At 45.0% G+C, this 144,179-nt stretch overlaps 1 protein-coding gene across 1 annotated transcript; it reads right to left on the bottom strand.

Moving 5' to 3' along the window:
* Positions 1–27,198: 27,198 nt before the first annotated feature.
* Positions 27,199–83,041, bottom strand: THEMIS (thymocyte selection associated). The gene is made up of 6 exons (XM_066590837.1): positions 82,913–83,041; positions 70,599–70,745; positions 61,281–61,742; positions 58,713–59,725; positions 47,520–47,634; positions 27,199–27,737 (listed from the first exon to the last, which is right to left on the bottom strand). The coding sequence occupies exons 1-6, from the start codon at positions 83,004–83,006 to the stop codon at positions 27,715–27,717; spliced, it is 1,854 nt and encodes a 617-aa protein (XP_066446934.1). The 5' UTR covers positions 83,007–83,041; the 3' UTR covers positions 27,199–27,714.
* Positions 83,042–144,179: the final 61,138 nt, after the last annotated feature.

The raw sequence follows: 144,179 nt of genomic DNA on the forward strand, positions 1-144,179 counted from the left end.
CATGCCCTTAAAATGTAGCAAAGCTGTGTTTGTACCATGCCCATGTCATGTCTGTCAGGCACATGTCATGTACCAAAGCTGTGTCTGTGACAGGCATGTCATGCGGCAAAGCTGTTTCTGTGCCACATAACAGGGCTGTGTGTGTCAGGCGCATGGTGTGTAGCACAGCTGTTTGTGTCTGTCACACGTCCATGTACCACAGCTGTGTGTGTGCTTGATGTGTATGTAGCAAAGCAGCATGGTGCATTGCACCACCAGAAACACCGGTACTATAATTTCCTAATAATAACTAGTCTCTCTATATGCTGCATGCGTGCATGCTGACTATTAGTCATTCCTGAGAGAAAGTTGCCGGTGTGGTTCTCTAGTTGAGCTTCCAATCAACAGGTGTGGAGAGCTTTATATTCAAACCCCTCCCTTTACTCCTTGCTGGTTATTCAGTTCTCTTGAGGAGAGGTTGGAGTTTGGTGATCCTCTAGTCTGGGTGAATTGCTTCCTTATTCAGATAAGTGCTGCTGAATCCTTTCAGTTATTTTTTGATTACCTTTATTGTTTTGCTTTGCAGTGTCAGTCCATCTCTCCAGGGCTTCCTATAGGGATAGTCAGAGCCCAGGAAGAAGACAGTGGGGCTGTCCTTATCAGGACAATTACTCTGCTTGCAGGCATGGATCCCTCACCTTCCTGTTAGGTAAGGGACAGGCTTCCATCTTCCTGGAATGGTGCCCACTGTCCTACATTGCATGGTGTACTACTATTGCATTCATTATGAATGTCACCCTGCATCCATGCTGAGCATGGTGATCTTGTGCCACATGGACGTGACATAATAAGCAGACAGATGTTTCCTCAGTGTGTTTTTTCTTTTTTTCTTGTAGGGTCATAGATCCAATTGAGGCCTTATCCAAGCAGCTTATGTCTCTGGCTGTTGAGGTTGCTGAGGTTAAGCAACAATGCTTAGGTGGTAAGGGTTTGGTTAAAGAACCTAAGCTGGACCTGCCAGATCCTTTTTCTGGTAAAAGGCAGGAGTTTTTTTTGCGTACAAGGAGTCCTGCAAATTATACTATAAACTGCACCTTTTTTCCTCTGGTGATCTCCATGTTGCAGGGAAACTCTCAGGCTTGGGCTTTTTCATTATCTCCCGCCTCTGAGGCTTTGTTGTTGGTCGATACATTTTTTTTGGCTTTAGGGCTGATCTACGATGACCCCGATAGGGTCTCTTGGGCGGAGGGTAAGTTTAGAGGCTTACGTTAGGGGAAATTACCCATTGGGGACTTTGGCGTGGAGTTTTGCCGTTGGTCAAATAATCTACAATGGAATGACTCTGCATTTTGGAGTCAATTTTGCTTTGCCCTTCATGACAAGATAAAACATCTCATGGTTTCACATCCCACACCTAGAAATCTTGACAAGGCCATGTCTCTAGCCATATGGATTGGTGGGCGGGTTAGAGAGTGGGCAAGTGAGCTATCCTTTGCCTCATCCATGGAACCCCTGGAGCTTGATGAACCTATGCAATTAGGCTCTTTATCTAGTGGAGCGGTTAGAAGGGAGAAGCAGGGGAGCAGAGGTCTCTAGCCATATGGATTGGTGGGCGGGTTAGAGAGTGGGCAAGTGAGCTATCCTTTGCCTCGTCCATGGAACCCCTGGAGCTTGATGAACCTATGCAATTAGGCTCTTTATCTAGTGGAGCGGTTAGAAGGGAGAAGCAGGGGAGCAGAGGTCACTGTTTTTTTCTGCAGCCGTAAAGGACACTTCATACAGGTATGTCCTTTTTGGGGGTCTCAGTCGGGAAATTAGCTGGCCTGGAAGTTAAGGGAAAGTTCCCTTTGGGTCCGCAAATTACCTGGATATCTTCTTTCAAGTTGGTCCTTCCCGCACAGATTCTTATTGCTGGGGATAGTTGTCCAGTGACAATTTTTTTGAATAGTGGAATCGGAGTCAATTGAATTCATTATGAGGTGGCCAAATGTCTAATGGTTCCTATCCACTTGCGTTTTTTTAATGCTCCGTTAACGCTGCGTTTTCTTAAACGCAAATGTCAATGGGACTTTCTAATGTTAAAAATGCATCGCACAAAAATTGCAAAGCGCAAACTTGCTATGCATTTTTAACATTAGAAAGTCCCATTGACATTTGCGTTAAAAAAATGCAGCGTTAAAAAACAATGCAAGTGGGTAGGAGCCCTAAAACTTAAGATCAGACCTCCAATACCTATGCAAGCCATTGATTCTGCCCCAACTGTGTAAAATTTTTTGTTTTGGATATTTGTTTACAGATTGCATTATTTAAGCGCTGCGGAATAAGTTGGAGCTATACAAATAAAGATTATTATTATTATATTATTTCATACAGAGAAAAAATAGTATTGTTTGTCATGGAATCTCTCTCTAGACAGGTGATGTTAGGATTGCCATGGCTGAAGTTGCACAACCCAGTGGTAGACTGGGAAAAGGGAGAGGCTGTTCAGTGGAATCTTTCCTGTAGATAGAATTGCATATCAGTTAATGTCTCTGCAGTACAAACTGAAGAATTACCTGAGTGCATGAAGAATTTTGCTGATGTCTTTTCTAAGGAGGGAGAGGATAAGTTACCACCTCATAGGGAGGGGGATTGCACTATTGACCTCATTTCAGGTTGCAAGCTACCCAAGAGTTGCATGTATAATGTGTCAGGTCCAGCAAGGCAGGCCCTCAAGGAGTACATGGTGGACAGCTTGAGAAAGAGACATATACATCCATCCAATTCGCTAGTAGCTGCCAGTTTCTTCTTTGTTAAGAAGAAAGATTGGGGTCTGCGACCATGTCTGGATTTTAGGGAACTTAATAAAATCACTAAAACAACCCTTATCCGTTACCGCTCATTCCTGATTTGTTTAGCCAGTTAATGGGTGGCAGCTGATTTTCTAAGTTGGACTTGCGGGAGCATACAACTTAATACAGGTCAGAGAGGATGATGCCTTTCGGTTTGACCAATGCCCCCGCAGTGTTTCAGGCTTTCATAAGTGAGGTACTTCAGAAGTTCATTGGACATTTTGTGTTGGTTTATTTGGATGACATTCTTATTTTTTCCGCTGATTATAATTGTCATATTCTGCACGTTTGACAGGTGTTGCAAGCTCTCCATGAAAACAATCTATTTGCCAAAAAAGAGAAGTGTATTTTCACCATACAGGAGATTACCTTTCTGGGGCATGCTATTACCTCAGAGGGATTGAAGATGGACCCAGGGAAGGTCCGAGCTGTTCTGGACTAGGTTCAGCCTGAGAATTTGAAGGCACTTCAAAGATTCTTGGGATTCAGAAATTCTTATCGTAGGTTTATACCCGTGTTTTCGGAGAAGGTCAAATCTTTGACCAATATGATGAAAAAAGGGTTTTTTTTCTGAATGATGTCCAAAGGAAATTTACACATTTGGGACAATAAAGAGGTGCTTTCAGTCTGCTCCTATTCTTGTACAGCCAGACTCATCCAAGCCTTTTATTGTTGAGGTGGATGCTTCAGAGGTCAGGGTGGGGACTGTTCTATCTCAAGACACTGGCAAATTGTAGAATCTCTGCCTTTGTGCATTTTTCTCAAGAAACGTTACCTCTACTGAACAGAATTATGACATTGGGGACAGAGAGTTGTTGGCTAATAAATGTGCTTTTGAGCAATGGCAGCATCTTCTGGAAGGGGCTCAACATAAGGTGACAGTTATCACCGATCATAAGAATCTGATATATTTAGAATCAGCAAAGAGACTTAACCAGAGGCAAGCATGGTGGTCGTTGTTTTTTGATCGTTTTGATTTTGCAATCACATACAGGCCTGGAAGTCATAATATCAGGGTGGATGCTCTCTCTTGGAGTTTTGTCCCGGTGGTCTTTAATGAACGCCATCCACCCATTCTGTCTGAGGGAGTGGTGGTGTCCGCGGTGTCCCTGGATCTGGAGGAGCAGATTCATAAGGCACAAGATTTGGCGCCTGCTGGCCTGCCAAAAGGCAAACTTTTTGCTCTTCTACATTTGAGGCTTCAGGTACTCTCTGAAATGCATAGCTCTGTTCTGGCAGGTCATCCAGGCATCAACAATACTCATAAGTTGATAAGTAGAGTTTTTTGGTGGCCATCTTTGAGATGTGATGTTTTTTGCTTTGTTTCCGCACGTGAGGTCTCACCCTGCCGGGAAGTTGTTGCCTTAGCCACTACCGGAGAGACCCTAGTCTGATCTGTCCATGGATTTCATCACTTCCAATAAAGCGGCAGCATCAATGGTATAGTAAACATACAAGTAAATTTATTACTCCATACAAAATGGCAACGTTTGGACATTAAGCCTCAACTCTTCTAGTCGAAACGTTGCCATTTTTTATGGAGCAATAAATTTATTTGTATGTTTACTACACCATTGATACTGCCGCTTTATTGGAAGTGATTGAGTATATTCGGGAGTGGAGGTCCGTGGTCCCATAGGTGGCTTTGCATTTCATCCGTTGGACCTCTGCATTGGATATGCATTCCTAAGGTGTGCTGCGAGACTTTCTCAAAGCAATTGGATTTCATCACTGACTTACCATCCTCCAAGGGAAACATGGTTACCAGGGTTGTGGTTGATTGCTTCAGCAAGATGTGTCATTTCGTTGCTTTTTTCCTAGTCTACCTAATGCTAAGAAACTGGCTAAGCTGTTCATAGCTCATGTTGTTAGGTCATACGGGGTACCATCTAATATTGTTTCTGATCAAGAGGTTCAGTTTGCATCTGGGTTCTGGCATTTTGCATGTCACCATTTAGGTATACAGCTGTCTTTTTTGTCTTCTTACCATCCAGGGACAAATGGTCAGACGGAGAGGTATAACCATAGTCTTGAACAGTACCTGTGATGCTTTGCTTTGGAGAATCAAGAATGCTGGTTGGGGTATTTACCCCTAGCATAATTTGCTCTGAACAACAGATCTTTAGAGTCTACGGGCAAATTTTTTTTTTTTACAATTATGGGTTCCATCTGTGTTTTAGTTCATTTGCTAAATTCACATCGATGAGGTACCCCAAGAGAATTAATTCTCGTCCATCCTCGAGGCAGTTCAAGAGGAAGTGCAGAGAAATCTTGAGAGATCGGTAAGTAGCTAGAGGGTGGGGGATAACAGTCGGTCAGAGGGGGTTAGTTTTCAGGTGGGTGATTTGGTATGCTTGTCTACAAGGAACATCAAGCTTAAGCAATCACCTTTTAAGCAGGGTCCATGTTTTATTTGTCCTATTAAGATCACTGAGAGCATTAACCCAGTGTCCTTTAAATTGGAAATTCCTATATCACTAAAGATCACCGATGTGTTCCACAAGTCTTCACTTAAGAAGGTGGGAATCCCGCTTTGGATCATCACCTCCTTCGCTAGTGTTGGTGGACGGGAATCTGCAGTTCAAAGTCAGCCGCATCATTGACTCTCGTCGAGTTAGGAACTCACTGCAGTATCTGGTGCATTGGTGAGGGTGCAGTCCTGAGGAGAGTATGTGGGTTCCAGTGGCTGAGGTCAACGCAGACCACTTAGTTAAAAGATTTCAGATATGGAATCCTGGAAAACCAGGCCCTAAGGGTACAGAGGCCCCTCCTCAGAGGGGAGGTACTGTCGCGGCTTGTCAAGCGTGACAGCATCATGGCAAGGTGGCCATGACACAGGGCCAGACCTGTCAACTTGTTATGCAGGACAAAGGGTCAATGCACATTGTGCAGAGATTGCTGGTTGTGGTCTCTTTATATGCTGCATGGGTGCATGCAAACTATTAGTTATTGCTGAGAGAAGGTTGAGGGTGTGGTTCTCTAGTTAAGCTTCCAATCAACAGGTGTGGAAAGCTTTATATTCATACCCCTCCCTTTACTCCTTGCGGCTTCAGTTCTCTTGAGGAGAGGTTGGAGTTTGGGGATCCTCTAGCCTAGGAGAATTGCTTCTTTATTCAGATAAGTGCTGCTGAATCCTTTCAGTTGTTTTTTGGTTACCTTTATTGTTTTGCTTTGTGGTGTCAGTCCATCTCTCCAGTGGTTCCTATAGGGATAGTCAGGGCCTAGGAAGAAGACAACGGGGCTGTCCTTATCAGGACAATTACTCTGCTTGCAGGCAGGGACCCCTCATTTCCCTATTAGGTAAGGGACAGGCTTCCATCATCCTTAAGTAGTGCTCACTGTCCTGCAGCACGTGGTGCACTACTATTGCATTAAGCGTGAATGTCCCTTGCATCTGTGCTGAGCGAGGTGCTCTTGTGCCACACAGACGTGACAAATTCTTGCATCGGGGAGGACTCCATTGACCACAATAGGGTCTGCCCGCTTTCTGCCCAGCTGCCCGGCTTTTGAATGAAAAAAAAGAGTACTGCATGCAGTGCTTTTTTTTCTGGTATTTTTGAACCTGGCTGGAGGTTCCAATGAAGATGTGAAACCTCCCTAACATTGTCTAAATTTGGTAAAACAAATACAGTACATTAATTTATTTAAATGGTACGCGGTACAAAGCAAACTCAAAGGACTTTCATGTTTTTTTTTATTACTAAAAATAATTATCGGCATGAGCTGACCCATCTAATCACCACTACTACAACTTATTGCACACATGGAATTAAAAAAAAACCTACTCATGCTTTGATTCACCCACATTAAAAAGAAAAAAAAGAAATATGAGACAATGACTCAAAGCCTTAAATTTCACATTAAAAGCCTCAAAATGCATCAACCAAACAAAAAGAATCTCTAAATATTCCAATTCCTGTTGGAATTAGAATGCTTAAGAGAAATTCTTTATTTCATCTAGTAGCAGACCTATGACTTGAAGATCCTGATCCTCGATGCACAATCTGTAACAGGGCTGCGACATACCATGTGCCATTTATAGTACAGGTGTATTTGTATGTGACACGGAGAACCTAAGTATGACTGCTAACTCCTCACTCTATAGATCTATACCCCTGCATAGTGGACTTTCAAGCATTTGAGAAAGTCATGAGCATCTGGTATTGATTTTCAAAGCTCTACAGATAAAATAAAAATAAATAAATCTTGGTATTTGTATAGCGCCAACTTATTACGCAGCGCTTTCAGGTAATTATTACTTAATTACCCCCCACCAAGCTGGGTTCTCATTTTACCGACCTCGGAAGGATGGAAGGCTGAGTCAACCTGGAGCCAGCTACCTGACGCATGTGGGGATCGAACTTGCAACCTCCAGGTCGTTGGCGAGAGCTTACACTCTGCGCCACACGAGGCTAAAAACCAGCATTGGAAACTATAGTGATATTGGCGCTGGTTTCTTCCTAGTCTTTGGGTCGATTCTAGGGGTGACTTTGCAACGTTTGATTCAAACTGCATGGTGTGCCACCCAGAATGTTCATGCTTCATTTGGTACTGGATGTTGAGGGTTAAGCATCTCCCTTACGCTGTTTAGCTAATAAGCTGACTGGAATGATTGACAGCCCAGCTAGCCATTTTGTATCTTTATTAGAGTTGTGTAGCTGATATGTTGGCTAGGTTGATTGTCAGCCCAGTCAGCAACTTTCTTACGACATATAATAACCAGCTGGTACTGTCAGTACTCTTAGCAGTGGGGTTGCCCTTCTTGGGGAGTTGCTCCACTTTGTGGTTAGTCCAGTCCAGGATGTTAGGGGGTTCCATTATGGATGTAGTTATTACCTGCGTTATCTACTCCGTTCTGCATCTTACATTTTCTAGTCCTCTGTATACATGCTGTCCTGACTGCTCAGGTATTCTGCTCTGCTTCATTTTTAGGCAGTTCTGGACAGATGTGACACTTAGGTAATTGTCCACACACCCAAACAACCTAATTGACAAATTACAATACACTATGCTATAGAAAATGCAATAAGCTAAATTTAGCTTTTCCCGAGATCTCATTAATGGTTCATTGCGTCCTTACTGTACATTCAATTTTCAAAAATGCAATGTTTCTGGAGACAACCCCTTTAAGCTACAACTACTTTTGCACACAAATTTGCATTTTAGGCCTCGGTCAGACGGGCGTTTTTTCGTGCGATTTGCGCATGCGATCTGCGCATATATAGAACCATTGCTTCGCAATGGGATCGGTCACACGGCCGCTTTTTATGTGGATGTCCGATAAATTATAGGACACGAGGAATCGCAGATCGCGCCTATCTGCGTTCTGCGATTCCTTGTGTTCTATATATGCGCTCAATGGGGCCGCCGGCAGCAGCGCCGACCCCATTGAGAACATATACTACAAAGATCATTCTCCTCTGCCACAGCTGTAACAGCTGTGGCAGAGAAGAACGATGTTCGCCCATTGAATTCAATGGAGCCGGCAATACAGCCGGCTCCATTAAAAGCAATGGGCTGCCGGCGAGCGCAGGATGAATTTTCGGGAAGGGCTTAAAAATATAAGCCCTTCCCTGAAAATCATCCTAAAATGTGTAAAAATAAAAAAATATATATATACTCACCTTGTCCCTGCAGCCGGAGTTCAGCCACGGCCGGCCGGCAGTTCTCCTGAACTGTTCTGAGTAGTATTCAGCAGGCGGGGATTTAAAATCCCCGCCTGCTGAATGGGCTGCCTCTGATTGGTCACAGCCCTCACCAATCAGAGGCAGCTCTCACCCATTCATGAATTCATGAATGGGTGAGTGCTGTCTCTGATTGGCTGAGCGCAAGGACCAATCAGGGGCAGCTCTCAGCTATTGAATGACAACTGAGAGCTGCCACTGATTAGTCCCTGTGCTCAGCCAATCAGAGGCAGCTCTCACTCACCCATTCATGAATTCATGAATGGGTGAGTGAGAGCTGCCTCTGATTGGTGAGGGCTGTGACCAATCAGAGGCAGCCCATTCAGCAGGCGGGGATTTTAAATCCCTGCCTGCTGAATACTACACAGAGCAGTTCAGGAGAACTGCCGGCCGGCCGCGGCTGAACTCCGGCTGCACGGACAAGGTGAGTATATATTTTTTTATTTTTTTTTTACACATTTTTGGATGTTTTTCAGTGAAGGGCTTATATTTTTAAGCCCTTCCCGAAAATTCATCCCGCGCTTGCCGGCAGCTCATTGCTTTCAATGGAGCCGGCTGTATTGCTGGCTCCATTGAATTTCAATGGGTTGGACAGCGCTCCTTTGATTGGGCCCGTTTCGCCGAAAACGCTGCTAGCTGCAGATTTTTCGGCGAATCGTCGGCCCCGGTCACGCAATTTGCGGATGCGCAACCAACATGCGATCCACAAATTGCGGCAAAAAAACGTTCGTCTGACCGAGGCCTAAGTATGAAAAGCCAAGCAAAGGAAAAACAGAGGTACCCCTCACCTTTGTTATAGAAATACATGCATGACAATAAAACAACTGAATAGACAATAGAATGATAAAATGGTAAAAATGTCCTAATCTTTATTTCCACAATAAATCCAGATGCCAAATTAAATCCTATTAACATCTATGATTTAAGTTTAGGACTCTTGAATTATAAAGATACAAACCATGTGTTCCAAGCGATTTTCAGTTTACACGTTTGTCTTGTTTTCTTACACATGATCTTTGACCTAACTATTCTGCAATAAACATGCTATATATTTAATATAAAATGATGTGTTACACATTCAAACAGCAAGCTGTAAAGAAACAGTGTAACCAGTAGAAAAAGTACAAAAATAAATCCACACATAACTTTTTTTTTTAAGTTAGGATATTTTTACAATTTAACATAACAATAAAACATTATTTGTATTGTAACAAACAATACAACATGATTTCTCAGGCATGTTTGTATGTATAGTTATTAGAGATGAGCGAACACCAAAATGTTCGGGTGTTCGTTATTCGGAACGAACTTCCCGCGATGCTCGAGGGTTCGTTTCGAACAACGAACCCCATTGAAGTCAATGGGCGACCAGAGCATTTTTGTATTTCGCCGATGCTCGCTAAAGTTTTCATGTGTGAAAATCTGGGCAATTCAAGAAAGTGATGGGAATGACACAGAAACGGATAGGGCAGGCGAGGGGCTACATGTTGGGCTGCATCTCAAGTTCACAGGTCCCACTATTAAGCCACAATACCGGCAAGAGTGGCCCCCCCCCCCCTCCCAACAACTTTTACTTCTGAAAAGCCCTCATTAGCATGGCATACCTTTGCTAAGCACCACACTAGCTACAACAAAGCACAATCACTGCCTGGATGACACTCCGCTGCCACTTCTCCTGGGTTACATGCTGACCAACCGCCCCCCCTCCCCTCCACAGCGCACACCAAAGTGTCCCTGCGCAGCCTTCAGCTGCCCTCATGCCACGCCACACTCATGTCTATTTAGAAGTGCGTCTGCCATGAGGAGGAACCGCAGGCACACACTGCAGAGGGTTGGCACGACTAGGCAGCGACCCTCTTTAAAAGGGGCGGGGCGATAGCCCACAATGCTGTACAGAAGCAATGAGAAATAGAATCCTGTGCCACCGCCATCAGGAGCTACACACGTAGGCATAGCAATGGGGAACCTATGTGCCACACACTATTCATTCTGTCAAGGTGTCTGCATGCCCCAGTTAGACCGGGCTTTTTAATTCATAGACACAGGCAGGTACAACTCCCTATTGTGAAGTCCCTGTGGACCGACAGCATGGGTGGGTGCCAGGAAGCCACCGGCGGTACATAGAAATATCCCATTGCATTGCCCAACACAGCTGAGGTAGTAATGTCGTGCGTAATACAGGTGGGCTTCGGCCCACACTGCATGCCCCAGTCTGACCGGGGTTCTTTACAAGTGGACACATGTAGGTTACACTCCCTGTGGACCCACTGCCTGGGTGGGTGCCAGAAAGCCACCGGCGGTACATAGAAATATCCCATTGCATTGCCCAACACAGCTGAGGTAGTAATGTCGTGCGTAATGCAGGTGGGCTTCGGCCCACACTGCATGCCCCAGTCAGACTGGGGTTCTTTAGAAGTGTACAGATGTATTAAAAACTCAGTGTGCACCTACAGCATGGGTGGCTCCCTGGAACCCACCGGCGGTACACAAAAATATCCCATTGCATTGCCCAACACAGCTGAGGTAGTAATGTCGTGCGTAATGCAGGTGGGCTTCGGCCCACACTGCATGCCCCAGTCAGACTGGGGTTCTTTAGAAGTGGACACATGTAGGTTAAACTCCCTGTGGACCCACTGCCTGGGTGGGTGCCAGGAAGCCACCGGCGGTACATAGAAATATCCCATTGCATTGCCCAACACAGCTGAGGTAGTAATGTCGTGCGTAATGCAGGTGGGCTTCGGCCCACACTGCATGCCCCAGTCAGACTGGGGTTCTTTAGAAGTGTACAGATGTATTAAAAACTCTGTGTGCACCTACAGCATGGGTGGCTCCCTGGAACCCACCGGCGGTACACAAAAATATCCCATTGCATTGCCCAACACAGCTGAGGTAAAGTCAGCTGGAATGCAGGTGGGCTAAAAATTAATTTGATTACACTGTAGGCGAGGGCCCACAAAAATTGCTGTATCAACAGTACTAATGTACATCCCAAAAATTGGCCATGGCCAGCCAAGAGGGCAGGTGAAACCCATTAATCGCTTTGGTTAATGTGGCTTAAGTGGTAACTAGGCCTGGAGGCAGCCCAGTGTAACGAAAAATTGGTTCAAGTTAAAGTTCCAACGCTTTTAAGCGCATTGAAACTTATAAAAATTGTTCAGAAAAATTATTTGAGTGAGCCTTGTGGCCCTAAGAAAAATTGCCCGTTCAGCGTGATTACGTGAGGTTTCAGGAGGAGGAGCAGGAGGAGGAGGAGGAATATTAGACACAGATTGATGAAGCAGAAATGTCCCCGTTTTGGATGGTGAGAGAGAACGTAGCTTCCATCCGCGGGTGCAGCCTACGTATTGCTTACGTATTGCTGCTGTCCGCTGGTGGAGAACAGAAGTCTGGGGAAATCCAGCCTTTGTTCATCTTGATGAGTGTTAGCCTGTCGGCACTGTCGGTTGACAAGCGGCTACGCTTATCTGTGATGATTCCCCCAGCCGCACTAAACACCCTCTCCGACAAGACGCTAGCCGCAGGACAAGCAAGCACCTCCAGGGCATACAGCGCTAGTTCAGGCCACGTGTCCAGCTTCGACACCCAGTAGTTGTAGGGGGCAGAGGCGTCACCAAGGATGGTCGTGCGATCCGCTACGTACTCCCTCACCATCCTTTTACAGTGCTCCCGCCGACTCAGCCGTGACTGGGGAGCGGTGACACAGTCTTGGTGGGGAGCCATAAAGCTGGCCAGGCCCTTAAAGACTGTTGCACTGCCTGGGATGTACATGCTGCTCGATCTACGCACATCCCCTGCTACCTTGCCCTCGGTACTGCGCCTTCTGCCACTAGCGCTGTCGGCTGGGAATTTTACCATCAGCTTGTCCGCAAGGGTCCTGTGGTATAGCAACACTCTCGAACCCCTTTCCTCTTCGGGAATCAGAGTGGGCAGGTTCTCCTTATACCGTGGATCGAGCAGTGTGTACACCCAGTAATCCGTCGTGGCCAGAATGCGTGCAACGCGAGGGTCACGAGAAAGGCATCCTAACATGAAGTCAGCCATGTGTGCCAGGGTACCTGTACGCAACACATGGCTGTCTTCACTAGGAAGATCACTTTCAGGATCCTCCTCCTCCTCCTCCTCCTCCTCCTCAGGCCATACACGCTGAAAGGATGACAGGCAATCAGCCGGTGTACCGTCAGCAGCGGCCCAAGCTGTCTCTTCCCCCTCCTCCTCATCCTCCTCATGCTCCTCCTCCTCCTCCTGTACGCGCTGAGAAATAGACAGGAGGGTGCCCTGACTATCCAGCGGCATACTGTCTTCCCCCGCCCCCGTTTCCGAGCGCAAAGCAGCTGCCTTTATGGTTTGCAGGGAATTTCTCAAGATGCATAGCAGAGGAATGGTGACGCTAATGATTGTAGCATCGCCGCTCACCACCTGGGTAGACTCCTCAAAATTACCAAGGACATGGCAGATGTCTGCCAACCAGGCCCACTCTTCTGAAAGGAATTGAGGAGGCTGACTCCCACTGCGCCGCCCATGTTGGAGTTGGTATTCGACTATAGCTCTACGTTGTTCATAGAGCCTGGCCAACATGTGGAGCGTAGAGTTCCACCGTGTGGGCACGTCGCACAGCAGTCGGTGCACTGGCAGCTTAAAGTGATGTTGCAGGGTGCGCAGGGTGGCAGCGTCCGTGTGGGACTTGCGAAAATGTGCGCAGAGCCGGCGCGCCTTTACGAGCAGGTCTGACAAGCGTGGGTAGCTTTTCAGAAAGCGCTGAACCACCAAATTAAAGACGTGGGCCAGGCATGGCACGTGCGTGAGGCTGCCGAGCTGCAGAGCCGCCACCAGGTTACGGCCGTTGTCACACACGACCATGCCCGGTTGGAGGCTCAGCGGCGCAAGCCAGCGGTCGGTCTGCTGTGTCAGACCCTGCAGCAGTTCGTGCCTCTTATCGCCTAAGCTGAGTAGTTTCAGCACGGCCTGCTGACGCTTGCCCACCGCTGTGCTGCCACACCGCGCGACACCGACTGCTGGCGACATGCTGCTGCTAACACATCTTGATTGCGAGACAGAGGAGGAGGAGGAGGAGGGTGCTTTAGTGGAGGAAGCATACACCTCCGCAGATACCACCACAGAGCTGGGGCCCGCAATTCTGGGGGTGGGTAGGACGTGAGCGGTCCCGGGCTCTGACTCTGTCCCAGCCTCCACTAAATTCACCCAATGTGCCGTCAATGAGATGTAGTGGCCCTGCCCGCCTGTGCTTGTCCACGTGTCCGTAGTTAAGTGGACCGTGGCAGTAACCCCGTTGGTGAGGGCGCGTACAATGTTGCGGGAGACGTGGTCGTGCAGGGCTGGGACGGCACATCGGGAAAAGTAGTGGCGACTGGGAACTGAGTAGCGCGGGGCCGCCGCCTCCATGATACTTTTGAAGGACTCCGTTTCCACAACCCTATACGGCAGCATCTCAAGGCTGATGAATTTTGCTATGCGGACGGTTAACGTTTGAGCGTGCGGGTGCGTGGCGGCGTACTTGCGCTTGCGCTCCAACAGTTGCGCAAGCGACGGCTGGACGGTGCGCTGAGCTACACTGCTGGATGGGGCCGAAGACAGCGGAGGTGAGGGTGTGGGTGCAGGCCAGGAGACGGTAGTGCCTGTGTCCTGAGAGGGGGGTTGCATCTCAGTGGCAGGTTGGGGCACAGGGGGAGAGGCAGGGGTGCAAACCGGAGGCGCTGAACGGCCTTCGTCCCACCTTGCGGGGTGCTTGGCCATCATATGTCTGCGCATGGTGGTGGTGGTGAGGCTGTTGGTGTTGGCTCCCCGGCTGAGCTTTGCGCGACAAAGGTTGCACACCACTGTTCGTCGGTCGTCAGGCGTCTCTGTGAAAAACTGCCAGACCTTAGAGCACCTCGGCCTCTGCAGGGTGGCATGGCGCGAGGGGGCCCTTTGGGAAACACTTGGTGGATTATTCGGTCTGGCCCTGCCTCTACCCCTGGCCACCGCACTGCCTCTTGCAACCTGCCCTGCTGATGCCCTTGACTCCCCCTCTGAAGACCTGTCCTCCTGAGTAAGCGTTGCACACCAGGTGGGGTCAGTCACCTCATCGTCCTGCTGCTCTTCCTCCGAATCCTCTGTGCGCTGCTCCCTCGGACTTACTGCCCTTACTACTACCTCACTGCAAGACAACTGTGTCTGATCGTCATCGTCCTCCTCACCCACAGAAAGTTGTTGAGACAGTTGGCGGAAGTCCCCAGCCTCTTCCCCCGGACCCCGGGAACTTTCGAATGGTTGGGCATCAGTGACGATAAACTCCTCTGGTGGGAGAGGAACCGCTGCTGCCCAATCTAAGCAGGGGCCCGAGAACAGTTCCTGGGAGTGTTCCCGCTCCTGAGCAGGTGTTATTGTAGTGGAGTGAGGAGGCTGGGAGGAAGGAGGAGCAGCAGACAGAGGATTCGGATTGGCAGCAGTGGACGGCGCAGAACTGCGGGTAGACGATAGGTTGCTCGAAGCACTTTCTGCCATCCAGGACAGGACCTGCTCACACTGCTCATTTTCTAATAACCGTCTCCCGCGTGGACCCATTAATTGGGCGATGAATGTGGGGACGCCAGAAACGTGCCTCTCTCCTAATCGCGCAGCAGTCGGCTGCGACACACCTGGATCAGGAGCTTGGCCTGTGCCCACACCCTGACTTGGCCCTCCGCGTCCTCGGCCGCGTCCACATCCTCTAGGCCTACCCCTACCCCTCAGCATGCTGTATTACCAGTGATTTGATTTCACAGGCAGGAAATAAATTGGCGCAAGACTGCAGGCCAAATATAATTTTTTCCCTTTTTTGAAAACGAAAGGCCCCACTGCCTCTAGTGAATGAATAATCTAAGTTTAATAACTGTGCTGTTTTCCTGCTAATGTGTCACAGAACGTGAGGGTAGCAGAGTTATTAACTGTGGCAGAGCAGGTATTTTTTTTCCCAATTAAGGAAAGCAAATGGCGAAGCCAGGAGTAAAACGTAGCTGGGTGCGTATGATTTTTACAGGTTGCAGACGCAGCCGACACGTGTCCACCGCCCTTAGGACGGACAGAGGCCGGACAAATAGAATTATTTTCCGTTTTTTGGCACCAAAAGGCAGCACTGCGTATATTCTATGAACATGAGAAGTTTAATAACTGTGCTGTTTTCCTGCTAATGTGTCACAGAACGTGAGGGTAGCAGAGTTATTAACTGTGGCAGAGCAGGTATTTTTTTTCCCAATTAAGGAAAGCAAATGGCGAAGCCAGGAGTAAAACGTAGCTGGGTGCGTATGATTTTTACAGGTTGCAGACGCAGCCGACACGTGTCCACCGCCCTTAGGACGGACAGAGGCCGGACAAATAGAATTATTTTCCGTTTTTTGGCACCAAAAGGCAGCACTGCGTATATTCTATGAACATGAGAAGTTTAATAACTGTGCTGTGTCCCTGCTAATGTGTCACAGAACGTGAGGGTAGCAGAGTTATTAACTGTGGCAGAGCAGGTATTTTTTTTCCCAATTAAGGAAAGCAAATGGCGAAGCCAGGAGTAAAACGTAGCTGGGTGCGTATGATTTTTACAGGTTGCAGACGCAGCCGACACGTGTCCACCGCCCTTAGGACGGACAGAGGCCGGACAAATAGAATTATTTTCCGTTTTTTGGCACCAAAAGGCAGCACTGCGTATATTCTATGAACATGAGAAGTTTAATAACTGTGCTGTGTCCCTGCTAATGTGTCACAGAACGTGAGGGTAGCAGAGTTATTAACTGTGGCAGAGCAGGTATTTTTTTTCCCAATTAAGGAAAGCAAATGGCGAAGCCAGGAGTAAAACGTAGCTGGGTGCGTATGATTTTTAAAGGTTGCAGACGCAGCCGACACGTGTCCACCGCCCTTAGGACGGACAGAGGCCGGACAAATAGAATTATTTTCCGTTTTTGGGCACCAAAAGGCAGCACTGCGTATATTCTATGAACATGAGAAGTTTAATAACTGTGCTGTTTTCCTGCTAATGTGTCACAGAACGTGAGGGTAGCAGAGTTATTAACTGTGGCAGAGCAGGTATTTTTTTTCCCAATTAAGGAAAGCAAATGGCGAAGCCAGGAGTAAAACGTAGCTGGGTGCGTATGATTTTTACAGGTTGCAGACGCAGCCGACACGTGTCCACCGCCCTTAGGACGGACAGAGGCCGGACAAATAGAATTATTTTCCGTTTTTTGGCACCAAAAGGCAGCACTGCGTATATTCTATGAACATGAGAAGTTTAATAACTGTGCTGTGTCCCTGCTAATGTGTCACAGAACGTGAGGGTAGCAGAGTTATTAACTGTGGCAGAGCAGGTATTTTTTTTCCCAATTAAGGAAAGCAAATGGCGAAGCCAGGAGTAAAACGTAGCTGGGTGCGTATGATTTTTAAAGGTGTCACACGCAGCCGACACGTGTCCACCGCCCTTAGGACGGACAGAGGCCGGACAAATAGAATTATTTTCCGTTTTTTGGCACCAAAAGGCAGCACTGCGTATATTCTATGAACATGAGAAGTTTAATAACTGTGCTGTGTCCCTGCTAATGTGTCACAGAACGTGAGGGTAGCAGAGTTATTAACTGTGGCAGAGCAGGTATTTTTTTTCCCAATTAAGGAAAGCAAATGGCGAAGCCAGGAGTAAAACATAGCTGGGTGCGTATGATTTTTAAAGGTGTCACACGCAGCCGACACGTGTCCACCGCCCTTAGGACGGACAGAGGCCGGACAAATAGAATTATTTTCACTTGTTTTACAAGCAAAAGGCAGCACTGCGTATATTCAATGAATAATAACTGTGTTGTGGCCCTGCCTATACAATTCTTTCCCTGCAGTATCAATGGAGGGTGCAATGCTCTGCAGAAGCGATTTTGAGAAGCAAAAAAAAATGCAGCACAGCTAACAGCAGCCTGGACAGTACTGCACACGGATAAATATGGCCCTAGAAAGGACCGTTGAGGTTCTTGAAGGCTACACTCACTCCTAACACTCTCCCTGCCTATGCAGCACTTCTGTCCCTAATGCCGGGTGCAACGGTCTGCAGAGGCGATTTTGAGAAAAAAAAAATTGCCACTGCTAACAGCAGCCAACACACAGCTATCAGTGGCCCTAATAAGGACCTTTGGGGGGTCTTGAAGCCTACACTAACTACCAATTCTTTCCCTACAGCAGCTCCGGTACAAACAGCACTGTCCCTCATCTAACACACACGGCATCTGAGGCGAACCGCGGGAGGGGCCGACTTTTATGTTCGGGTGACACCTGATCTTCCCAGCCACTCACAGCAGGGGGGTGGTATAGGGCTTGAACGTCACAGGGGGAAGTTGTAATGCCTTCCCTGTCTTTCAATTGGCCAGAAAAGCGCGCTAACGTCTCAGGGAAGGAAGTGAAAATAACCAGAACACCGCATGGTGTTCGTTACGAATAACGAACATCCCGAACACCCTAATATTCGCACGAATATCAAGCTCGGAAGAACACGTTCGCTCATCTCTAATAGTTATCTAAAAAGTACTATAAGTGTAAAGTTTTAAAGGGCTTTTCTAATCATAGTAAGTGATTTATATGTTATATCACTTGGTTATGCCATCACTTAATGGATGGCAGTGGAAGTGGACTAGTGGAAGTCCTTAAAAGAAGGGGTCCCAACGCTAGTTTAGTGCTGGGCTTGCTCACAGACTTTTAGAGATGAGCGAGCGTACTCAGATAAGCACTACTCGCTCAAGTAATTGGCTTTATCCGAGTATCGCTGTGCTCGGGTCTAAAGATTCGGGTGCCGGCACGGAGCGGGGAGCTGCAGGGGAGAGCGGGAAGGAACGGAGGTAAGATCTTTCTCTCCTTCTCTCCCGCCCGCTCTCCCCTGCTCCCCGCTGCGACTCACCTGTCAGCCGCAGCGGCACCCGAATCTTTAGACCCGAGCACAGCGATACTCGGATAAAGCCAATTACTCGAGCGAGTAGTGCTTATCCGAGTACGCTCGCTCATCTCTCCAGACTTTCCATGCATTACACTGGTCCCAGCCACGTTTTGTCCAGGTAAATGCAACACAGCTTCATTCACTTGAAGAATGGGTTACTGGAAGTACCAGTGTGCAGGAGAATAGCTGCGAGGAATTTAAACACACAGCAAAGGCCCATTTACACGGAGCGATGATCGCTCAAAAATCGCTTAAAAGCAATCATTTGAGTGATAATCGTTGCATTTAAATGCGCAGCCATCGTGCACTTCTAGTTAATCATTAAATTCAAGCCAGCCTTAAAATCGTTATTCGGTCTTATCAAAACCACACGCTGAGTTCTCCGCAGGTAGTGCTGATAGCATTGTTTCAGCTATTTAACCCGTAGGAGAGCAAAGGAGCTAAAAGCAGATAAGAGCCCCCCAGCTATTAACTGCATTCAGCTAAATGCTTCATTTGCACGCTAATAAGCTATTAAGTAGCTGAGTAGCTATTTAATAGTTTATGCAAAATAATCGCTCAAAGCTGTGACACAAACTGTCGTTGGAGCGATTTTTGAGCGATCATCGCTCCGTGTAAATGGGCCGTAGGCCCAATTCTACAGAAATGCAAGAGTAATCACTAAGAAAAAAAAATTAAACTCTTTCAGAGCGCAGTGCATAAATTACTATTTCTACTCCACCATGGGCTCCAACTATACACATTTTGCCACCACTTATTGAATTCATTTAGGTAAATCCAAATGAAAAATAAGGTCAGTAAATAAAACAAAACAAATGCTTAAATGGTGTTCTATATAATTTGCACATTGCTTGTATTTTTATATTTTATCATCTTTCATTGACAGTTATCCATAGCATTTGAAATCTGTTTAAATTGGATTGAATTACATCCATGTAATGTTTTATACAAATGAAATATATACAAGGCATTGGAACCAACGATTGAAGGAAAATGTGAGATGTAAAACAGTAGCCCAAAATGTATGTTCAATATTGTACATTAGGTATTAATTAAGCCATTAGATATTACCATATATACTCGAGTATTAGCCAACCTAAGTATAAGCCGAGGCACCTAATTTCACCACAAAAAACTAGGAAAATTAGGTGCCATGAGTAAAAGCCTAGCTAGACTTGGTATAAAAAAAAAATGCAATACTCACCTCGCAGCCGGCAGCCGCGATGGTCTCCCCAGCGGTGCGGCAAGCTGCTCTATAATTCTCCTCTTTCTCAGCTCTCTCTGCTAAACGGGGTGTTGAATTCCCCTGCCATCAGCAAGAAAGCTCTGTGATTGGATCGAGCACTAGCCAATCACAGTGCTTACTTGCTGACAGTGGGGGAATTCAAAGTGGCTGCGTGGTGAGTATTGTGCTTTGTTTTCTTTCTTCTTTTTTACATAGCTCATTCGAGTATAAGCTGAGGGGGGCTTTTTCAGCATAAAAAACGTGCTGAAAAAGTCGGCTTATACTCGAGTATATACGGTAATTAAGCCTGCAAGAATACATAAACCGTTCAATATACGTACCTTACTGATTCTCATCTATACCTATACCTGCGGTCTCCTTAATCTCCCATCAGTCCTTGTTTACTATCGGGTAACATGACATGTCTTCCACTCAAACAAGACTGCAGAGCCATTGTTCAACTTGATGTTATGACAGTAGATGGATATTGTGTCATAACACTCAGCAGTAAATAAGGAAAAGTGAGACACTGAGCAAGTTAAATATACTGAAAAGTTTATTACATTTGCGGACATAGAAATAAATTGCTTTACATGAGAAAACGCCCTAAAAAGAGGAATTCTACCTAAACAAAATCACCATATCACAGTAGAAAGAATTGGAGCAATGTATGTTATAGGATGTAGCATGTACCAAGGTGATCACAGTCACGCTTTATGGATAGTGAAGGAGCTCCACAATCTCTATGCTTTTTGTGTAGCTCGGCCAATGTCTTTCAGTTTGAATCATAGTGCATTTTTGTTATTGTTTTTTTGTCATTTTTCTCTCAGCAACTGATGACAAACTTTCAGGCCGCCTGCACACGAAAAGGTAAGATTCGGCATGCGGGATCCCGCAGAGGACTCCGACCCTGTGCCCAGCCGGTGATCCTGCATACCTGTCCGGAATCTTCTTAATCTTTACTGCGGATGGTCCAGCTGGCGCACATGCGCAGTGCAGATTTTGCAGCGCCATCGCTAGTCAAGCACGCGGATCACACGACTTTTCTGCAAAGATGATTGAGGAAGGGCCGCAGGTTGGACGACTTCCATTGACTTCGATGGAAGCCATCCGCACAGAATCCGCCTAAAAATAGAGTATGCTGCTATTTTTCCTGCACGAGTGGAAAAATCGCAATTGATTTCAGCTTGTGTGCAGGAAAAAAATATATATATCATTTTTCCACTGCATGCTATGGGCAGTATTGGTTGTGGAATCCAAAGGCAAATCCGCCCATGTGCAGGCAGCCTTACTTTGTTATTAATAAGGCATGCCATGCAAGTGATAGATGCAGTTGAAGAAAAGTAAATCAGGTCTTTGGAATTACTTGGATCTCTGCACTGATAACGAAATGTAGTGTGATTGCTATCTAAATTATAATGAAACACAAACACAATCTAGCTAAACTAAAAACACACAAATAGTTGTACTATACATGTCTTTTGTTGCACGCATATAGTAAACATCCACAGTGCAGGGAGAAAAAGTAGGTGAACTTCTGTATTAATGACTCCTCCAAAAGCTAACTGGCTTAAAAGTGTTTCAATTAAAGAGATGAGATTTGGAGCATGGGTTTCACAGGTGATTTGTACATTAAATAAAGGCACACAAAGTTTGGTCACTGACAAATCTGTTCTTCTCAAGAACATATGGTTAGTGTGAACCATGCTGAGATGCAACCATCTTTCATATAACATATAAAAATATGAACATGTTGTTAAGGCTACAAAAGAATTGCTAAAGACCTGGTTTAGTGACATCAATTCCCACTTAAATTATAATAGAAAAATATTTACAAATGTAGAAAATTCCAAACTGTTGGCACTTTCCCTGGGTTGATCTTTCCAAGAACAGAACAGACCATCCTGAATGACATGAGAAAGAACCCAATGGTAAATGGAAAAGACCTGCAGAATACTTCACAAACTGGGAAAACCTCGGCTCCGTTGTCCATTATTAAAAAAAAGGCTAAACAAGAATGGTGTTCATGGAAGGATATCATGAAGAAAGCTGCTGCTGTCCCCCAAAATATTATTGTTTTATGACTCTCACTTGTTTGGTGAAAAAGATAGTTGCTAAAGGGGATCTACAGTTATTACTAGAGATGAGCGAGCACCAAAATGCTCGGGTGCTCGTTACTTGGGACGAAATTTTGCGCGAAGCTCGAGGGTTCGTTTTGAGTAACGAACCCTATTGAAGTCAATGGGCGACCCGAGCATTTTTGTATTTCGCCGATGCTCACTAAGGTTTCCATTTGTGAAAATCTGGGCAATTCAAGAAAGTGATGGGAACGACACAGAAACGGATAGGGCAGGCGAGGGGCTACATGCTGGGCTGCATCTCAAGTTGACAGGTCCCACTATAAAGCCACAATAGCGGCAAGAGTGGGCCACCCCCCCCCCCCTCCCAACAATTTTTACTTCTGAAAAGCCCTCATTAGCAATGCATACCTTAGCTAAGCACCACACTACCTCCAACAAAGCACAATCACTGCCTGCATGACACTCCGCTGCCACTTCTCCTGGGTTACATGCTGCCCAACACCCCCCCCCCCCCCCCGCACGACCCAGTGTCCACAGCGCACACCAAATTGTCCCTGCGCAACCTTCAGCTGCCCTCATGCCACACCACCCTCATGTCTATTTATAAGTGCGTCTGCCATGAGGAGGAACCGCAGGCACACACTGCAGAGTGTTGGCACGGCTAGGCAGCGACCCTCTTTAAAAGGGGCGGGGCGATAGCCCACAATGCTGTACAGAAGCAATGAGAAATCCAATCCTGTGCCACCTCCATCTGGAACTGCACACGTGGGCATAGCAATGGGGAACCTATGTGCCACACACTATTCATTCTGTCAAGGTGTCTGCATGCCCCAGTCAGACTGCGGTTTTTTATAAATAGTCAAAGGCAGGTACAACTCCGCAATGGGAATTCCATGAGCACCCACAGCATGGGTGGCTCCCTGGAACCCACCGGCTGTACATAAATGTATCCCATTGCAGTGCCCTGGACAGCAGAGCTAACGTCAGATTAAATGCAGGTGGGCTTCGGCCCACACTGCATGCCCCAGTCAGACTGGGGTTCTTTAGAAGTAGACACATGCAGTTACAACTCCGTGTGGACCGACAGCATAGGTGGGTGCCAGGAAGCCACCGGCGGTACATAAATATATCCCATTGCAGTGCCCAGCACAGCTGAGGTAATGTCATGTTAAATGCAGGTGGGCTTCGGCCCACACTGCATGCCCCAGTCAGACTGGGGTTCTTTAGAAGTGGACACATGCAGTTACAACTCCGTGTGGACCGACAGCATGGGTGGCTCCCTGGAACCCACCGGCGGTACATAAATATATCCCATTGCAGTGCCCAGCACAGCTGATGTAACATCAGCTTTAATGCAGGTGGGCAAAAAATTAATTGGATTACACTGTAGGCGAGGGCCCCAGAAAATTGGTGTACCAACAGTACTAATGTACGTCAGAAAAATTGCCCATGCCCAACCAAGAGGGCAGGTGAAACCCATTAATCGCTTTGGTTAATGTGGCTTAATTTTTAACTAGGCGTGGAGGCAGCCCAGTTAAAATAAAAATAGCTTCAGGCGCAAGTTTCAACGCTTTAATGAGCATTGAAACGTATAAAAATTGTTTACAAAAATTATATGACCGAGCCTTGTGGCCTAAGAAAAATTGCCCGTTCGGCGTGATTGCGTCAGGTTTCAGGAGGAGGAGCAGGAGGAGGAGGATGAATATAATACACAGACTGATGAAGCTAAAAGGTCCCCGTTTTTGATGGTGATAGAGAACGATGCTTCCATCTGCGGGTGCAGCCTGCGTATTGTTTAGGTATCGCTGCTGTCCGCTGGTGGAGAAGAAAAGTCTGGGGAAATCCAGGCTTTGTTCATCTTTATGAGTGTAACCCTGTCGGCACTGTCGGATGACAGGCGGGTACGCTTATCCGTGATGATTCCCCCAGCCGCACTAAACACCCTCTCTGACAAGACGCTAGCCGTAGGACAAGCAAGCACCTCCAGGGCATAGAGCGCGAGTTCAGGCCACGTGTCCAGCTTCGACACCCAGTAGTTGTAGGGGGCAGAGGCGTCACGGAGGACAGTCGTGCGATCGGCTACGTACTCCCTCACCATCCTTTTACAGTGCTCCCGCCGACTCAGCCTTGACTGGGGAGCGGTGACACAGTCTTGCTGGGGAGCCAGAAAGCTGTCAAAGGCCTTAAAGAGTGTTCCCCTGCCTGTGCTGTACATGCTGCCTGATCTCCGCGCCTCCCCTGCTACCTGGCCCTCGGAACTGCGCCTTCTGCCACTAGCGCTGTCGGATGGGAATTTTACCATCAGCTTGTCCGCCAGGGTCCTGTGGTATAGCATCACTCTCAAACCCCTTTCCTCTTTGGGTATGAGAGTGGAAAGGTTCTCCTTATACCGTGGGTCGAGCAGTGTGTACACCCAGTAATCCGTAGTGGCCAGAATGCGTGTAACGCGAGGGTCCCGAGAAAGGCATCCTAACATGAAGTCAGCCATGTGTGCCAGGGTACCTGTACGCAGCATATGGCTGTCCTCACTAGGAAGATGACTTTCAGGATCCTCCTCCTCCTCCTCCTCAGGCCATACATGCTGGAAGGATGACAGGCAAACAGCATGGGTACCCTCAGCAGTGGGCCAAGCTGTCTCTTCCCCCTCCTCCTCCTCCTCAACGCGCTGAGATATAGACAGGAGGGTGCTCTGACTATCCAGCGACATACTGTCTTCCCCCGCCTCCGTTTCCGAGCGCAAAGCGTCTGCCTTTATGCTTTGCAGGAAACTTCTCAAGAGGCATAGCAGAGGAATGGTGACGCTAATGATTGCAGCACCGCCGCTCACCATCTGGGTAGACTCCTCAAAGTTTCCAAGGACCTGGCAGATGTCTGCCAACCAGGAGACGGTAGTGCCTGTGTCCTGAGAGGGGTGTTGGATCTCAGTGGCAGGTTGGGGCACAGGGGGAGAGGCAGTGGTGCAAACCGGAGGCGGTGAACGGCCTTCGTCCCACCTTGTGGGGTGCTTGGCCATCATATGTCTGCGCATGCTAGTGGTGGTGAGGCTGGTGGTGGTGGCTCCCCGACTGATCTTGGCGCGACAAAGGTTGCACACCACTGTTCGTCGGTCGTCTGCACTCTCAGTGAAAAACTGCCAGACCTTTGAGCACCTCGGCCTCTGCAGGGTGGCATGGCGCGAGGGGGCGCTTTGGGAAACAGTTGGTGGATTATTCGGTCTGGCCCTGCCTCTACCCCTGGCCACCGCACTGGCTCTTCCAACCTGCCCTGCTGCTGAACTTGCCTCCCCCTCTGAAGACCTGTCCTCAGTAGGCTTAGCAAACCAGGTGGGGTCAGTCACCTCATCGTCCTGCTGCTCTTCCTCCAAATCCTCTGTGCGCTCCTCCCTCGGACTTACTCCAATTACTACTACCTGAGTGATAGACAACTGTGTCTCATTGTCATCGTCCTCCTCACCCACTGAAAGCTCTTGAGACAGTTGCCGGAAGTCCCCAGCCTCATCCCCCGGACCCCGGGAACTTTCCAAAGGTTGGGCATCGGTCACGACAAACTCCTCCGGTGGGAGAGGATTCGGAACCATTGCTGCCCATTCTGGGCAGGGGCCCGAGAACAGTTCCTGGGAGTCTGCCTGCTCCTCAGAATGTGTCAATGTAATGGAGAGAGGAGGCTGGGAGGAAGGAGGAGCAGCAGCCAGAGGATTCAGAGTTGCAGCAGTGGACAGCGCAGAACTCTGGGTGGTCGATAGATTGCTGGATGCACTTTCTGCCATCCATGACAGGACCTGCTCACACTGCTCATTTTCTAATAAAGGTCTACCGCGTGGACCCATTAATTGTGAGATTAATCTGGGGACGCCAGAAACATGCCTCTCTCCTAATCCCGCATCCTCGCCCGCGTCCACGTCCTCTAGGCCTACCCCTACCCCTCAGCATGGTGTATTACCAGTAGTGCAGAAACAGAACGCTGTAATTAAATGTGCCGCTTATTGGCCTGTGGTTGGAGGCTGACTTCGCTTACCGAACGCACAGCAGAGCCAGGAAAGAATTTTGGGCAAGCCTGCTGTAACACTTAGCTGGCTGCGTATTAATTAGGACTACTACCCCCAGCAGAGACGCAGTACAGTCAGGACGGCAGCCAAAATATATTTTTTTGTCCCAAATTTTTTTGGAAAAGCCCACTGCCGATATAGACAGTATATGTCTTTCACCTTTTTCACTGTCCCTGCCTCAGCACTACTGGCCCTGGACTATGTAAAATTACTGCAGACTGTTTTCCTCTGGACAGGATGACAGCGGTGATGTAACGGCCAACGCAGAGCCAGGAAAGAATTTTGCGCAAGCCTGCTGTAACACTTAGCTGGCTGCATATTAATTAGGACTACTACCCCCAGCAGAGATGCAGTACACTCAGGACGGTCACAGGCAGCCCAAATAGAATGTTTTTTCCCAAATTTTTTTGGAAAAGCCCACTGCCTATATAGACAGTATATGTCTTTCACCTTTTTCACTGTCCCTGCCTCAGCACTACTGGCACTGGACTATGTAAAATTACTGCAGACTGTTTCCCTCTGGACAGGATGACAGCGGTGATGTAATGGCCAACGCAGAGCCAGGAAAGAATTTTGTGCAAGCCTGCTGTAACACTTAGCTGGCTGCGTATTAATTAGGACTACTACCCCCAGCAGAGACGCAGTACACTCAGGACGGTCACAGGCAGCCCAAATAGAATGTTTTTTCCCAAATTTTTTTGGAAAAGCCCACTGCCTATATAGACAGTATACGTCTTTCACCTTTTTCACTGTCCCTGCCTCAGCACTACTGGCCCTATACTATGTAAAATTACTGCAGACAGAGGACGCAATGCTCTGCACGGCCGATATACAAAAAAAAAAAAAAATGTGCAACACTGCAAAAAGCAGCCTCAACAGTACTGCACACGGTCAGATGTGGCCCTAAGAAGGGCCGTTTGGGTTCTTAAAGCCTAAAATAACTCCTAACACTCTCCCTATAGCAACTCCAGCAAGACAGCACTTTCCCTGAACTATGTCAGAATGCATCTGTGGCGAGCCGCGGGAGGGGCCGATTTATATACTCGGGTGACACCTGATCTCGCCAGCCACTCACTGCAAGGGGGTGGTATAGGGCTTGAACGTCGCAGGGGGAAGTTGTAATGCCTTCCCTGTCTTTCTATTGGCCAGAAAAGCGCGCTAACGTCTCAGAGATGACAGTGAAAGTAACTCGAACATCGCGTGGTGCTCGCCTATAGTAACGAGCATCTCGAACACGCTAATACTCGAACGAGTATCAAGCTCGGACGAGTACGTTCGCTCATCTCTAGTTATTACATCTAAGAGATCCCTTATTTTTCTCACCACACTTTGAATTTGTACTCAATGTGCTTAATAACAGACAAGAATGGTACAGCTACTCATGTATTATTAGTTAAATTGTTCCTATAATTGTGACTTACTGTAGAAATCAGACCACATTTCATTAGCAAGTGATGCAGAAATCAAGCAAATTCAAAAGTCTTCACTAACTTTTTCTTTTAACTGTAGTTGCCAGTTGTTGGGAAATTTCTGCAAAAATGACCGTTACTATGGTGCAGATCTGGAGAACATATCAAAAATTGCCAATTTGTTATTAAAAATGGCAGCAAGTATAAAGAACTCAAAATAACAAACTTTGGTTATAGCCCCAACTTCCCATTTACTGTTATAAGACCATTTTAAGTTTGAGGTTGAAATTCTGTAAAGAGCCTCTAACACTTTAATAAACAGCAGTACTACAAAATACATGCTTACTAAATGGCCATCCCTGTCAATGGGTACATTGGGTATTTGGTATAAATATTCAACAGTATAAATAATGTAATACTAGCAGATGCTAAGAGACATACATTATAGATATGTACAGATGGCATAACCTATAGCTCTACCCCCACCGCTGTCATAGCTCCCCATAGAATGTCCGCTTTTCCTTAGGAAGTTGCCTCAATGTTGTTCAGGATCTTTATCTGAGAGAGAAATGAAAAACAGAATTATATAATGTTTCTCCGTACAGTTATTGACAATGACAAGCAGACAAAATCGGTAAATGGCAATTATGGGCGAATCATTTTCAATTTATCAATGCATTCACTCAGGATAGCCACAATGACTTAGCTGTATGCATTTTTTTGAAGTCTGCATATACACTGTGCACAGACTTGTCAGAGTGGACTATAAAGTAATGGTGTATAATATGGACATAGCATCAAACACATATCTAAAAGATTGACGTCTGTGTAATTATAAGATGATACAATGTAAGTAAATGACGCAAGACAATGGCTTAATAGGATATTTTTGTGTAAGTGCTTTTTTGTCATAAATGGCTAGGCTTCAAACAGTATCTTCACTTAAAAGTAAGGGGATTCTCAAGTTCACCCCAGTTCTGATACATTTGAGGCAGTGGAGGGATGAGTATAATTTTTTTTTATAAAACCCATCTCAATATTACACACCAGGGTATCTGTAAGATCTACCATTCCAAAAGACTTATACTGTGTTTAGATGGAATGATTATTGCTCAAAAAATCGTTCAAACGAGCAAAAGGGAATGATAATCGCTAAATATGAGCCGGTAACTGAATGACAAAGGAAAATCATCCACTTCTTTTTCGTCATTCAGTTTCTGCAGGCATAAAAATCATTGCTGGCTCATTTGCTTATCATCCAGTTTAAACAGCAATTGTTCAGTGACCCTGTATTGACTTATATAGGAAATGAATAATTTTGAAAGCTTCTCGTTGAAACAAGTCAATGATGTATTTCCCTTTCTTAACAGACTGCATGAGTGTCAACAAGTTAGAGGTGACGTCAGTTGCTTGTTTGCTCATTTAAACGAGAACCGGCTTGTCTAAAAAGGACCCTTATCCTTCACAGGCAAGTGGAATCTAATGGAAAATACATTTTCTAACTTAATGCTTGAAAACATAATAGATAAATGTAGATCATTTGCAAGAATGTATTTGGATAAGCTTGCTTGCTTGGTCAAAAAGGATGAAACTGATTGTATTTTAATGTCCTTTAACTATACCGATTCATTAGAATTGGATATCCTTTTTAGAAAAAAAACTCAAGAGACCTCTGTGATTTTAACAGCCAGCAAGTATTTCCATGGGAATAAAAAAAAAAACTTCTAGAAATTTTCCCCATTCTCCATGATCCTGGCCCTTATTAGTAACTGCCCTACCATATCTTGGTGTGTGTGTGTGTGGGGGGGGGGGGGGAATACAAAAATCTACACCAATAGTACATTTTGGAACTGCTCCCATCAAGAAAACAAGAACACCATTCCATTTAAAAGCACACCAAAAGGTGTGGTTCTCATATGATTCTTTAACTTCCAGAATCCCATCGGTACCATGTTGAAACATCACCATATCCACTGAGAACATAGCCACAATTCCCCATTGCAAACTCATACCAAATGCAGACATTAACCTTAAGCCAACATCTCACCATAACATCCCACCCCATCTGTCCCTCTCTAATCCCAACAGGTCCAGTTACTACTACAACATCATCCGCAGAATTGACTTCACCTTCTCCCTCCTCCTCCTTTTTTAAACAGAGGCCCACCACTACCCAACACGCAATACACCAACCATGAATCCAACAAGAATCACACAATTTTATCCACACCTAGCAAGCGGTTCCAAAAATAAGTGCAAGCAGAGAAGTGGGAAGTAGGCAGAGAAACGGTTCAACACAAAAGGGTCAAACAAATCAATTCAATAAAGAAATTCTAATTAGGAATAAGGATGCAGTGAAACTCAAACTCAATAAGTTTTCAACATATTCAAACATTAATTAAACAAACTGGAAATTGAAATATTGAGTAAGGGACTTTCATTCAGTCACTCTATAGGTCATAACCACATCCCCATTCTAACTAATGACCTTAGCTATGAATCCACATTCCTGTATATAGACAGAAATACTGATGGAAGTAAGAAATGCTACTGGTCTGAAACCACCTAGCCATTTTTACCCAATTGAAAACAGAGTTCCTTTCATTGAAACTTTTTATAGCAGACTTTTATATGATTTTAAAAATACGTCCAGGCAGAACCTGCAGTTTAATCAAAACCTTAATCGTGCACAAAGTAATTTTGTTAGGAAATTATCCAAAAAAATCTGAAATTGTTATCAAAAGCACTGAAAAGGGGGGAGGGGGGGTGCTTATAACATATAGAGGTTTTTATGACACAGAAGATTTGAGAATATTAGGATATTCAGAGTACTATAGAACTCTAAAAATAATCCTACAATAGAGATAATAGTGGCCCTATTTGAATTTGTGGAGGAAGCCTCTATCGAAAACTGTTTTACCAAGGATAAAAAAAAGAGTTTATTTGCCTAAGAAACCTGAAATTCCATATTTTTATTTCTTAGCAGAGATCCGTAAATGTCTCTCCAACCCATCCAGATCATCCAATTATAGCGTGGGGTAGGATGAATTACAGTAATCCTATAGAGTACATTGACAACCAACTTTAGAGATTTGTCACATACTGTGTACTTGAAGGACAATGGGGATTTCTTATCCCTGATTGATGAAGTAATATGAAAAACTCATACTTATGGGTGACCCTGGATGTCAAATCACTGTATACCAACATTCCACATGACAAGGGCATCCAGGCGATCAGACACTTTCTAAGGCCTCAGGCAGACAGGCGTTTTATCGCGCGATATGCGCATGCGATCTGTGCATAAATAGAACCATTGCTTCGCAATGGGATTGGTCACATGGCCGCTTTTTATGCGGATGTCCAATAAATTATAGGACACGAGAAATCGCAGATCGCGCCTATCTGCGATCTGCGATTCCTTGTGTTCTATATATGCGCTCAATGGGGCCGGCGGCAGCAGCGCCGACCCCATTGAGAACATATACTACAGAAATCATTCTCCTCTGCCACAGCTGTAACAGCTGTGGCAGAGAAGAATGATGTTCACCCATTGAATTCAATGGAGCCGGCAATACAGCCGGCTCCATTGAAAGCAATGGGCTGCGGGCGAGCGCGGGATAAATTTTCGGGAAGGGCTTAAAAATATAAGCCCTTCCCTGAAAATCATCCAAAAATGTGTAAAAATAAAAAAAATATATGCTCACCTTGTCCCTGCAGCCGGAGTTCAGCCGTGGCCGGCAGATTTCCTGAACTGCTCTGTGTAGTATTCAGCAGGCGGGGATTTAAAATCCCCGCCTGCTGAATGGGCTGCCTCTGATTGGTCACAGCCCTCACCAATCAGAGGCAGCTCTCACTCACCCATTCATGAACTCATGAATGGGTGAGTGAGTGCTGCCTCTGATTGGCTGAGCGCAGGGACCAATCAGGGGCAGCTCTCAGCTGTCATTCAATAGCTGAGAGCTGCCCCTGATTGGTCCTTGCACTGAGCCAATCAGAGGCAGCACTCACTCACCCATTCATGAATTCACGAATGGGTGAGTGAGAGCTGCCTCTGATTGGTGAGGGCTGTGACCAATCAGAGGCAGCCTATTCAGCAGGCGGGGATTTAAAATCCCCGCCTGCTGAATACTACACAGAGCAGTTCAGGAGAACTGCCGGCCGGCCGCGGCTGAACTCCGGCTGCAGGGACAAGGTGAGTATATATTTTTTTTATTTTTACACATTTTTGACAAGGTGAGTATATATATTTTTTTATTTTTACACATTTTTGGATGATTTTCAGGGAAGGGCTTATATTTTTAAGCCCTTCCCGAAAATTCATCTCGTGCTCACTGCCAGCCCATTGCTTTCAATGGAGCCGGCTGTATTGCCGGTTCCATTGAATTGCAATGGGTTGGATAGCGCTCCTTTGATCAGGGCCTTTTCACCAAAAACGCTGCCAGCTGCAGATTTTTCAGGCGATTTTTCGCCCCCGGTCACGCAATTTGCGGATGCGCATCCGTCATGCGATCCGCAAATCGCGGCAAAAAACGCCCGTCTGACCGAGGCCTTAAGCTGCCTATCCACAGGCGGTGCAATATACCGCCACGGATTTCTGCCGTAGGAGCCTCCACTGGGAGCACTTTGTCATCGCAATTTATCTGTAATAACAGATTCGTTGCAAAGAATTGCGGCAAATCGCGGCATGCCGCAATTTTGAGACGCAATCGGAAAATCACAAACGATTTGCCGCTTTTTTACATCGGGCTGCGCTTTCCACAACTACCACAATAGTGACCTCTAATAGTGACCTCTGGAATGCATCTCACTCCACTAAAGAAGATCCCTCAAGGAGAATTTCCAGGCTGTGGAGTACAGTGAGGACCTGGCAGAGGATACTCGTTTTTATTGTCTTTTTAAACCTCAGGTTTTATATTTTTTCTAATATTTTCCATATTTTATATATTTTTATCCGTATTCTTAATTATAATAATGTCTTATATGTATACACCTTGTTAATCTAACCCAATTCAGAGGTCCTCCGTGTTCATACTTTCGTTTTGTATTAATAATGATATATCTTTGTATTTTTTTTGAAATATGATTGTAGTATTCTATTAAAATGCACCTTATATACATTTTTATCACCATTTGACCCAGCTCCCAATTTGTATACGTCAATATTTTCAGTTATATGTTTTATGTAAATATTTAATTGCATGAATCATTTATTTTCCATATCTTAATATACCCATCTTTTTGCTACTATTGCTATTAATTACCTCAATAATTGTTCTATCTGTTCCATCTTGCTTTCTTGCCCCCAATGTGGAGGAATCCCTAGTGTGATGCCAAGCTGCTTCTGAAGTTACAGTATTTTTTCTGATCTCTTAAGAGATGCTAAGCAGTGCTTCTCCTTGTGATCAGGCAGGTGATAAAATTAGGCCAATTTTTGCCAAATTGTGTTGAGTCAACCCCACCTGATTTTTAACTAAAATCAGGAAGAGGGAGCAAAAAGAGTAGAAGCTTGTTCAATGAATGTGACTTAGCAGATAGCACTGTTGCCTTGCAATTCACTTAAGAGATTACAGTATTTTAGCCCAAAACAGATGCTCTAATAAGCTTACATCTATCAAGTACATATCTGATATGACCTATATGAAGTGGTTTTCTCTAGAGAGGATCTGACGTGGTAAGCTGTATTTCAATTCCCAGATAAATAACAGCATCTGTACAAACATGTTATATTATGCTAAAATGTCCCAGTCCATCACACCACTTGTGATTTCCTCAGGGATATCTCTTTCCCATGTTGCAATCCCTTTGGTAATTGCTATTAGTCTGATCATTTTATTTGTTTAGTGAGTGCATGCATCTTATGGCTTAGGGTGATATGAGAAGCATAGTAAATGTGAAGGGTATATCAGCTCTGTAAGGAGTTTCAGTACTAATTAACAAATTCTATCTATTCATAGGTAGCGCTAGATTAACTTGTGCAGGCAGGAATTTAATCAGGTTCATATTAATTAATTTCATGTGTTTTTATTTGCACAAACATAAATTTAACAGTATAGTCCAAAGTTTGCACTTTTAAGATCTTTTTTCTCAACAAGCCTTGGAAATTAAATTATATTAAAAGTTTAATTCCAATGGAAATAAGACTTTTTCATTAATTATGGTAGCAGGAAAAATATTAGAATCTACAGAATAATAGGAGGTAGACATCAACAAGTGTAGAATATGACCACTGAACTGCTTTTATAAAAGTAGAAACAAGTATTAAGGTGGCACAACTGTAGAAGATTTTGCTCATTGTCTAAGGTTCTCAAATTGTCCTGCAAGTATCCTCAGGGGATAACAATTCTTTGGACAGTTTTTGCACTGTCTTCCTGCTGTGCTCTTAAAAGGTGCAACACAGTGTATGATCATAGCCCTGGGGACACAAAGTAATTTATTTGAGTAAGGTCTGCTTGACTTAGGCCCCCTGTCCACAGCTGAAGCGGAATATCGCCAGCAATATTCCGCCACGGGGGAGGAAGGGAGAGCACTGACAGGGCTCTGAGGTGAGCCTATCTGATAAATAGGCTCACCGCAGAGAATCGCGTCAATCGCAACATGCCGTGATTTAAATCCCGCAAGTGGAGAATCGCTATGATCATCGCCCATGGACAGGCAGCCTTAGGCCTCCTTCCCACGAACGGATTTCCGCCGCGTAATTCGCGGCGAAAATCCGCTGCGTTGCCCGCTGCTATTAGGTTCTATTGAACCTAATAGCACAATGCTCACGATGCGTAATTCCACCGCGGAATTACGCACCGCGATTTCTCCCGTCCTCACCCGCAGCATGCTCTATTTTCTGCGGGTGAGGACGGGCTGTACGCACTGACGGCTTCCATTGCAGTCAATGGAAGCCGTCCGTTCACGCTATCTCCCGCTGTAACCAGCGGGAGATAGCGTGAAAAAACGCTTTCCCGCCCACCGCCGCGCGTCATATGACGCCAAATGACGCGGCCGGCCGCGTCACGTGACACGCTCGGTGACGCGGCGGTGGTGGGCGGTGACGGGCGGTGACGCGCGGCGGTGGGCGGGGAAGCGATTTCACGCTATCTCCCGCAGGTAAGTATAGGGGCTCTGGGGGGCGCCGTGACGGGCTTCACAGCGGAATATTACGCTGCGGAGCCCGTCACGCTCGTGGGAAGGAGGCCTTAGAAAGACTAGTTCAAGAGCCATATCTAGAAAAAAAATAAATTTGGAATCTGTATTCTATGGGTAACACCTTCACTTTTTGTGGCCTAGTTTATACAAATATGTCCCAGATGTGTATTTTACTATAGTAAGGTTTGCTAACCCCTACAGCAACTGAAGACTGATTTTTCATATGTGGGCCTACGAATCTTAAGAATCTCTAAATATTACATAGAGAATGATTTGGCACATGACATGGTTTTAAGTAGTTTTATAGTAGGGTTCCAATGATACATAACATCACTTGTGAGTCCTGGTAAAGTTTCTGCATTAGCATGACAATGTTAATATTTCTCTATACAGACATAAGTTGTAAGCAGCAAAGCAACCATCATAGTGGAAGGCAAGACATAAAATTGTATAACAGCCAACAGCTCTGGAAATTACTGGCAAACAGGTGATTTTGCAGGATGCAATTGCCACCAACTAATCACTGCAAGGGAAGGGCAATATTACAAGGTGGTCATTTGGTTAAAGTAATAACTGGGCATCACAAACTTGTTGGCGGTTTTTGCTTATCCGCAGAAACAAAACATTTATGTTTCTAAGAATACATCCATTTTCGCTCTTTTACTGCTTCCTGTGGTGCTAACAAAATTGAAATAAATTTGGTTAAAGAAACATTCGAGTAAAATTTGAAACTGATTAATTTGACGATGATACAAAGCTAGGAGAGATAGCTAACACTAGGACATGGCTGCTGTGCATCTAGCTGTTCATAAGAATTTCATAGCAACTGAGGCCACGGGGGTTTGTAGGGGATGGAATACTAACTAACACCTACAGCAGCCATGTACTTACAGGACTTGTGAAGATGTCACAGTCATGTGATCAGTCACCTGTATTGAAGGAGTCCGGGGTCAATTGACCAGGGGTGATTAGTGTGTGCAGGACTCTGCTGTGCTGCTTGTTATCCCTGTTGTATGTGAGTAACAATGTATGTAGCAGAGCTGTGTGTGATGTACATGTAGCAGTGCTGTGTGTGTGTCACATACATGTAGCAGAGTTGTGTGGCGCATTGCACCATCAGAAACACTGGTACACACAGAGGTCAGTTATAGTCTCCTCAGTATATACACATAGGTGAGGTAGATTCTCCTCAGTATATACACATAGACTTCAGTTATAGTCTCCTCAGTATATACACATAGAGGTGAGGTAGATTCTCCTCAGTATATACACATAGGTGAGGTAGATTCTCCTCAGTATATACACAGAGGGGTGAGGTAGATTCTTCTCAGTATATACACATAGAGGTCAGTTATATTCTCCTCAGTATATACACATAAAGGTGAGGTAGATTCTCCTCAGTATATACACATAGAGGTAAGGTAGATTGTCCTCAGTATATACACATAGAGGTGAGGTAGATTCTTCTCAGTATATGCACACAGAGGTCAGTTATATTCTCCTTAGAATATACACAGAGTTGTGAAGTAGATTCTCCTGAATATATAAACAGAGACGTGAGCTGGATTCTCCTCCGTATATACACATAGATGTGAGGTAGATTCTTCTCAGTAAATACAGAGGTCAGTTATAGTCTCCTCAGTATATACACATAGAGGTGAGGCAGATTCTTCTCAGTATATGCACACAGAGGTCAGTTTTATTCTCCTTGGAATATACACATAGAGTTGTGAAGTAGATTCTCCTGAATATATAAACAGACGTGAGCTGGATTCTCCTCCGTATATACACATAGAGGTGAGGTAGATTCTCCTCAGTATATACACATAGAGGTGAGGTAGATTCTCCTCAGTATATAATCAGAGATGGGGTAGATTCTGCTCAGTATTTACACACAGAGTTGTGAAGTAGATTCTCCTAAATATACAAACAGAGACGTAGGCTGGATTCTCCTCAGCATATACATATAGAGGCGTGGTAGATAATTAAGTTACGACTCCTTAACTTTCCTTATTAACATATCGAATTTCCAAAATTCGCATTTTAATTGCAAATTATTGTGGTTTGACAATGAATTTCTCAAAAAGGCCTGCTTAGTACGCCTCCACAACCTGATGGTAGTAGGTGTGCAAAGAATTGAATAATTAAGCTGTGACTCCTTTACTTTACTTCTCCTATTTAGGACATAAAGGAATGGTCGTACCAAATTTTATGTTACCATGCGGTGGTTGCTGGTCCGCCCGGGGCAACGGTGTGCGGGATCCCGTGGTCAGGGCGCGTCCCCCTGGCTTGTTGTTCGGCTGCCGGGGGCGTGGGTGCCTGGCCGGCATGGGTGGCTTGGTGCTGGTGGCGCGCAAGCTCCCTTTTTATTATGTTCTGTTGAGAGTTGGTTGTCTCCCTCTCTCTGCCCCTGGGTTGAGGCTTTTGCTTAAAGGTTGGGCAGAGACTGGCAATCACTGCCTGTTATTGGTTTCCCTCAGTGTGCTAGCTAGTTTGCCTCAGTTGGTCTCCTGCTTCTGTCATCTTGTCTGCTATACTTTGCTATTATCCGCCAGGTTTTTCTATCTGCCTCAGTTCTGCTTAGTATTGTTCGTGTTGGTTATTTACATCTGCCTTTTCTGTCAGTATTCTACCCTTTCCATCCAGGTATGCCAGCGTCCCTTTTTCGGTCCCTAGTGAGAGTAGGGATCGCCACCCAGTTGCCTGCCTGGGGTTAGCCAGGAGTGGAGGCAAGTAGACAGGGACAGGGGTTGTGGGTGAGATCTAGGGCACCCGGGCTGGCGTATCAAGGGTAGTATACCATAACATTTTAAGTTTGTACGACACCAAGAAGTTAGAGAATTAGTGATGAGCCAGTCAATGAGTCAGTCAGTTAGGGCTTTCACATTTATTTAGATAGATAGATAGATAGATAGATAGATAGATAGATAGATAGATAGATAGATAGATAGATAGATGTGAGGTAGATTCTCCTCAGTATGTAGACAGATACGTAAGTAAGTTTCTCCTCAGTGTATATACATAAGGCTGCTTTTACACGACCAAGAAAATTCTTATGGAACACCTCACTGGCGCCGGAAAAATTATTACATAGCGTGCAAAGTGCATGACATGCGAGGTTTCCCATTTAAAACAATTGGAAGCACTTGCTGATCTGGAGGATCACCACTTCCCTGAAGTAATGCAAGGCATTTTTGCCACAAAATTACTTGCATTCAAGGGGACGTCGCACGTTCCCGAGTGCAATATCGGGCCCGGGTGAACTTAGTCTAAAGGATAGATATGTATGTATATATATTGGGTGACTAGTTACAAAATAAATGAGCAAAAATTATCGGAGTGTTCTTTTAAATGGATTGGGAATAGGTTACTCTGACTACATTTGCAAGCAGCAGAAACCTCTTCTACTACTCTATCCACCAAGCAATGTAAGCCCGTGCCCTGACACTGATTTATAAAAGATGCTATATACACATTTCTTTTCCTCCAACAGCCTGAAGTCAAACAGAAACATGAAAATATATTTTAAAATCCAATTTCAGCCAACAGATATATATAAAAATAAACAAAATAAAAAATGGGACAAAAGGAAAAAATATAAATGTTGCCATCACCTCTCTACCTTGTGCCTTTGCTTGGGGAGAGAAGGATTTCAGAACACTGCAAAGTATATATTCATTTCTAAAGCTTTCATATCAGCATGTCTTGTTGTAAACCGCAAACTTAACAACTTGCTGCTTCAGTCTTTTAACCCAGTTTTGCTATTTTACAACATTTTCCCAGGGTAGAGTCAATAGTCAGTCTGCTGTTCATATTTGGTTTTATTATCCTATTTGCCCTTTCTTTTAGTGTACTGTTTCTGTAGCTTAAAAAATGTTACTAAGGCTGCTTTCACACGGCCGGGAAAATCGTGCAAGAGTTGTGCATTACGAGACACACAAATCTTGCACGAATATGAACCCCATTCTTTTGAATATACCTGAGCAATTTGTCCTATCTTTGACCGTTCCCTCGGAATGCATCGCCCATTATTTTAAATAGGACAGGAAAACACATCACATGGCGATGTGCAAACAAGTGTGATGTGAGGTTTCCCATTGAAACACATGCCAATCCTCCAGTGCAATAGAGAACAATGCATTCAACAAGGCAGGCTACAATTTGTAGAAGTGCAAATGCAATCTGTAAATGTTCTTTAAAAAAGATGAAGATTTCCCCAATATGGGTATATATAAGTTCTAGGGTAAGGTCCACCAGCATGAGAGAGAAAGGAGAGCTGCTTTAACATCCATGCATTAACGGGGACTTTTTTATTTCTTCTATTGATGATTGTCAGGCACTTATTGCTGGGATCCCCACTGATCAGCTGATTCCCAGAGCCGCTGTCATTGCAGTCAGCAGAGGAAGCCAAAAGCGCTGACCATAGTGCAATGGCGTGCATTGGTATTGCAAGCACAGCTCCCATTGAATTTAATGAGAGCTGTACCTGCAGTAACCAACCTGGGCTGCTGTGCTATGGTCAGCACATTCTGATTCCTGCGCTGACCTAAGTAACAGTGGCCCCAAATCAGCTGATCGCTGGAGATCCGAGTGGTGAGTCACCACCAATCATCTATTGATGACCTATCAGTAAACAAAGTCCTGGAATGCCCCTTTAAATGGTCAGCCATTCACTGTAACAAGCAATATGGGATGCTAGATTTCCATGGTAATGACGATTACAGGGAAATGTATGGCCAGAGCTGGCTTCCCTATTGATAACCTTTGATCACAGAAAGCTAGAGTTGCTGAACAAGTGGTTCAGGTGATCACCGCGCTGACTTCAATTTAGGAAAGGTATTATCTTCATGAGACAACTCCTGAAAAAAAGAAAAAAATTCTTCCATTCTGCAGCTAATCATTTCTTAAGACTGTTAACTCTCTGCACTCTCTCTGTACACTTAGGCCGCCTGCAGACGACCGGGTCGGATGCGGCTGCGAGAATCCTCGCAGCGGGACCCGACTTGAGCGCCTGCAGAGAGCACCGCAGACTCACCCGCTCCCACAGCTCCGGCTCTTTCATTTGCCGGCTGCCAGGCAGCTGGCGCATGCGCAGAGCGGAGCCGGCGGCCAGTGAGTGACGTTTCTGTGCGGGGCTCTGCGAGCCCCCCACAGAATTAGAGCATGCCGCGGTTTGTTTGCTGCGCGTGATTTGGCGCAGACAAACCACGGCCGTCTGCATAGGTTTGCGTGCTGTAATGAAATCCTATGCAGGCATCCAGGGGCAGAAATTCTGCGGGGAATCCCACCGTGGAATTTCCGCCCGTCTGCAGGCGGCCTTACACTAATTCTCCTACAGAAAGTCTACAGCTGCAGCGAAACTTCTATAAAAGACCATCCCAATCATATATTTATATATTGATAACGCAGTGCCGGAAATGATTGTCACTAGAGGGCAAATTTGAAAAGAAAGGTACCTGTGTGGGTGCGTCTGAAGGAAATGAAGCCTCCTAGCAGACTGATGACTGTGTTACTCCCTGAGACCGGTTCCTGAGAGGTACTTGAGTGAGCCTGAGAACCTGGTAGTGAGCTGCTGAGGCTAAAGAGCAATGAGTCTGACAGGGGTAGACAACCCCTAGACTGATACCCTGGATGAGTATAAAACATGGCTATGCCCATATAGTAGACAGGGGCAAAACTTATTTAGTAGCCAGATGGTCAGGGACGTGAATATGTACGCATGTACTGTGACGTAGGACAACATTCGAAGATTGTATTATGCTTTCTGTTAAAGTACCAAAATAAAAGACAGATTTATTATGTTTGTATCAAGGATCAAGGGAATTGAAAATATGTTAAGCCCTCTTCTAAAAGAGGGTGGTCACCTCCAGAGATTTCTTTATCTGGGACCAAGTCTACAGTTAAGGAAAGGAGAATCACGTTTTACAAATACTTGAAGACAGACATATCATTGCATGGAGTAATTAGCAATAATGCAGCACACATGTAAATTATGATCTTTAATCAGCTTTGAAAATCCTTCAATGAACACTAACTTCTGCTCATCTAACATACTAGGTGTGCATCATCCATCTTGTAATATACTTGCATTTATAATTTTTGTTTTACCACTGAAAATCAAGTTTGAAGTGGCTGCCACTAGGGATCTCCCTTCCAGCACCTTTGCAATCCACTACCTGTCATTAGGCATTTGGCTTCTTTAGTAACAGGGATATTAAGTCACTGCTAGTTACTACATGGAACAGACTGGCAGGCATTCAGATGCTTCCTTGCTGCTGATTAGTGCAGGTCTATGCAAGGCACAATAGGAGGTGTGAGAGAGGAAGTCTCAGCCAGTACAGTACTGGCAGAATGACTGGCTTCGGACACATTTCACACCTAGAAGTAGATTGCAAACAGCACGGCAGCAGGAAAATAGGGAAATCTTCATGAGATACTTAATTAGTAGAGCTCAAAGTGGGTGCAAAAAGCAGCAAAGCAGGAGGACCTGGGCTGTGTTTGTAAAATTTTGGAAAGCTCGGGTACACTTTAAACATTGTTCTGCTCAGCTTTCAAGTTAAAGCAGATACGAGTATGGGTAAGTAAAAACTGCAGTATTCGATGCATTGTCTTCAAATACTCAGAGAAAAGTCTCATGATCATGAACCCTATATGACAGCGCTTTGAAGCTGTGTAGCTCCTCAGCATTGAGCCACATGGTATCTATTCACTGCTTTTTGGTCTCCATTGGGCAATCAATGCTTCTAGGGGAGAATATTTCTATATATACAGAATCTGATGAAGCATGCCGCAGTAAAATTCCACAAAACTAGCCAGAAACCTATTGCACACTGATAGTATTAATCAATGCCAACTCACAGCTGGCATTGATTTCCTTTTCTTTGGCACAGACCGCAAAAAAATATACATGCACCTCCTAATAAATTTAGTACATTTCACTGCAGTGCACTTTAGATAAAGACTGCTGTATCAAATGCTGGGTGAAGTAAATTTTCATTTACAGTATATATGTCACATCCACATGCCTTCATCCATAAAGCCCTCCACAGCGCAGCGCCCCCCTATATTGCCTCCCTCATCTCAATCCTTCACCCAGCCCAGGCTCTCCGCTCTGCTAACGAAACTAGACTACGCACCCCTTTAATTCGAACTTCTCATTCCCGCCTCCAAGACTTCTCCAGAGCAGCACCTGTCCTCTGGAACACACTACCAAAGGCTACCCGGAGAATCCAGGACTCGCAGAACTTCAGGCATGCTCTAAAAACGCACCTCTTCAGGGAGGCATACCGCATACACTAAACAAACTCCTCTGTACTCCGCCTGATAACATTTCTCCCTGACCTATTGACTGCAATCCCTGCTAGCCATCATAAACTGCCCCTGCAGTCAAAACGATTCTGTCGTCACACAGCTAAATGTCTGACCATTGTCTATGTGTATAGCATCCCTCACTATCCACCTCGCCATACCATGCACATCTCCAGCCCCTCTACCTTCTGTATCACCCCATTACCTGTAGTATGTAAACTCTGTGGAGCAGGACCCTCACCCCTATTGTTTCCATCAACTGATTACTATATAACCGTGGTTCTGTAATTTTTGTACTTTTGTCTCTCTGTATTCCCCCTGTCTATGCAAGCGCTGCGGAATATGTTGGCGCTATACAAATAAAGTTTATTATTATATGTAAATTTCTGACAACTGATTACTTTTACTTGATGAAAGCATTATATACAGGCATTAACTAGATGAATAATAGTGAACCTGACATGATTGTGCAATGCTTATGTGCAATAATGGTTGTTGCATTGGAGAGTGATCAGAGTATAATCTATATCAATATGGATTGCTAATGAACTCTGCTAGTGTAGTAGCTATAATATAGTAACAACAAGCAATTGTAATGTTAAGGGTAACAAATGGGAATCTAACAATTAAATGAATGTGTAGTTGCCCAAAGGGGTCCTACAAAGGTGCTTTTTAAATGGCGGTATTCAGTTCACGTATAACCAGTAGGGGTTAACCACTACTTAATTTGCCCTACAACAGAGCTATTATTAATTAGCCAGATGGCCAGCACATTGAACTCTGATTGGCTTCAAGCCAGTGGAGTGACAGAAGCGAGGCAGTTGATCATGCAGGTCGGGGGAGTGAAGAAAGAGAGAGGTAGGAGAGGAGTCATGTCGTAGCAATAGTGAGAAGATTGTCAGTCAGTGAGCTTTCAGTCAGACCAGAACAGTGCAGTGTGCAGAGAGTTTGTCAGTAAGTCGGCTGTTAAACAAGTGAACCATGTAGTTAGTCAGTGTGACCATCTGTGTAGTTTAGAGGAGTTAGTTAGATAAGTGAGAGTTAGATAGTAAAAATCTTCGGGTGTCCATCAGAGAGAGAGGGACAGAGTTAGTGTGTATAAAGAGTGAGTTAGGATAACTCAAGAAGAAAGGTCCCTGCCTGCATTACAGTGAGGGAGCAGCCGGAAGTTGTTGGAAGAGTTGTTAGATCCAGAGGAAAGTTGCGGCCTGTCACAGGAGAGTCCCTGCAAGGTGGCCGAGACATGAGAGGTAAAACACAGAAGTATACATTATACCCTGAGGAGATGGTCCCAAAATACAGAGCAGAGTTATAATTGCGGACATCAGAGCTATGGAATACCCTCATGTATTATGTTATGTATCCAACAGAAATGTAACACAATCTGATGCTCAATGTCATTCCACTGTACTATTTGTTCTGACTAATTTCTGAACCACTTATTGGCATATGAGAATGGAAAAAAACAGTTTCAAAAAGTATATGTGAGGTGTTTTGGAATACATTAACGTATCAGTTCAAGGTATACATAACAAAGTAATGATACATAGCAATTCATGTTTAGAATGTGTCTAACCATTAGAACACTTTAGATAAAATCACTAGTACAAAAAAGGAGTTGTTTTTCTTGTGAATTTGTTACAGTTGCTGCAGCATTAATCATACAAGTAAACAAGTTCCATGAACATCACTTTGTAGCTTTCTAAAGTAGACTTATGTCAAAATGCTAATTGACTATTCTTATCAAGTATATAATACAATACTCCATAAACACCTTATAACCATGATGTTGTGAGCACGATATCTAATAAAGCATGAAAGTGACTTTTATTAAAGTCCGAGCTCCTGGAAATTATTGCTATTCTTATCAAGGTACCTTATAAAAAGGTTTTTGATTTACTTAGCTCTTGCAAAGCCATAGACGTAGACCTGTACAGTGGCATGCAGAGTACCTGTATGTCTGTATTAGAATTATAGGCATTTTGTGTGCCACCATTTTTGGCACAGCATTGTTGGGTGTCATATTCTACCCTAGAGAATATTTCCATAACATAGGCTGCAACTATATTTTTCCCACATGGATTTCAATATGAACTGTTGAGGAAAAATAATTGTGTGCCTCTATATAAAGTTGGATGCAAAAGAACATACAGTACAAGCCCATTGCAGTCTATGAGGCAGGATTATGGCACTGCACAACATGTTTTTCATATCATGACCATAGTCTGATATTACATGTCTAAAATTCAAAAAGCAGTGGTCCGTGCAAATGTCTGCACTGATTTAGCTGTCCAAGCATATGATAAGGTTGACAGATCTGTTTTCTGTCACTATCTTTATTGAAATTATATTTTTGAATACATTAATGTCAACACATTTAACATGCATAAGTATATGTATATATATATATATATATATATATATATATATCCTTGCTCTCCCCCACCTCTCTCTATTTACTTAACATAGCGGCTGTTCAGTACTGAATGCTGCTATTTATATTCATCGCTCATCATTCAGTATTTTAAGCTGCATAAAATCCTGAATGATGATTGCTTAGTGTAAATAGCAGTCATTCAGTACTGAACAGCCGCTATGTTAAGTAAATAGAGAGAGACGGGGGAGAGCAAGGAGAAAAATCTCCTCCTGGCACCGCGCTGTGAAGTAACGATTCCCACTCATGTTCAAAAGCATGTGAGCGGCTACTTGCGGGGATTAGTGTTGTGCATCATTTGCCCGACATTCGTCCTGTCTAAATGGACCTTTAGTCAACTGCCAATGAAACCCATTAACAAAATTTCGTTAACAGCCCTCGAGCTCTTTAATACAGACCTATGCATAAACATGTTAATAAGTAGGAAGATTTATTACATTAATAATCTATTACATGGAGACACACTTCTCCCTTTTTCAGTTCTAGTGGAGAAATGTAACATTCCCTTGGAAACGTGTTCAAATACATACAAATTCACTCGCTTCTGAGGTCTTCTCAAATTCAAATTCTCAAACAGATGCTTAATAATTCGTTCTTTGCTTCCCACTCTCTGAGTGTGCTATGATTCCTTATCAGGGGACATGGGGAATGCTACAAGAGTCCACCTTCTAAACCGTGAAAAGGATCTGGGGGAACAATTCTTGGTAACCCAGTGGCTGTCTTCCTTTGAATAGGCCAGTAAATGAACTCTCAATTCCAATTACTAGAAGTATCCCTGAAAGTACTGATTAGATGGTAATATACCCCTGTGAGGTTAGCTAGATCCTTTTCAGACCGTATGGTCAGTACTGGGGACTATGCAGTTATGCAGGTACGCTCTATTTTCTGGAGCTGCTTGAAGCTGTCAAATTTCTGAAGCGGGGTATTTTCCCTTCTAAAGGTGATCATAAGAATAAATATATTCAAGACCCCAAAATTAGCTATCCAATTGTGGGAGAGCAATCTGATACCATGCCTGGTGGGAAGTTGAGCATGCCATATCCTCCTCTCTGCAAAGCTCCTGCTGTCAAGAAGCTGGAAGGCCCCTAGGCTACCTTGCATCGAGGAGCTAATCCAGTTGATCACTGAATATAACTTTTATGAGAAACTGTATGCCCTTAAAAATGGTTGTTTTGAAAAATACAAGACTAAGTGGAACCCTTGGATACACCAGTGCCCTAATTAACTTCCTTTTCCTGTGGGTTTTCTCTTTTACCCCCTTTTTGTCTTTTCTCTGTTATCTGGTTGTCATGATAATTGAATATTTAATGCGATATCGAGTGCACTAACTTCTAAATTTTCAGTTATGGAGCAGGTCCTCATGTGTATTATTTTTCATTTTCGTATCTGGAAATCATCATTTCAGGAAGCAACAATGTGGGTACAATCTATGTGAGCCAGACAATTAATGTATGTAAATCTTTGCTGAAAGGCACAAACGTGACACTAATGTATCATTTCAATGTATCACTTCCATGCTATAACTCTAACAAAAACAAATTAGATAAAAAAACAGGGATGTGGGAACTCTCTTATCTTGCTTTGCTCAACTGACCATTTAAAGTGTTATATCCACTCATGGTTACCCACCCAATCTGCCATTGGGTGTGGAGAAACACTAGTGCGCACTGGGAGGTACAATTGCTGAGGGAAATATATAATTCCTGGAGAGTATCCTGAATGGATCCTGTTCTAATTAATAGGAATCATGCAAGATGCTCTTCACACATGGTACATTTGTCTCTCCACACCAGTTAAAGCAGGAAATCATAAATGAAGATTCGTTTTAAATAAGCAGTCAGAATTAGTGTGAAACCATTTAAACTAAAGCCTGAAAGGCAGTGTGGGAAACAATTTAAGAATGTCTTTAGGTTTTTAACCCCTTAAGGACAGTTTTTAGGGATTATACCCATGTTATAGTTTTAGTGACCTACCTTTTTTTCCTTCAGCTACCAAAATTATTCTTGCTGCATTTTTTTCTTTCACATGTAGGGATTAGAGATGAGCGAACACGTTCGGCCCCGCCCCTTTTTCGCCCGAACACCGAACTTTGCGAACACTTGTGTTCGGGCGAAAAAAGTTCGGGGGCCGCCGTGGCAGCGCGGGGGGGTGCGGCGGGGAGTGGGGGGGAGAGGGAGAGAGAGAGGGCTCCCCCCTGTTCCCCGCTACTGCCGCCCGCGCCGCCGCGCATCTCCCCGCCCCCCGGCGGCACCCGGACCTTTACGCGCGAACACTGCAGTGTTCGGCAAAGCCGGTGTCCGGGTGCGGATGTGTCCGTAACGGACATGTTCGCTCATCTCTAGTAGGGATCCTTTTAATATCTTTTTTCCCCATTTTTTTAGCTTTAATGGGAGTAAAAAGCTAAAAAAATGATTTTTTTTAGATTTATTTTTTCTAATTAGTATATTTACGCTAAAATAAAGTATGGAAACGGGTTCTTCATTTTGTTTTGGATGTTTTGATATATAATATGTATGGTTTTGGATTACAGGGCACATATAGTGACGGTTTTGGTTGGCCTCAGCTTTGGGTCATTTTCTTTTTTATGTATATATATTTTTTTTTATTCTGTAATTTTTTTAACTTTTTTAATTTTTTTTTAGTTTTTACTATCTATGATCCCCATGACATTATATAAAACCTCTGGGAGTCATTCACATTGTCCTTTTTCATATATATCACACATTCCAACTGTAGTTGGAGCATCCATAGGAGCCCTAGTTATAGGGGAAACTATCACCCTGTAGTGACAACGACAGAGCTAATCAGAGTCTGCTAGTGTCCTGTAGCTCTGTCGTGACACAGGGCACCCAGTGGTCATGTGATCCTCGGGTCTTATAGTAGAAGAAATACTTCCAGTTTCCCTTTTAGTACATAGCGCTCATTGAGCTTTATGTAGCTAGGAAAGGAGAAGGCAGAAGTGGTTAAAAACTGCTTCTCCCTTCTCCTTCAGGTCCTCAGCTGTCAGATACATCTCTTACATGATTGCAAGAGCAGAGGCTTTAATCCAGTGCCATACTTCTACTATCTAAGGGGATTAAAACCCAGGCCCAAGCGCTGTATATTTACCACGCTTGGTCCGTAAAATTTTTCCACTATGAAATTTGCCACAAAACTGTCGTAAATGTGGATTCTGCTGCAAGATCCACAACATACAGTAAAAGACATGTTATAGGTTTAAAAAGTCTATAGCATACCCTAAAATCTTTGACTTCTGCCAACTGGTGGTGGGGTTTTGTAAAATCCCATTTATTAGCATTGTATGGAATGTGTACCGAAAATCCACAATAATTCTGCAATGTTGGAACATGGTTTAATGAATGCATTGCTAAGCATTTTGCCACCTAATGCTCTAAGCAGATAATTATGGAAACAATCAAAAATATTACAGATGTAGTAAATGCATTTTAAGATAAACTCACCTTTGCTGGGCATTGTAGTGATGTTTGAATCCATGTCATTACTTGCACTCAAACCCGCTTTCTGGCTACTTTCGAAAAGCAATGTTCCTTCAGCATTTTCATTTGTTGGGAGCGTCTATAAAAAGTGAAATATGGCACACTCAGTCATTCCATCTAGCGTATATATCAACACATTATTACAGATTGATTTTGTAGTGTTGTAACAGCAGACGCCACAAGATAAATGAACAGTCACTGTAATTACTGACCATGAGACTAAAGATGGCAAGGCATGCTTTTCAATACCTCTGATGTCCAATATGTAACGGGAACTTGGGTTCTTTATTCTAATTTCACAGTCAAGAGGTAGGGACTCTTTAGTCTGTATGTACTTAATGGGGTTTTATTCACAGACGTGACTTGGTTAAAAGTAATAAATTTTATTAAGTTTTATCTAAAAAAACACGATTGGGCACAACAAAGGACACAACACAAAATCTAAGTTGTAATGGAAAGGCGTTAACCCACCAAATAGTGGATAGAAAAATGATTGGTGGGTTTCAAAATTACAACTTGGTATTACTTCTGATACTCCGTATTTCTTAATGTCGCACGTCACTTAGGAATACAGTCTGCATGGGGGCTGTTCATGGATTTCCCAAAAACCGGAACCCCAATTAGATATCTGTAGTTTTATTAATATAATGACAGAATTCGACCAGAGATACTCAGGTTGCGGAAACGTGATGTTCAACCTGAGGAAGTGAATATCTCTGTCAAAAATACTGCCTAGTGGGCTGAAAAGTTTTTAACAGCTCAAAAGGACAGTATGTCAAGGAAATTGATTTTAGTCAATTTTTATTCCTTATGGCCAGTACTCCTACTCATGGCGACAATGTTTGAGCAGAAACTTTCAGATTGCAAAAAAGTGATATTCAACCTAAGAAGATAGTTATCTCTGTCAGAGCTTGTTGCCTAGTGAGCTAAGACTTGTGAACGGCTCAAAAGGACAGTGTGTCAGAGATTTTAATTTTGTCAATGTTTTTTACTCATTATAAACAGTACTCCCACTCTACGCGTTTCACCACTGAGTGTACGTGGATCCTCAGGAGACTTAGTACTTAGAGAGTAATAATAACAACAATAATGTTTACAGAGTTATGATGGTAAACAATTAGGGTATCACTCCATAGATAGAGTATCACTAAAATATTTAATCCTCAATCAGGAAATGAGCTCTTAGCGTTCAATTTGAGCTAGTAGGGTTTAACCTCGGTGAGGGAATAGATAAAGATTGTAAGTACGAGGTTCATTTCTTTCAAATGTTAAACCCTTCTTCTCTATCAATCCTACTTTCAATAGTCCCATGCCAGGTGTAATGGTCAATAGGATCTCCTTACAATGAGAGTAGGGATAAAGAGTACTACATGCATGAGATTACTGGGTTTGGAATTTTGGTCTGGAGGTAATAACTCTAACAGATCCAAATCCCCTATAAATGAGTGAAGGAGGTTTCAAGTCCTAAAGTCCTTAACTACTCATGCAAATACAAGCAATGAGGCCGTTAGCATAGCAGGACAAGGAGTCAATCCTCCCTAGGTACAGAGGAGTATTTTTCCCTACACCCTCCTTTCTTTTTTCTATCTTTTTTCCCCCTTTTCCTCTCTCCCAGTAAGCTCAAGGTTACTGCATGGACAGCAATCCCTACAGAAAGATAGAGTGCTCAAGAGGTCAGAGCATGACATAGGTTAGTTCCCATCGCCTTGATGGTAGGCTAGGGAGTGGGGGCCGTCAGGAAAAGTGGTGCTTAAATAGCTCATAGCCACACCTCCTAATGGGTTGGCCCCTTCACGGTAGCCAGTCATATTTGACCAGGAAGTAAATAGAGACCATGTGAGATGGTCTCACGCTGATCTCAGTTGTCGAGCCTCATGTGGTGCAGAGTGTAAGCTCTCGCCTACGACCTGAGGGTTTGCAAGTTCGATCCCCGCATGAATCTGGCAGCCGGCTCAAGGTCGACTCAGCCCTCCATCCCTCCGTGGTTGGCAAAACGAGAACCCAGCCTGGTGGGGGGCAATAAATAATAATTACCCGAAAGCGCTGCGGAACAAGCTGGCGCTACACAAATGCCATGATTTGATTTGATTTTATGCAAGCGTGGAAGGCCGAATGATAGCAGCCCTCCATCTAAACGGACATATGTTACACTAACCTACTTGTCGATCAGTGTATATGATTGTGAATAAGATGTTAGGTGCGCTATGTGATCGTAGAAGCGCGCCAGAGAGGCGTTGTTATTCCGCTGACGTCATATCGTTGTAGGTGCGCCGACGTGATGACGTATGTACGTCTGGCGTCACGGCGCTCCTAGTCTCGGAAACTCCGGAAAGACTAGTATTAAGATGCGCCGGCGTCACGACGTGAAGCGTCCAACGTCAGCGCGTTACCTATCACCAGGACAACTGAGTAAACAGCTTACTTCCTAGCATCGCTCACCGCGATGACGTATAAGGGGGCGGTGATATGCCATGCCGGGATATGACCCGGGTCTATGACCCTCCGCCTTGGAGCAGATGAAGAAGGTGGTTTAAGCCAATCCGAGGGCATATATCGATCCCCTATTGATAGTGGGATATAGTCATGTCTGAGAACATCAAAGCCGCTGTTCAGGTTGACATTGATATGGGACAGCCTATTGATGTTGTATTAACAATTCTAAGAGAATCTCAATTATGTTTTGGGTCATTTGTTGTAGATGATAGAGACTCTCATACGGAATCTACTTTATTAGTCACCTTAATATCACATAGATTTAAAGGGGAACTTGGCCAAGTTATTAGATTAGATCATGAAAGTAGACCTGATAATATAAATGCGTTTTGTAAATTATTTCATTGTCAGGACCGTTCGTCCTAGGGGATAATGGCCAAGGGAAGGTAAGTAAATCTTTCAAAGCAAGGTGACCCAGGCTATCAGAGGGTGGAGGAAGTTGACAGATACTTGATGTTTCCCTATAAGAAGCAGTTGAACAAAAGTTGTTCATTTAGTCCTGACGGTTGGAGGGTCTCGCAGCGATATATCCATCCTGCCTCTTTTTGAAGAAGCAGGGAATCCATGTCTCCTCTTCTTCCGTCCGGTCTTACCAATTCCATACCCTGGAATTTTAAGCAGTTTGGGTCGCCCCCATGTTGTTGCCAAACATGGGTGGCTACCGATGTAACTTCATTCCTTTCTACGTTGCTGATATGTGCGAGGATTCTCTCAGGTCGTAGGCGAGAGCTTACACTCTGCACCACATGAGGCTCGACAACTGAGATCAGCGTGAGACCATCTCACATGGTCTCTATTTACTTCCTGGTCAAATATGACTGGCTACCGTGAAGGGGCCAACCCATTAGGAGGTGTGGCTATGAGCTATTTAAGCACCACTTTTCCTGACGGCCCCCACTCCCTAGCCTACCATCAAGGCGATGGGAACTAACCTATGTCATGCTCTGATCTCTTGAGCACTCTATCTTTCTGTAGGGATTGCTGTCCATGCAGTAACCTTGAGCTTACTGGGAGAGAGGAAAAGGGGGAAAAAAGATAGAAAAAAGAAAGGAGGGTGTAGGGAAAAATACTCCTCTGTACCTAGGGAGGATTGACTCCTTGTCCTGCTATGCTAACGGCCTCATTGCTTGTATTTGCATGAGTAGTTAAGGACTTTAGGACTTGAAACCTCCTTCACTCATTTATAGGGGATTTGGATCTGTTAGAGTTATTACCTCCAGACCAAAATTCCAAACCCAGTAATCTCATGCATGTAGTACTCTTTATCCCTACTCTCATTGTAAGGAGATCCTATTGACCATTACACCTGGCATGGGACTATTGAAAGTAGGATTGATAGAGAAGAAGGGTTTAACATTTGAAAGAAATGAACCTCGTACTTACAATCTTTATCTATTCCCTCACCGAGGTTAAACCCTACTAGCTCAAATTGAACGCTAAGAGCTCATTTCCTGATTGAGGATTAAATATTTTAGTGATACTCTATCTATGGAGTGATACCCTAATTGTTTACCATCATAACTCTGTAAACATTATTGTTGTTATTATTACTCTCTAAGTACTAAGTCTCCTGAGGATCCACGTACACTCAGTGGTGAAACGCGTAGAGTGGGAGTACTGTTTATAATGAGTAAAAAACATTGACAAAATTAAAATCTCTGACACACTGTCCTTTTGAGCCGTTCACAAGTCTTAGCTCACTAGGCAACAAGCTCTGACAGAGATAACTATCTTCTTAGGTTGAATATCACTTTTTTGCAATCTGAAAGTTTCTGCTCAAACATTGTCGCCATGAGTAGGAGTACTGGCCATAAGGAATAAAAATTGACTAAAATCAATTTCCTTGACATACTGTCCTTTTGAGTTGTTAAAAACTTTTCAGCCCACTAGGCAGTATTTTTGACAGAGATATTCACTTCCTCAGGTTGAACATCACGTTTCCGCAACCTGAGTATCTCTGGTCGAATTCTGTCATTATATTAATAAAACTACAGATATCTAATTGGGGTTCCGGTTTTTGGGAAATCCATGAACAGCCCCCATGCAGACTGTATTCCTAAGTGACGTGCGACATTAAGAAATACGGAGTATCAGAAGTAATACCAAGTTGTAATTTTGAAACCCACCAATCATTTTTCTATCCACTATTTGGTGGGTTAACGCCTTTCCATTACAACTTAGATTTTGTGTTGTGTCCTTTGTTGTGCCCAATCGTGTTTTTTTAGATAAAACTTAATAAAATTTATTACTTTTAACCAAGTCACGTCTGTGAATAGGGCTTTTTCAAATTTTCAGTCGACTTGTGCTGCCTACTTAATGGGGTTGAATGGAGTTAAAAACAAGGTTATGTAACTTTCCCGAATCCATGAATCAAGTCCAGGGGCGAGGGGTTGATATTCTTGCTTAGTCTCATTCTTTTAAATAAGGCTCAGCTGCAATGCAAGACATATACTATTTGTGTTAAGACTATCTCTTATCAGGAAAGACTTACTATCCCAGTAAGCGTCAAGGATTTTATTCTTATTTTCTTATCTATTAATAAAAAAAATCATTGCAGAAAGGAGATCTGTCTACAATAGCTGCAAGCAAAATATCTTGATCTTTCTTCTCGTATGCATTTAGGTCTATATGCCTGAAGTTTACCTCCCAAAACATTATTTATTAAGAAACCAGCATCTCCAAAGATTAATAGAAGCCATTCAGGGGCTGTGAACAGTGGGCACCAAGCAACGGTATTATAAGACTAGAATGTCCTTGCTTTACATAAAACAGACTGAGCACCGACTAGTAATATATGACGGGTCACATCCACAAGCTACTATAGTCAGAAAATATCTGCTCTGAAGCTGTGAATGGTCACAGTTTACAGTACAATTTTCTTAATATACATATGATGCATAATAGCAATTTGCACAAGATTATATTAGGTATAAATAATGTTAGCAATTTGCCCCGATTTTAATAGGTTATTACGTACAGTGATTTATGCTCAGTATAACTCAGAGTTTAGCAATAAAGTAAACATGATTTTCCAGCAATACTTGAATCATATTTTCACAGGGAGCAAGTTTCATTGCTAATGAATAAATTAGCACATATATCGTTTTACCAGTGCAGAAACAAGAACCAATTAGAATAGAAGCGATTATATATTTTAAAACAAAAGTGAGACACAAATCTAAGAGTATGCAGACATTTCAACATGGATTTTGTCTCTAAAAGCCGCTGCAAAGCCACTAATTTCTGTTACGCATTTTGCCTTGGATTCATACCTGGACTTACCCCTGTCAATGGGCAAAATCCACATGTAATAATGGCATAGCATCCAGCTTAGACACTTTTTTTTACATCCTTGCCTAACCCCTCAGGATTTTCATATACGAAAACGCCTATTGAACATCTTTGCAGCATAGAAGGTCCTTCCCAACATACCTTCTCACGCATCTACAATATCCTAAACTCCCAACCAGATACCGCTAAGCCCAACTACATTCAGAGATGCGAAGGTTCATCAATGTCAGTCACAAAATCAGAAAACGTGACCTATTGAGGCCCTTGAGGACTCGAGGTGTGCAGCCCTAACTTAGCGGATCTATTTGTGCAGTTGCTGAAGACCTATATAGCTCATAAGGCATTGCCTAGACTGAATACAATTGCTACCACTTCTGAAAATGGTGAGAAGTTGAAACTCAAACCGTATTTGAAAATATCAGTAAAGTCGTATTTTTTTGGCTTGCAGGTCTGTTGCAAGGGAAAACCACAAGTAGATTACTGAGATACCACAATGAAAGGTTTGAGCTAACTACAGGTAGTGTAGACGCCCCAGTTTACTGCTCACCCACTTCCTGGATTGTACTTTAATTGTTTTGTGATTAGGCAACTTGTAGTTAACTAAACACTGGACTAATTCACACATTAATCCCAAGCAGCTCCATTGGGATGAGTGATGCTTATGTGTAGGGATACTTGCATTAAGTTCCCTTACAAAAAGTACATGCACAAAAAATTTTGCGGCAAAGGTATAACACAGAGGTGCCCAGTCACCATTCCTGGATGAGAAATGACTGCACATGCAAGGTCCCATTCCATTAAAGTGAATCAGAGATACAGAATTAATTACAGAAGTACTTAACTGTAGACATAGCCATTTAACTATAGGAGTACTGCAATTTTCTACCATTCACACGGTGGGATTTCCCACAGAATTTCCGCCCGTGGCCGCTGCCATAGGATTGCATTAGAAAACGCAATCCTATGCAGACGGACGCAATTTGTCCGCGTGAAATCACACGCGGAAAACAAATCGCGGCATGCTCTATTTCTGTGTGGGAGCACTGCGAGAATTCTCGCAGCGGGATCCGACCCGGCTGTCTGCAGGCAGATTAAAAAATAACATAAAAGCTAAAAATGTAATACTATTAACATTTGTTATTCAGTGGATACATCTGCAATAACACATGTTGACTGTAAATGGATTTACTGATTATAAAGGCATCAATTAAAAATGTTCAGTGAGAATTGAGGCAGATTTATTGATATATGTATCAATATTCTGATGCAAATATATTGAAAAATATGAATTTAAGGCTATCTCCATATTTATGAACCTCCTGCACCACTTTCTATGACACATAAGCAGCACTGTGATTGGTTGCTATTTGTTATACTGCTGAGGGAAAAAGCTGTGATTGGTTGCCATGGGCAACACAGATTTTTTAAAAATCTCAATCTATGTTAATGTGTCTTCAGTTCAAGTTTTAATCCTAGGCAACGCCGGGTATCCCTGCTAGCTTAATAATCGCATATGTGTGGCAACAACGTCTGCCCTCACGTGTCTGCTTGTTTGTGTAGGCCTAGCTTATGATATACACCCCACCTACCCTGCCTCGCTGTGCCAACGGCAGAGCGGAGGTGCATCTGCGCATCACCAAATAAATCTGTCTTGTCGCGCTCCCTGGGGAACTCTATAAAGCGTAGCCTATGTCCTTCCTCAAGATGCAAGCTATCTCCCTGCCAAATTTCACCAAATCCCTTCAGCGGTTTAGCCGTGAAAGGTAACAAACAGACAGACAGAGTTACTTTGGCACTTATAATATTTTAGTATGGCTTGTTTATCTCGGGCTAGCATATAAATCATCGCTGGCTCGTTCGCTTATTCTTCGGTTTAAACACCGATCGTTCAGTCGTTCTCAGTCGCTTACACAGCGAACTCAACGATCCTGTTACAAAGAAAACTAAAACCCGAATTGTCTTCCTGTTTAAACTGACTGACCAAGTGAACGAGCAATCTGTGTCATTGTTTGCTCATTACGCAAACGATTTCTCGTTATGTGTAAAAGTGCTGTAACTGTGGTGGCTTCTATAAATCTTCCTTTCAAGTGAGTCAGTCTTGTATCGACAGGCAAAACTGTGTAACAAAAGAAAGTTCTGTATCATTTTGTAAAACGCCTGAAAACAATATTCCATTCTATTACATTTCTGCTTGTTGAAATTCTCATTTTCTTCTAGTAAGTTGAATGTCAGTTTTATTTATTTCTTTATTTTTAAAACAATCAATCAAAATCATTTGGAAAATGTGCAAAGCTCTAGAAATGTATTGCCATTGTAAAGCAATATAGAAATGCTCGATATTGTCCTCATATGTGTTGTAACCAGTGAAGCCTAGGAAGACAGCTGATAAAATGAAAATATAGCCTTGTCGTGCTGAACACGGAGATGGCACATGCTGTTGTACTTACAGTGGGGAATATGTCACACTAAATATTTTGATTAACAATGTTAGTAGCCCACTAATTGAGGGGAAAATGCAGATAGAAATGAGTGTAAAGTTCTAAAAAAAAAGAAAAGGAAACAGCAAAGCAGAGCAACTACAAGAGAAATAGGCTAATAAAATAGCATCTTTGTGCCGGATCTGTAATTGTGATGCTTATCGGCTTTTACAATCTTCATCTAACAACATTATTTTGATTATAAAAACAGAGACAAATGGGTCTCATGTGGTTTAGTGAATGATTTAGATTTATGTTTCAATTGCTGTGTTTCTAGAAAATTAATTAACATTCCTGTCAAAAATGGAAAAATAGTCAATTCCATTGGTATAAATGTTAAAAGTTATTCTGGCTTCTAAATGCATTTGTAACATTCTTTACAAAAGTTTTTTTTCTATGGCAATGAATTGACTTGTTTAGAAGTAGACATGTGCTAATTTAGTTCGACAACCCTAAAAGACCTCCAATGGGTCCAAGACTCCTTCCCACTACCCCTCACCAATTTACCTACTGCTTATGCACAGTATTCTTATGTTGTATGTCACCTATAGAGCTCATTCAGAATGCGCCTCTATTAGGAACCAATAGCTTTCTGGTATTCTTGTTTGTTGACGCCACCGGAAGTAAGACAGGATAGTAGGTGTAGGCAGTTTGACAAGCTGTTAATGCCCAGACCTGCTGAGTGGCTGCTGGAGGCTGCTGTTTTACACGCTTGTAATGCCCACACCTGCTGATTGCTTCGCTGTCCTGTTGGTCTGTGTGAGCTGCAGTTCACCTGCTACACAGCCTAAGTTGCGGCCACCGAAAAGCGGGGTGAGTGACAGTGGGGGAAAGTGGAAGGATCTGAATCGACGCAGGACAGCGCTGCAGTGGAGACTGACACCGGGGGAAAGATCAGTGAGGCGACCAGGCGGTACACATGACTTTCCAGCGGCGTGGATTGCAGGCCAGGAGGCTACAGAATTACACCTCCACACTCGCCAATGACAGAAGGGAGAGGACCAGGAACAGTAACAGCATCCAGGAGCATAAGTTATCAAGCAGCAGGAGTTACAGAATTACAGAACTGCAGGTGGAAGAGTGAAACCCTGGTCACTGTCAGCGGCAATGTGGCAGTGCTCCTGTTGGGAGGGCGCCACTGCAGTAGCTGAAACGGCAGCGGAGCTGCTCAGCCTACTTTCCTGCTGGAGTTCATGCTCTGGGTCCCTGACGTCCTCGTGCGGGGTTGCGGAGGCCGGTCGCCCTCCATAGTCTGTTGCCAGCTCTCAGTATGTTACCTAGCTTAAGTATCTTGCAGCCTATTGGGAGCTAGGGTTGTGACAGGGGCGTTCCTCCATGGAAGCCCTGTCAAACCCGTAGCTTCTGGTGGTGTCAAGATATAATAATACCTAGGTTTCTGTATGAAAGATCACATGAGATGAATGTTAGGTGCATGAAACGGCATGCACCTAACATAGATAGGACATGCAAGTGCGGGTCGCATGTAGCTCTGTGGTGCGCACAAAAGATCCTGTCCTATTTTTGCTATGTGCTCTGCAGGATTTTCCATTGACTCCTATTGGGAGCTGGATAGTGTGCAGCCTGCACCTGCGATGTGGACAGGCAACTTCAAGTAGCTGAAAGCAGCCCATTCATGCTATACTTTCAGCGCTATTAGCAATGCGAAAATTATGTTCATCTGAATGAGCCCATACTAATACTTTTGAGGAGCATAGCATGCAGTATATTTGATAACATTAAATTCTGCCCAAACCTAGACTGTACTGTGTCTGTTTTCAATTAAAGGGGTTTTCTGGGCAATAGCTATTGATAACTTACCCTCAGGGTAGCTCATCAATAGTTAAAGGGGTTGTCCCATGCCGAAACGGGGTTTTTTTTTTTTCAACCCCCCGCCCCCGTTCGGCGCGAGACAACCCCGATGCAGGGGTTAAAAAAGAACACCGGAGAGCGCTTACCTGAATCCCCGCGCTCCGGTGACTTCTTACTTACCTGATGAAGATGGCCGCGGGGATCTTCTCACTCGGTGGACCGCAGGGCTTCTGTGCGGTCCATTGCCGATTCCAGCCTCCTGATTGGCTGGAATCGGCACGTGATGGGGCGGAGCTACACGGAGCCGGCATACTGCACGAGAGGCTCCATTGATAAAAGAAGAAGACCCGGACTGCGCAAGCGCGGCTAATTTGGCCATTAGACGCCGAAAATTAGTCGGCTCCATGGGAACGAGGACGCTAGCAACGGAGCAGGTAAGTGAAAAACTTCTTATAACTTCTGTATGGCTCATAATTAATGCACAATGTACATTACAAAGTGCATTAATATGGCCATACAGAAGTGTATACCCCCACTTGCTGCCGCGGGACAACCCCTTTAATCATTGGGAAACTGCAGTGGCCTGGTTGTCGTTACAGAAGATGGGAGTATAAATGCCATAGCTTGCTTTCCTTCTATTTAAATTAATTTGGGCTGAAACTGGCTATTACACTTCTGTTACTTCAGCTTCTGACAGCGGGGTCGGATGCAAAAGTGTAATAGCTGCTTCAGCTCCCAATGATTTCAATCAGAGTGAAGTCAGCTATGGCACTTCCACTTTTATCCCCTATGATGACATGTAGTCCCACTGCACTAACAGGCTTAGCGAACAGCTGATTGCCATGGGTCCTGAGTGATGGGTCTCCAGTGATTAACTATACATGGCCTATCCCATGAATAGGTCATCAATAGTTTTTATCCAGAATACTCCTTTAACTTGTTAGACTTGCAATGACAAAATTGACTTAAAATTCTGTTTGCGGTTCCTCCTTTTCAATATTTTTATTACAGTAGCTTTCTGCAATGGTTAGATAGATATTATAACTTGACAATATGTTAATCATAAAATAAGTAAAACTAAAATTACCTCTTGCCCAGTTATTGGCCTGGATTTATTCATATACAATGGAGTCTTTGGTGGTCTTGGTGGTGGGAGTTGAACATGGTTTTCATATCTTCTTACCATGTAATACTCCTCTTCATTAATTTCTTCTATGTTCGTTTTGGTAGGTGAAGAAAACACTTTGCCATTAAAATGATCAATGACCCGAAAGGAAATGCTTAGCCGAAACACTGGAAGTTCCCAAACATCTTCAGGTTTGTCATATAAACTAATAAGCAAGTATGAGTCTGTTATTTGCTCTTCTAATTTTAATACTGATGTATTGGCTAAAATGTCCTGCCCTACTGTACACAAGTCCCTTACTGAGACCTTTACATTTAAAGGTAGATGAAAATTTTTGCAAAGTTCTGAGAGGGAGTATTGTTTGCTGTCATACACAATCTCCATAAAGCCACCTTCTGCATACAATGGAATAATGACTTCCACTGAATTTCCATCTTTTATTGTTGCACATTCCAGGGTATCTACAACAGTTTTTGTTCCATCCCAGAGAATTTCACAGGACTTAAACTTCTTCACCTGCAATATGTCTCCAATATGTAATGAGGAAAATTCTTTATGTACTGGATGAAATGATTTTGTTGCTACCACATGTAGGTCGACCAGTTCTTTCTTGGCAACATTTAGGTCATAAACAGTTGGGAAGAAACGGGGCCTCCTTTTAAATTTTCCCTTGTAGCCGCATGGAATAAGGAAATGTCTCATTGGAAGATCACTTCGTAACTCTGAGGCAATAATTCTATCTGCTTGAAATTTTCTGTGAACAATGATCCTTTTGCCACATTTTAGTATTTTGTAAGCCATGTAATGCTTTAAAGGTCCTTCTAGAATTTCTGCAACAAATGGAAATTCATTGGTAGTTTTTTCAAATATATCCTGAGTGTTCAATATTTGGGTGAAGAGTTTTAAATTACATTGTTGGGTAATATCCAAAACTTCTACATCCAGATCAGACGAGAGATTAAAAAATCCTCCATCTGAAATGAGATAGAGGAAACATACATTACTGTTCACCTTCTGAAATTATTGCCCTTCTTGATTTTAAACAATAGAGTTTTAAGGGTTTCAAATACCGCAGAATATTCAAAGCATGGGCAGACATGCCATATTAGTAACTTGTGCAGCAATCTAAGAGCCATGTAGATGTAGTGGCCCAGTACAACCTTTCCTGGCTTCCTCCATAAATGTCATACATGTAATGGCTTGTCTTGATGCACTGTGCAAAATCTCTTGTCACTCTGTTGTGTGTATTGCACAGCTGCAGTGTGTCATGGGTTAATATCTACAAAATATGAGCTGTCTGCCTCTGAATGTAAGAATTCTTTCCTGTCACGTGGTATGAGAGAAGGTATAAATGTGTGTGCTTGAGAGCGGTAAAAAGGGGTTGTCTTTCATCTTGGTTTCCATCTGAGTTCCTCCTAAAAACACAGAGGCACATGGGGGCACCTTCAACCCTCATGTTTTGAAGATGGAAGAAGAGGAGAGGTTTCCCGAGAGCAAGAATCGGCAAAGATAGTAAGTGAGGCCCAAAGAGAGAGAGTGAGCAGAGAGCCAGTTCAGTCTGTCGAGGCCTAGTGCAGAGGTACACAATCGTCTGGGACTGCCGGTGGAGGTACTTGACTAACCAAGAGTCTGTGGAGTGTTCCTACCCCTATCCTCCTCTGGAGTGTTCCCCATCCAGGAGCAGTGCCTGACAGATAACTTGGACTGCATGACAGCTATCATTCCGAGTTTCGTCCCTGACCTCAAATCTGCTGTCCTGCCTGCACTAATGTGTCTTTTGAATTTGTACCTTGTATTGCTGAAGTTCCCAATAAAGTTATTTCAAGGCCCTGACTGTTCCCGGTGACCTAAGGTACTTAAACTGTCTGTGGCTCATTTATTTTTCCCCGATGATGTCCATGGCAGGGGGCACCGGAACGGTGGCATCACCCGTGACAAATCCCTCTACACCTTTTATCCTGTTTATTGGGCATCCCCATGTCGGGGGTGTCTGGAAGAGGCCCAGCACTGCCCTGGCCTTGGCTACATGCGTCTCTCTGGGAGGGAGCCTGGTAAGTGCTGCCGTGACAAACCAGCATCTTGCCCTCCCAGTTCCTCAGCATATGCCATGTGTCTGAGGTTACCCTACAGGATGCTGCATATGCAAGTAGCTTACTGACATCTTAACAAGTGCTGTCTATTAGATTACATGCAAGGGACTGTGTTAATAATTCTGATGGTTTGTTATTACTGATAGATTGGCATATCAGTGATGAATTTTCACCCTTATCAGATTAGCCGTTGGAGAGTAAGGAGCTCTTGTGGTGTTCTTGCACAATGGCCAATTGGTGCCTGCATTCTCCTCTGATACAACATTTTAGTTGAGTGACAACAGTTTAAACATTCAAGCAAACCACTATATGAAAACTTAAATAAAAAGTTCCCAATAGACTAAATCATTAATACAATACCTATTATAGAGCATATGAGTCCTTTCATTCAGCCTTTTTCAGCAATCAAAAACACTTATTAGTTGCCCATTATACTTACATTCTGTAAGTGTCTTTACTTCATAGACAGGCTTTAGTACCATCATTCCTTTAATAAAAGCACTGTAGGAAAGTTTTTGACTCGCAGAATTGCCTATAATATCTTTGAGCATCACAGTCCTAGTCCTGTTCTTTGGAATTTTCCAGTCCACAATCTCTTTGAGTGTATAAATTCTTTGATCCTGGCACTCATAAAACTCTCCAGCATGGGACAAAGGTAGAATAAATGAATGATTTGTTCCCTCACTTGTCACTTTACATATAACTGACTTGATTCCATTTATTTCTTCTACAGAGTTTATGATGATATTTTTGTGTTCATCTATGGTTATGTCTCCCACATAAAGCTTGGAAAGACTATAAAACATTGGCTTGCCAAACGGTAAGGAACCAATATGTAGTGTCTGTACAATTTCTTCAATGGAGTGATATGGGTTCTTTTCAGCAACGATTGTAAACAAACCTATAAGAAACAAAAACATATACTAAACCTTTATATATGCAAATTTTTTTAAAGAACATATCAGTCATTAAACCTTTATTATTACTTAAGGCACGCACATACAGACATACTAAAAGGGTTGTTTTAGATTGGAAAGACAAGGCTGCTTTCTTCCAGACACAGTGCAACATTTGTCCATGGGTTGTGTCTGATAAGTGAATATTGGTAAGCTGTAATACCAGATGAAGCCTATGGAAAATAGTGGTGCTACTTCTGGAATGAATCCCTGTTCAAATCTCACACCACCCCTTTAAAAATAATACATCTCGGTCATTTAGGTCTTTTGGTGACAGGTGGAAAGTTCACAACTGATCATTTTTTTCCTCTAAGGTGAGTGACTCCCAAGTAAGGCCTTCTGTGGCTTAACACCAACTCATACACAAATGAAGAGGAAATTACTAGAGATGAGTGAGCACCAAAATGCTCGGGTGCTCGTTACTCGAGACGAAATTTTCGCGATGCTCGAGGGTTCGTTTCAAGTAACGAACCCCACTGAAGTCAATGGGCGACTCGAGCATTTTTGTATATCGCCGATGCTCGCTAAGGTTTTCATTTGTGAAAATCTGGGCAATTCAAGAAAGTGATGGGAACGACACAGCAACGGATAGGGCAGGCGAGGGGCTACATGTTGGGCTGCATCTCAAGTTCCCAGGTCCCACTATTAAGCCACAATAGCGGCAAGAGTGGGCCCCCCCCCTCCCAACAATTTTTACTTCTGAAAAGCCCTCATTAGCAAGGCATACCTTAGCTAAGCACCACACTACCTCCAACAAAGCACAATCACTGCCTGCATGACACTCCGCTGCCACTTCTCCTGGGTAACATGCTGCCCAACCCCCCTGCATGACCCAGTGTCCACAGCGCACACCAAAGTGTCCCTGCGCAGCCTTCAGCTGCCCTCATGCCACACACTGGCCTCATAGCCACACCACCCTCATGTCTATTTATAAGTGCGTCTGCCATGAGGAGGAACCGCAGGCACACACTGCAGAGGGTTGGCACGGCCAGGCAGCGACCCTCTTTAAAAGGGGCGGGGCGATAGCCCATAATGCTGTACAGAAGCAATGAGAAATACAATCCTGTGCCACCTCCATCAGGAGCTGCAAACGTGGGCATAGCAATGGGGAACCCATGTGCCACACACTATTCATTCTGTCAAGGTGTCTGCATGCCCCAGTCAGTCCGGGGTTTTTTATAAATAGTCACAGGCAGGTACAACTCCGCAATGGGAATTCTGTGTGCACCCACAGCATGGGTGGCTCCCTGGAACCCACCGGCTGTACATAAATGTATCCCATTGCAGTGCCCTGGACAGCAGAGCTAACGTCCGATTAAATGCAGGTGGTCTTTGGCCCACACTGCATGCCCCAGTCAGACTGGGGTTCTTTAGAAGTGGACACATGGAGTTACAACTCCGTGCGGACCGACAGCATGGGTGGGTCCCAGGAAGCCACCGGTGGTACATAAATATATCCCATTGCAGTGCCCATCACAGCTGAGGTAACATCAGGTTTAATGCAGGTGGGCTTCAGCCCACACTGCATGCCCCAGTCAGACTGGGGTTCTTTAGAAGTGGACACATGCAGTTACAACTCCGTGTGGACCGACAGCATGGGTGGGTCCCAGGAAGTCACCGGCGGTACATAAATATATCCCATTGCAGTGCCCATCACAGCTGAGGTAACGTCAGGTTTAATGCAGGTGGGCTTCGGCCCACACTGCATGCCCCAGTCAGACTGGGGTTCTTTAGACGTGGACACATGGAGTTACAACTCCGTGTGGACCGACAGCATGGGTGGGTCCCAGGAAGCCACCGGGGGTACATAAATATATCCCATTGCAGTGCCCATCACAGCTGAGGTAACGTCAGGTTTAATGCAGGTGGGCTTCGGCCCACACTGCATGCCCCAGTCAGACTGGGGTTCTTTAGAAGTGGACACATGCAGTTACAACTCTGTGTGGACCGACAGCATGGGTGGCTCCCTGGAACCCACCGGCGGTACATAAATATATCCCATTGCAGTGCCCATCACAGCTGAGGTAACGTCAGGTTTAATGCAGGTGGGCTTCGGCCCACACTGCATGCCCCAGTATGACCGGGGGGTTTTAATACATAGACACTGGCAGGTAGAAATCCCTAATGTGAAGTCCCTGTGGACCCACAGCATGGGTGGCTCCCTGGAACCCACCGGCGGTACATAAATATATCCCATTGCAGTGCCCAGCACAGCTGAGGTAACGTCAGCTTTAATGCAGGTGGGCTAAAAATTACTAGGATTACACTGTAGGCAAGGGCCCAAAAAATTGGTGTACCAACAGTACTAATGTACCTCAGAAAAATTGCCCATGCCCAACCAAGAGGGCGGGTGAATCCCATTAATCGCTTTGGTTAATGTGGCTTAATTTGTAACTAGGCCTGTAGGCAGCCCAGTTAAAATAAAAATTGGTTCAGGTGCAAGTTTCAACGCTTTATTGAATTGAGAATTGAAACGTATAAGCATTGTTTACAAAAGTTATATGACTGAGCCTTGTGGGCCTAAGAAAAATTGCCCGTTCGGCGTGATTACGTGAGGTTTCAGGAGGAGGAGCAGGAGGAAGAGGATGAATATAATACACAGATTGATGAAGCTAAAAGGTCCCCGTTTTTGATGGTGATAGAGAACGATGCTTCCATCCGCGGGTGCAGCCTACGTATTGTTTAGGTATCGCTGCTGTCCGCTGGTGGAGAAGAGAACTCTGGGGAAATCCAGGCTTTGTTCATCTTTATGATTGTAAGCCTGTCGGCACTGTCGGTTGACAGGCGGGTACGCTTATCCGTGATTATTCCCCCAGCCGCACTAAACACCCTCTCTGACAAGACGCTAGCTGCAGGACAAGCAAGCACCTCCAGGGCATGCAGCACGAGTTCAGGCCACGTGTCCAGCTTCGACACCCAGTAGTTGTAGGGGGCAGAGGCGTCACGGAGGACAGTCGTGCGATCGGCTACGTACTCCCTCACCATCCTTTTACAGTGCTCCTGCCGACTCAGCCTTGACTGGGGAGCGGTGGCACAGTCTTGCTGGGGAGCCATAAAGCTGTCAAAGGCCGTGGACAGTGTTCCCCTGCCTGTGCTGTATATGCTGCCTGATCTCCGCGCCTCCCCTGCTACCTGGCCCTCGGAACTGCGCCTTCTGCCACTAGCGCTGTCAGATGGGAATTTTACCATCAATTTGTCCGCTAGGGTCCTGTGGTATAGCATCACTCTCGAACCCCTTTCCTCTTCGGGTATGAGAGGGGAAAGGTTCTCCTTATACCGTGGGTCGAGCAGTGTGTACACCCAGTAATCCGTAGTGGCCAGAATGCATATAATGCGAGGGTCACGAGAAAGGCATCCTAACATGAAGTCAGCCATGTGTGCCAGGGTACCTGTACGCAACACATGGCTGTCCTCACTCGGAAGATCCTCCTGCTCCTCCTCCTCCTCAGGCCATACACGCTGAAAGGATGACAGGCAAGCAGCATGGGTACCCTCAGCAGTGGGCCAAGCTGTCTCTTCCCCCTCTTCCTCATGCTCCTCCCTCTCCTCCTCAATGCGCTGAGATATAGACATGAGGGTGCTCTGACTTTCCAGCGACATACTGTCTTCCCCCGCCTCCGTTTCCGAGCGCAAAGCGTCTGCTTTTATGCTTTGCAGGGAACTTCTCAAGAGGCATAGCAGAGGAATGGTGACGCTAATGATTGCAGCATCGCCGCTCACCACCTGGGTAGACTGCTCAAAGTTTCGAAGGACCTGGCAGATGTCTGCCAACCAGGCCCACTCTTCTGTAAAGAATTGAGGAGGCTGACTCCCACTACGCCGCCCATGTTGGAGTTGGTATTCCACAATAGCTCTACGCTGCTCATAGAGCCTGGCCAACATGTGGAGCGTAGAGTTCCACCGTGTGGGCACGTCGCACAGCAGTCGGTGCACTGGCAGATTAAACCGATGTTGCAGGGTGCGCAGGGTGGCAGCGTCCGTCTTGGACTTGCGGAAATGTGTGCTAAGCCGGCGCACCTTTCCGAGCAGGTCTGACAAGCGTGAGTAGCTTTTCAGAAACCGCTGAATGACCAAATTAAAGACGTGGGCCAGGCATGGCACGTGCGTGAGGCTGCCGAGCTGCAGAGCCGCCACCAGGTTACGGCCGTTGTCACACACGACCATGCCCGGTTGGAGGCTCAGCGGCGCAAGCCAGCGGTCGGTCTGCTCTGTCAGACCCTGCAGCAGTTCGTGGGCCGTGTGCCTCTTCTCTCCTAAGCTGAGTAGTTTCAGCACGGCCTGCTGACGCTTGGCCACCTCTGTGCTGCCACGCCGCGCGACACCGACTGCTGGCGACGTGCTGCTGCTGACACATCTTGATTGCGAGACAGAGGTTGCGTAGGAGGAGGAGGGTGGATTAGTGGAGGAAGCATACACCACCGCAGAGACCAGCACCGAGCTGGGGCACGCAATTCTTGGGGTGAGTAGGATGTGAGCAGTCCTAGGCTCTGACTCGGTCCCAGCCTCCACTAAATTCACCCAATGTGCCGTCAGGGAGATATAGTGGGCCTGCCCGCCTGTGCTTGTCCACGTGTCCGTTGTTAAGTGGACCTTGGCAGTAACCGCAACCAGGTGGGGTCAGTCACCTCATCATCCTGCTGCTCTTCCTCCGAATCCTCTGTGCGCTTCTCCCTCGGACTTACTCCAATTACTACTACCTGAGTGATAGACAACTGTGTCTCATCGTCCTCCTCCTCCTCACCCACTGAAAGCTCTTGAGACAGTTGCCGGAAGTCCCCAGCCTCATCCCCCGGACCCCGGGAACTTTCCAAAGGTTGGGCATCGGTCACGACAAACTCCTCCGGTGGGAGAGGAACCATTGCTGCCCATTCTGGGCAGGGGCCCGAGAACAGTTCCTAGGAGTCTGTCTGCTCCTCAGAATGTGTCATTGTAATGGAGTGAGGAGGCTGGGAGGAAGGAGGAGCAGCAGCCAGAGGATTCAGAGTTGCAGCAGTGGACGGCGTAGAACTCTGGGTGGTCGATAGATTGCTGGATGCACTTTCTGCGATCCACGACAGGACCTGCTCACACTGCTCATTTTCTAATAAAGGTCTACCTCGTGGACCCATTAATTGTGAGATTAATCTGGGGACGCCAGAAACGTGCCTCTCTTCTAATCCCGCAGCAGTCGGCTGCGATACACCTGGATCAGGAGCTCGGCCTGTGCCCACACCCTGACAAAGAATTTTGCGCAAGCCTGTAGTGAGACGTAGGTGCGTATGACTGAGCTAGTAGAATTCACAGCGCAGAAGCAGTCAAGTGTCCAAAGGCCACTAGTAAGCCTTAAGTATTTTGCTTCTATTTTTTTAAAGGCTCAGCTGAGACAGCAGACAGATACTGTAGCGTATATATGTATACTGTTTCCCTCTGGACGGGATGACGGCGGTTATGTAATGGGCAACGCATAGCCAGGAAAGAATTTTGCGCAAGCCTGCTGTAACACTTAGCTGCGTATTAATTAGGACTACTACCCCCAGCAGAGACGCAGTACACTCAAGACGGTCACAGGCAGCCCAAAGATAGTATTTTTCCCAAATTTGTTTGAAAAAGCCCACTGCCTATATAGACAGTGTATCTCTTTCCCTGCCTCACCAGTACTGGCCCTATACTATGTACAATGACTGCAGACTGAGGACGCAATGCTCTGCACGCCCGATATACAAAAAAAAAAAAAAGTGCAACACTGCTAAAAGCAGCCTCAACAGTACTGCACACGGTCAGATGTGGCCCTAAGAAGGACCGTTGGGGTTCTTCAAGCCTAAAATAACTCCTAACGCTCTCCCTATAGAAGCAGCAGCATCAGCAGCACTTTCCCTGAGCTATGTCAGAATGCATCTGTGGCGAGCCGCGGGCGGGGCTGATTTAAATACTCGGGTGACACCTGATCTCCCCAGCCACTCACTGCAGGGGGGTGGTATAGGGCTGGAACATCACAGGAGGAAGTTGTAATGCCTTCCCTGTCTTTCTATTGGCCAGAAAAGCGCGCAAATGTCTCAGAGATGAAAGTGAAAGTAACTCGAACATCGCGTGGTACTCGCCTCTAGTAACGAGCATCTCGAACACCCTAATACTTGAACGAGTGTCAAGCTCGGACGAGTACGTTCGCTCATCTCTAGAAATTACCTAATTTTGTCTCCACTCTTTCATTCGAAAATTGATCTTCCAAAAGCAGATTCTAAGCATCCACCCTCTCAGCGTCTACTTTTGACTAAGTTATCCTTTATCTTCTAGATGGACTGGATAGAAGTAGCTCTCCATAAGGAGCAAAACGTCAGGCAGTTTTTTACATCATGAAAACCTTTTATCAATATTCTACCACCTCAGATATGCTCCAAACTACATTCCTGTTTTCAATACACCACCTGGTTCTTGGAAAGTGAGTTAAGACAAGAAGTACTGATACACTTCGATGAACCAAGATTCTATTTCCTAAAAATTGGAAATTATGTGAGTTGACAATTCAAATTCTAAAAGACATGTCTTCAATTATAGCTCAAGGTCTGTGCATCTTCCCACTCCCCCTTCTGTCTGATTCCTTTTCCCTCCCACCCCTCTGGCTAAAATTTGAGACTGCTTCCACGACTTGCTAGCAAAGCCATGCAAGCCCCACATAAATGTTTCCTTATGTGTGAGTTCCTTAATGTTCATACATTTCCTATCCTCTTAATTTCTGCCATTTGCCTCAGAGATACAGTATATTTACAAGAAAATGTGAACAATTTAAAGATACTTGTATTTCTCCATCCATTACTAATAAAATGTGGTCTAATTATTATGCAAGTCACAATCATAAACAAAAACTAAACTAATACCACACAAAACATTTAACATTCTTGTTTGTTATTGAGCATATTGAGTAAACATTCACTTTGCAGGAAAAAAAGGTAGGTGAATCCATGATTTTAATAACCTAAAAAATTCCCTTTTAGCAGCAATCGCCTCCGCTAAACATTTTCTGTAACTGTAAACAAGATGTGCACAAGATGAAGGGGGAATGTTTGGACCACTCCTTCTTACATATGTGTTTCAATTCATCAGTATTTCTGGGATGCCTTGCATGCAGATGCACCTCTTTCGGGGAATAGGCCTCCAAAATTAACTCAGGAATGGTAGAATCCAGTCCTTACTCTAATTAACATCAACTTTAGACAAATTAGAAAAATTGCATTTCCAAAATGGAGGAAGTCACATCCCAAATTGGACAATACAGGAAAAGGTTAGTCCAGTACTGTCTAACTTTGTTTTCTGTATTAATACAGAAGTTTACTTACATTTTCTGCCTGCACTGTAAATGTTCACTCAATCGGCTCAATACCTGAATGGTAGAGCTGTTTGTGTGTTATTAGTAAGATTGCGTTTGTCTACTGTTGTTACTTAGGTAGCAATCAGGCCACATTTTATTAGTAATCAACGCAGAAATCCAGATAATTTCAATGTGTTCATTTATTTTTTCTTGCAACTGTATGAACACATTTCTGCTTATTGGATCTTCTGTAAATAAATACAACAGTATGTATAATGATAGTTCCCAAGGTATGCTTTTGGAAGCTGGACTACTATACATAATATGTCAAATAGTGTATGCACTTATATCTCTTGCCCAACAGCATTAGGCCGGCTGTCCACGGGAGTTGCGATATGTCACCACGATTTTCTGCGATGAACCTATCATTATGATAAGTTCATTGCAGAAAATCGCAGCATACCATGATTTTTAGATGTGAGCGGAAAATCGCCACGATTTTCCACTCGTGTACATCGGGCTGCACTTTCCATAGTTATCCTATAGAAAGAATTCATGCGGATTATCATTGCGGGTAATGCCGTGAAATATACCCGCAAGGACAGGAGGCCTTATTCAACATGTCCAAAGATTGCCAGTAAGGTCTATTTTATTTTCTCACTGTTTTTGTAGAATATAACTTAAATATACTATATATTTTAAAAAATCACTGAAAGGAGAATATAAAAGAAAAGAAATCACAGAAAGCGGCCGTATACTCACTGACATACTGACACAAGAGGGCAGGCATATACCCCACTTATCCCTCAGCATGCGGACAGTCCGACTGCTAAATGGAGGAGGATGTAACACTTGTGGAGGACACAGATGAGCAGCCACTCACACACCTTCCTTATACAAAAAAGGGGGTGGCTGCTTAGTGCTTACTGCTACACAAAAATGCAAATACAGGGTGTCAGGCCACATGGTACATGTAGCACACCATGCAGGCAAACAACACATTAGTGACACCCTATTGGAATCCAGGGGGTTGCCCTGCCCTCCACAGATGAACCACACTGACACTGTCACCCTGGGCTCCCCCAGCATTCAAAGCAGCATTGCATGTTATTAAATATATGAGGTATAGGTTAATATTCACCCTGTATTTACACTTTTTTGTAGAAGAAAGCACTAAGCAGCCACCGCCTCTGTATAAAAAAGGTGTGTGAGTGGCTGCTCATCAGGGTCCTTCACATGTGTTACTTGCTCCTCCATTTCACAGCCGGATTCCCTGCATCTTGAGGGATAAGTGGTGTTCATGCTTACCCTCCTCTATCAGTATATCAGTAAGTATATGGCTGCTTTCTGTGGTTTAAACATACTACATGAAATCACTGTATTCTCTCCTATGTTAGAGATAATGACGTTTAATTCCTCATAGTATCAGTGCAGGTAATACGATAAAAATGCATCAGATGATGTTATAACATGTAGTGCTGATAATATATTGCATCAAATGACTACTATTGGATGATACCTGAAAAATCAGGGGGAAACTCTGCTGCTGGCAACCTGTTGTATTCATTATGAGTTGCTATCACTTTCTTGACTTTTATCTCGGTGATTTTGATAAGATCTCCCGTTGAAAGGGAGCATTCATTTCCAGACAGTTCATAATGGGAACCTAGATAATTGCAAGCAGAAGACAAAAAATGCCATTAAATAATATCAAGTTCTTTGCAGTACCTCAAATCACAATTATATATCAAGGTGAGAATTAACCGATGTAAAAAGTATGACCCATGTTTAAGATGGCACTTCTTATAAACACTGTAATTAAAGGGGTTGTTTCATTAAGACAACCCCTGTCCAAATGCCTATTAGCGCATATAGACCTCATAGAGCTCTTTGAGCCACAGAAGTGAAGGCTAACAAAGTACAACTCTCATGGTGCAAGCCTATTCATGTATTACATGGATGGATATAAATGGCTGCCATGTACTACAATATTACATCTGCTCTACAGAGACTGCTTCAGTGAAAAAGTCTAGCTATCCCCGGCAATAACAGCTGTACTTTGTGGGTTTCTGAAGGTGAATTCACATCAGTCAGCTAATTGTCATGCCAGTTTTATGTGTATTTACATAATGTAGTACCATGTCAGTTTCTCAAAAATCAGTTTTAGTATTTCACAAACACGATCAAGGTGGTAATAATTGGCATGAATTTTATTCTTCTCATCCTATTTGTTAGCCCTGGATTTCTTCATCTCCGCGGTGAGTGCCCCCGTCACTGAACACTGTGAAAGCTGCTGCCATCAGCCCCATTGACCACAAGGTGAAACCCCTGGATGTGACAGCATCCAGGGGTTTCTCATCTAAGGTATCCGCTGCTGCAGCTGTCACAGCCACAGCACAGGATAGTGATGACACCGCACTTTATGTGCAAATTTTGAATGCACCCAGGTGCTTTTTTTTTTTAACAGTGATGCCTGCTTCGTTTACGCAAATTTTTGCCACATGTGTTTTGCGCGCATTTAATGCAAGTAAATGCACAGCAAAAAATGCTCATCTGACTGAGCCCTTGATCAAACTACATGTGGGAACGTCAATACTTATACTTTCATTTAGTTGGCAATTCACTTAATTTATGAGTTTTTTTCAGATATGATGCCAATGAGTGAATATTGCCAATATGAAACACTTAACCAGCAACTGAACTCAGATATTACTGAGGTTTTTGCTTTTAAAGTTAATACATTTTAAACGGATTTAGGATTATATAAAAACTGGGGCTTTATTGACAGGTTTCATGATTATTACTTAACTTTCTAAACTACTGATATACCTTATGAAAATACTATATCATTTAAAGGGATATTCCATCTGAAGAGCTCATGACACATCAATATGTCCTAGAGGAAGTGTGTTTGCCCTAGTATGTTTTATATGAGTACTGTATATGAGATGAGATGACACCTTTCAGTACATAAACTAAATGGTAAAATCAGACAGCTCCCTACTGCTTTATCTCTAGTAGGCCGACTACTCTTCCTAAGGTCACTATCACATCTGCATCAGAAGGTCCGTTTGGAGCCCTCAATTCAGATCCAGTGTAAAATCCCAGACAAAATAAAACAGCATGCTGCACTATTTCATCTGACAAAATTTTTGCAAGCATGCCAGAAGCGGAAGGACCCCATTATAGTCAATGTGGCCCATCTTGCACTGCTTGGATCTGGTATGTGCTGATTCTGATATTTTCATTGTTCTGCTCCATTGACAGAGTCAAACAACAGAAATAGATTGGCGCTTCAGGCGCAAGTGCAAATGTGCCCTTGTCTGTCTTACTGCAAATTCCCCTCAGTAAATTAGCATAGACACTGCTGGAGCAGTTACTTATTGGTGTGTGTGCATAAATATCTCAAGCAGGGTTTGTAAGAACATTTTTCAATACAGTTCTTCATTTTCTCTTTGTCTGTGTTGCAAGAAAAAGTAATGAAAGTAGAGTGATCTGAAATTGTATCTATTCTGTTTCTCTTGCTCCTTGCAACATCATTTTTCTTGTTATCTTCTTTTTTATTTGTGATGCTGCTATACAAATAGCTGCAAGGATTTTTCTACATTTCTTATCCTTCAAGATTCACTGGGGAGTTTCTGTTATGCAGCCTCATCAAGTGAGGTAATGTGATTCTAGGATTCTAGAAATGGTTGATAAACAAGAACAGTGCCCTTAAAGCAGCGTTCCTCAGCTTGCGTTTCTGTAGCCTACAGTAGTCAGGTCATGATGGGAGTCATTGTTTTGTATCAGCTGGAGAACCTCAGGTGGGGGAGCAGTCCTTTAGAAGATAGCGATGTGTAGGATGGTATATTAACCTTTTCCAATCCCATTTCCTTGCCACCCGCACACCAGGAAAGTGCGTTGTGGATTACTTGGAATTAATCAACAGAAACACATAAAAATAAACCGTCATGATGATTATATTAGCTTTTTTTTTAATTAAACGTGAGTTATGAGTGTTTTGCATCAGGAAGATCATTTGTAATAATATGATAATATAGCACACATTCATTTCTAATTTCTCTAATGATAGATAGATAGATAGATAGATAGATAGATAGATAGATAGATGATAGATAGATAGATAGCATCTATCTATCTCTCATGTCTATCTCCTATCTATCATTAGAGAAAAACAAATTAATATGATAAAATGAGTCTAATTATGTCAATTTAAAAAAATTAATAGAGTATGAAGAATAGCTCTCTGATGTTAGAGGCTGTTCTGCATATGTATGTAACAGTATGCAGGACAGTACTCCATCAGAGAGCTATCCAAAATACTATAACATACACATGCAGAACAGCCTCCAACATAAGAGAGCTATTCTTCATACTGTTACATATATATCCAAAACAGCCTCCGACATCAGAGCGCTGTCCTGAATACTGTTAGAATGAGTTGGACCTCGCCTGAGTTCTGCAGGAAAATCTAAATGTCGGATGAGATCCAACACTGGATTGGAAAGAGTTACAGCTAACATTACTAAATAATTACTATATAATTGCTATTCAAGAGTACCTGTAGTCTCTACTGACCTACATGTGGTAGTTAATACTTGTGCTGCCATGAAATAACAGCTCTACAGCATTTCTTCTTAAAACTCGGCATTGTGCTGTTCCTCTGTTATTCTTCCTAAGAGCTCAGTCACATGGGCACCGATCCGCCCGTGTTCCTGCACGATAAGACGTCCGCACCGCGTGGGGACGACTTTCTGCATGACCGGCTCCATTGTCGGCCATGTGTTCTTTCTTCCAGGGGGGCGGAGAGTCGTCTGCACCTGCAGTGCAGTGGTCTTAATCGCGCAGGAACACGGGTGGATCGGCGCCCGTGTGACTGAGCCCTGAAAATGCAGGAACAAACTGCTAACTGGGAGATATCAGTCCTTTTGTGAAGGTGTTGTGGCTTTACACTGCCTGAAATTATGCAACCAGGGCTGATAGTGTCAGATTGTGTAGGAATAGACCCTATATAATATACTTATTGAAAAGAAGTAGCAGAGAAATGACACAATGCAGAGTCCTAAGAAAAGATGCTCTAGAATTGTACTTTGATGAGGAATACAAGTATTTAATAAAACAGAACTAATATAAGTTTAAAACAATTGAAGATAATAGTTTAATGGTAAAAAAGGACATTTTAGTTTAGTTGCATCTTTAAGATGTGAGTTTCTTCACACCAAGTGTGACCTTAACTAGAAACATGCTACTCATACTGTACTGCAGTGCAGTTTCACCTTCATACATTCAGAGTTTATAAAGTACTGGACCCAATGGCCCAAATTAAAATGCTTTACATGGGGATGTAATATAGTACAATGAAGGATTTGCACTTTGAACAATCAATCAAGAAGAGCCTTTTTAATTGCCCACTTCTCTAGATGAAACAAATGGGATGTGAACGTTGATTCACAAAGTTTGAATTGCACAGAAAACGGATTCACATAATGACAGATGCACAGGTGCAGAAGTAGGAGGAACAGCTGGAGAACCAGGTGCGCTGTAAACAGGACCCATGATCAGCATAAAGGATTCAGAGTTTATTGACAGGCAACGTGTTTTGGTACCGAAATGGCACTTTTGTTTGCCACAATTTTCTCTCATCACTGTCTTGTCCTACTACAGTATGGAGCCCTTTATTTTGTTTTAATTATAGCAGATGCACAGGTGAGTTATATTGTATTGTACTATAGGTACGTCATACAGAATTAGGTAGAATTACAATTAGCAGTATCTGATCTGACTAAAACTTTAACACATTAGTTACCACTCATACGTATTTTTACAGCAGTCACTTATGAGCTTTAGGCCTCTTTCACACGGGCGACAAAGTCGCGCGTTTTTCTCGCGATGCGACAATGCTACAAATCACATGTATGTGAAGCCCATGCTTTCCTATGCATTTCTTCACATTTGTGAAATTTTGTAGCATGCGACATTGCAAGTCAAAAACCTTGCGGATTTCGTGATATGCATGCAACTTGCGAGGTTTTGTAGCCCATGTTTCCCTATGGAGCCTTCCTCTCTGCTGCATTGCACGAAAATGCAGTTTTCATGCGGTGCGATGGACCTTTGACAGTAGGAAATCCTACTGTCAAAGCCATAAACTAAGGTCTAGCTGCAGTAAGAAATAAAAAAAATAATACATCACCTAAGAGGCACTGTTATCTCTGGCACGGGTCTCCCCTGAAGCTCCCCAGCATTTGCTTGAAGTCTTCTACCAGCTCATCCTGGATTAGAGGATCAAAATCCCTGCCTCCAGGAAGGACTGGCTGTGATTGGTTCACAACCTCTGTGGCTCAGCCAATCAGAGCTAATGCTCGATGACCCAATCGCAGCCATTCAATGAATGAACAAATGGCTATGATTGGTTCGTTGAGCAGCAGCAATTATTGGTTGAGCCAATCCAGGAAGGTCTGGCAGAAGACTGTAGACAAGTGCTGAGGTGAAGAGAAGATCCATGCCAGAGATGACAGTGGCTCTTAGGTGATGTATTTATTTTTTGGGTTTTTTTTTTACTGCTGCTAGGGCTTATTTTTGGATTAGGGCTTATATTTCAAGCCCCCCCCCCCCCCCCCCCGAGAATCCTTGCAGGTGGTGCTATAAAGTCACGCGACTTTGTGGTGCCACAGTATCACTGCCAGAAAATGCAGCGATATCGCACAGACCAGCAATGCGATATTCTTGCGGTGAAATCGTGTCGCACATGTTTAACTGACAGCCAAGCTCTTGCTCTAACGGCCGGGATTAGAGAAACCTCTGCTCCTGGTCATTTAACCCTTTAGATGTCACAGTCAATGCTGACGATAGCATGTAAGTGGTGATAGAAGGAAGTGGCTCCCTTTGTCACCCATCAGACTCCTGCAACAAGATAATGTGTAAATGGGTTGTCAAAACACAAAAACGAACCTGTGGCAAGATTGTTTCCAACCCGCTCCCTCAATTAAAAAATAAAAGGTAAACAGTAAATTATATATTATACTTTAAAATCACACAATTAAAAAATACAACTCATTAATTATCTGATTATGTTGACTGGAAAACAAAAAAGACCTAGCTCTTGGAATGTGTTGATGAAAACGCTGAAAAATCACAAAGAAGCTAAATAGGGTGGTCACTAAGGGGTTAATATATTTGTCCTTAAGACAACAACAACTAACAATTTTACAATACAAACTAATGCCTAAATCAGATACCATGTTTTGGCAAAATATCAGAAATGGTGGTTACAGAAGTAGTTGCTAGATTATTCCTAGCTAGGTGTAAAGGTGACAAAACCAGCATACCATGATCTATAGAGAAAAAACGGCTGGTCGGCCATCCTATTCTGCTCAGCACAAATGCCAGAAATGAATGGAAAGCTGCTGAAATGGAGTTTTTATTGGTTTTCATTTTTGCAGTGAAAGTATATGTGTCACGTCACTGCCAGCACACCTTCACTCCTGTGGGTTCTATCCTGACCAGCTAGGGTTAAAGGGGTTTTCCAGTGAAATACTATTGATAACCTATCATCAGGATTGGTCATCAATAGTTGATCAGCTGGTGTTCGTCACTTGGGATCCTGACTGATTGTCTGAGTGGGCGCATGCTTTCACCACTGCAATAACACAGAGGTCCCTGCGCCGACTCCTGTGTAGGGATCGGCGCTTGTAACTGCAGGCACAGCTTTCATTGAAATCAATAGGAGTCAGGCCTGCAGTTACAAGCGCCGGCCACTATAAGGAGGTTGGCGTAGAGGCTTACGCTCTGACCTCTATGTATTTGGAGAGGAAGTCTCTGCACCTCCCATGTGGCTGGTGCTTGTAACTGCAGGCACAGCTCTCATTGATTTCAGTGAGAGCTGCGCTTGCAGTTACAAGTGCCGGCCACTACATGGAGGTCAGCACAGAGGCTTCCGCTCTGACTGCTGTGTTATTGCGGCACCGACAGCATGCGCCCGAGTGTGGGCCCCCAGCCAATCAACTATTGATGACCTATCTTCTCTATCCATATCTTCTCTACCGGCTAGTTAAGGTTAATTAGTCCTGCTGCTGTTAGCTGAGGTAGTGGCTGGTGATTGTCAGCTCTGTTAGGCAATCAGTTTCTTCCCATTCCTTATATAACCTAGATCTTTCTGGCTGGAAGTCAAGTCAAGTAAGCTTGCTCAATTCTCCTGTCTGTCTGTCTTGCATTCTGTATTCTTGCCTTTTACATATTGTCAGGTTCTGTTTGTCCCTGGTTTTCTGTACTCTGGCTCCCCTCTGACTTTGGAACTGTCCTCATGAAAGTTGTGTGGTTGTCCCTTTTGGGACGGGGGCTCTGCTGTAAGGTGGGTTCTGTTGGAGTTCAGAGTGTCCCGCTCTGATTTCTACCTTTCATTTCTGTCTGCTCCTGCGTCTAGCCATCTTTGTGGCAAGCTAATATGCCTGTCCTGACTGCTCCAGTGCCAAAGCGCCACATGGTTTTGTCAGCAGTCCAGGATGAACATAGCACTAGTGCTATATATATATATATATATATATATATATATATATATATATATATATTCTGAATAAAGCTTTCAATGCAGATGTGAATATAGCTTTAAAGGGGTTGTGTCGCGGCAGCAAGTGGGGTTATACACTTCTGTATGGCCATATTAATGCACATCGTGCATTAAATATGAGCCATACAGAAGTTATTCACTTACCTGCTCCGTTGCTGGCGTCCCCGTCTCCATGGATCCGTCTAATTCTGATGTCTTCTTGCTTTTTTAGACGCGCTTGCGCTGTGCGGTCGTCTTTCTGGTGAATGGGGCCGCTCGTGCCGGAGAGCTGGTCCTCGTAGCTCCGCCCCATCACATGTGCCGATTCCAGCCAATCAGGAGGCTGGAATCGGCAATGGACCGCACAGAGCCCACGGTGCACCATGGGAGAAGACCCACGGTGCATCGTGGGTGAAGATCCCAGCGGCCATCTTGGTGAAGGAAGAAGAAGGAAGAAGGAAGACGTCGCAGAGCGGGGATTCGGGTAAGTAATAAAAAATTTTTTTTTTAACACATCCTTTGGGGTTGTCCTGCGCCAAACGGGGGGCCTATGGAAAAAAAAAAACCGTTTCGGCGCAAGACAATCCCTTTAAGCTGAGCCTTATGATCTGAAAGAAAGCAAAACAAATCATTTTTGGCCTATTGCAGCTATTTTTACCTGGCGAGAAAATTTTTTCCCTGAACCCCACAAGACAATTAAAAAAAACTTTCCCTCGATCAATTGAACATTAACAATTAATTTATCATTACATTAATGAAAACACTAAATGCCATTAGTCATGATATAAGCATCTAGCCACTTTTTAATGCTGTTGTCCTATCTACTATTACTAACCCTTGTGGTAAGTTATACTTAAGTCTGATTGCTCTAACTGTAGAGAACACCTTGCTATATTAATTTCCTAAACACCTGTCTTCTACATGTAACAAATGTCTGCAGTTTTTTTCTGTACAGTTCCCAAGAATTAAATAACTCATCTTTTGTATTATTTGTTTTTTTGTATTATTTTCTATATTACAGGTTATTAATACATTTGAGAGAAATCTGCACAGAATATCCATGACCTGTCATATCACCATATTAATATAATTAGACTAGACTAGTAATTAGACTCCCCCCAAATCACAACACCTAAAAAAATAGCTGCATTCCTACTTTTTGCAGAGATAAGGAAAGTGAAACGCAAGAAAAACCTCGGTTCCAAAATAACCTCATTAATAAGGTAAAACGTATAAAATTTAAGGTAGAACCTAGAGAAATTTCAATGAAATAGCAACAAATTTGCAAGTAATGTGATAATATGTAATATATATATATATATATATATATATATATATATATATATATATATATATATATATATATATATATATTCAATGCTATTATAATGATTTTCCAAGAAACCTTTCTCAGAGAAGACCATGTACAATGGAAGACAGGGAATCTTAATTGGGACCGGAAGACAGATACACAAAGCAGCCGAGCAGAGAGAGATTTTTGCTGCATGGTAGATAAGTAATACAATTTCTTTCTGAGGACACATTTGTTAACTAAGTTTACAAGAAGTTTAGGCACTGTCATAGCAAAAGCCAGCTGCAATTTCAGTACCATAGAGAAGAAGGGGATATTCAATCCAGGCATTCTTTTCTGAATTTGTTCATTCTGTCAGATACAGTAGAATAAGCTCAGCCATAATAATAGTAATAAAAATGCATTCAGCGCATTTCATGTATATCTATAGCCATAACACCACTGTACTATTCTACAATGAGATCTTCTGATACATCTAACTAATACATCTTCATAAGATTGACTTGTATTATTGTGTGTTATGTTTTAAGAATTCATGATTGCTCTTTATCTTGCCAGGGGTTGTGATTTTTATTATTAAAGCTGTCAGCATTACTACTGGAGGAAAGAACCAGGTAAAAAGTAATGAAGCTTAAAGTGTCTAAATGCAATTGCTTCACTAACTGCAAAAAATATAACTCTCTCCGTCACAGCTACTGCATCCCGTACCCCATAACACTTTATCAGGTGATATTTGTACATTCCACATAGGATACAACAACGGACACATAAAGGGAAATTACACTAACAAAAGGTGTTCTTGAATTTACTTGTGGAGAATGCATTAATTTTACTTCCCCATGCTTTTAATAGTGAGTCTGTGAAATAATGCTCTAACATCGATAAGCAATGAGTACGATTTATGCTTTATAGAACAAAATGTTCTATATGTATAAGAAACAAACAAAAAATATTCCAAAATAAACACGTATCGAGATGAGTTATGTCAGAGCGGGCCAACACTATCCAGCTCCAGAACACAAATTATAATATTGCTCTATATACAGAATAACTTCATTTAGATTCGGTTGGAGTTTACCATCAAGCCCACATTAAAGAAATTTTTCAAGAGAGTGTTAGGACTTGATGTAAACAGGTGAAAACACAGATCCCTTTAATCATGTGTTAAATAATTCATCAGAATAACCCTGTTTATCATCTGAAATTAGCTAAATCAATCAATTTGGTCATTTGTTGCCTCTGAAATTGTGACATTTTCACTTAAAGGGGTTGTCCCGCGAAAGCAAGTGGGGTTATACACTTCTGTATGGCCATATTAATGCACTTTGTAATGTACATTGTGCATTAATTATGAGTAGAGATGAGCGAGCGTACTCGGATAAGCACTACTCGCTCGAGTAATGTGCTTTATCCGAGTATCGCTGTGCTCGGGTCTGAAGATTCGGGTGCCGGCACGGAGCGGGGAGCTGCAGGGGAGAGCGGGGAGGAACGGAGGTAAGATCTTTCTCTTCCTCTCTCCCGCCCGCTCTCCCCTGCTCCCCGCTGCGACTCACCTGTCAGCCGCAGCGGCACCCGAATCTTTAGCCCCGAGTACAGCGATACTCGGATAAAGGACATTACTCGAGTGAGTAGTGCTTATCCGAGTACGCTCGCTCATCTCTAATTATGAGCCATACAGAAGTTATTCACTTACCTGTTCCGTTGCTAGCGTCCCCGTCTCCATGGTGCCGTCTAATTTCAGCGTCTAATCTCCCGATTAGACGCGCTTGCGCAGTCCGGTCTTCTCCCTTCTGAATGGGGCCGCTCGTGCCGGAGAGCGGCTCCTCGTAGCTCCGCCCCATCACGTGTGCCGATTCCAGCCAATCAGGAGGCTGGAATCGGCAATGGAACGCACAGAGCCCACGGTGCACCATGGGAGAAGACCTGCGGTCCACCGTGGGTGAAGATCCCGGCGGCCATCTTCGCAAGGTAAGTAAGAAGTCACCGGAGCGCGGGGATTCAGGTAAGCACTATCCGGTTTGTTTTTTTTAACCCCTGCATCGGGTTTGTCTCGCGCCGAACGGGGGGGCTATTGAAAAAAAAAAAAAACCCGTTTCGGCGCGGGACAACCCCTTTAATATTTACAGCTGTCTATGACTATACCACAAACAGATGGCTGAATTTCAGGAATAAATCCGTCTACAAAACAATGTAATTTGCATTACATAGTTGATATTACTTCTATTACTTGTATGTGGGAAGGTCAATATATTTATAGGATATTGAATTCTGCTAAGACTGTATTCTGCGTGTCACAATCAAAGATTCTCAGGTCTCATCCTTTATGCCAAGTCTGTTTAGTACCATTGAAGGACCAAGATAAAACCAGACCTTACCTACAACTAAAATGCTATTGATTTCAATATTGTGTTATCACATAGTAACATAGTATGTAAGGTGAAAAAAGACATATATGTCCATCCAATTTAGCCTATTAACCCCCAGTAATCACAGATAGATGCCTCCCAACAATGTCATTTTCTGGCAAGAAATTGGAAACTTTAGAAAATTTGAGAGGAAAATTTGGCGGCTGATGTCAGAGTATCTCACATACTGAAGAATCCAAGGCACAGATTTCATCAGACATCAACCACCTAAAGATTTGGTCTATTTTGACCTTCAGAACACGGCAATTATTTTCATTTTTCCTCCCCATATTCTAAAAACTACATCTTTTTTTTATTTTTCCATCAACATAGCAATATGAAGCCTTGTTTTTTGTGGAAAGAGTGGTAATTTTAATGAGAATATTTTTGGGCAAATATACTGCATTGAAGAAACATATACTTTTTTGTAGTGAATGGAAAAAAACACAAGTACTCTCTTATCCTTGCAATTATAACAGGGTAAGAAGCAAGTTATACCTGACCATTGCTGCTGATGGCATTGGCTCAGCTCCTGAACCTGGACCATCCCCGTGCCATATGTATGACTTTTTGCCAGAAAGGCAACCCGCCGACGCTGTATATATGCAGTGCAGAGCGGGAACTTGTTAATGCCCTTGGTAATGCTCTACAATAATATAAGATTCATTTTAGTAAAAAAGATTTATACTCTCACCAAGGTATCTTATTAGTCTGTATGGTACATTAGGTGACCCTGACCATTTCAGTCATACTTCCCATAACTCTCCTTCCTGATTTCTTTAAATCTATCATACATAGTATATGTCATAGATGACATGGCAGATTTTGTCTTCACACCCTTACTGTTTCTTTCTGTAGAAGTTATTACTGCTACAGTATATATATATATATATATATATATATATATATATATAAACAAAGATACACACTGACACTATAAGAGGGAAATCACAGCAGTGGCATCCGGAGATTGCCAGAGGCTTTAATAGAGCGGAGCTCCACTGCAGTGGTGACCGGAGCTTGTCAGCAGCACTGTATAACAGGGATAACACTGCGGTCTCCGCTGCAGTGAAGCTCCTCTGTATCATAGTCACTGACAAGATTTAGACTCCGCTGATATGAAATTCCTCTTTATCAGAACCATTAATAAGTGCTGCAATTGGAAGTTGTAATGCAATCACCAACAAAATGGTGCCACAAACAGAAAAGGAGGTATGATGTCACCGCCATGGAAAGGCGATAGTGCAGATTTATAACAACCATTTAACATGTTGCTCATTTCTACCAGATTTTTAACTCTGTTCTTTCTGATGGGTATAATGGGAAATCAAAAATTGTCATGTAATTTTTCATAATTTCTGAAGAGTGGATAAAAACAAAAATATTTCACCCTAAAAAAACAAATATATACAATTAGTCACTTGTAAAGAAAAAAAGAAAATAGTGATACATTCCTTTTAAGAACCCAGCAATGTAATTATACCCATTTAAACTATATTTTCACTGTGGTTTCCATTGACAAACCCCAGTATGTTAAATAAAAGGCCCAATTAATGGTTTCTCAACATTACCTCCATGATAAAATCCAGATTGTATCTGCAGGACCCTGGGAAGAGTTTTTGGATCCACGGACTGAACGAAAGCCTGAAGTGTAGTTGTCATCATCTAAGGCAAGACATAAAGTCAGGTAGAAGTTTTTGCACTAATGCAGAAAAGGTGAAGTGCACAATATCCAGCTACGGCAATAATGCTTGCTTTTTAGAGTTGCAGACAGGAAGAGGCTTTGTATGTCACTGACTGATGTAGAGTTCCTGTTCTTCAACACTTCACAAACTGAGAAATGAGTTCATCCAACAGCCCATCATTGTGAGCATTTCTCATATGTCTGGTTAAATGTCTTTGTGATTAAAATAGCATTATAAGTCCCTACAATAAGTGATGCTCATTAACCTCTCAAGCTGGAAGCTGAAACACAATAGTGAAAACACATTTTATCTGTAGGCTTATATATTCTAAATATCCTCATTTAGTAACATATTCTACATTTTCATTGCTAGGTAGATGTCTGTCAAAAATATAATCTGATGTGTAACATATTTTGAATTGCTGCTTGGGTATAGTAATTGTCATATTGATAATCTCCCTTAATGAACAACAGATTGGAACCAAACAGCATGCATCACTGTTCTTGTAGTTCCTTCAATATCACTTACTATACCTGTTCATAGACTTATGCAGACATTTATCTTTTTTCATGTAATGAATTTGCATTGTGTCAGGCAGATGGATGTGGATTCGCCTTGCCACACACTGGTTTGGCTGTGGGCTACCTTTAGTGGCAGCACATGGGGAACCCTGATATTCATGATTATCCCCTCCAATTGGGATACCAGCTTTGCCGTGCGGTTCCCAAGCAATTACATGCAAAGACAGTTCCCATGGTGTGGCTGCTAATGCTGTACTGGGCAGAACCGTGGTACCTGATAGTGTGAACAGGAAAAAACAGGCTAGAGGTAGGGCTGGCAGTACAGGGGCATAAACTAGGTCTCGGCTGTAGGTCAGGGAAGGCGGCAAGCAAGAGCAGACTCCAGAAAACCAAGCTAAGCTTGGGGAGCACAGAAATCAAATTTGTCAATAATCAGGCAAGGGTCAGCTTCATTAGCTTTATTAATAGTGTGAAATAGAACAAAGAAAGGTATAGTGTCCAATCAGGGTAGACAACAGCTTGAGGGTACATTCACACATGTGAGAAAATCATGCTAGCTTTTGTGCATTGCAAGATTCTCAAAACATGCACAAAAATACTATCCATTATTTACAATGGGTATACAGTGGTGCCTTGGGTTAAGTGTTTAATTCGTTCTGTAACGAAGCTCTTAACCAAAAACACTTGTAAGTCATATCAATTTTCCCCATTGAAATGAATGAAAAAGTCATTAATCCGTTCCAGATCGCAAGCTCTGCCATTGATTTCAATGGGGATGCCACTGTCCCCTTCAGGGAAGGGCTTTAAATATAAGCCCTTCCCTGAAAATCATCCCTAGCTGTAGTAAAAAGTTTTAAAAATTATATACTCACCCGTCCACCGCTGTCGGGGCTCAAATGTGTCTAGCTGCTGTTTGTACTCCCTGCGATGCTCTGAAGCTTTTCAGCAGGCGGAGATTTTAAATCCCTGCCTGCTAATAGGGCTGCATCTGATTGGCTGAGCACTCAGCCAATCAAAGGTAACACTTAGCCATTTATTGAATTCAGAGTGCTGCCTGTGATAGGCTGAGCACTGTGACCAATCACAGGCAGTGCTCAGCTGTTATTCAATGAATAGCTGAGTGCTGCCTGTGATTGGCTGAGCGCTCAGCCAATCAGACGCAGCCCTTTCAGCAGGCGAGGATTTTAAATCCCTGCCTGCTGAAAAGCTTCTGAGCAGTGCAGGTAGAATAAGTGGCGGACAGGTGAGTATATATATTTTTTTATTTTTTACTACAGCTAGGGATGATTTTCAGGGAAGGGCTTATATTTAAAGCCCTTCCCCGAAAATCACTGCAGGGATTGCCAGCAGCCCATTGTATTCAATAGGGTCGCTGGCAGCGGCCCCATTGAAAGCAATGCTGCAACGCAGAAGCAGGCTCGTAACCCGAGTTTTTGCTCTTAAATCAAAGCAAAAATTTGGGAGAGAGCCTGCTCGCAAGTCGAAAAACTCATGATCTGAGGTACTCACTATCCAAGGTATCACTGTATCAGAAAAATCACAGCATGTTCTATTTCCGTGCAAATCTCCCACTAGCAAAAAAAAAATCTGCAAATGTGCGGTTTCCCACACATCGTGCAGCACACGAACAGAAGTATAAAGTGTGCTTACATTATCTTGCACCGATAAAATAAAAAGAATGCGGATAAAATGACTATATATGGTCTCCAGGAAACGCTCCCCCCCCCCCCCCCCTTCACTACAAGGACATCTCAGTCAGGGTTTATGCTGCTGGAAGAGCTTCAGACTGTTCTATTAACTCTTTGAATAACACAAATGATCTTCATACATTCACAAGCATCTTAGTATATAGGGGGATATAGAGGGATCATACTATATAGGAGAAGCCACAGAAAGAGTTCATAGTATTGTGTATAGGAAAGTCACATGGGGCTTATAGTATATTAGGGGGACATAGCAGGGTCATAATATATAGGAAGAAAAAAAAAATCACAGAAAGCAGCCATATACTTATTGATATACAAGGGCAGGCATATACATCACTTATCCCCCAACATGCAGACAGCCAAACTGCTAAATGGAGGAGCAAATTACACATGTGAGAACACTGATGAGCAGCCAGTCACAAACCATCCTTATGCTGAGGTGGTGGTGCTATATGTACTGCACCATGCATGCTTACAACCTATTAATGATGCCATATATCAATCCAGTGGGTTGTTCTGCACCCCATAGGTAAACCAAAACGGCACTGGCACCCTGGATTCCCCCAGCATTCAAAGCTGCACTGTATGTTTCTGCATTCAGTAGCACTGCTTACAGCAGATATCCACTTTACACACCACTTGCACTTTGCAGCTTTGTGTGCCATTCGCCTGTGAATCCTGCACCATATGTGGCTAGCCAAGGTTACTCACCTCTTGGATCGCCAATCTTTCTGTTGGGAATGGGCACCTGGCATGCACAAAAACTCCAGAGACAGGAACTTCTTTAAATCTGGTGCCTGCCAGTTTTAGTCCACATCACAGCAAACATGAAAGATGCAACAGCAAACTTGTACAGTACATAATGTCCAGAGTTCATAACCTACAGGGTCTCCATCACTAACCTCACCAAGGGTGTCTAGAAGGCATCCTTCTCTATCAGACAGGTGACAGCTCAAATTGGTCTGTGCCAGACCTCAGGCTCCCAGTCCTGATGGATGGCTGCTCTTACAGCCTCTCTGGCTTGCAGTCAGCTTTCTCCGCCCTGAGTGTGGCAGGAACTGATCCTTTTATCTCACCTCCTGCCACACCCACACCCACAGGTCTATCACCCTCTGCAGGCCATTCTGTACACCACACTCCTACACTGTACATAAGTTGAAGGATAGACACTATAGGGCAATGGCTTATGCGCTCACCTTTTAAAGCTGTGCAAGATATACAACTGCTACTTAAAACTATATAAAAAGCTGAGGCATTCCAGTATCCAGGAAATTTTGAAAAACAGTAAAGAGTGATCATTAGGGTGCATTCATACGAGTGCGTATAATAGGTGTGCACAAAACCACATACCCATGTACGTGCGCAAACATGCGTGAATGCAGGTCCGTGCAACATTGCTTTCAATGGGACTGTGGCTACTGCCGGCAGCCCCATTGAACGCAATAGAATGCCAGCAACCCCTGCAGTAAATTTCAGGGAAGGGCTTGAAATATAAGCAGCTGTGGCAGAGGATTGCGATGTTCACCCATTGCTTTCAATGGGACTGGCGCTTCTGCAGTCCGATTAAAAGCAATGGGCTGCCGGCAAGCCCTGCAGGGATTTTTGGGGCAGGGCTTTAAATATAAGTCCTTCCCTGAAAATCATCAATAGAATGTGTTAAAAATAAAAAAAATATATACGCACCTCTCCTCAGCTGCTGGGGCTCAGGCGCGTCCAGCCGCGTCTTCTCCCTGCACTGCTCTGAATCTCTTCTTAGCAGGTGAGGATTTAAAATCCCTGCCTGCTGAAAGGGCTGTACCTGATTGGCTGAGTGCTCAGCCAATCACAGGCAGCGCTTGGCATTTATTGAATGGCTGAGCACTGCCTTTGATTGGCTGAGCGCTCAGCCAATCAGATACAGCCCTTTCAGCAGGTGAGGACTTTAAATCCCTGCCTGTTGAAAGAGATTTAGAGCAGTGCAGGGAGAAGATGCTGCTGGACGCGGCTGAGCCCTGGCAGCTGCGCAGAGATGAGTATATCAATTTTTTTTATTTTTAACACATCTGTGGATAATTTTAAGAGAAGGGCTTATATTTAAAGCCCTTCCCCGAAAATCCCTGCAGGGCTTGCCAGCAGCCCGTTGCTTCCAATGGTACTACAGAAGCGACGGTCCCATTGAAAGCTAAGGGAAAACATTGCAATCCTCTGCCAGAGCTGTGACAGCTGTGGCAGGGGATTCTTTACTCCCTGTGGGGATTAAGAAATCCTCTGCCACAGCTGTGGCAGGGGATTCTTCACTCCCCGCGGGGAGTCCTCTTGTCACTAAACAGTGTGACAGTGCTGTCACAGTGTTCAGTGATTAGGGGACTCCCCCAGAGGTGTAACTTGAAGCTTCTGGGCCCCAATGCAAAACCTATAACAGGGCCACCAACTATAATGCTTTATTCATAGTACTGGGCTTCCTATATGGAGAAGAGATGCTTTATGGGCCCCTTAAGGCTCCTGGGCCCAGGTGCAACCGCATCCCCTGCATCCCCTATAGTTACGCCAGTGGACTCCCTGCTGGGGAATATTGACACGCACCAGGGACCTATGGTGCACGCATGTCCTATGTTTTGCAGGTATGTGCATTTGCATGCTTGTAAAACACGGACATGTGAACACACCATAGGGAACGAATAGTTCTAATAGATGTGTGCATACACCTATGTATGCACACGCACACACTTGTCTGAAAGCAAATCCATTAAATTTAGATGGCAATTGGAAATGTCTACATGTGATTATCTATTTATTCAATAAAAACTCTGTACATGTAAGGCTTTTCTGGGCATGAATGCCCTTCTTCCAACTAAACAGAAGTGGCATATACTACACACAGTAACAATAAATACTTAAAGGGCTACTCCAGTGAAAACACATTTTTCTATGCCTGTCCCCTTCACCTGATTGCCTGTCATAGGCCTCATGCAGACTGCCGAGTCAGATCCTGCTGCGAGAATTCTTGCAGAGAGCTGCAACCCATGCCCCAGTATTGACCTTATACTTACCCATCCGGCGTCTTCTCTCTCTGCACTGCGATGTGCCGGCTGGCGCACAGCCGCACATGTGCAGTGCAGAGCCGGTGTGTCAGCGGTGATGTTTCTGTATAGGCTCGCACAGAAATAGGACATGCCGCGATTTGTTCACTGCATGAGTTTTCACGCGGTCAAATCGCGGCTGTCTGCATAGGATTGCATAATCTAATGGAATTTCTAGTGGGATTTCCTGCAGAATTTCCGCCTGTGTGCATTTACCCATACTCTAAAGTTCTGTTCTATGTATTCCAGTCACTATAATGCAGTGCTGCTTTCTGTAATCCAATATCTTGAGTGTTGTTATTTTTTTCTTGCAGTTTTGCATTTATTCCATGACACAATGAGCCCAGCTGGGTACTGTTTAATTATCATTACCTTCTATATTCACCAAAACAAGCTGCAGCCCATAAGAATCCAGTCAGGAGGATGAGCAGTGATCTCCTCTGCTATAGCTATGTGACAGGATCAGTGTGACCATCATACGTAACTGTGATAGGACTGCACATCTCCACCTCAAAACAGTTCCTGTGGTAGATCCATGCAACCGCATTACACGGGCTGTAAAAATGACTCGAAAATGAATCTATAACCCCCAAGTACATCTGAACTGGTCAGAACTGAGATCACGTGACCATTTGAGGAAAAAGAGGTCAGGAATTTCAGATAGAAAGAAACAACTAACCAGGATAACAATAGCTCACATGTATATATTGGAGGGATTGCTACAGAATGAATAAATAAGAAAAACACTATAGTGGCCCTTTAAAACAGCAACAAAACACGAAAAATCGATGGTGATAGTACAAATTATAGGCAACAAAATGTACAATAAATATAAAAATATTGAAAATGAACACAAATAAAGAATGAACAATTTCAAAGCTTAATATTGCAAGTCATGACATATTGTACATCAAAGAGAAGCAACCCAATTGCACATTTCTGTGTAAAACTAAAGAAGATAACATTTTTGGAGGCCGAGGCATGAATGTTAAGAATGGGTTGGTGTCCAGACATCAGTAATACCAGAGGCATAACTTGGGCCCCAGTGAAAGATCTACAACTAAAATGCTTCATTTATAGTACAACTGACATGGGCCCCTTAAGTTCCAGGGCCCTAGAGAGACCTCACACTTTGCATCCCCTACAGTTATGCCCTTGGGTAGTACTCAGTGATAGAAAGTATGCAGTAAGCCTCATTGAGATTGGTAAAATTGTCCTGAATGACTACTCCCCGACCTATATCAGTACTTTCCATCACAATCCTTTCATATAGAAAAAAAAAACAAAAATCGCACATCACGTGTAGAAAAATCGTGAATTTCCACTCGCATGTCCTATCTTTTGCAGGTGCGATTATTTATCGCCTCTAAAAAACATACATGTGAATGCTTTCATTGGTTCTAAGCCTATTCATGCCCTTGAAAAATCGCTTGTCTGACCGAGGCCTTAATATGCTGATTACAGCACTAGACAATATATTACCAATGAAGTTGAATGTCTTTATTGTTGAGTCCCACTTCTTGAACTGTTTTTCTTTTTTATCCTAGTGTCTCTTCCTATCTTATCAATCATCACAAGAATATTATTTGTTATGAGAGTTTATTGGAAGCTCATCCCAGATTAAAGCTCACTCTTTACTGCTCTTGCATAGCTTGCATACAGGCATCTTCCTTCCAGTAAGTACTCATCTCACAGAGTTTACAGTGTGAGCATTCTTGGGTCTACTGTTGAACACTTAGAATTGGAAACACCATTCTTAACCCCTTCCCGCTCCTGGACGTACCTGGTACGTCATGGCAGCCTGGTACTTCCCGCAACATGACGTACCTGGTACGTCCTGGAGATAGCACGGGATCACATAAGATCCCGCGCTATCCCGCAGCGGGAGCCGGCTGTCAGTCACAGCCGGCGTCCCGCTCCAACAGCGGGGGGACATCGGAGATGCGCCCGCCGCTGTTAACCCCTTCCCTGCCGCGATCTAAGTAGATCGCGGCAGGGAAAGAGTTCACAGAGGGATCGCGATCCCTGTGTGTCTCCGGCCGGAACTCGCGATGTTATCGCGAGAGCCCGGCCTGTCACCATGGCAACAGGACGCCAGACACTGGCGTCCTGTATTGCCTGTGCCTATAATCGCTGTACAAGCGATAAGGCATGGCAGAGCAGTAGCTTTGCCATGCCTTATGACAGCGATCATAGGCACAGTGATGTAAGTCCCTCAGAGGGACTCAAATAGTATAAAAAAAAGAAAAGTGTAAAAAAAAGAAAAATGTAAAAACAAAAAATGTAAAAAACCCCTTTTTTATGCTTTTTCTAATATTAGCATAAAAAAAGGGAAAAAAAACTAAAACCCCACATATTGGATATTGGCGCGTCCGTAACGACGTGTACAAAAAGTTGAACACGCTTTTTATTTTGTACGACAAAAAGCGTAAAAAAAACCGCTAAAAAACAGAGGCAAAATGCTAATTTTTAGCATTTTGCCTCACAAAAAATGCAATAAAAGTGATCAAAAAAGCCGTACATTCCCCAAAATGGTACCAATAAAAACTATAGCTCGTCTCGCAAAAAATAAGCCCTTAAAGAGCTCCGTACATAGAAAAATAAAAAAGTTACATGACTTTGAATGCAGCTATAGAGAAAAAAAAAAGATTTCCAAAAAAAAGGGGGTTTTATTGCAAAAAAGTGTAAAAACCTAAAAAAAATATAACAATTTTGGTATCGTTGTTACCATACCGACCCGCAGAAAAAATTTAGTGTGTCATTTATGCTGCATGATTAACGCTGTAAAAAAAAAAAAAATCTATGGCAGAATTGTTGCGTTTTCTCTCCCTGTTATCATTAAAAAAAAAAAAAAAAATTTTACGATATTGTCTATATACCCAAAAGTGGCACCGATAAAAACTACAGATCGCCACGCAAAAAACAAGCCCTTATACGGCCGCGTCCACGGAAAAATAAAAAAGTTATGGCTTTTGAAAAATGGAGATGGAAAAATACCAAAAAATCGCTTGGTCCTCAACGCCAAAATAGGCCGTGTCATTAAGGGGTTAATTGTCCAGGGCTAGGCCACTGGGAATTCCACCAGTTTTAATAATGCTGAGAACACAAGCCTCTCTGCAAACCAGACAGGGACCACAATTTTACAGTCCCATGATGCTGTATGACAACTAGATTTTAGTTTGTGCTCTTTTTTCCCTTCTCTTGCTCCCCATAGTGCTGTTTTACTATAATAAAGAGCTACATCGTTTGGGCCACATAAAGGCTCTACAAGTGGGCAATGGGGCCTGAAACACCTTCAAGCAAAATGTCTGTTCTGAAAGCCACCGGCTGCTCCTTTCGGCTTGGGTCCAGTTGTGCATACAAACATAATATTAGCGCCACAATGGGTATGTTTCTGAACATGAGACAAACAGGGATATCCATTTTGGGGTGCAAGTCCTCATTCATATACGTGCTGTACAAAACAAAACTGTTTAAATTAATACAATTGTTAAAATTGCTTAGCTTCATTCAAAAGCTGTGTGGTCAAAATACACAGTACACCCCTAGATGAATTCATCAAGGGGTCAGGTTTTTAAAATGGGGTCATTTGTGTGGGTTCTCCATCGTTTTGGCCGCTCAAGGGCTCTAGAAGTGGGCAATAGGGCCTAAATCACCTTCAAGCAAAATGTCTGTTCTGAAAGCCACTGGCTGCTCCTTTCAGTTTGGACCCCATTGTGCATGCAGACAGTAGATTAGGGCCACAATGGGTATGTTTCTGAACACAGGACAAACAGGGGTATCCATTTTGAGCTCTAAATTCTCACTTTCACGTGAACTATAGAAAATAATGCCTTTAAAATTACATATTTGCAAAAATATGAAATGTTATTTTTTTCCCTCTAAAGTCCATTAACTCCTGAAAAGAAACTGAGTGGTTAAAATACTAATGACACCCCTCATGTGCGTTTTTTTTTAATGGGGTCATTTGTGAGGGTATTTATCATTCTGACACCTATGAGCCTTTGCAAGTTTGGCTTGGTGTAGGAAAACAAAATGTTCCACAAAATGTTAATGAATGTTAAATTTGTACGTCTCCTAAATTGTTAAAAAAAAACTACAGTTTTTCCAATGTGCACCCACAGTAAAGTAAACAGATGGAAATATATGTCTTATCAAAAATGTGTACAGTATGTCTGCACATATTTGAGATATTGCAATTGAAAATGTGAAAAAATGACAATTTTGTCAAAATTTACCCAATCTTGGTGCTTTTAATAAATATACACAAATTCTATGGGTCAATTCTATGGGTTTATTTTTACTGTCTAAATGAAGTACAAAATGTGGTGAAAAAAACAATGTCAGAATCACTTGCATATGCAAAACCTTTATGGAGTTATTCTATGTCAAAGTGACACATGACACTTCCAAAATTTGGCTTGGTCATTAAGGTGCAAACAGGCTTTGTCACTAAGGAGTTAATGATACATTATGAGGAAACTTAGTTTTCCAATTTCAAGCCCTTTAGGAACTTTGCATGTAGTCTGTTTGTTTTGCCTGGTTTTCTGTGGGTCACTTTTTTGTTTCAATCACTAAAATAAAGAGACACAGAGCCGAAGCCTATATCCCCCTTGCCCTTTTTTTCCTGTCTAGTATTTACTGTTTCAAATTTCAAGGATGTTTTGGTGAGCAATGCAGATGTTAAACATTTATACAAGGCTGAAAGTAGAAAAGCTAGAAGTTCAGGCTGCTGAAAGGTGAGGAAGATGCAATTTCCCCTGAAAGAATAAATTAAAATGCTGGATATATGCACATGTACTACCAAGGCCAGATTATAAAGATGGCATAGGGCATACATGCTCTGCAGTCTTACTTACCCTTAGTGCTTACGCAAGTTCTTCCAAACTGGTTATTACAATCTCAATTGGATAACGCTGGTTCAAAAGAGTCTTCAGCAGGGCTGGAATGGAACTAAAAGGCAAACTTGGCACAAAACCCCCATCAGTTCACATATTGAAGAGATATAGTGGCGATCAATGTGCCCTAATACGGGTTTTGTTTTACTTGGTCATACCCCATGCAACTCCTTTCAATATGCAAACCACACCAGCAACATACAGGGAAATAAGAATGGAACACAGAAACACCCAATCACATGGTCAGGAACTTGCTTTTTCAGTTAGGACAAGGCGCTCTGGCTTCAACCCTCTACAGAAAATCCATGGCCACTAATAGCCTACTATCGTGGAATAGTTAGCATCCCTTTCCTTAATGTATGGGAATACCGAAGGGATGGTTTCTATGCCCAAGGAGAAACTGCTCCCCGAATGACGAGTTTTTACAAGAAGGTGCAAAACTTAAAGAAAGATTCATGCAAAGAGGATATCCAGGAGAGATCACTGAGCAGGCATTTCAGTTTGCAAAACATCAAAATAGGACTGATCTCTTGATCCCACAAGAAAGAGAACCAGACAAAACTCTGAGAATTATCAGTACTTTTGACAGTTGAATAGCACAGATGTGAGATCTGCTAGGACAAGGACCTAAAGAACGTACTTCCTAAGGCCCCCATTATCAAACAAAAGATGAACAATATCTTGTATGGTGGAGTTGTAGTACAAAATATAACAAGTGCTCTATTCCAATAGGAATATGAATGAGGAGCACACTCACCTGGTGCCAGGTGGAGAACCCTCATACAGGGTGAAACCTGCCTGCACCTATGTGTCCCAGTTCGCTAGTCACACAATTCTCGTCCTAATCCAGAATGGCTGGAGAGATGTCTAGGAGAAAAATGCCTACCGGTCTTTGACAGGCATTATCAAAGGGACCAAATCTAAGAAAATAAGAACTTCGCCCTCCAAGGATCGGGGTAGGACGAAGTAAGCTTCCCAGCAGCTAGATGGTTAACACCATATTTATTCACTAAAAGGTACAGAATAAGAATTTGCAACGCGTTTTGGCACTGAATGAGATACTGTCCTTTAACTCTTTTCTTTGAAATAGCTTCTAACTCTTTCAACTGCTAGTAACTTGTCGGAAGAAACAATGGGTTTCCATGTATGTGTTTGAGCTGGGAATTTGACCCTTATTTTGATAAGATATGCTTGCTGTCATGCTGAAAATACCAACATGTTCCATATGTAATATTGCTATCCCCCTATGAAACATCAATATACTATTAAGTAGGCTAATATGCTATTTTGTAACATCCAATGAAATAAGATTCCCATCTTGGCCATCAGGGGAGCATACCCTCCGATCAAACTCAATTAATAAGCTTGCTAAACTATTACAAACTAGGGCAGTGGCTAGTTATTACCATATACAATAAAAATAATTTATTCAGCCTTTGAGTGCCCTATTTATTTAAACAATGCCACCAGGTCACGATAAGATCGCCATAGTGTCCTGACGGTCTCTGAGGACATCACGTGACCATCGATCATTTAGGGATGTATATAGATATAATCTAATTAAATTACGCCTTCCTAATTAATTTAAATCAGGGCAGTGGCTAAATATTGCCAAACACAGTAAAAATAATCTTTTTGGCCATTGAGCGTTTCTATATAGGCAAAAACAATGCCACTAGGTTGCTATGGGAACGCCAGGTGTGAAGATGTGATGGTTGCTAACATGGCAAATATCTGTGATCAGCATTTGTAGGCATTTACAGTGGCAGGATGTGAGAAATCCCCACCCCCATGGGGCAGCTCTATTGTGGTTACTGATGGGGATTGGCTAAAAAGGGACAAACCCCTGAAATGGATGTATCAGACTATGGCTTCAAAAGGCAGCACTGAAGCTGGGCTGCTTTATTGGTCTCCAGTCTACCATCAAGGCTGGAGGCTCTGCCAGGTCCTTGTTTATTATTTTCATTCTCATTATCTATTTGGTCAGGGCTAAGCAAGTGATAGAATGTGAGATTAGTCACAGATATTTAGAGATTTTCTTTGAGCTAGCCTTTGATCCAGATTAGGATAGGATCAAGCTGAGAGAGATTGACCTCTAGAGGAAGAACCTACCAAGGCACTCTATAGGATCTCTATCATTGGATAGCTCTATCTTAGACTACTGAATATTACGCTTATACTGATTGTCAGGTTCTTGTTTTACCTGATGATCTCAATCAACACAGACAAGGTTCATTATGGCTTAGGTTCCTGATGAGTCGCGTATATGACAGAAACATGTTGAACTAAGAGCAAGATCTCTATTAGATCTTAAAAACAATATGAACCAATCTATGAACCAAGGATCAGTCTAAAATCAAGATTGTACCCTAGTGTAGATTATGCACTTCCAGAAATAGTTTTTTGCAAAAATATTTTTAAAAATGCCACATCTGGATCTGGTCCATCCAGACGGATGGCCTGATGCATACTATTACCAGGCATCCACAACTGTGACCTAATGCCTACATAATTGATATCCCTTAAATGGGCTTTCCAGAATCAGTGCTAACACTACAAGCACACCAAACTCATTTATTGATCTTCATATTAATCAAGTAGATCGCATAATAGCTCATGTATCCTGCGAAAATCATTACAGGCATGATCTATATTGTCTTGGGTTACAACATGTTCAATGAGCGTACCCGTACATGTCAGAACTATATCTATTGGATACTCCTGGATGTGTCCTGACATAGTCCTATCAGGCAGTAATCAATAGGGTTCCCCCGTCTAGTGTGTTCTAATCTACAAGACGGGGACCACTTTTAGGCAGTTTTATATGCACAACTTGGGTATGCATTTCTGGTTCTACAGACTTCAGGTCTTCATAACCGCAGTAATCAGATAAGGGGTGGTGGGAATTTTCCTTCACTTATCTATCCCACTTCTATGTTTGTCTGTTCTTGAAGCCTATAGTTTTAAAATCAAAATAAAAGGTACGTTTCAGGAGTCAATCCAGGGAAAACCAATCACATGGTCAGGAACTTGCTTTTTCAGTTAGGACAAGTGTATGTTACCACTATAACCAATAATATCACCATACTGTGACCACATATTGATCAGACCAAATCCACACAGGCGTCGTGCAAAGTACTATCACGCTGCAGATTATACATGAGTATACAGCACTGACCAGACACAAGCAGAGTGTAGAAAAGATAAAGAAGATCTGTTGGCTCTCCTGACCTGTCTGTTTTAGCAAATACAGTGTACTTGTATTGCCCAAAATATAATAATGCTGGAACGTCTCTTCTTTGAACTCTGAATTGTGTTGTTCCTCTGTTATTCCTTCTGGAAATATATGAATTTGAAAACTCGGTGTTATGATTCCCCTGGTCAAAGGGCCCAAATTTTGACAACTTCCAATTATTGCTGATAGTATCAGACTATGTAGGGGCTAGAGATGAGCGAGCATACTCGCTAAGGACAATTGCTCGATCGAGCATTGTCCTTAGCGAGTATCTCCCCGCTCGGAAGAAATGGTTCGGCTGCTGGCGCGGGTGACAGGTGAGTTGTGGCAGTCAGCAAGGGGGAGCGGGGGGGAGAGAGGGAGAGAGAGATCTCCCCTCCGTTCCTCTCCGCTCTCCCACGCCGCTCCCCGCCTGCCGCCGGCAGCCGAATCTTTGCTCCCGAGTGGGCAGGTACTCGCTAAGGGCAATGCTCGATCGAGCAATGGCCCTTAGCAAGTATGCTCGCTCATCTCTAGTAGGGACATGTCCTATTGACTAGGCTGCTATTACATGAGTGGTAATGGTGTTCATGTAATAACACTCTCAGGGCACCTTCACACGAGCGATAAAATCGCATGAAAACGCAGAATTATAAAACTAAGGAATTTCAATGGCGTCCTTCACATTTGTGAAGTTTTCACTAATGTGATGTTGCGAGAAAAAAAAATCGCAGCATGCCCTTACAGACACAGCGACACCAAATACGCTGGGCAGCCATGACAACCAAATGGCCCATCATGATCTCATCACAGGGGGACTGTTTGAGATCCCTGAACTCTGATGAGGGCATTTAAGAAACTCTCTCTGTGGGCAACACAATGTAGTGACAGATTCCCTTTAAATCCAGAAATAAAGAAAGTCCTGTCAGCAACACCACTTACCCCCCTTTGGGTCAGGCTAGAACATGAAAAAGCCAGATAGAGAATCCAAACGACAACGATTCCAAAACAGTGTATACCATGCAAGATTGAAAGAACTGGCAGCATAACAGGATGCAATGAAGACGTTTGTTTATTGCCCCATCACCACAGAAGCAACGTTTCAGCCAAATGGCCTTCCTCAAGCTGAAACGTTGCTTCTGTGGGGATGGGGCAATAAATAAATGTCTTCATTGCATCCTGTTATGCTGCCAGTTCTTTCAACCTTGCATGGTAGATTCCCTTCAAATGTCGCTGCCAGAAGGGCAGCATGAACAGTGATCACAGCGGTTCTGGGCAGGCGTTAGCTGTCGAAGACAGCTGGCACCTATTAAGTGTGGAGTGGGGCCGTCTGCTGATCCCACTCCATACAAACCCCAAGACTGGAGGACCTAAATGTACATCTTATTGGGGCACAGGGTCATAGGGGTTGCCCAGAGTAATTTTTAGAACTTTGTATTTTTCCCCTGCACACAGTAAGGTTATTATACACTTACCTGTCCAAAGATGCGCACATTCTCTGCTCTGATCCTGCATGGTGTGAACTGTAAGGTCACCACCAACTCCTAGCGTAGTAGTATGTCACTGTTATGTACTATTACATTACTCTTACTGCGCAGGCAAAGGGACTATTAAACTACATGAATGAGAAAAAAAAAGTTCTATGAACACTATGATGAAAAAGTAAAAAAAAAAAATCAAGATCTGAAAAAAACTGGACCTTAATCTCTTAGGTCAGTTTTAAACGGCCGATAAAATCATGCAAGATTTGTGCATTGTGAGACGTACAAATCTTGCACAAATATGAAACTCATTCTTTTGAATGGGGTTCTACACATGAGCAGCGTATTTCTCGCATTGCAGTGCAATGCGGGGAAAAAATTTGCAGTGTGCCCTATCTTTGGACGTGCCATCTTAGCGCCCATTGTCTTCAGTGGGGAAAACACATGTTGGCGAGTTTCACAGCCCAATATTGGACTCGCCCGTGTGAAATTAACCAAAGTGAGAAACATATTTTGAGCTTCACTGACTATGCGTGATTTTGTTTGGCTTTTCATTATTGCATTCCAAGAACCATAACTTTATTTTTCCCTTGACATAACTCTATGAAGGCTTATTTTCGTGGGACAATTAGAACGTATTGATTAACTTTTATTAGCTCTTTTTGGAGAGAAATTGAAACAAGCAGCAATTCCAAAATTGTATGTTATTTTTTAGTTACTGTGTATTCGTCATGGTGCAGTGCTATTATTTGGGCCTTGTAGAGTGGTAATATTGGCCTTTGTGTGGTGCATTATGTTCAGCAATGGTATGTAAATATCTGACCACTGTATGGTCAGTGTGTAGTGTGTAATGTATTGTGTAGTGTACAGCAGTGTTATAGGTTATATTGGTACTTATATAGTGCTAGCGTATACTTGCCCTTACTCAACTGTTCTCGACTGTGAGATAGGTGTTAATACGTTCCATTAATATTTTCCTCCTGGTGTTGATGGTGTGGTTTACTTAATTAAAGTTGGGTTGGCCACATTATCGTTAATTTTTCACTGACAGGTTAATATTAACCCTTTCCAATCCACTGTTGGACGCCTTCAAGCATAACCCCTGAAGCCTGTACAGCTCCAATATCAGAAGACATCAGACAGGGTATACTTAAACTACTCTACCAGCCACTCTGCTGTATGCACTGCTCCAACATGTCCCATCATGTAGTTTCTGGCTTTGGCCATCAGACGTTGTACAATGGCAGGAACAGCGCACTAGGAAACCCTTAATCCAAAAATGGATCAGAAAGAGTTAAATGGAACCTGTCTGGAGTTTCATGCTGCCTGAACTATGGGCAGTGGCATAGCTAGGTCAGGTGGTACCCGGTGTGAAATTTTTTTTGTCACCCCTCCCCTTCCCGCCCCAATTTTGAAATTAATAAAAGAAGGAAAGACAAGATGCTTACAGTTGCAAGTGTAAGTTTCTGGTTTATTTACTTAACATTGTGGGCATAATCCTTTGTCTCCTAACTTTGTTCTAAGAAAATTCCTTTTGCTACTTTGTTTTCAATTGGCTAAGCCACAGAGCTGAGTCTGACTCATCGCGCACCTAAAAGATCTCTTGATTAATTTTAGTTTTGAAAAACTCCTCTCACACGATGCTACTGAAACACATAACGTTAACAAGAATCTTAAGGCTAAAGTGATAGTCACAGCTCACCTCCTCCCCCTCCCTTGCACAGGTCACAGTGCATGCTGGAATAGTCTCCTGTAGAAATTATTAGGTCAGCTTCTGTCCACTGTGTGAAAGGTCCATGTTTTCTGCAATAAAGCATCTGAGCTTTACACAGGTCTTTTTTGGGTGGTGATTATTTCCTTACTTATGTTTAGCAACTAACAGCCGCGGCGGGGATTCTCTTCATCCCTGCAGTGATGCAAGGCTGTTTTCACATGAAAACTCCTTGCATCCACGGGGCTTTCACATGGTGGGGAGCACGATATTGGGCCATGATTTACATATCAAGCTCACCCTTGTGAAGGAGCCCTAACCTGGGTATCTCCAATATATTATTATGTTTGTACAGCTACTGCATATAGTGATATACCAGGTTACACCAGCATGGTCCATATCACTATATACAGGAGATATACATCCCCTGTATATAGTGATGCTGATGTAACCTGGATATGTCCTGTACATAATTATATGTACAGCTGGTATACCGTATACCACCTAAATATACAAGATTACATGCAGTACATTGTTGTACCGCATTTACTGCTCCTCTGCTCTCATCCTCGGGTCCTGACACTGTCACTGCAGGGCCGGCCGGACATCCATCCTGACCCCCACACATCACACACACAGCTCCGCTACATCCATCCTGATCCCCAGACATCACACACACAGCTCCGCTAGATCCATCCTGATCCCCTGACATCACACACACAGCTCTGCTACATCCATCCTGCTTCCCAAACATCACCCTCACAGCTCCGCTACATCCATCCTGATCCCCAGATATCACACACACAGCTCTGCTACATCCATTTTGATCCCCAAACATCACACACACAGCTCCGGTACATACATCCAGTTAAAACCCCCACAGCTCCACTCTCTCCATCCATCCATCCAGCCTGACCTCCACAGCTTCACTCACTCACTCACTCACTCTATTAATCCTGACCCCCACAGCTCCACTCACTTCATCCAGCCACCCATCCATCCTGACCCCCACAGCTTCACTCACTTCATCCAGCCACCCATCCATCCTGACCCCCACAACTCCACTAACTCCATCCAGCCATCCCGGCCCCCACAGCTCCAACACACACACAGAACACAGCAGAGTCCTACATTTACTGAGCTTCCCCGTTGGGATATGATCTCTGACTCCTCTCACACCAGTGATCATATGACAGTGACATCACACAGGTCCTGAAAGCTGTTGGGTTTTGCAGGTCTGTGTGTCTCCCAATGAGGGGAGGATTAACCGGTGCTAGGGGGCAATGCAGGCTCTGTGAGGGGCTTCTGGCAGACTTCAATAATAGCTCCTCCACCCACTGCTGCCAAGTTGTTGGGGGCCAGGGCCATAGCTGACTGGCTGAGCTGTCATCCCCCTCACTGATAGCACCTGGGGCGTCCTGTACCTCGCGCACCCACCTTGCTACGTCACTGTCTAGGGGCAGCATAAAATTTTGATAGGTGCCTGCATTACAGATATCTATGGTCAGCTCGGCTAGATTACCAGGTCTCTCCCTATACGCAAATGGGAAGAAACTTTGACTTTTAAAAGCATGGGTTATCAGAGGAAATTACAGGGGAAGAATATAACAAGAGAAACTACAAGTCCCAGCATGTTCATATTGTCACTATTTGATGTTAGAAGAACTACATCCTATCCAGGTTAGAATTATGGGATATCAGACGGTATAAGAAGAAAGAACTACAAGTATCAGTTCTTCCCTGGCAATAAGATCTCACCCAAGCATCCATCATTACAGGACCTTCAGTCCTGTAATAATAGATGCTAAGCTATGCCCCTTCAGATTTCATCACAGGTTCTTCAGCTTCACTGCCCAACACACATCCTGCTTACACTGACGAGCTTCGCCAATTGTGACATTGTCGCAAGTCCTGATTCAGTTGTCAGCTAAATAACATCTGGGTATTCTACTCTTCTGTCTGCCACACCACCCACCCTTCCCGCTAGGAAGTACTGCCCAAGGCAGAAGGCTCAATTTGCCTCATGGATGGAATGCCCCTGGTAGCAAGTGACAGCTTCAGTCTGAAAGATTGCATAAAATTCATTGTATTATTTTGTGCTGCAGCTAAAGCTCCATAATTAAAGTCAGTTACTGTAGTTGCATCAGAAAATTGTTTCCATGCAGACCAGGACTTATACAGACATTAAACCAATCAAAAAAGCATCCTACAACACTTGGAACTAAAGGGATACACAGTCTATAAATTGAATCTCTTATTAATAGAGATGAGCGAGCACCAAAATGCTCGGGTGCTCGTTGCTCGAGTCAAACTTTTCGGAATGCTTGAGAGCTCGTTTTGAGTAACGAACCCCATTGAAGTCAATGGGGGAATCAAGCATTTTTGTATGGGACCGATGCTCCGCATAGGTGATGACTTGTGAAACACCAGAAAACATCAGAAAGTCATGGAAACACCACAGAAACGGATAGACAACGGCAGGGGCAGCATGCATGGCTGCATCTGAGGCTCCCAGGTCCCACTATTAAGCCAAAATGGGGGCAAGAGCCTGGCGGTCACCCCCCTATCAATTTACTTGGGACAAACCCTCATTAGCAAGGCACACGCGCTGGCACATGTTAGCTAAGCACCACACTACCTGCAAACAAGGACAATTACTGCCTTGCGGGTGACACCACTGCCTCTTCTCCTGGGTTACATGCTGGCATTGCTGTCCAACCCCCCGCACGACCCTGTGTCCACAGCGCACACAAAATTTTCCCTGCGCAGCGTTCAGCTGGCCTCATGCCACAAGCTCACTTGATAGTCACACCATCCTCATATCTATTTATAAGTGCGTACTGGACGAGGAGGAACCGGAGGCACACACTGCAGAGGGTTGGCAGGGCTAGGCAGCGACCCTCTTTGAAAGTGTGGGCAATAGCCCACAATGCTGTTGAGAATTGATGATAAATTGACGTACGATCATCATTCCAGTCCCCTGACACCTCTGTCACAAACTTGTCAGGAGCCGCAAGCATGGGCATAAAGGGGACTCAGGTGCCAACACTTCTACACATCTCCACAATGCAGCAATACTCTGTGTGGGTAGCACGTGAGTGGGCCCAGGGTCAGGCTCGGTCCCAGCCTCCACCTTGTGTGACCCAAGGTGCCATGAGTTACATAGCTATGGGAAATCCATGTGTCCCCACACAATTCATTCTGTGTAGGTGTCAGATAGCTCAACACTGCAATGGGAACTCTTTGAGTTCCCTGGGCTCGCCTATGCTGTGGGTGCACAAAGATGGTATTACATAGGAAGAAATCAGAGTGCCAAAACATGGCAGAGTTTTACCCCGCCAAGGACCTCGGCCTCAGCCCACATTTCTGCCCAAGTCAGTCAGTGTATTTGTGCCAGACAGGTAAAACACCGCCATGGGAAGTTTTTGTGCACCCACAGCATAGGCGAGCCCAAGGAACTGAAAGATGGTATTACACATGAGGAAAACAGAGTGCCCAAACATGGCAGAGTTTCACCCCCCCAAGGGCCTCGGCCCACATTTCTGCCCCAATCAGTCAATGTATTTGTGCCAGACAGGTAAAACACCGCAATGGTAGGTCTTTGTGCATCCACAACATAGGCGAGCCAAAGGAACTGAAAGACGGTATTACACATGAGGAAAACAGAGTGCCCAAAGATGGCAGAGTTTCACCCTGCCAAGGGCCTCGGCTCACATTTCTGCCCTAGTCAGTCAGTGTATTTGTGCCAGACAGGTAAAACACGCGATGGGAAGTCTTTGTGCACCCACAGAATAGGCGGAACCCAGTAACATTTCTGTAGCAAGGGTATAGGCGGACCCCAGTAACATTTCTGTAGCAAGAGTAAAGGCGGACCCCAGTAACATTTATGTAGCAAGAGTATAGACGGACTCCAGTAACATTTCTGTAGCAAAAGTACAGGCGGACCCCAGTAACATTTCTGTAGGAAGCGTATAGGTGAACCCCTCAAACCTTTCAGTAGCAACTGTATAGGCGGACCCCAGTAACATTTCTGTAGCAAGAGTATAGGCGGACCCCAGTGACATTTCTGTAGCAAAAGTATAGGCGGACCCCTGTAACATTTCTGTAGCAAGAGTATAGGCAGACCCCTGTAACATTTCTGTAGCAAGATTATAGGCGAACCCCTCAAACCTTTCAGTAGCAAGTGTTAGGTGGACCCCAGTAACATTTCTGTAGCAAGAGTATAGGCGGACCCCTGCAACATTTCTGTAGCAAGAGTATAGGCGAACACTCAAACCTTTTAGTAAAAAGTGTATAGGCGGACCCAGTAACATTTATGTAGCAAGAGTATAGGCAAAGCCCAGTGACATTTCTGTAGCAAGAGTATAGGTGGACCCCTGTAACATTTCTGTAGCAAGAGTGTAGGCGAACCCCTGAAACATTTCTGTAGCAAGAGTGTAGGCGAACCCCTGAAACATTGGTGTACCAAGAGTACAGGTGGACACCTGAAAAATGTGGTTACCAAGAGTGTAGGTGAAGGCCGGAAAAATTTTGTGTACCAAGAGTACAAGTGTACCCCTGAAAAACTGCTCAACCGTGAGGGCAGGTGAAACCCATAAACATTTTTTAAAGATACAGCTCGCTGTTGCTTAATTTGTAACAGAGCCTGGAGGCAGCCCTCCGAAAAAATTGGTTTCAGTTAAAGTATAAAAACTTTTGAAACTTTCAAAAATTGTAAAAAAGCTTTAAACAGAGGCTTTTGGGCCGCAGACAAATTAGCAGTTCAGCGTGATGACATGCTGTTTTAGGAGGAGGACTAGGAGGAGTAATAATATCCGAGAGTGATTGACAAAGCTAATTCCCCCTTTTTTTGTGGTGATAGAGGATGCATTTTTCTCCCGTTGCAGCAAAAAGAATCATTAGATTCTGCTGCTTTCTGCCGGTGGACAAGAAAAGTCTGGGGAAATCCAGCCTTTGTTCATCTTTATGAGTGTAAGCATGTCAGCACTGGCAGTTGACAGGCGGGTACTCTTATCCATGATGATTCCCCCAGCTGCACTAAACACCTTCTCTGACAAGACGCTAGTGGCAGGGCATGGCAGCATCTCCAGGGCGTACAGCGCAAGTTCATGCCACATGTCCAGCTTTGACACCCAATAGTTGTGTGGAGCAGAGGCATCACGGAGGACGTTAGTATGACCGACGTTACAGGGTCCTCAGGGTGGCAGCATCCATGGTGGACTTGCGGAAATGTGCGCAGACGCGGCGCACCTTGCTGAGCAGGTCAGACAAGTGGGGGTAGTTTTTCAGAAACCGCTGAAGAACGGGATTGAAGACGTGGGTCGAGCATGGCACATGTGTGAGGCTGCCGAGCTTCAGAGCCGCCCCCAGGTTACGGCTGTTGTCACACACGACCATGCCCAGTTGGACGCTCAGAGGTGAAAGCCAGAGGTCGGTCTGCTCTGTCAGACCCTGCAACAGCTCAGGGTCCATGTGCCTCTTGTCACCTAAGCTGATTAGTTTCAGCACAGCTTGCTGACGCTTGCCCACCGCTGTGCTGCCGCACCGCGCGCACGCTACCGACTGCTGGCGACGTGCTCACACTTCTTAATTGAGAGGTAGAGGTGGCGGAGGGGGAGGGTTTGGAGGAGGTGGCATAAAACACCGCAGATAACAGCCCCGAGGTAGGACCCACTATTCTGGGTGTGGGTAGGACGTGAGCGGTCCCAGGCTCTGACTCAGTCCCAGCCTCCACCAAGTTTACCCAATGTGCCGTCAGGGAGATATAGTGGCCCTGCCCACCATTACTTGTCCACATGTCCGTGGTTAAGTGGACCTTCCCAGTAACCGCATTGGTGAGGGCACGATTTATATTGCAGGAGACGTGTTGGTGTACGGCAGGGACGGCACACTTGGAAAAATAGTGGCGACTGGCGACTGAGTAGCGCAGGACCGCCACCGCCATCATGTTTTTGAAAGCCTCCGTTTCCACAAGCTTGTACGACAGCATCTATAGGCTGATTAGTTTGGCAATGTGCACATTTAAAGTTTTCTGCATGCGGGTGGGTGGCGGCGTATTTGTGCTTTCGCTCCAACGCTTGTGTTAGCGACAGCTGTACGCTGCGCTGAGAGACATTGCTGGATGGAGTGGAGGATGGTGGATGTGAGGGTGTGGGTGCAGGCCTGGAGGCGTTTCGTGCCTGCGTCCTGGGAGGGGGGTTGGATCTGTGTGGCAGGTTGTGGCACAGGGGAAGAGGGAGTGGTGTGACCCGGAGGCGGTGAATGGCCTTCGCTCCACCTTGTGGGGTGCTTGGCCATCATATGCCTGCGCATGCTGGTGGTGGTCAGGCTGGTAGTAGTGGCTCCCCGGCTGATCTTGGTGTGACACAGGTTGCACACTACAGTCCGTCGGTCGTCCACGCTCTCACTAAAAAACATCCACACCTTTGAACACCTAGCCCACTGCATGGAGGCTTGCCGCGAGGGGGTGCTTTGGGAAACAATTGGGGGACTCTTCGCTCTGTCCCTGCCTCTACCCCTGTCCACTCCACTGCCTCTTCCAACCTGTCCTGCTGCTGCACTTGCCTCCCCATCTGAAGCCCTTTCCTTGGTAGGCTTAGTAAACCAGGTGGGGTCAGTCACCTCATCGTCCAGCAGCTCTTTCTCAGAATCCTCTGTGTGCTCCTCCATTGGACTTACTGCCCTTACTACTATCTCACTGACAGACAACTGTGTCTCATCATCTTCACCCACAAAAAGCTCTTGAGACAGTTGCCGGAAGTCCCCAGCCTCATCACTCGGACTCCGTGAACATTCCAAAGGTTGGGCATTGGTCACGACAAACTCCTCAGGTGAGAGAGGAACTGTTTTTTCCCACTCGGGGCAGGGACCTGAAAACAGGTTCGGGGAGTCTGCCTGCTCTGAATCTGTCATTTTCCTGGAGTGATGAGGCTGGGAGGAAGGAGGAGCAGCCAGAGGATTTAGAGGTGCAGTCCCTAGGCCGAGAGTAGTGGACTGCATAGAAGACTGGGGGTTTGATACATTGCTGGACGCATTATTTGCCATCCACGACAGGACCTGCTGTTCTGGTAATAAAGGTCTACCACGCGGACCTGCAAATTGTGATAGGAAGCTGGGGAGCGTAGGGACTTGGCGCTCTCCTAATCCCTCAGCAGCCGGCTGTGATGCACCCCGCCCAGGACCTCGGCCTGCGCCCACACCCTCACCTGAACGCCCGCGGCCACATCCACATCCTCGTCCCTTACCCCTACTCCTCATCATATCAGATTAAGGATAGAGCAGGTCCAAAAAAAATGACCCCACCGTATAGCACTGAGAATGGTTGCCGCACACAGAGATGTGTAGATACCGGAGCCTCTATGCTGTGACCGGAAAATATTAAACTGCTGTCTTGCGCTGATACAGAGGGGTCATTTACCGCTCACAGAGACTTGTATATAATAGAGATGCTGTATGGAGTGGGAGGAAAATAGAAATCCAGTTGATAGTACTGGTAACTGGGCAACTTCACTGCACCCAAGGAAAGGGTATTGTGTGACGCTCTGCCCAGGGGCAGAAAGCTAAACAGCCAGTGAACAGTGCTTATAACAGGGGCAACTTCACTGCACCCAAGGAAAGGATATTGTGTGATGCTCTGCCCAGGGGCAGAAAGCTTTACAGCCAGTGGATAGCGCTGATAACAGGGGCAATTTCACCGCACCCAAGGAAAGGGTATTGTGCGACGCTCTGCCCAGGGGCAGAAAGCTATACAGCCAGTGGATAGCACTGATAACAGGGGCAACTTCACTGCACCCAAGGAAAGGGTATTGTATGATGCTCTGCCCTGGGGCAGAAAGCTATACAGCCAGTGAACAGGGCTAATAACTGCGGCAACTTCACCGCACCCAAGGAAAGGGTATTGTGCGACGCTCTGCCCAGGGGCAGAAAGCTATAAAGCCAGTGGATAGTGCTGATAACAGGGGTAACTTCACCACACCCAAGGAAAGGGTCTTGTGCGACGCTCTGCCCAGGGGCAGAAAGCTATATAGCTAGTGAACAGTGCTAATAACTGCAGGAACTTCACCGCACCCAAGGAAAGGGAATTGTGCGACGCTCTGCCCAGGGGCAGAAAGCTATAAAGCCAGTGAATAGTGCTGATAACAGGGGCAACTTCACCGCACCCAACGAAAGGGTATTGTGCAACGCTCTGCCCAGGGGCAGAAAGCTATACAGCCAGTGGATAGCACTGATAACAGGGGCAACTTCACTGCACCCAAGGAAAGGGTATTGTATGATGCTCTGCCCAGGGGCAGAAAGCTATACAGCCAGTGAACAGTGCTAATAACTGCGGCAACTTCACCGCACCCAAGGAAAGGGTATTGTGCGACGCTCTGCCCAGGGGCAGAAACATATAAAGCCAGTGGATAGTGCTGATAACAGGGGCAATTTCACCACACCCAAGGAAAGGGTCTTGTGCGACGCTCTGCCCAGGGGCAGAAAGCTATACAGCTAGTGAACAGTGCTAATAACTGCGGTAACTTCACCGCACCCAAGGAAAGGGAATTGTGTGACGCTCTGCCCAGGGGCAGAAAACTATAAAGCCAGTGGATAGCGCTGATAACAAGGGCAACTTCACCACACCCAAGGAAAGGGTATTGTGCGACGCTCTGCATAGGGGCAGAAAACTATACAGCCAGTGGATAGCACTGATAACAGGGGCAACTTCACTGCACCCAAGGAAAGGGTATTGTATGATGCTCTGCCCAGGGGCAGAAAGCTATGCAGCCAGTGAACAGTGCTAATAACTGCGGCAACTTCACCGCACCCAAGGAAAGGGTATTGTGCGACGCTCTGCCCAGGGGCAGAAAGCTATAAAGCCAGTGGATAGTGCTGATAACAGGGGCAATTTCACCACACCCAAGGAAAGGGTCTTGTGCGACGCTCTGCCCAGGGGCAGAAAGCTATACAGCTAGTGAACAGTGCTAATAACTGCGGTAACTTCACCGCACCCAAGGAAAGGGAATTGTGCGACGCTCTGCCCAGGGGCAGAAAGCTATAAAGCCAGTGGATAGCACTGATAACAAGGGCAACTTCACCACACCCAAGGAAAGGGTATTGTGCGACGCTCTGCATAGGGGCAGAAAACTATACAGCCAGTGGACAGTGCTAATAACTGCGGCAACTTCACCACACCCAAGGAAAGGCTATTGTGCGATGGTCTGCACAGGGCAGAAAGCTACATAGCCAGCGGATTGTGCTGATAACTGCGGCAACTTCACCCAACACATAGAATGGTATCTGTGTAATGGTGTTCTGCAGTGGGCCAGGAAATATTTGCGTACTATTTAGCGATGAGAGTGAGCTGCTATAACTGTAATGCTCTGCAGAGGGATAGATATTTAAAAACAAAAAAACTGGTGCACTACTCCTCCCGCCAGCCACTACTGTAATGCACACGATGAGGAGTAGCTCTTTGAAGGACCGTTGGGGTTCTTGAAGACAGAATCCTACTCAAACACTTTCCCTATATAAGCAGCTCTTTCCCTCAACTCTGCCTAATGCTCTGCAGACTGAGAATGCTATAGCTGTAATGCTCTGCAGAGGGATAGATGTTTAAAAAAAAAAAAATTGGTGCACTACTGCTCCCAGCCAGCCACAACTGTAATGCACACGATAAGGAGCAGCCCTTAGAAGGACCATTGGGGTTCTTGAAGACAGGATCCTACTGTAACACTTTCCCTATATAAGCAGCTCTTTCCCTCAACTCTGCCTAATGCACTGCACACACGGAACAGTATAGGTGTAATGGCCTGCAAAGGCCTAGATGCTATAAAAAAAATGGTGCACTACTGCTCCCAGCCAGCCACAACAGTAATGCACAGGATGTGGAGTAGCCCTAAGAAGGGCCGTTGGGGTTCTTGAAGACAGGTTCCTACACTAACACTATCTCTGTATAAGCATCAGTACTTTCCCTAACCTCTGCCAGCATGCGTCTGAGGCGAGCCACGGGTGGGACCACTTTAAGTACTTGGCGGTCACCTGATTGGCCCAGCTACTCACTACTGTGGGAGAGGGCTGGCACGTCACAGCAGGAAGTGGTAATGCCTTCCCCGCACGTTTATTGGCTAGAAAATGGCGCTAAACATGCGGTGAAGGAAATACAATTGACTCGAGTACCGCGTGGCGCTCGTCTCGAGTAGCGAGCATCTCGAGTACCCTAATACTCGAACGAGTATCAAGCTCGGACGAGTGAGCTCGCTCATCTCTACTTATTAACCTTTTTATTGGAATACATGATAAGATCGCAATGAAATAGGTGATGTGATGTAGTTTAGCTGCCTGCTAAACTATATGTAAACCATGTAATGCATAACAAGAATATAATGTTTCCTTAAAGGGGTTTCCTTCACAGGATAGGGAATAACTTGCTGATTGGTGGGGGTCTCACTACTGAGACTCCCACGAATCTCCAGAACGGGACTCCCGTAACCTGTTCTGCTTGTGACTATAGGGGTCACTTCTCTCCCCTCAGTGACATCATCACGAAGGGAGCACTGACGGAACTTGTGTGGTCAGCTTTCCATTCATTTCAGTGGGGCTGACCAAATACGCAAGCGTGTGCCGCTCGGGTATCTCCACAGCCCCATTGAAAGTGAATGGATAGAAATGTGCAATTGCCTGACCAGTGCTTTATTCAGTTTCCTCCTCACTACAGGGGGTGCAATAATTTACACGGATAGGCAATAACTTACAATCTTGGTAAGGACTCCTTTAATACAAAGAACCAACTACAGGGTCATAATATATAGCTCAGTAGTATAGTAGTAGATGCCCTTACATTGTATAAGAACATAATGGAGAGACAAATAAAAGACAAATATACTGACATAGGGCGCCTACCCACTGGCGTTGCCGATTTTCGTGCGTGAAAAACGCAGCGTTTTTCGCGCGTTTTCCGCACGTTTTCCGCGCCTTTTTCGCGGCGTTTTTTGCGCCTTTTTCGTTAATTTCCATTGACAATCATGGGTACATTAAGAGAAAAATAAGGAGGCATATGCAACTGACAGTTCCTATGTGAAAAATTGCAACGAAACGGAAAAAAAAAACAAATGGACAAGAACACATTCTATGCTAATTGCTCTTCAGAAAAAACGCAAAACGCAATTTAGCATCGCAGGAAAAAAAATCACCAGTGGGTAGGCGCCCTAAGATGGTTACCAGGTTTGTCTAATATGCATTTCACATTACTTCTTTTGGTTGACTCTAGCAACTAACAGCTCTCCACAGAGACATCTTTCCTTCACTTCCACTGGAGACTCCCTTTGTCCTGAAGTGCCAATATCCGATGGCAATGTGGATGCTCATGCCTAAGAGGCATCTTCCTTACCCTCCATCCAACCTTGTGTATTACTTATGGATTAGAAAAGCTACAAATATGGGTATACTTTAAAACAGGTAATTTGTAATATAGTAAAAATGCAAATATATTTCACACTCTTCTTATTCTAGAGGAATAATCCTGATGAAAAATGTTTATGCTGTTATGTAGATAAACTGTTAATGCTAGCTTCCTTTTTCTGTCAATTTGTGTGTTTACTAAATAATTTTCAAATGTCGAAAAACTGACATTGTGGAAATACCAACCACAAGCTGAGTACCTTGTGCATCAGAATTCTGCACGCAGAAAAGTTTTTACATTCTGCCAAGGATACTCTGAGAAGTTCATATTCTCAAAGACAGACGGTTCAAAGAGTTTATGCTGACATTAGAAGAAAACAATCAGAATAAAAATAGTTGTAGATCAGAAGGCATAAAACAAATGTACAACACAAGGTGAATTCAAAATCAAAACCGAAACAATGTTTTTTGACTTCCAAGTTCAGCTTGAAATGCATTGCTGCGTGTGTTGTAGAATACAAATTCCTCTACACTTCTTACTGGTTCAGAATTTTACCTTTCAAAATTCATTATAGCATGCTTTCCTGAAACTAAAGCAAAATAATGTTTGCAACTTTTTTTTCTTTTAATTGCCTGTTTTCTCATTCCTCTATTGCTGCAGGCAGAAGTATTCCAAATCTTCATTCTCTTCACTTGGAGATACTGCTAATACAGTGAGGGGAGGTGGTGGTGGGTGGAAGTAAAAAGAGAGATATGATAATGCATTCCTGGTATATGCTATTGGTGTTTCCTTTTTCAGGGCCTGTTATAAAATGTATCTGTAAAGAAATGTATAAAATTGCTGTTCAATTGTCCCCTAAAAGGGAAAATAAAATGGATACCAGGATCTTGTCTGAGAACTTAGACTCGAGATTAGAGATAAGCGAGCGTACTCGCTAAGGCAAACTACTGGAGCGAGTAGTGCCTTATGCGAGTACCTGCCCGCTCGTCTCTAAAGATTCAGGCGCCGGTGGGGGGTGGGGAGCAGCGGGGGAGAGCGGGGAGGAACGGGAGGGAGATTTCTCTCTTACTCTCTACCCCCCTCTCCTCCCTGCTCACACCCGCAACTCACAGCTCTCCCCCGCCGGCACCCAAATCTTTAGAGACGAGCAGGCAGGTACACGCATAAAGCACTACTCGCTCCAGTAGTTTGCCTTAGTGAGTACGCTCGCTCATCTCTAATCCGAATCTTTAGAGATTAAGAATCTTTATCTTCCGCTGCAGATTTTTTTCTGTTGTACTGTGAGTGAATGGGTTTGTTAAAGCCTCATTGGCTTACATTGTATTTTAGATTGCTGTAGAATTTTGGCCCACATTCCACAGCCATTTTGCTGTATGTGAATTCATTTTAGGAGAGTTTCAAAGGGACCTGCGAGGATACAGCATATTACATGTCATTCATTAATGTAAGCTCCATCAAGAAAGACACTGCACATTCAACAGAGACCTCTCACTACCAAGAGGAGCAAATTAGAACACAAAAATGATATCACTAAGAAGAAAAATGACTCAGTACTAATTAATTTTGTTTACAAAAGCCTTACAAAAATGAACCCTGATTCAAAGTGGATAAACAAAAAAAATTACAAAAGAACATCTCGAATAAAAAAAGAGAGGTTTATGCTATAAATTTCTGCTATCCCTTAGGCAATTAATTATGAAATGTCTGAAACAAATGAATTGGATCAGTAAAGAGATGTTAGTACAACTCGTGTTCAGTTACTAATAAGAAAAAATTACCTACCGTAAATAAGAGACAATAAACGATATCTGGGATCACATCTCACACCCTTTTCTCAAAGATGATATGCTGATATGTCCTTTCATGGCACACTCACTTTTTGGTTTACAAGAACGTTGGGACAGGAACGCTGCACTGTAAAACCATTGTAGCTTATATAACTCCTCATAAAGGTGGCTTCACATGAGCGTGTTTTTGTGCGTACATAGGTGCGCACCTACGTATGAGGAAAAACGTGTGTATGCAGCTGCGTGCATTGTTTTCAATGGAGCCGCGGCTGTTGCCGCAGCTGCATTGAAAACAATGCTCTGCCGGCACCCCTGCATTCTTTTTCAGGGAAGGGCTTTACATATAAGCCCTTCCCTGAAAAAGAAACATTTTAGTGTAAAAAAAAAGAAAAGAAAATACTTACCTCTCTACCGCTGCCGTGACCCCCGTGGGCATGAAGAACACATCTGCCCCATGCGGCAGATGTTTCCTTCACCCCCGCTAGTTAAAAGAATTCTCTGCTGCTACATCTGCCACACCTGTGACAGATGCAGCAGAGGAATTCTTCATCTCTCTACCGCAGCAGTCACACATGACAGCTGCGGTAGAAAATCATGCTGCCAGCATCTCCGTCATTGGATTTCGAGGAACGGCTTTAAACATAAGCCCTTCCCTGAAAATCCAATAAAAGTGGTGTAAAAATTTTTAAAAAAAGCATACTTACCTTCCTTCAGCCAATTACAATCAGAGCTACCAGCAGGCAGGGATTTTAAAGCTGCTGATAGCTCAGAACTACAGAGCCGGGGACAGCACCAGAAGTTATACTATTTTAAATGGATTTTCAGGGAAGGGGTTATGAAGTCCTTCCCTGAAATCCATTAACGGCTGCCGGGGCTCAGCAGCGACTTCTCACGCTGTCCCCGGCTCTGTAGCGCTGCTGAGCTATCAGCATGCGTGGATTTAAAATCCCCGTCTGCTGGTAGCTATGATTGTGATTGGCTGAAGCACTCAGCCAATCACAATCAGAGCTACCAGCAGTCGGGGATTTTAAATCCCCGCATGCTGATAGCTCAGAACTACAGAGCCGGGGACAGTGCCAGAATTTGCGGCTGAGCCCCGGCAGCTGAAGGAAGGTGAGTATGTTTTTTTTAAATTTTATTTACACTACTTTTATTGTATTTTCAGGGAAGGGCTTATGTTTAAAGCCCTTCACTGAAATCCAATGACGGGGTTGCCGGCAGCAGGATTCTCTACCACAGCTGCGCTAGAGAATTGAAGAATTCCTCTGCTGCATCTGCCACAGATGTGGCAGATGTAGCAGCAGGGAATTCTTTTAACTAGCGGGGGTGAAGGAAACACGCTCATGTGAAGCCACCCTAAGTCCTCTTTTATACGAGCGCTGTCCGTGCGTATTAGAGGTGCCACAGAACATGCTTATATAAGAACCGATGGGTTCCTATAGAAGTCATCGTATGCACAAATGTTAGACGTGCGGAATCCACGCATCTAACAATGATAGGACATGCTAGTGTAAACTCACATCTAACCTCAGTGATGCATGCAAAAAAGGACCTCCTATGGGAACTGGAAAGCATGCAGCCCGCACCTCAGATTGTGTGAGCAGGCTACTTCAAGTAGCTTGAATTAGCCCATTCACGCGATCTTTAAAGCAGTGTAGAAAGAGCATTTGAGATTAATACTTTAGATGTGAAAGCATACCAATTGATACCTATAGGCAATACCATCACTATAGCTCACAACTTTTACTTATAGGTCTACTATAACATTTCATGACTTTTTATCAATTCCATATCCCTGATATTCATGTACCAACCACAACCTCTCGTGTTTTACAACATGATTTTACAGTCACAATATATGGGCCTGTTTTTAGGGCTTAACTTTGGCCTAGAAAATATAGTAAATATGACAAAACCTAGCAAAGGACCACCCCAATATCTGCCATTGGGGAAGTTAGGGAGCCACCATAAATATCAGATGATAAGCTGGTTGCACCAAAATCAGTGGGTTCGCTATTGAATGACACCTGAGAGCTGCCTCTGATTGGTCCCTGTGCTCAGCCAATCAGAGGCAGCACTCACCCACCCATTCATGAATTCATGAATGGGTGAGTGAGAGCTGCCTCTGATTGGTGAGGGCTGTGACCAATCAGAGGCAGCCCATTCAGCAGGCGGGGGTTTTAAATCCCCGCCTGCTGAATACTACACAGAGCAGTTCAGGAGAACTGCCAGCCGGACGCGGCTGAACCCTGTCTGCAGGAAAAAGGTGAGTATACTTTTTTTTTTTTTTTTTTACACATTTTAGGATGGTTTTCAGGGAAGGGCTTATATTTTTAAGCCATTCCCGAAAATTCATCCCGCGCTCGCCGGCAGCCCATTGCTTTCAATGGAGCCGTCATGCGATCCGCAAATCGCGGGAAAAAACGCCCGTGTGACTGAGGCCTTAGTCTGCTAAAGTATACTGACCTGGACTTAAAGTAGGTGGTATCTCACATACTGGCACCAACCCTCCTACAGGTTGGGACTCCCATGAGGTAGAGTTCCTCAGCTTCGAATTGACTGCACATCAAGTTACTTATTGACTATCTTCAATATAATTAAGTTGCATGAAAAGAGGCTGTCTTCTGATTCCCTCTTATATACTTGACTGGGTTACAGACGGGCTACATTCACCAGAACAAGAGCAGCTGCTGCTTAGTGTCTCTCCACTGGCCTTATAGAGAGGTGCTGTGAGCACAGGAACCCCCACTATTGATTTTCTTATATATATATCATATATATTGTGTTTGTTTTCTTACATTATATATGAGTAACAAACAATATGACTGTGTCTCTTCAGGATAAGAGGTAGAACAGTGAGAATCTGATGAGGATGCACCTGTCTTTCTTGCCAGCTGCTGCTTCTAATGACATAGAAATTGACTTGCTAACAGATGAGAGTTGATGCATTCTTCCTTCCTTCCTCTGTACAAATTTCTAATGCAGGGCTTCTTAAACTTTTTTACTCAGTCTTCATCGGCCAGAACAGAGTTATGCCTAGACCTCACCAACCATGGGCAAAGTCTATGCCAAAATTAAAGAGGAACTAATTATTTTACTAAGATAGAGTTTGGGTACTTTTACACTGATAGTCATCCCAACGATTATCACTGCTGTGCTTTGATACAGGAGCAATGAACGCTCACTGAATAGAGGCAAAGCGCCTGCTGGGACTCCTGAAGGGCCATGATGACCCAAAGCGCTGAAAGATTTGATTCACATTGCGGGTTTGTCGTGTTAATACCATTAATTATAACACAAACTATGACAAAGTGCCTTGTGCAATGAACCCCGAATTATGGCAGAAATCACAACAAATTTGCTTTATGCAAGATTCCTAGCACAAAAGTGAGCAGATAACACAGAAAGAAGTTTACAAATAAGGTCACATTAATAATAGGTTAATAGTTAATCAATATATAAGACATAAACCTTTGCGCAAGTGATTGGCTACAATGTCATTTTTAAAAAGGATTGTCTCCTGCTGAAACATGGGGGCCATTATTCTATCTGAGCCTTGACTCGCAGAAGGATCCTCTGGCACTCTGATCGGCTAGTCTGACCAATTCCAAAGATAAAGGTAGATTCAGAGAATCGTGAATTCAAGGGATTGAAATATAGAAAAAAGTAGGTAGAAAAACAGTATATGGCTGGTTGTATATGCACAACTAAAGCAATATTTTCACTGCTTTAAGTCCCTTTACATGGTACGATTATGATGCACACTGTTTGTTAGATTGGATGATTTGCATGATAACTGCGCAGTGTACGCATTCAGTGAAGAATAAAATCATCATTGGTCTGCTGCTGCATCTGCCTGTATGAACAGGCAGTTCATCTATGAACGACTACCTGTTTACTGTGAATGGAAGCGGGTGGCCAGAACAATCCCAGAACCGCTCTTCCTGCATTCACTGAGCGATGATCACTCTAGTGTAAAAGCACAGGACTGTCATCCCATGTAAAAGGGGTTTTGGTAGTAATCCCCCTTTTGCCATAAAGCAACACAAATAAGACCAATAACAATGCGAACTGAGAAATATCAACAATACTTACAGTTTACAGGATGTAACTATTTATTGAGCCAGTAAACAATATACTCTAATAGCTGTACTAATAACCTGAAGCTCTTATCTGTACTGAGTTATTCTCTGCCCACTAATATTTGTCATAGCTCAATAAAACAGCACAGCGGCCATTTTTAAAGGCACAGATCAATTTATATATCAGCCATAAAATGTCCTTATGCCTTTAGTTGCTGTTGCCAACACAAAGAAAAGGAATAAAAGGACAACATAGTTTGGACGCTAATGAAACATGCCAAAAGCTGGGACAAGGAGATTTCATTTCCTCCGAAACAAAGAAATGCAGCTACCTCTTCAATAGGTCGATATAGCTATAACCGAGCAGCTTGTGATGGACATTTATATGCTGCAGGTTCATCCAGGAAAGGAGAGCTGCTGCAGTGAATGTGTGGACTGAAAAAATCGTGTTTGAAACTTTCCACTCGTGTTCTGAAATTGTGAATTGATTTCTTTAGATAATCTCTTAAAATATATTTTTTATACACAGACCTGTTAAGCTGCAACCAGATCAAACAAAAGTGAATGCTTTTGATAATATATAGTCTAGTACTGTGTAAGTTAAAGGATTAGAAAAAAATAGAGACACAGCTGTCCACAGGTTGTGTGGGGTATTGCAGCTCAGTAGCATTCATTTTAGTGAGGCTGAGCTGCAATACCAGACATAACCCATAGACAGGTGTGGCGCTGTTCTTGGAAGAAAGCAGCCATGTCTTTCAAATGCTGGACAATCCATTTAAAGAAAGACTTTAAACAGCTTTGTTATGCTTAATGCAGTGCTTGAGGAAGCAGTACATAAGACAGAGATGCTTTGGTGTTTTTTCTAAGGGACTCACCAATAATGCTACCTCTGAAAGGACCAAAGGTGTGGCAATGCCTAAAGGGTGTATTGGGTTTCAGAGCACCAAGATGGCTGCTCCAAACTGAACTGAGCATGCTCTCTGGGAACATTCTAGGGAGATGTCAGCACTATAGAAGAATAATTTCCTGCTGTACCAGAGAAGAGAGTTTAAGGAACAGGGAAGAGCTGAGTTGCTGCTGGAAGCCACTGCTGCAAGGGTGCAATAATCTGCATAGAGACTGCTGCTGCCAGAGAGGAAAAGGCAGTGGGAGCCTGAACTCCTGTATGCTAGAAAGGCTGTTTGGGGAAGACAGAAAGCACCATGCAGAGGAACTGGGGAGACTGCCTTCTGCCAGTGAGAGTGCAGGAATAAGAGCTAAAGAAGACATTGAGGAGTTTGTTGGCATTGGATCGTAAGTGAGGGTGGCCTAAATAATAGCCATAGGTGTATATACCACTAACGACAAAACAGTAAGTCAGCAGGCCTGCTGTGAGTCAGTGTAGGGACTTCAGCAAGTATTTGAATGTTAATTATTTGGACAGTAGTCGTGAATTCTAGGCTTAAGCATTTAACATTGGACTATTATTCTGACATTAACTGGCATTAACTGAAGTCCAGCTTTGTTCAAGTTTATTTAAACTGTGTTCTTGCCTTACCATTCCACAAGTGGTGCAGTGTTACTAATTTGACATGTTTTACTTGCATTATAACAGTTTCATACTAATTACAAAGTATTACTGTTTTCTCCTTGTGCATAAACTATTAATCTCAGGATTTAGTTAGCTGTAGTCAACAAAGGGTGAATCCATCATAAAAGATAAACTGTTATTTATTCTCATTTCTTTGTTCATAAATACTACGTATAAATATTGTATATTTTGTAATTCCATCTGCTGCATTGTATTCTGAACCAGCATCCCGATAGCATCTCCCTTGACATTTTTTCAATATCTGTATAATGCTGCACCCCAGGGCCTTGAACATGAAAAAACGAAGCGCATCTATTTAGGAATTTGAAGTGTTTTTCTTCAATGAAGCTCTTTTTTATTTATATTCCACACTGATAACTGTGAAGATACAGTTTAATTTTTTTAACCCTTTCCTACACCATGCTGTACATTTCCAGTGCATGCAGATGGTTGTTTAGCTCTATCTAACTATTGGCAGTAGTTGTTGGATGTAAAATACAGCTAATATCATGCTACTGACATAGCTAAGTGCTCATGGGCCTTGGTGTATAAGTGCAACTTAGGCCCCCCACCCCTTTATTATTTATCTTCACAGCCACAGCTTATCTGTAACATTCAGAGGTATGCCTTCCCCCATAAAAAATAATATATACACTGGAGACAGCATATCTAGAATGCAACTTTTGTAACACAACAAGCTCGGATTCAGTGGCTCAGCTCTAGTATACCTATATTATTCAGTTACCAACTAATAGTCATGTAATAGTTCTACATAATGATAGTGATTACATTGCAGTTAATTCCAGTAACCACAGGTGAAATCGCCTATTTTCATTTTTAGTCTTTATCCTGGCCCAGATCACCATGACAATTTCTTTTACTAAAGTCTTGCCTCTGCACGCAAACTCTGTGCCCCCTACAACAGTAATATTGCAGCCTTTTTTTGCCTCACATAGCAACAATACCTCCTTGTGCTCCTTTAAGCCTCTACTTCCACATTCTGTAATAGTGCCCCCTGTGCCCCCACACACACTGTAATAGTGCCGTTATATTGTATGATAGCTCTCTATCTGTGCTGCCCATCCACAACTGTAATTAGTTGCTGTCCATTTCTGACAGCACGCTGTGATTCGGCATGTGTCGCCTGAATGGTCCTATCAGGTCTCTATCTCTCCAGCATCTCAAAGCATCAGAGAGGCCAAAACCCCGGAGAATGATTCAAGTAACACACACTACCACTATGTGTGCTATGTGAGAGACTGACACAAATAGAGGAGATTCGAGAAAAGTTTTCAAGTGAAACACATTGCTGCTAGGCACACTATGTATGAGACCAGACCGACACCAACTAATTACAGTACAACAAAACTGTAGTGTGGTGAGAGGGGCCTGTGGGCCTTGCTAGCTTTGGGGCCTGGACACCACTGTGACCCCCTACAGCTACGACACTGGTTACAGCCAGGTATTTAATCCTTTAGATATTGGGATCAGTGTTGGTTCCAAAGAGGGAAGGCAATCTCTCTGTCATCCCATCTGCACCCCAGCATGCTTGTGCAGTGCATATTTATTGCTATGACAGCTAAACACCTAGCAAAATCCCTGATACCTTCTATGTTTGTAAGCCTTAAAAAGAGCAAGGCTTGTTCTGCATATCCAATATTTACAGTGATCTATTGCTGCTAAGCACATTTTGCCCCCTCAGAAAGCACCGCAACCATGTTAACACTTCAAAAAAGCTTAGTGTTCCATGTGGCCTAAGCCAACAGATTGGAAGCAAATGGATGAGCATTAGAGATGAGCGAACGTACTCGTCCGAGCTTGATGCTCGGGCGAGTATTAGCGTGTTCGAGATGCTCGTTACTCGTAACGAGTACCACGCGATGTTCGGGTTACTTTCACTTTCCTCTCTGAGATGTTAGCGCGCTTTTCTGGCCAATTGAAAGACAGGGAAGGCATTACAACTTCCCCCTGCGACGTTCAAGCCCTATACCACCCCCCTGCAGTGAGTGGCTGGGGAGATCAGGTGTCACCTGAGTATAAAAATCGGCCCCTCCCGCGGCTTGCCTCAGATGAGTTGTGAGATAGCTGAGGGACAGTGGTATCGTGTTGGAGCTGCTGTAGGGAGAGTGTTAGGAGTTAGTGTAGGCTTCAAGAACCCCAACGGTCCTTCTTAGGGCCACATCTAACAGTGTGCAGTAGTGTGGAGGCTGCTGTTAGCAGTGTTGCACATTTTTTTTTTTTTGGTATATGGGCCGTGCAGAGCATTGCGCCCTGCAGTAATAGTCCAGGGACAGAAGTGTGGAGGCAGGAAGAGCGTTAGGAGTTATTTTAGGCTTCAAGAACCCCAACGGTCCTTCTTAGGGCCCCATCTAACCGTGTACAGTAGTGTGGAGGCTGCTTTTAGCAGTGTTGCCCTTTTTTTTTTTTTTTGGTATATCGGCCATGCAGAGCATTGCGCCCTGCAGTAATACTCCAGGGAGAGAATTGTGTAGGCAGGGCCAGAAGACATATATTATAGATTGAATATACGCAGTGGTCCTTTGGAAAAAAATCTTGAAAAAAAATCTATTTGGCCTGCCTGTCACTGTGCTCAGTGTTCTGGGTCCGTGTCTGCTGCGGGTTGTAGTTCTCCAAATAAATACGCAGCCAGCTAAGTGTTACAGCAGGCTTGCGCCAAATTATTTCCTGGCTCTGAAATCACCGGTCTGTTGCAGTTAATAACAGTGCAACACTGCAGTTCCGTGACACACACATCAGGGACAGAAGACATATATTATAGATTGAATATACGCAGTGGTCGTTTGAAAAAAAATCTTGAAAAAAAATCTATTTGGCCTGCCTGTCACTGTGCTCAGTGTTCTGGGTCCGTGTGTGCTGGGGGTAGTAGTTCTCCAAATAAATACGCAGCCAGCTAAGTGTTACAGCAGGCTTGCGCCAAATTATTTCCTGCCTCTGAAATCACCGGTCTGTTGCAGTTAATAACAGTGCAACACTGCAGTTCCGTCACACAGTCCAGGGACAGAATTGTGTAGGCAGGGCCAGAAGACATATATTATAGATTGAATATACGCAGTGGTCCTTTGGAAAAAAATCTTGAAAAAAAATCTATTTGGCCTGCCTGTCACTGTGCTCAGTGTTCTGGGTCTGTGTCTGCTGGGGGTAGTAGTTCTCCAAATAAATACGCAGCCAGCTAAGTGTTACAGCAGGCTTGCGCCAAATTATTTCCTGGGGTTCCGTAAACGAAGTCAGCCTCCAACCACAGGCCAATAAGCAGCACATTTAATTACAGCGTTCTGTTTCTGCACTACTGCTAATACACCATGCTGAGGGGTAGGGGTAGGCCTATAGGATGTGGACGCGGGCGAGGACGCGGAGGCCCAAGTCAGGGTGTGGGCACAGGCCGAGCCACTGCGGTGGCCAGGGGTAGAGGCAGGGCCAGACCGAATAATCCACCAACTGGTTCCCAAAGCGCCCCCTCGCGCCATGCCACCCTGCAGAGGTCAAGGTGCTCTACGGTGTGGCAGTTTTTCACAGAGACGCCTGACGACCGACGAACAGTGGTGTGCAACCTTTGTCGCGCCAAGATCAGCATGCGCAGGCATATGATGGCCAAGCACCCCACAAGGTGGGACGATGCCCGTTCACCGCCTCCGGTTTGCACCACTGCCTCTCCCCCTGTGCCCCAACCTGCCACTGAGATCCAACCCCCCTCTGAGGACACACGCAGTACCGTCTCCTGGCCTGCACCCACACCCTCACCTCCGCTGTCCTCGGCCCCATCCAGCAATGTCTCTCAGCGTAGCGTCCAGACGTCGCTAGCGCCGCAGTTTGAGCGCAAGCGCAAGTACGACGCCATGCACCCGCACGCTCAAGCGTTAAACGTGCACATTGCAAAATTGATCAGCCTAGAGATGCTGCCGTATAGGCTTGTGGAAACGGAGGCTTTCAAAGGCATGATGGCGGCGGCGGCCCCGCGCTACTCAGTTCCCAGTCGCCACTACTTTTCCCGATGTGCCGTCCCAGCCCTGCACGACCACGTCTCCCGCAACATTGTACGCGCCCTCACCAATGCGGTTAGTGGCAAGGTCCACTTAACTACGGACACGTGGACAAGCACAGGCGGGCAGGGCCACTACATCTCCCTGACGGCACATTGGGTGAATTTAGTGGAGGCTGGGACAGAGTAAGAGCCTGGGACCGCTCACGTCCTACCCACCCCCCGAATTGCGTGCCCCAGCTCGGTGGTGGTATCTGCGGGGGTGTATGCTTCCTCCACTAAATCCTCCTCCTCCTCCTCCTACGCAACCTCTGTCTTGCAATCAAGATGTGTCAGCAGCAGCAGCACGTCGCCAGCAGTCGGTGTCACGCGGCGTGGCAGCACAGCGATGGGCAAGCGTCAGCAGGCCGTGCTGAAACTACTCAGCTTAGGAGAGAAGAGCCACACAGCCCACGAACTGCTGCAGGGTCTGACAGAGCAGACCGACCGCTGGCTTGCGCCGCTGAGCCTCCAACCGGGCATGGTCGTGTGTGACAACGGCCGTAACCTGGTGGCGGCTCTGCAGCTCGGCAGCCTCACGCACGTGCCATGCCTGGCCCATGTCTTTACTTTGGTGGTTCAGCGCTTTCTGAAAAGCTACCCCCACTTGTCATACCTGCTCGGAAAGGTGCGCCAGCTCTGCGCACATTTCCGCAAATCCCACACGCACGCTGCCACCCTGCGGACCCTGCAACATCGGTTTAATCTGCCAGTGCACCGACTGCTGTGCGATGTGCCCACACAGTGGAACTCTACGCTCCACATGTTGGCCAGACTCTATGAGCAGCGTAGAGCTATAGTGGAATACCAACTCCAACTTGCGCGGCGCAGTGGGAGTCAGCCTCCTCAATTATTTACAGAAGAGTGGGCCTGGTTGGCAGCAATCTGCCAGGTCCTTGGAAAATTTGAGGAGTCTACCCAGATGGTGAGCGGGGATGCTGCAATCATTAGCGTCACCATTCCTCTGCTATGCCTCTTGAGAAGTTCCCTGCAAAGCATAAAGGCAGACGCTTTGGAATGGGAAACGGAGGCGGGGGAAGACAGTATGTCGCTGGATAGTCAGAGCAACCTCATGTCTATATCTCAGCGCGTTGAGGAGGAGGGGGAGGAGCATGAGGAGGAGGGGGAAGAGACAGCTTGGCCCACTGCTGAGGGGACAGATGCTGCTTGCCTGTCATTCTTTTAGCGTGTATGGCCAGAGGAGGAGGAGGAGGAGGGGGAGGAGCATGAGGAGGAGGGGGAAGAGACAGCTTGGCCCACTGCTGAGGGTACAGATGCAGCTTGCCTGTCATCCTTTCAGCGTGTATGGCCAGAGGAGGAGGAGGAGGATCCTGAAAGTGATCTTCCGAGTGAGGACAGCCATGTGTTGCGTACAGGTACCCTGGCACACATGGCTGACTTCATGTTAGGATGCCTTTCTCGTGACCCTCGCGTTACACGCATTCTGGCCACTACGGATTACTGGGTGTACACACTGCTCGATCCACGGTATAAGGAGAGCCTTTGCACTCTCATTCCCGAAGAGGAAAGGGGTTCGAGAATGATGCTATACCACAGGGCGCTGGTGGACAAACTGATGGTAAACTTCCCATCCGACAGCGCTAGTGGCCGAAGGCGCATTTCCGCGGCCCAGGTAGCAGGGGAGGCGCAGAGATCAGGCAGCATGTACAGCGCAGGCAGGGGAACACTCTCCAAGGCCTTTGACAGCTTTATGGCTCCCCAGCAAGACTGTGTCACCGGTCCCCAGTCAAGGCTGAGTTGGCAGGAGCACTGTAAAAGGATGGTGAGGGAGTACGTAGCTGATTGCAGCACCGTCCTCGGTGACGCCTCTGCCCCCTACAACTAGTGGGTGTCGAAGCTGGACATGTGGCCTGAACTCGCGCTGTATGCCCTGGAGGTGCTTGCTTGTCCTGCGGCTAGCGTCATGTCAGAGAGTGTGTTTAGTGTGGCTGGGGGAATCATCACGGATAAGCGTACCCACCTGTCAACCGACAGTGCTGACAGGCTTACACTCATCAAGATGAACAAAGCCTGGATTTCCCCAGACTTCTTTTCTCCACCAGCGGACAGCAGCGATACCTAAGCAATACGTAGGCTGCACCCGCGGATGGAAGCATCGTTCTCTATCACCATCCAAAACGGGGACCTTTTCGCTTCATCTATCTGTGTATAATATTCCTCCTCCTCCTCCTGCTCCTCCTCCTGAAACCTCACATAATCACGCCGAACGGGCAATTTTTCTTAGGCCCACAAGGCTCAGTCATATAATTTTTCTAAACAATTTTTATACGTTTCAATGCTCATTAAAGCGTTGAAACTTGCACCTGAACCAATTTTTATTTTAACTGGGCTGCCTCCAGGCCTAGTTACAAATTAAGCCACATTAACCAAAGCGATTAATGGGTTTCACCTGCCCTCTTGGTTGGGCATGGGCAATTTTTCAGAGGTACATTAGTACTGTTGATACAGCAATTTTTGTGGGCCCTTGCCTACAGTGTAATCAAATTAATTTTTAGCCCACCTGCATTAAAGCTGACATTACCTCAGCTGTGCTGGGCACTGCAATGGGATATATTTATGTACCGCCAGTGGGTTCCAGGGAGCCACCCATGCTGTCGGTCCACACGGAGTTGTAACTGCATGTGTCCACATCTAAAGAACCCCAGTCTGACTGGGGCATGCAGTGTGGGCCGAAGCCCACCTGCATTAAGCACGACATTACTACCTCAGCTGTGTTGGGCAATGCAATGGGATATTTTTAAGTACCGCCGGTGGCTTCCTGGCACCCACCCATGCTGTGGGTCCACAGGGAGTTGTAAATGCATCTGTTTCCACTTCTAAAGAACCCCAGTCTGACTGGGGCATGCAGTGTGGGCCGAAGCCCACCTGCATTAAGCAAGACATTACTACCTCAGCTGTGTTGGGCAATGCAATGGGATATTTTTATGTACCGCCGGTGGGTTCCAGGGAGCCACCCATGCTGTCGGTCCACACGGAGTTGTAAATGCATCTGTTTCCACTTCTAAAGAACCCCAGTCTGACTGGGGCATGCAGTGTGGGCCGAAGCCCACCTGCATTAAGCACGACATTACTACCTCAGCTGTGTTGGGCAATGCAATGGGATATTTTTATGTACCGCCGGTGGCTTCCTGGCACCCACCCATGCTGTGGGTCCACAGGGAGTTGTAAATGCATCTGTTTCCACTTCTAAAGAACCCCAGTCTGACTGGGGCATGCAGTGTGGGCCGAAGCCCACCTGCATTAGGCACGACATTACTACCTCAGCTGTGTTGGGCAATGCAATGGGATATTTTTATGTACCGCCGGTGGGTTCCAGGGAGCCACCCATGCTGTGGGTCCACAGGGAGTTGTAAATGCATCTGTTTCCACTTCTAAAGAACCCCAGTCAGACTGGGGCATGCAGTGTGGGCCGAAGCCCACCTGCATTAAGCATGACATTACTACCTCAGCTGTGTTGGGCAATGCAATGGGATATTTTTATGTACCGCCGGTGGCTTCCTGGCACCCACCCATGCTGTGGGTCCACAGAGAATTATAAATGCATCTGTTTCCACTTCTAAAGAACCCCAGTCAGACTGGGGCATGCAGTGTGGGCCGAAGCCCACCTGCATTAAGCACGACATTACTACCTCAGCTGTGTTGGGCAATGCAATGGGATATTTTTAAGTACCGCCGGTGGCTTCCTGGCACCCACCCATGCTGTGGGTCCACAGGGAGTTGTAAATGCATCTGTTTCCACTTCTAAAGAACCCCAGTCTGACTGGGGCATGCAGTGTGGGCCGAAGCCCACCTGCATTAAGCACGACATTACTACCTCAGCTGTGTTGGGCAATGCAATGGGATATTTTTATGTACCGCCGGTGGGTTCCAGGGAGCCACCCATGCTGTCGGTCCACACGGAGTTGTAAATGCATCTGTTTCCACTTCTAAAGAACCCCAGTCTGACTGGGGCATGCAGTGTGGGCCGAAGCCCACCTGCATTAAGCACGACATTACTACCTCAGCTGTGTTGGGCAATGCAATGGGATATTTTTATGTACCGCCGGTGGGTTCCAGGGAGCCACCCATGCTGTCGGTCCACACGGAGTTGTAACTGCATGTGTCCACTTCTAAAGAACCTAAGTCTGACTGGGGCATGCAGTGTGGGCCGAAGCCCACCTGCATTAAGCACGACATTACTACCTCAGCTGTGTTGGGCAATGCAATGGGATATTTTTATGTACCGCCGGTGGTTTCCTGGCACCCACCCATGCTGTGGGTCCACAGGGAGTTGTAAATGCATCTGTTTCCACTTCTAAAGAACCCCAGTCTGACTGGGGCATGCAGTGTGGGCCAAAGCCCACCTGCATTAAACATGACAATACTACCTCAGCTGTGATGGGCAATGCAATGGGATATTTGTATGTACCGCCGGTGGGTTCCAGGGAGCCACCCATGCTGTGGGTGCACACGGAATTCCCTGTCAGAACCGGCAACTCTCGGGGCCGCCGTGCCCGCACCACCGGTCCGGCCACCCGGGGTACAGGAGCACGGCGCAGAGGTACCCCGGTTCTTGTGATCTCCCCGGGCCGCTGTAAGACTGGTCGCCGCCGGGTTGCTAGGGAGGCAGCTGGTGCTTCTAGTCGCCTGACTACCAGGCTGGCTTCCCTGGTAACTGTCTGTGCAGTGAGACTGGGGGCGTGCCCCCAGCACCGCCCTGATTAGCCCTGCTGCTGTCAGGCTCCCCGCCCCAATCAGCTTCTGGGGCGGGAGCGCTGACAGCATTTAAATAGGTGTGTTTTCCTCTCAGGCCTTGCCAGTGTTAGTTTGGTCTTCCAGCTGCACCCGCGTATTCTTTTGACTCCTGTTTGTGACCCCGGCTTTCCTGACCTCTGCTTTTGGACCTTGACTACGTTTTGCCTGACCCCCCTGTACTGCGTACCCTCCTGTTGCCGACCCGGATTGTCTGACCGTTCTACCGTTGTTTGTCTTCAGTGTCTGTTTGTCTTCCCGTGTCCCGCTTCCCTAGTGAGGGTAGGGACCGCCGCCCAGTTGTCGCCCTGGGGGTTAGCCCAGGGGGGCAAGTAGGCAGGGACAGGGGTTGCGGGATATATCAGGGACCCCCATATCCCGGACACTGTCCTGACAGTAACACTGGCCGAAGGTAGGTCAGACTCGTGCATCCGCCCGGCTACTTTGAATCCCTCGATGGAGGCCGTGGCTGCTTTAGCGAACCAGGTCCAGGTCCTTACTAACCTTGTCCAGGACCTAACCGCCCGCATGCAGCTACAGGAACAAGTGGCGGCTGCAGGTCCCATGCAGCCCCCTTCCGCTCCCGGGACTATGTCAGAACCCCGAGCCACGCTGCCGGACTGCTTCTCTGGAGAGAGAGGTCAGTTCTTTGCATTTAGAGAGAGCTGCAAGCTCTACTTTGATCTCCGACCCCACTCCTCTGGTACTGAATATCAGAAAGTGGGAATTGTAATTACCCGCCTGAGGGGGGACCCCCAAGATTGGGCTTTCTCGCTACCAGCAGGCTCTCCAGCCCGACTATCCCTTGACGCCTTTTTTTCCGCCCTGGGTCAAATTTATGACGAACCCGACCGGGCGGGCTACGCAGTCTCCAAACTTCTGGCCCTGCGCCAGGGTTGTAAAATGGCGGAGGACTACTGTTCCCAATTCCGTCAACATTGTACGGAATCCGGGTGGAACGATGCCGCCCTAAAAGACTTATTTTTGACCGGTCTGTCTGAGGGTCTCAAGGACCTACTTGTGGCCCACCCAGAGCCTAGAACCCTGGAGCAAGCCATGACGCTTGCTATTCGGGCCGACCGACGTTTGAGGGGCCGACACGCCGCTCGGGCCACTCCACTCCCCACGCCCACTTCTTCTACTGACCTGACTCTCTCACTTCCCACCACCGAGCCCATGGAACTGGGAGCCATGAACCCCAAGCAGCGACGGGAATATCGCCTGAAGAAGAATCTTTGCTTCTACTGTGGGGAGCCGGGTCACCGCATTGCCACCTGCACTAAGAAGCCACGGCAGGAAAACTCCCGCTCCTAGGCAGTTGTCGGGAGGACTGTCTAGGAGCTAAGGTACTCCCTGTGTTATCCAAAATGTTATTGCCTTGCACCCTAGAATTTCATGCTTTCCACCGTACTGGGCAAGCCTTTGTTGACTCTGGGGCTGCGGCGAATTTCGTTAACTTTAATTTCGTTGCTCAACTGTCCGGGGTTTTTTTTACGTTTAGAGACCCCGATTCTGGTTTCAGGAGTGGACTCCACCCCATTGCAAGCAGGGGTGGTTCATCTGGTTACCCCTGAAGTAAGGTTTACGATAGGAGCCTTACACGTGGAAACCTGCACCTTTCTAGTGATGAGAGATTTGTCTGTGGACGTCGTCCTAGGCCTCCCCTGGCTCCGGGAGCACAACCCGGTAGTAAATTGGGACACGTTGGAACTGGTAAAGTGGGGTCCCCGCTGTGCCAACCACCTTTGTGCGGTGAAGGTGGGAATCTCCACCTGCGAGGGGACCCCCCTACCAGATTACCTCTCCGAGTTTTCTGACGTGTTCTCCAAACAATTATCTGAAGCTCTGCCCCCTCATAGGGAATGGGACTGTAAAATAGACTTGATTCCTGAGGCCAAACTTCCTAAGGGCCGCATTTATAACGTTACGGTTCCTGAGAGAGAATCCATGAGGGACTATATCCAGGACAGCCTGGCCAAGGGGCACATCCGGCCCTCAGAATCCCCGGTGGGTGCCGGGTTTTTCTTCGTTGAGAAGAAGGATGGGGGTCTCCGGCCCTGTATTGACTATAGAGAGCTAAACAAAATCACAGTCCGAAACCAGTATGCCCTTCCACTCATTCCTGACCTCCTCAACCAGGTCGCTGGTGCCCGATGGTTTTCTAAACTGGATCTCAGGGGAGCATACAACCTCATCCGCATTCGGGAGGGGGATGAGTGGAAAACCGCCTTCAATACGCCCCTCGGGCATTTTGAATACCTAGTTATGCCTTTTGGATTGTGTAACGCCCCCGCCATTTTTCAGGGGTACATGAACTCAGTGTTTCAGGATATCATGGGGGTGTTCGTGGTTGTATATCTAGACGACATTTTGATTTTTTCCTCCGACTTGCCAAGTCACCATACTCACGTTCAGACTGTACTAGCTCGACTCAGACATAACAAGCTGTTTGCTAAACTCGAGAAGTGTGTGTTCGGGGTACAAAAGATATCATTTTTGGGGTATATCATCACGCCATGCGACTTCCAGATGGATCCTGAAAAGGTGAAAGCCATCACGGAGTGGGCCCAGCCAGGGTCGTTGAAAGCCCTTCAACGCTTCCTCGGCTTCGCCAACTACTATCGCAAATTCATCAAAGACTTCTCCGTGGTGGCTAAACCTCTAACGGACCTCACCAGAAAGGGGGCAGATGTGAGGACCTGGTCTTCTGAGGCTCTGAGGGCCTTCGATACCCTAAAGGCGGCGTTCTCTTCTGCACCTGTCCTAGTACAACCAGATCTGTCCAGCCCTTTTTTGGTGGAAGTAGATGCCTCTGAGTTTGGTGTGGGAGCGGTACTGTCCCAAGGTCCCTCCACTCTCACCAACCTTAGACCGTGTGCCTATTTTTCTAGGAAGTTTTCTTCCACCGAACGGAACTATGATATAGGCAACCGGGAATTGCTGGCGATTAAGTGGGCTTTCGAAGAGTGGAGGCATTTTTTGGAAGGAGCCCATCACCAGATCACGGTACTCACAGACCATAAAAACCTCACCTATCTAGATTCCGCTAAGAGGTTAAATGCTCGGCAAGCCCGCTGGGCCTTGTTCTTCTCTCGGTTCAATTTTGTTGTTACCTATAGACCCGGTTCTAAGAATGTCAAGGCTGATGCCCTGTCTAGGAGCTTTGGTTCTCCGGAACCTGCCGAGCCGGAGCCTGAGAGCATTCTCTCCCCTGGGGTGGTCCTCGCTGCTGTCTCCTCCGACCTTTCACCTCTCATTCACGCCGCTCAACAATCTGCTCCTGAAGCCCTTCCGGAAGGCAAATTATTTGTCCCATTGTCACTGAGATTGAAAGTGTTAGAGGAGACACATGCTTCTGTCCTAGCTGGACACCCCGGCATCAGGGGTACGCTGGAGTTAGTGTCCAGACTCTATTGGTGGCCGCACATGGCCAAGGAGGTACGGGTATTTGTGTCCGCGTGCCCGGTTTGCGCAAGGGGGAAGAATCTCAGGAGACGTCCTGAGGGTCCTCTTCTTCCCTTGCCCATTCCGTCCAGGCCATGGTCCCATTTGTCCATGGATTTTATTACTGATCTGCCATCCTCGCTGGGGAATACGGTCATCTGGGTAATAGTAGACCGTTTCTCTAAGATGTCACATTTTGTTCCGCTTTGCAAGTTGCCTAACGCCAAACTTCTGTCTGAAATGTTCATCAAGGAGATTGTTCGGTTACATGGGATCCCCGAGGACATTGTGTCAGATAGAGGGGTTCAGTTCGTCGCTCGCTTCTGGCGAGCCTTCTGTAAAAATCTAAACGTAAATTTGTCCTTCTCCTCCGCTTTCCATCCCGAGAGTAACGGACAAACGGAACGAATGAACCAAGAACTTATCCAGTATCTGCGACTGTTTGTCTCTGATAACCAGTATCAGTGGGCCAACTACTTACCTCTCGCCGAATTTGCTATCAACAACCATGTTAACTCGTCGACCCAATTGTCACCTTTTTTTTGTAACTATGGGTTTCATCCCCGGTTCTCGCTTTCCACTCCTGTGGTCTCGAACAATCCGGCCGCCGACATATCCTCTGAGGAACTGTGCACAGTTTGGGCCCAGGTTCGTAAGAACCTTCAGGGTTCCCAAGAGAAACTGCGTAAATACGCAAATAAAAGATGTACCATCTCTGCACCTTTTGTAGTCGGGGAGCAAGTTTTGTTGTCTTCCAAGAATCTGAGACTCAAGGTTCCCTCCCTGAAACTTGCTCCTCGGTTCATTGGCCCATTTACTGTTTCTCAGGTCATCAACCCGGTGTCATATAAGTTGGCACTTCCTGACCCCTGGAAGGTCCACAAGGTTTTTCACAAAAGCTTACTTAAGAAGTATGTGACTCCAGTTCTACCCATCCAGAACCCGCCTCCTCCTTCTCTGGTACAGGGGGAACTGGAGTATGAAGTAGAAAGGCTGGTGGATGCCCGACGGGTTAGAGGTGTGCTGCAGTACCTGGTCCACTGGAGAGGATTTGGCCCTGAGGATAGGACGTGGGTCCCTGCCAGGGACGTTCATGCGCCACGCCTAGTCCAGGCATTCCACAGGGCTTTCCCGCTTAAGCCCGCACCTGGCCATGGGGGTCCGGTGTCCCCCCGTAGAAGGGGGGGTACTGTCAGAACCGGCAACTCTCGGGGCCGCCGTGCCCGCACCACCGGTCCGGCCACCCGGGGTACAGGAGCACGGCGCAGAGGTACCCCGGTTCTTGTGATCTCCCCGGGCCGCTGTAAGACTGGTCGCCGCCGGGTTGCTAGGGAGGCAGCTGGTGCTTCTAGTCGCCTGACTACCAGGCTGGCTTCCCTGGTAACTGTCTGTGCAGTGAGACTGGGGGCGTGCCCCCAGCACCGCCCTGATTAGCCCTGCTGCTGTCAGGCTCCCCGCCCCAATCAGCTTCTGGGGCGGGAGCGCTGACAGCATTTAAATAGGTGTGTTTTCCTCTCAGGCCTTGCCAGTGTTAGTTTGGTCTTCCAGCTGCACCCGCGTATTCTTTTGACTCCTGTTTGTGACCCCGGCTTTCCTGACCTCTGCTTTTGGACCTTGACTACGTTTTGCCTGACCCCCCTGTACTGCGTACCCTCCTGTTGCCGACCCGGATTGTCTGACCGTTCTACCGTTGTTTGTCTTCAGTGTCTGTTTGTCTTCCCGTGTCCCGCTTCCCTAGTGAGGGTAGGGACCGCCGCCCAGTTGTCGCCCTGGGGGTTAGCCCAGGGGGGCAAGTAGGCAGGGACAGGGGTTGCGGGATATATCAGGGACCCCCATATCCCGGACACTGTCCTGACATTCCCATTGCGGAGTTGTACCTGCCTGTGACTATATATAAAAAACCGCGGTCTGACTGGGGCATGCAGACACCTTGACAGAATGAATAGTGTGTGGCACATAGGTTCCCCATTGCTATGCCCACGTGTGCAGCTCCAGATGGAGGTGGCACAGGATTGGATTTCTCATTGCTTCTGTACAGCATTGTGGGCTATCGCCCCGCCACTTTTAAAGAGGGTCGCTGCCTAGCCGTGCCAACCCTCTGCAGTGTGTGCCTGCTTTTCCTGTGGCAGACGCACTTATAAATAGACATGAGGGTGGCGTGGCATTAGGGCAGCTGAAGGCTGGGCAGGGACAGTTTGGTGTGCGCTGTGGACACTGGGTCGTGGGGGGGGGGGGGGGGTTGGGCAGCATGTAACCCAGGAGAAGTGACAGCGGAGTGTCATGCAGGCAGTGATTGTGCTTTGTTGGAGGTAGTGTGGTGCTTAGCTAAGGTATGCATTGCTAATGAGGGCTTTTCAGATGTAAAAGTTGTTGGGAGGGGGGGGGCCCACTCTTGCCGCTATTGTGGCTTAATAGTGGGACCTGTGAACTTGAGATGCAGCCCAACATGTAGCCCCTCGCCTGCCCTATCCGTTTCTGTGTCGTTCCCATCACTTTCTTGAATTGCCATGATTTTCACAAATGAAAACCTTAGCGAGCATCGGCGATATACAAAAATGCTTGGGTCGCCCATTGACTTCAATGGGGTTCGTTACTCGAAACGAACCCTCGAGCATCGCGGAAAATTCGGCTCGAGTAACGAGCACCCGAGCATTTTGGTGCTCGCTCATCTCTAATGAGCATCTATCTTCACTGATGGTTGATTTCTTATGGATTTTTGCACCGAAAATGTGCAAAAAACTATAGTACTTATACTACCCCTTTTTATAATAGCCTACCCTCTAAATTGCAGCTTGATCAGCTTATTTCAGAAACTTGCATTCTACTACTATAAAGAAGAAAATATAAGGTTTGGATAACTGACGAACATAAAAAAACTTTATTACGATTTTACAAAACCACATGCATTCAAAATAAATTGAAGTCGGACTACTATGAAAAGGGGTAGTACAGATTTTGAGTACACTCCATGGATTTTTAAATCTGCAGCATGCCTTGTTATCTTGTGGATTTGTCACCACAAAATCTACACAAAAAAATGCACATTTTATATATGGTATATTAATGATTTATATGAACTCATTGCTGCTGCTCTGAGAACCTCTGTGCCTGTTTCCAGACTATTGGTTAGTAGTGGATTAAAATTTTACTTTGGTGCTGCCTTTTGATGGCTTCAGGATCAGAACATGTGACATTGTAGAAGACTTATTTTATTTCTTTTCCAGCAACATCAGATAAGAGCCTGAAGAAAAAGTGTCACCAGAAATCCCAGAATACTTTTCCTAAATACGGAACGTATGATAGGAATGCATAAAACCCATCTAAAATCTTAAAATTCCACAAAACAGCAAGATTGTTACTTTGCACAGGGGCTCCTTTATTCTGGGCAAAAAGTCTTATCTCAAAAAGATACTAAAAAGGCATAAAACTGATAATGCTACATTTGTAATATTTTTAATTGGCTTGAAATTACTCTGCTCTGCAGGATAAATGAAACCATTTTCTCCTCCATATAACGCATTAAAAACATTCAATTCTTTACAACTGTTTTAACTGAACTGTCTTCAAGCCTTTCATTAAATGGCACTTGTCTATTAAAGATTTACTGTGGAAAGGAAAATTGCTTAATATATCATGAAAAGGCAGAGAAAGCGGACTGAAATATGTTTGACATATCTAAAGTGCATTTCTGACAGCTGGAGGTACAATGAAGAACTTTTCAAATTAATTTTAAATACCACTAACTCCTTGGTGGTTTGCCGAGCTCTCCTTGGTGTAATTCATGTTTAAAAAGTAGCACAGGTGCTTTGCTGAATAACTGCTTTTAAGGGAAAATACACCTTTAATCTGCTTGCAAGATATTATTCTGACAAATTAGCATTTTCAGAAAGTTCAATTTCTTTGGTGAGGAGACACAAAGTAATTTAGGGACCAGTTTCCACCAAGATTTCTGTGCCAGGAAAAACAGAATCCAGAAAATGTATTGTTTGTTAAACTTTCGCTCATGTAAATTTGTTTTACTGTGCTTTGCTATGAAATGTCACAAGTATGCTTGAGATTAAAAGGGCTTTTAGGGATTCTGCATTGGTGGCCTATTCTTACGATAAACCAGCAATCTATAATCAATGGAAGTTCAACCTCCAGTGGTCATTTAAGTGCAATACCCAAAACACAGATGTCTATGTGTTTGGTTGTATCTATAGCACTGCAGCTCGGTCCACTGGTACTGTGGAAAAATATTTTCATGTGCTTCGTATTGTATGCCTGTTTCGCACAGTAGCCCCCTTTTTTTGGGGGGGGGGGGGTTGTTCATTGTACTGTATATAAAATATAACTATAGGCCTACATATAAGATGAACACTAATACAGCACAATATGCAAATACTGAGTTTGCCGAACGGTATGCTGGGAAGGGCATGGGTAAAATAAAAAGCTGCTCCTTTTGTAATAACTGTTCATCCGATTGAGCACTTGTGGGACGAACTGGAGTGACAGGTACAACTCCGACACCCATAGCCATCCTCACAGCAATCTCTTCTCACAGCTTTAAGTAGAAAGGTGAAAAAAACAAAAATAGGGGTGGAGCTACCTAAATGGGTGAGTTATTTGGAAAAATTATAGGTAGAAAAATGTGTAAAAGATGTGATTCTTCCCTGTTGTTGGGATGGTAGGTCGTGGAAGAAGACCTAGTTGTTTGGGTGCAGCCAACCCAATGATAGTCGCATTGGCAAGTGAGACTATTATGATGGATTAGTAAAGTAAGAAATGTGATGAGTGTAGGCACAGCTGACTAAAATATATAGTTTAATACAATACAAAAAGTAAGCTTAGCTTCTTCGTTCTATTTTAAACCCGCATTTAAAAAAACGTGTTTCAGGGCAACGCCCCTTCCTCAATTATAGCTGGGGAAACACCTTGTGTTAGCTGTTAGTATGCACATGGTGTACCAGGCAGAGCTGTTCATATTGAATGACTAGTGTTTGAATTTGCTCTTTCAAGCAATTATTTCGCAAAAGCAGAACCGAACTTTAATAACATTTGATTAGCATTCATTTCACAGCAACTTAGCATAACTGGAATACCCTTTTAAATAGCTATACAGAACTCACTTCATAGTAAGTCTTGGGCATTTCTAGTGGTAGGCTATGTATTAATAATCTAGCCACCATTGAGAACATCTGTCATAAGCTTTAGGTTAATTTTTTAAAATAAGTATATGGTGCCAGAGATGGATTCAATTGTGAACAAATCAGCTTAAAAAATGTAAGTTTAATTAAACTAAGGTCGTCATGTTTACAGCCCCTCAAAGGTTTAAATGACACAACAATTCTACTTAATAAAAAATATATGACTATTTAAATCATACTAGAAATAAACTCATCAATTAGATTAGAAGGTTTTCCAAAACCTAAATAAAGGTGTCTACTATAAATGTGGTGTCACACTGCATTTGCAATTTTAGTACAAGTAGGTTTGAAAAGATACTTTTTTTTTTTTAAATCAGAGTTTTTTATTGAGATTTTTCATATTATTTTCAAAACGTACATTTCAATCAAACGTTTCTCTTGAGATTGCGAGTACAAACATTAGGTATTGCACCTGCTAAAATAGTAATACAGTAAACGACGGGAGGGCCTCTCGTGACAGACCCGCCTGGTCTTCCCAATCTATGTGGGAGACTCGTGGTTCATCTGGCTAGAGCTTGGTATCTAGTACGGGTTAGTTGTTTCCCGGGCTGCTTCCTGGAAAGAGCCGCCTATCCATTTATTATTAAACTTTGGCTGGTGCCACGAGGGGAGACTCCCGTCGACATCCTCCGCAATAAAACTATAGGCACATCTTGGGCTATTGATTAACTGTATGATTTGCCATAATAGCCTATACACAAATGTGTCAAACAAGCTGGAAATGTATGGGGAGGGCAGGTAGGGGGGAGGGGGGGGGGAGAGGAATGGAGGGGGGGCAGGGGGGCTGCAGTCTGGTTACAGTCGAGACATAGAAGAGGCACTATAGAAAGCTCTTGTTCACCTGGGTCGCTCTCCCTCCTTTGCTCCACCCCACACCCCAACGGGTGGGTGCGGGTATGCTTCTGTAATCAACGCCCGGGGTCCAACTCGTCCGCAGCTGCCGAAGCTGCCATTGCTAATAGGGGTTATCATCTATTTCTGTGTGTTGTGTTTTACAGGAGTACTTTCTGTAAGCTTAAGTGGTCCTTCCTTGCCTCTCTCCAGGGATGCCAGGTTAAAATGACGTCTTCGTTAGTGCCCCTGTTCCAACTTGTTAGCTCTTCCATACAACATATCATGTCTATTTTTTCTCTCCACTGTGAGACAGTTGGGGGTTCTTGTTGAAGCCAGTTTAAAGGAATCAGCGCTTTCGCTGCATCTAGTAAAAAGGCTATTAATTTGTTTCTGAACGGATGGAAGTTAGGGGAGAGCCTCCAGAGGAAAACCATCTCCGGTAAAATTATTATACCTGGCGAGAAGACTTTCAAGTCCTTTTCTATCTCTTTCCAGAAAGGGATGATTCCCGTGCATTCCCACCAAATGTGGAGATATGAGCCCATTGTGGCTTTGCATCTCCAGCATTTATCATCAGGGGCTAGTTTGTAATCGTGTAGCCATTGAGGGGTTTTGTACCATCGGACTAAAAGTTTGTAATGGCTTTCCTGCATCAATACACATGGGGACAGGTCATATGCCAGTTTTAAGATTAGGTTGGTGTCAGCTGTGCAAAGGGTGATTTTTAACTCCTTTTCCCAGGACGTTAGGAAGGTAGGTTTGGAGAATAAAGGTGGGGTTATGAAGTTCTTCCTGATATTAGAGATTCTCCTAGCACTGGGTTTGTCTCCAGTAAGGCTTTTTCGAAGTCTGTCTTAGGCCTAACAGATTTGTATTTGGTTAAGAATTCTTTTATTACTTTTTCCACATGTACCAGCTGCAGGAATGAAAGTTTGGAGTTGGTGGCCAGTGAGGTCGCAATTTCTTCTGGTGTTTTATGGGCTTGGGTCTTCAGATCTTCCACTCTGCTTCCCTGTACCTGTTTCCAGATACTCTGGGAGCCTGGGTCTGTGGGAATTTCTAGAAGCCTACATAGGCTTCGGGTAGGTATCAGTGGGGAAGGGGTAGGGGCCAGTGATTCTCTAGTTTTGTCCCAAATTTCACATGGAGGGGATTGAGCTCTATATAGGCTCTTTTTTGGGAGCCACAGGTCTTCCGTCAAAGATTCCCCGTGTGGCGCTTTCACCAGGTCGAGAAAAGATCTCCAATTCTTTTCGTGAGTTTTATACCTAGATAGCCCACCACTGTCTCGGACCACGCGAACGGGAAGCCAGCTTTCAGAAGCCTGCAGCTAGCTTCGGGGATCGATACATTTAGGCCTCATGTCCACGGGGAAAATCGGGCCCGCTACGAATTCTACATGGAGAATCCGTAGCGGGTCCCTCCTGCCCCGCGGACATGAGCGCTGAAAATAAGAATTTATAAGAATTTACCTATCCGTAGCGGGCGGGGAAGCTCTGCTCTTCCTCACGGCCGGATCTTCTTTTTCGGCCGGCGGATGAATTCCTCACGCCGGCGGCACGTTGCCGGCACGTCGTCGACGTGCCGCGCGCATGCGCCGGGCACATCCGCCGAGCCGAAGCAAGGGAGATGCGGCCGTGAGGAAGAGAAGACCTTCCCGGCCCGCTGCGGGTGAGTAAATTCTTTTAAATTCCTATTTTAGGTCTCCCGCGGATCCGGACGGCTTCCATAGGCTTCAATAGAAGCCCGCGGGAGCCGTCCCCGCGGGAGACCCGCATGAAAATGGAGCATGGTCCAGATTTTTTCATGCTCCATTTTTTTTTAAATCACTTTTATTGACGATCCGCGGGTATTTATCTACCCGCGGGCGGTCAATGCATCCCTATGGGGTGTGGATCCGCGCGCGGGAGAAGAGTTAAAATCCGCTGCGGATTTTAATTCTTATTTTCCCCGTGGACATGAGGCCTTAGAATCGTTGATTTTTCTAAGTTAACTTTAAAGTTTGATAAAGATCCGAAGTCTCGTAGGATTGAGACCAGTCTCGGCAGGCTCCTCTCTGGTTTAGTAACCACAAACATGACGTCGTCCGCGAATGTCACTGACGACAGCGTGCCTGATTGAACTCTGAGATCTTCCATGATCGGGTCCTGTCTCACCCATTGTAAAGATACATTTTATTTTACACATTTTTGCTTTCTTCCTTATTATAGTGTATAGTGCTTACTTTTTGTGCCATTTTATGCTACCATTATTTTGCAGAAACAGTTTCAGATGGAGTGATTTGGCCCACCAGATTCTGAGGACCCACCCTCCATTTATATGGAACATGTGTACATCTGCTTTTAATTGCACCATAAACTGCTTTTATTATTGCAGATGCAGGGCATATCATTAAGTCCAAAATATTTGTATACTATACCTTTTGCATGGTATTGCCTGCTGTGGCTTACATGGCTTTGGGTTTTTTTATGAGATCTTCTAGCCTGGAGCTAGACCTTAAGGTCTCCTATCCATGGACAATTTTTCACTGCGTTCCCCGTGGCGATAATCCGGCTGTGGGAAACGCATTGAACGCTCTCCACAAGCGGAGAATCATAGCGATTTTCTGCTCATGGGATTTAAATCACAGCATGCTGCGATTTGCTGTGATTCTCCGTGGTGAGCCTATCTGTCAGATAGGCTCAGCGCGAAGAGCTGTCAGCGCTCCCCTGCTCCCCGGCAGCGGCTCCCGCGGCAGAGATCTTGCTACGCCCGTGGACAGGAGGCCTTACCCTGAGTATGCCCCAAGTTTAGAATGTATGCTGGTTTTTAAATTGGTCACTGTATGTAGAGGACAGTCTACTGAAGTACTGATTGATGCTCCATATGAAAAGCAGCTTGCAATCAACACAACACTATTGTGTAGTATACCACTATGTACATGCTACAACTATTATCAGGATTTACTTCCTAATGATGCTATATTATGGATAGGCCTGTTAAATAGAGCAGCATTCCAATTGTTTTGTAGCACATGAATAGTTCAGCTAAGGCCGTTTCCTATAGCTTCAATAGTTACCTGCTTACATACTTACTAAATTATCCCTGGGGCAAACGTGTTTGATAAAGGTCCAGGGTGTTGGAACCAAGAAGTTACATATCCATTACATTCATTTCAAAGAAAACATTGAGGCAGAATTGTGTAGGACTGCCAAGTCCTTTGTTATATACCTCCTGGTAGGGTTTGTCTGGAGCCCATAATGGCAGGCTAGAAGTTTTTCTGGCCATTATGCTGTATGACTTGTATCATTGTAACACTCCATTCCAGCTGTTAAACCACCTGCAGGCTCTATCTCTAATTCTCAGTTTGCCTTGAGCTGGTGGGTAGAAATGAGCTATGGTGATGTCTCCCATGCACAGCATACACACTCTCTCTCTACAGACCACAGCATGGTGGACATAAAGCTGTACTGAGTAGAGTACTGTAGATGTGAATCCAGCATTGGAGTGATATAAAACCTGTTACGGCACTCTGCCCCCCGAGCGCCAGTTGGGGTGCCCTGATCTCCTGCACCCCACTGTCCCTGCCTACTTGCCTCGGCCCTGGCTAACCCCAGGCGGACAACTGGGCGGCAGTCCCTGCACTGGCTAGGGACCTGGCGACTACCTAGATGGAACTACTAACAGGGGACAGAGTGCCGACAGGAGAGGCAGGTGTAACAGACCAACAAAAACAGACAGAGTGAATCAAGGCTGGAGGTGAAGCTCACAGGCAAACGAAGGATACTGACAAGCAACTAGGACAGACTAGAATAGACCTGACTAGAGGCTAGCAGAACCAATAACTGGCAGTGAGCTCACATCACTGCCAGTCTCTTAACCACAAGGTTCCGCCCCCGGGCGGAGAGTGGGAGGAAGCAACTCCACCCACTGCTGTATAAGACGAACGGAGGAGTGCGGGCGGCACCCTACGGGTGGACACGCCCATGCCGCCGCCCACCGGCCGTCCCAAGCTGCTGGGATAACCTCGACACAGGGCTCCAGGCTGCTGGAGCCGACGCCGGAGCGACGCGCGCCGACCGCGGGATCCCGTGCCGCGCTGTATGGTAACATTACCCCCCCTCTGACGGGGGACCTCCGGGCCCCCGGAAACTCGACCAGGCTTATCCAGGAGGCGGCTGCGAAAACGCTGTACCAACCCGAGAATGTGACCCACCTGGGCGGTCACCATGGGCTGATCCTCAGGTCCATGACTTCGGTAGTCTGTGGCTGCCCCATTTCCTTCAGGGCCAACCGTTGACATATCGTCATGTTTCAGGTCGTCTTCCGAGTCAATGTCCAACCATTCACCACTGTCTTTTGACCCATCCTCGCTACCAATGACGCTGCCTTCAAAATCTGAGGCATCTCCAACTTTAAAATCACTGTCATCTGAGCTATCATACTCCAAAAAACTCTTCCGGGCCCCCAAATATTGTAAGGTTCCTGTAGCCCGGCGAGAATCCAGGATCTCCTGGGCCTCGTATTCAACTTCATCACGGACCGGGGTGGGCGGCGGGGGACCGGAGGTGGGCATCACCGAAGGGACAACAGGTTTCGACACAGACTTATGGAATCCCCTGCGACCCCTCCTTTTGCGATTTCCAGAGGGCCGGTACCCCTTCTGTCCCGCCCTGTACGGCTCAACCACCGACAGACTCTCCTCACAACGCAACTGCATACGAGACCCCACCCCTTTCTTCCGTCCCCCCTGCAGGGCATCGGTGGCGACATCAGCAGCAGGGCAGGCGGACGGGGTGTGAAGGTAAGTGGGACCTCGGGGACTGAGTGCGGTCTCGACTGAGCAGGGAGGATGGGAAGCGCGATGGCTATGGCAGAACGGGCCCCACTGGGTTAGCTCCCCAGTGGCCCAATCGAATTGGGGGTTATGCAACGCCAGCCACGGCATCCCTAGTACCATGTCTACCGACATTTTCTCCATTACCAGGAATGATAGACCTTCCGAATGGCGACCCCCCACAGTGAGTTGTAACACTGGGGTCCTCCATCGTACCAAGCCCGAAGCCAGAGGAGTAGCATCAATGCTAGCAAAACGAATTGGCGTCTTCAGCGCCAAAAATTCCGCCCTCAGGGGCTCAACAAGACGCATGCTTACCAGGTTAGCGGCTGCTCCGGAATCAATAAATGCCTGCCCTAGGCGGGAGAAGTTCCGGAATCTAACCTGGCAGGGTATTAGAAGTCTAGGACGTACCTGTGGTCCTAGGCGACCCTCCCTGCAATCGCCTAGGACTGGGAGTCTTTCTGCCGATTCGGACTGTGGGCGCTGAGGCCTCAGGGGGCAGGTTATCACCCGATGTCCAGCTTTCCCGCAGTAGAGGCAGAGATGATGCAATAACCGAACTCGGCGTCGCTCCTTGGGGTCCAGCGGGTCCAGTTCCATAGGTTCGGGAACAGAGACTGGTACGGAAGAGGAAGGAACCGGACAAACGACCTCCCTGACTCTACTGGTCTGCCTGTCCTGCTTCCCAGCCCTGAGCCTCCTATCTGCCTTCACCGCTAGCTCCATGGCCTCCTTTAAGGACCCGGGAATGGGATGGGAGATCAACAGCTCTTTGACCGCGTCCGAGAGACCCTGCAGAAAAACGTCCTTCAGGGCACTCTCGTTCCATGCAGTGTCGCCCGCATAGCGTCTGAAACTGGAGCAATAATCCTCCACACAAAGCGACCCCTGATGCAGCGCCAGCAACCGTGAAACCGCCAACCCCACTCGGTCCGGCTCATCGAAGATGCCCCCGAGTTCCTGAAAAAAGGAGTCCACCGACTGCAGGGAGGGGGAACCCTCGGGAATAGAAAAGGCCCAAGTCTGGGCAGAGCCCCGCAGCAGGGACATTATAAGCCCGACCCTCTGGGCCTCTGAGCCCGAAGAACGGGGACGCATCCGAAAAAACAGGCGACACGCCTGTTGAAAAACGAAAAACTTGTTCCTCTCCCCAGAGAACACCTCGGGGAGAGGGCACTTGGGTTCGGGACTGGTAAAGGCGTTCTGCCCCTGCGACAACGCCCACTGCTCCTGGGCCACCATGCGAGCTGACAAATCCCGGATCACCGGCACCAGGTCTTGCAGCTGGTTTGCAAGGGCGCTGATCGCCGCCATGAAAAAAAAGGTATTTTAAGGGCCAGTTATTATGTTACGGCACTCTGCCCCCCGAGCGCCAGTTGGGGTGCCCTGATCTCCTGCACCCCACTGTCCCTGCCTACTTGCCTCGGCCCTGGCTAACCCCAGGCGGACAACTGGGCGGCAGTCCCTGCACTGGCTAGGGACCTGGCGACTACCTAGATGGAACTACTAACAGGGGACAGAGTGCCGACAGGAGAGGCAGGTGTAACAGACCAACAAAAACAGACAGAGTGAATCAAGGCTGGAGGTGAAGCTCACAGGCAAACGAAGGATACTGACAAGCAACTAGGACAGACTAGAATAGACCTGACTAGAGGCTAGCAGAACCAATAACTGGCAGTGAGCTCACATCACTGCCAGTCTCTTAACCACAAGGTTCCGCCCCCGGGCGGAGAGTGGGAGGAAGCAACTCCACCCACTGCTGTATAAGACGAACGGAGGAGTGCGGGCGGCACCCTACGGGTGGACACGCCCATGCCGCCGCCCACCGGCCGTCCCAAGCTGCTGGGATAACCTCGACACAGGGCTCCAGGCTGCTGGAGCCGACGCCGGAGCGACGCGCGCCGACCGCGGGATCCCGTGCCGCGCTGTATGGTAACAAAACCCTTACTAGAGCCTTCAGCAGCAGTGTCTCTGTGAGTCTCTTTGCCCCTCCCTCTCTCTGCTGAAGCTTAGTCCTCCTTTTCTCTCTATAGACTTCTATGAGCAGCACGTAATCTTCGCTCTCAAAGAGGTGATAATCAAAATTGTCTTTAGAAATTAAATGTATCAGTAGATTCAGAGTGAATGATCTGTGCAAAAGGCAGGAAGGAGAAGAAGTGGCTGATAAGTGGCGGAAGATGCATTTTTTTAATATTATATATAACAAAGTTTCTTATATTCATTTGTACTATTAATTTATGGAAGGTTGTTAAAAGTACATTGTGAACAGTTCTTTATGAATTCTGGGTAATCTCTACAATACAAAAGTTTTTAAAACCTTTCACATCTCAATCTTCCCAAATGGGATCATTACTTTTACATTTTTAGTGCCCTAAATTTTACTGCTTCTGTTAAAAAAAGAATTGGCCACTTTTTGTAAATGGTTCCAAATAATTCAGCCTGTAAAAGGTCACAAATTGTAATCAAAACTTTTCAATTTGTTAGATCAATGTAGTGCAACACGGACATTGAAAGTGTACTGGGTACCTTTTCTAGATGTGATAATACAGTTTAATGACAACAATGCTATTAATTTGTTAATGCAAGTTACATAGATAAACCTTATTAATTACTTTATCATTTTAGGGTACGTGTCTGTGAATTCAGTTTACATTGTTTTATTATAGATTATACTTA

This window comes from Eleutherodactylus coqui, chromosome 1 (genome assembly GCF_035609145.1).
Source record: "Eleutherodactylus coqui strain aEleCoq1 chromosome 1, aEleCoq1.hap1, whole genome shotgun sequence".
Lineage (NCBI taxonomy): Eukaryota > Metazoa > Chordata > Amphibia > Anura > Eleutherodactylidae > Eleutherodactylus > Eleutherodactylus coqui.

Excerpts from the sequence above, each read along its gene's own strand:
- THEMIS (XM_066590837.1), bottom strand. The coding sequence starts at position 83,006 with ATGATGACAACTACACTTCAGGCTTTCGTTCAGTCCGTGGATCCAAAA. Across the intron at positions 61,743-70,598 it reads GTTTCCCCCTGATTTTTCAG|GTTTGTTTACAATCGTTGCT; the intron begins GTATCATCCAAT and ends TGTTTCTTATAG. Across the intron at positions 47,635-58,712 it reads GGCCAATAACTGGGCAAGAG|ACGCTCCCAACAAATGAAAA; the intron begins GTAATTTTAGTT and ends CACTTTTTATAG.